Genomic DNA, 119,340 nt, shown 5'->3' with positions numbered 1-119,340 from the left:
GTGGATGGGGGGGAATCAGGAAGGAGAGGGGGTTAGATGGGACAGCAGGAGGCAGCCAGGGGTTCCAAGGGAAGTCGGGGACAGGGAGAAGAGGTGGTGATCAGGCCACGCCCCCCTCCCCTACTGGTCCTCCATACAATTTTCAAAACCCGATGCGGCCCTCAGGCCAAAAAGTTTGCCCGCCCCTGCTCTAATGCAAAGGAAAGAGTGCTGTCAAAGTGAAACTAATACTATATTTTAGTCATACGAGTATCATTCTTCCAGCTGAGCACATGGAGGATAGCATTTTCTGAAGCATATAGAGTAGCCACACAACTCCTTCTGGCTTTGCAAATGTATACCAGACAGGCTTAAAATGTAACCTTAGATGTTCATTTTGAAGACACATTCAAGCTTCACCAAAACCCCTGTGATTAACAATTCATGACTATGTTGCTTTGCCTTGTCATTCCCAGACTTCCATTTCATTAAAGAAAACTCTCAGCTAATAAATATATATTATATCCATTTGAGTCTGTAACTGTAGTGTAAACTAGGCTTTAAGATGTATATAATCTCTCCAATAATTTTAGATTGCTCTATCCTAGACACACTCAAAAGTGAATATCGTATTTCATTTTTAATTAAATATTTTTCACTGCAGACCAAGAGAAGGGAAAGCAACATAAAAGTAATCAAGACTTCACATTTCACATGTCAAATCAGGAAAGCTTTTTAAATTCACTCATGTGCCAAATAAGTATACATAACAAGATCTGGAAAAAGTTAGGTCTTCACAATAACTATACCACCAAAAAGCAAAGGATGAGCTAATTGGGCTTGGATAAAATAGGAACGAATTTATGCTGAAACTGAATCCCACTGTCAGAATGCTGTAATTCACAAAAGGACAGCCATACTTACTTTACAGGGCTTTACCTTACATAGGTTTCTCCATGCATTTCACAACATTAGACACATGAACACAACAGTTGTTTTTAACCTTGTTGTGACACTGTACACCATAGTCTTCAGTGATCTATTATGATGCATTTTGTACAAGGTAAGTCACGTGAGGGCTCATTGGAAAAGTTAGGATAATCATTCAGCAAATCATATTTGTATGCATGTATCATTTTTGTATCCAAAGTTATAAATACTAACTATGTATCTGTACTTCAATTGTAGCTACACCTGGGTAACCCCCACTCGACAAGATGCTTTCAGTCTAGAATCATAGTTAGTTGAATAGGCAGCCTTAGGAGATGCTTATCTTCCACCTGATGAGACTTCCTGAGAGCACTCCAGAGAGCCTGTAAAGTAATGGCGATGACTCTTAAGGACATGTGACCAGGCCACATGATTCTAAACTTCATCTTGGGAGGTCAGTATTTTTCCACAATCTGGTCTGGGAACCAAGTTTTGAAACAAAGGGTCTCCGCCGTATACTAATGCTATATAAGGCAGGGAGTGACATCGGTGGGTTTTCACTCCCCACACAAGGGGACTCCTGGAAACAACTGAGGAACAAAGACTGAACTGGGGAAAGTGCTGGACCCAGGCTAAAGGGATTTCTAGCATGTGTATGGAAGACCTGAGGATTCCAATCTGCAAAGCAAGTGTAGCTTGTACCTTAAAAATCTGCAGCCTGCTTGTACCATCTCTCAGGGTGATAAACGGCTAATTCATATGCAATCTAACTAGTACGTTAAGCTTAGTTTGCATTTTTGTTTATTTGCTAGGTAATTTGCTTCGATTGGTCTGTTATCACTTTAAAATATAAAATAAATGACTGAAAAAAGATAATCTAAACCCATGAGTTTGGAGTGAGGTGTGGGAAACTTAGTTCAGAGGGGCTGTTGCATATTCCTCTCCTCTTAGCTCAGAGGGGCATGAACTCTATGAGCTTGCGCTGTACAGTTCCCTGTGCAGCACAAGATGGTATAATTTTGGGTTTATGCTCCCGAGGAAATGCGTGCCTGGGGAGCTGAGAGTTACCTTGGCTTTAGCCTTCCTACTGTTGGTTCACATGCAGTGGCTAGTGAGAGCCTGCATGTAAACTGCAGCTGTGTGCGTCCCTACCTGTGTGTATGCTGGTGGAAGTGTAAGACTGGGAGCATGTCTGCAGCTTGTCACAGCAGCACAGTGAGTGTGTGTCCAGGCTGGTGGGTCAGAGCTCAGTGGTACCCCAGTTCCAGGTGGCACCCTGGGGGGAACCCATCACACTTGTATTCAGCAATTAATGCCCTAATACCTGGGGGTGGGATCAAGCCATACAAGTACGCTTCATTAGAGTTTAGCAAAGTATTTTGTCATAACCTTTCTGTGAACTGCCTATATTTCTAGTCTGTGTTTTCAGACAGAGAATGCGAGAATACCCTTCTTATGAAAAGGCATTGGAGGGACAAATCTGGAGACTGACTATAGGCCAGACTCAGCACAAAGGAGCCATTAACCATCTTAAATGTTACCAAGGGATTCCACCTGCATTTGCAGAATCTCTGCATGATGAAGAGCTAGCCTAAAGATTCCATGCCACCCCAGTCCTTGCCTCTGGTGTAGGGAGCATTCCTCAGAGGGAGGGACTTGAGCCAGAGTGCCTCTCCATTCCAGAAATCCTAAGATGGATGAGCCACTAATAGCCACGGAGAGATGGGCACAATACAGGAATGGCTTTGAGACTGTTCTCATTTGCACAGAGGGCAGACTCAACCATTGGCTAGGCCAGAATCAGGGAACACAATGGGTGTCAAAAAGCGACCTTTGCTGCCAACCTTCAGCCCATAGCTTGGCTGGAGGAGAGAATTGGGGCCTCAATACTTTCAGAACAGATACCACATTGGCAGATCCCATACTGCCTCACCAATAGAGGTCTTTTTTTTAAACTTACACTGCAAAGCGTGCTGTAATAGAAAGGTGCCTTCCTGTGCAGTAAAGCCTCCTCAACTCTAAGGTAATTCTTTGGTATATTGCTATGCCAACTTTGAAAACACCGCACCAAATGGTGCAGAAATAAATTATTAGCTGTATGAGATCTGGAAAAAACCTCAGAGCACTGTCTCGGAATATTGAATTTGCCCATTACAGCAGCTTAATGGAGCACTTTCAAGCCCAAACAATTCCATTCTGAAGGCTCTTAATGGCTTTCTGAAGATCAGAATACTAGCACGGACTCCCAGCACCACTGCATTTCTCCTCTGCTGGACTTTTTCAGTCAGTCCAGGGAGAAAAAGCTACAGAAAATAAAGTATGAGACGTGTAGGAAGCATAACTTAAACTCTTAACAGCTAAAACAGGTTTCAAAAGCTGAATATGTAGAAAAGGAGTGTTACTGTACTGTATCCAGTATATTAATAATTAAAAAGGCATCTACTTTCCTTATTGCTGTCACCTGTTGGTTTCAAACACAAGCATAAATCTGAAATACATGTTAAATCAGCCTGACTCAAAATTCCAATCTGATCATGCCTGGTTTGTGGGTATTTGGAATTCTAACTCAAAAAATGACTAAGACCCACACTTAATGTGCTCTGTCTCATAACTACAGAGAAGTTATGGTAAATACAAAACCAATGTGGCCTGACATTCTGGCAAGAGTTAGAAGACCAAGAGACATAAAATGCATGAGTTATTTTTGCATTAGGTACCAAACTGGGTTCCACTTTAACCACGTAATTACCTTCGGCTGACAGGAAAAAACATGGGTATGAAAATTAACATCTTCAATGTGGATATGGTCCTGAAGACATTGGTACACTGACTCATACATCAGTGCAAGTGGACTGGAAACAATCAAATAATTCTACCTTATGAGTGGATGCAAAAGGATTAGACTTTACCTGAGGATTTATTATGGAATGTAATGGTCATTACTTAGTATCATCTGCTTTTTTATACATACTATGGCATATCCATTTTCTTCTCTTTCATCCCTGTGTGTTTTATCTTTACATGAACAGAGAACAAAGGGGTTCACGGTTGGTGGAAACTTAAGCTAGTCCTCACCAGCCATATGCAAGTCTGCCAATCACAAACCAAACTCCTAAGAGTTCAGGTTTGACAGCCTTAACACCAAGGTGTGATAACATGTGTGGCCGGATATCATTACACTGCAATGACAGAGGGAAGGGTGGTCTTGTGTTTCAAGCAACAGACTGGGAATCAGCACAATCTGGGTTCCCTTCACAGCTCTGTCACAAGCTTTGAGGAAGCCACATCATCTTTCTGTGCCTCCATTCTCCATCTGTGCAACAAAGGACAGTTTTCTTCCTCTGACAAATGGATGCATATGGCTAGGACTTGACAGTCAACTTCCCTGTGGAAGGAAATCAGTAACACAGATGGCTATATCCTAAGTGTGACTTGTTTGATTATAATGTGCACACAAACACCCTGTGAAACAGAGGAAGTCAAACTGCACGCAGGCATTCCCTTCCTGTTGGGCACTCAGCCCAGCATCAATTCCTGGTTACCTAAGAACAAGAGGAGACTCCAACCAGATACCAATGCAGCTCTCCTGCTGCTCACACAACTCCACCAAAGCTTGGATAACAAAGCTAACAGCAGCCCACTTCAAGACTGAACACGTAAATATAAACATCCAGGAACAAAGGACATAGGCCATACTTACACAATGGGGACTCTATCCTGGGAAGCAGTGACTCTGGAAAAGATTTGGTGGATAATCAGCTGAACAGGAGCTCCCATTGCGACAGCATGGCCAAAAGAGCTAATACAATCCTTGGATGTATGAACAGGGGAATCTCAAGTAGGCTGAGAGAGGTTATTTTACCTCTCTCTCTGGCACTGGTGGAATGATGGGTTGAGTTCTGGTGGCTGTTAATAAACTGGAGTGGTTCAGAGAAGAACCATAAAAATGATTAAAGGATTAGAAAGCATGCCTTATAGTGAGACTCAAGGAGCTCAATCTATTTTAGCTTAACAAAGAAAAGGTTAAGCAGAGACTTAATTACAGTCTACAAGTACCTAATGGGAAACAAATATTTAAATGAGCTCTTCAGTCTTGCAGAGAAGAGTAGAGCATAATCCAATAGCTAGAAGTTGACACTAGACAAATTCAGATTGAAAACAAAGCATACATTTTTAACAGTGAGGGTGGTTAACCATTGTTAACAGTTTACAGGGGGCAGGGTGGATTCTCCACCCCTGACAATTTTTAGATTAACATTGGATTTTTTTCTAAAAGATAGTCTCCAAAATAATTTGGAGACTGTTTCTGTAGCCTGAGATATACAGGAGGTCAAACTAATCAGAGTGAACCCTTCTGGCCACGGAATTTATGAACATTTGCTCAAAAATTGAGAAAAAGAACTAGCAGATTTACATGCAACAGTGCTTACTGACACCTGCAATAACTACATGTTGATAGGATAAGTTAATTAGGAGTTGTGAATTTAGCTACCACTGAGATGGAGAGTTCTTAGTACATCAACAGATAGAGCCCTCCTTCAGAAAGTGAGAAGCATTGATCTACTATCAGCTTGTTGTGAAGACCCAGTGTACCCTACTCAGTTTAGAAGCATTTAGGCTTCATTCTGTCAGCCTCTGGACGCATTGACATATCAGAAGTCTCTATCAATATAAGTAACTGATTTAGCCACCAATTTGCACATATCTCAACAGCAGTTCCCCTGTGGTTTTCTATACATCTTCAGAATAATCTTTTAAGATATGCGAGCCGTGTAATCTTTTATGTTGCAAACAGACTGCAGAGTTTTAAGAATAGCAAGTATATGCTGTAATGGGTTGGACCCCACCCCAGGATGCCACCTGATATACTGGGGTCCCACTGAGCCCACCCATTCCACCAGCCTAGGTTTCCTCATCCTGTCCTTGCTGTGCCAGGCCCTCAAACCTTCTCTAGGACATACACCGGTAAGCCCACACAGCTGCAGACAGACTGAAATCAGCTCTGTGTGGGAGGATTCAGCTCAGGGATTTACCCAGCACTCACATGCACACCTCCTTGAGGGTGTAAACCCAAAATAATATTGTCTTGCGCTGTATAGAGAGATCTGTACAGTGCAAGCTCATAAAAAGTAGCCCCCTCCCTCAATGTGGAGGGAGATATGCACAGCTTTTTGCTTCCCCCACCCCCAAATATGAATTTTAGAAACAGGTTTATAGAAAACCAAGACAAGTTTATTAACTACAAAGGACAGATTTTAAGTGATAAGGGATAGCAAACAGATCAAAGCAGATTATGAGCAAATAAAACAAAACATGCAAACTAGCCTTAGTACATTAAAGAAATTGGCTACAAAAAGTAACTTCCAACTGTAAGTGTTGTTCTATTCAGGTGTCAGTTTCTTGACGATAAACTGCCCTGCTTATATCTTAAATCTCCAGATATACCCTTCACAGGCTGACCTCTCTCAGCCTGGATCCCAGTCCTTCTCCCCAGATCAGTCTTAGGTGTTTCCAGCAGTCATCCTGGGTGGGGATTCAGTGAAGAACTGGCGACTGATTAACTCACCTCTTCAGCTTTAAATAGAATTTACTTATGGCAGGAATCTTGTTTCCCAGTCTGACCCCCTGCCACCTCCTCTTAGTGGGAAAAAAAAAAACACAAACAAAAACCACACACTGAAAGCCCAAGATGGGGGTCTAGTACCAGGTGACATGATGACCTGACCCTGTAGTGTCAAAGCAACAACCCAGGAAGCTTCTCAGGAAGTGCGAGATTAGTATCTTCAAAGTCTTATTGTTCTTCCTAATGGCCCATTCAGGCTGAATGCCTACTGTCTGGTGGGCATTTCCCACAAGCAAACACTTTTACAACCGATATAGAGCTTGTATTCATAATTTCAGATACAGCAATGATACATGCATACAAAGAGGATAATCATATTTGGTAAATCATAACCTTTCCAAGGATCTCTCACAAGTACAACTTAGTTATACCATATTCATATATAAAGAATATGGGTGTGATGGGACATGGGAACTTTCATGGCCTAACTTTACTCAGTGTGGGGGAGGGGACAGTGCTTATGGTCACCAGGGAAGCACCTCAGCCAATATAAAGTGCTGCTGAACAACTAGCTGAAATGATGCCACGTCCAATAACTTGGATCCTACAGAGAAAAATCATGTGTAAATTCTTCCTTTCATCAGAGTTTTGCTTTCTACAACACCAACTCAATGCCAGCTCCTATTCTATAATTCATAAGAGTTAAACAGCAATCATGTGGACAAATGTCCTTACCTTAAACAACTTTTTCAACACAAGTAAATGCATGACCTTCCAACTAGCTACGCTGAGCAAATAAACTCCATAGTATGCTGGCATTTGAATACATTGGGTGGCCTTCAGTTTTAACCGAGTTAGTTCTCTGCTAAAAATAAGTCTACAATTTGAGGCCATGCCCAAAGAGAGAGAGTGTTATAGTCGCAACATTGAAGCCTAGTTTCAGAAACTCACCACCACAAGGGAATAAGTGGCCTCATTTAAATAGCATTGAGGAATAGAGAATTGGAAGTGGGAGGTTCAGTGTTTATGGTTTTTTTGTTTAAGATTTGTTTAATTTAACTCCTTGATTTAATTCAATTCAACTCATTACCTATACTTACATCTCCCTAGGCCCCAGTCCTGCAAGCAGCTCTATAGAGGTGGACCCCTGCACCCAAATGCAGCCGGTTGAAGTCCATGGGGTGCAGGCATCTGCAATTGAATTTTCATAGGTAGGACTGGGATCTTTATTTAATTTTAAAGTTCAGGTGTCACTGACTTAAGGTGACAGTGTGACAACTCATTGAATTTTATCTTAAGCATGTAGGATTATAGTGATTGCACAAACTTACCTTAATTTAAAAGTGAAACCGACTGGTAGGGAGAGAGTGTCAGGTGGAAACACCTTGTACAAGACAGAGAGACTAATTGTGCAGTGTTTTATTTCCCAAAATAAGAAAGGGTAGCAGAATCTGTGTCAGGTGTATCGTACACAAAAATTAACTTTACGTAAGCCTGCGTGTTAACTTTGCAGCTTCCACTTCCTGCAGATATTTTAGAACAGGTTTACAAGCTCTGCTCTGTAAGATTTAAAACCTTTCCCTGGTGGAGGGCATTCAGCAAGCAGAGACACATCAAGATGGAATTTTTTAGAAAGCTTTTGGATCAGGAGCAATGGAAATAAAGGCTTCTTTGTGAATCCTTTGGAACATTGCTCTTATTCATGAAATATAGGGAACAGTGGTTGAATCAAACTGCTCTCAGATTTTCAGACCAACACTCATTGGAAGTTTTCCTCTAGCTTTCATGGACTGACAGCTTCAAGTGAGCAAAGAGCTGCTTTTTCTATGTGACAAAATGCATTTAAATATAATGGAATTAGTTCCATTTAAATGGCTATTCAAAGATTGTAAGTCAATTTCTTCTCCCACCTGCTTGACAGATTTTTGAAAGAACAAAGAGAAAACATTTTACATACCTAGGGTGAGTCTTTCCCTCTGGTATTGCTAGGTCTGTATTTTGGGGGTTAAAAACCCACAAGGTTTCCTCTGCCAAATGAAGTCATTCAATGCAGCTTAGCTAAATAAATCTTCAAAGGAACAATGGGAAGGAAGTTAAAGGTATTCATGGTATGTGCAGTGCGGAGTGTTTCCTTGCTTTCAGCTTGTGCTGCACAGAAGCCCTTTTCATTCAACTCACAGGGATTGTTCCACTAAACTGCTTGTGCAGGAGTGTAGTGGTCCATGAACTTGGTGAGTCCGTGTGAGGTTTTTTTGAGGGGGAAGAGTTTGGGGGGGGAGGGGGAGGAGAGAAGAGAGCCCTAACCTCTCCTGTTCCAGACATGTTAGTTACTGAACTGCCTAATTCTTGTACACTGAATCCACTTCTGAAGCACAGCATGGTCTGAAAGCGTTAGAACTGGGATAGCTCAGTGGTTTGAGCATTGGCCTGCTAAATCCACGATTGTGAGTTCAATCCTTGAGGGGGCCATTTAGGGATCTGGGGCAAAAACTGGGGATTGGTCCTGCTTTGAGCAGGGGGTTGGACTAGATGACCTCCTGAGGTCCCTTCCAACCCTGATATTCTATGAACTGCCCAGTGCTTAATTTGTGCCAGGGCTGAGCCTTGGCACCTCTAGGCTTGGCAGTTCATAGCCCCAGCAAAAATAAATAAATAAAAATTGCTTAAGCCCCAGCACCTCTGTCATTACAAATTAAGCACTGGAGGAATGGCCATTGAAAATGCATCAGCTGCTTCACTGTAACATTACAAGCCCAAACAGCAACTTAAAAAAAAGATGTGAGTCACCCCATTGATGAAAAGAGGGGTTTCAGCACACTGATTAAAGGAAGAAAAGCAACAGGGACTGAAAGAGCATGCATCACAAAGAGCCATCTCCTCCTCCCTCCCAGGACAAGTCAGTGTGTGCTCAACACCACAATTTGCACTACACAAATCTAAAGACAGGCTGCAAAGCAGGATTTCCATCCCTGATGGTCAATAAAGGAGGCACAAATCTCGACCGTGGCACAGGAGCCTTGTGTGGTGTAACCCTTCTGCCAGGTGGAGCCGGCAGCAGCCAGGGCCAGGTTCAATATCTGGGGGTTCCTTTTCAACACAGAACCGGCTCTAGCACCCACCCAGTAACCTGGAAGAAGTACACCCCACCCCTGGGTGGCTGTGAGGGGCAATACTTTCCCACCTGCAAGCACAGAGTCCGAGTGTAGAAAATAAACTTTTAATGAAAGGAGAGGTCACACAACATTAAATTAGGGGAAATTCCACAAGCAGGATTCATAAAAAACAAAACTGAGCAGGACATGCACCCCAGAGGGCATCGGACAGAGTCTTCTGCCTCATGTTCGTGAGTTCTACAACCAATGGTTCCTTTTCTGTGCCCCTCATCATACCCCACTCACAGTGGTTGTCCTTGGTCAGTGAGGATCCAAGGTTCAGAGGTGCTTTGAGTGATTTCACCTCCCACCCAGTGAAGAAGGCACCTTGCTTCTTCTGCCATCTGGGCCCCTGCAGGCCGCACATTCCACTCCTGCCAGCTTGCCACTTTCGCCAGACACCCGTCAGTCAGTCACCTTCTGCTGCCACTTGTCTGAGCTCTGCAGATCAGTCGTAGTGATTTTTAGGTCACAGCAGGCTGGGCAGAAACACTACCCCACCACAAGTGTTTTAATCTCTTATTGAGTACTTCAAATAATAGACAGCTCCTAACGAAGCCTATTTAACTATCTTTGAACAGCATGGAGGAACAGGTTAAACCGGACCAGGGACCCATAGGGAGAGTCCACACCTCCTGGCTGGGACACCTGTCCCCACCCCTCTCTACTTTCACACAGGGTCTGGCATTTGAGTCCCTGGTTTAACGAGGTCCTTTTAGTGGAGGGCGATCTCATTTGGGTTAAGTTAGTTAACAGGTTAAGTACAGTTCTGCTGCCCTGCTTCCCTTTACTCAAACAAAGACAGCAACATTGATAACATTTCTCTACCCCTGCATTCAAAGTGATTCGTAACCCAACACCAGCCAAAGCTGATCACTTGGAGCTATACCGCTCCTGCCTGCTAGATACTTACGCAGAGTAGGTGTGTTCATGTAAATACTGTTGCTCCTGAAGTCTCTCCCCCTCCCCAACTAGCTGTCAGGGGAGAGTTCATTCAGACCCACTTACGCTTATAACATACAAAAGTCTTTGGGTTGGAACAGAAGAGACTCTTCTCTAAAAAAATACAAAAACAGCATGTTGAGCAAATTAAGCCTTAGAAATGTACATAAACGTTTCTTAAACCTTTACGGCACTGGAAGTAGCAGTTTGGAATTAATGGGTTAAGCATATCCTGGGGGTGAAAAAAGCTATACCGAGCTCCGATCTACCAAAACTTTGTGCCCCCTTTTAAAAAAAAAGTCTTTGGCCATCCTAAAGGGTACTCCTCACATGCTAGGTAAGTCACAGTCATCACTATTTGTACTACGGTAACACAGAGGCCCCAGTGGAGATCAGATCCCCATTGCATCATTAGGTGCTGTACAACGCACATGAGACAGTTGTTGCCTCAAACAACTTACACTCTAGATAGACAAAGCTGACAAGGGGCAGGAGTATGATCCCTATTGTTCAAATGGTGAAACCGAGGTGCATGGAGTCACATGATTCTCATCTGCTGCTTCCCCTCCTTTCATTTGGGTCACATGATATGGCCAGAGGAGTTGAGAGAAAACACATTTACAGAGAAAGTTTTTGAAGCCCGAGAGTATCCTTTGAGCCAACTTCTTTCCCAGCCTTTACTCCCCAATACTTTAACATTGGGAGGGGAGATGACAAAAAATTTAAAAAATACCAGAAACATGGGCTGGGTCCTTCACTGTGAAGGAAGTGCTTACATTGAACTGAGACTAACCTACCCCTAGTGCCATCTTAACCAGACCACTGCAGAGGAACAGCGATTCCCCAGTAGCATACAGCCAACGTAGGAGCTCTTACACTGCACTAACTCCCGGTTACCAGTATAAACAAAGAAAACATGGAGGCAAGACTGGAGGCAAAGAGAGTGGCCAGACACTCCTACACTATGCTAGTACTCTGATGTGGTTTTGGCTCCAAGGGGGCCATTCACAACCTGATATAAGTTGGAACAGCTGCAAACTGCTCCAACTCAATATGTGGGGACCAGGTCCAGACAGAGCAGCACTGGTGTTCAGGTAACATAAAATGAGCTTTCATCTACCATTACCTTTCCCAACCAGTGTTCTATACAATTTGGCCACAGTGGAGGATCTAGCCCTCGGCATCTTCAGCTTTAGGTGAATCTAGACCAGTGATTCTCAACTGGGCCCCCCGCAAGCAGGTTTGAGGGGGTCTGCCAAGCAGTGCCAGCATTTGATTTGCTGTGGCCCAGTGCAGGAAGCTGAAGCCCCACCATATGGGGCAGAAGCCTGGGGTTCCAAGCCCTGTCACCCAGGGCTGAAGCCAAAGACTGAGCAACTTAGCTTCACATGGCCACAGGCAATTGTCCTGCTTGCTACCCCCTAATGCTGGCCCTGACTTATATGCAGAAAAACAGTTATGGCACAGGTGGGCCATGGAGGTTTTATAGCATGTGGGGGGGGCTTGAAAGAGAAAGGTTGAGAACCCCGGGTCTAGATAACAGAAACCCATTCTCAAATGCCACCTTGCTTGTGGCCTGCTTAGTCTCCTCTCACCTGGAGAGCCCACAAACAAACAAATCTGGATATTCTGGATGCTATGCAGTGGGCCCGAGAGATTGTACAAAAGCCTGAGGTGAGGCAAGTCTGGTTAAAAGGCACCACAAACCCAGGATTACATCTCCTCCCTAGGACTTGCACTGCTCCCCATGTGGGAGCCTAGCTGCCTGCCACTCACAGGTTCGCTGCTGCTTTGTAGGTCGTTCCCCCCCCCCCCCGCAAAGCCATGAACCTCAGATCCTTAATCATCCTTGAGCACTGGCAGACTGGTCCAACTGTTGCTCCTTCCGTCCATCCCTCTGATTGTGCTTCACATGCTTCCTTTTCAACAAGAGCCCTACAGATCGCAACTGAATCTGAAGCTCAGTCTGGGACAGCAAATTTTCAGTGTGACCCATGTCTGAACCCCACTTCTGAGCCGAGCCAGTTAGAATTGAAGTGGGTTTGTGGGGGAAAGAGGGAGGAGAAAAAAAACTAACTAGGGATAGAGGAACAACTAAATGGTGTGTAAAAACTAAATCACTGCAGCAGAGCCTCAGTGCCCAGTCCAAGTCTGGGCATTATGAGCATTTACCACACAAGCCATTGACTCATAAGTGGTATGACAGTTAACTGCTTTCCTGACAATAATAAATCTATTCCACCACTGTTTTGTATTAATTAGGGGGAAAGGCTGCATTTGTAGCATGTCAAAATGGCTCATCTACCAGCTAATGTGAAATGTTTCATTCAGCTTGAAAAATTAAAAAATTTAAGTGTGTATCAAGGTCATAACACATGGGCAGTTTCACTATCCATTTAGGCATTTCATGTGTGGATGGACAAGTTGGGAGCTCATACACCATATCTTTAGCTCTTGCATGTGAATGAGAGAAGCAAATAAACTTTTGCTCCATAATGGAGGGGACACAGATGCTGTTCAACACCTCTCCACAGGCTGCTTCAACACGGTTCCCATTCCCATCACCCGAAGCGCCTCCAGCAGCAGCAAATGCTTTGCCAGCTCTCAAAGTCCCAGCTGCATGCAGCTGGCTGAGTGGTTTGCAGCTTTGCTGTATATCCCATACAGCAGATCTCTTTGCTTCCCCTTATCTAACCCCCTCCTCATTGCCTACAGCCCAAGAACGCTCATACCCTGGCTGTGTCACCCCCCGCCCCCCCGCCACATCCAATTACCGCCTCCACCCATCACCAAACATTCCCACCCCAAGCTCCAACTCCCCTGGCTCCTATCCCTGAATACAAACAGCACAGAATTCTAGAATACAGAAACCCTCATCCAGCCCTCCAATCAGGCAAGGCTCAAGGCCATCCTACTGCTAAATGTTTGTTCACTATTGCACCTCTACTACTGTTTTGTCCCGCCTTGATTGAATGAGTTCAGTATCTTCAAATTATGCCCTTAAAATAAACCTCACAATCAGCAATATACAAATTATAATTTCCTTCTCGCCATGCTGCCAACTATTATCTTAATCAAAGCAATCATGCAACTTCACATATTGCCCCTCATTATCCAATTTGTGCCCTGTGTATATTATATTTTCCTTATCTGATGGCACATTAAATGAGGAAACAGAGCCTCAAAACTTAATGGCAATTCTCCCAAAATGTTAAAGTGTCAGACAATTGTTTTTCCCTAAAAACATGCCAATTCTGTAGTATAGTCCGAGGCCTTTGAAATCTAGGGTGATATTACCCATCAGATTGTTTCTAAAATCAACAGTTGAAAATAGTAGCTGTAAAGGAAGCAGTCTTATTCAGAATACATGTATAGGAAACATGAAGTCAGAAGTCATTTGTTCATCTCCAGTTAGCACTGAGACCTGGAAAGAAGGAAAGCCACAGAAGGAGACAAGGTGGAAGCTCTGTATATGCAGTACTCCAGTTAAACTGCTCATCTTCAAACAGCAGCTCTCTCCAGGCCAAACTGTTTTCAAATCAGTGAAATGGGCAAATATGCCTTCTCTAATGTTTGGAAGGTTGCAGGAGGAGGATGATCACGTTCTTATTTGCAAGGTAGCAACATTTCAGGCTGTGTGTTCCTCCCCTCTTAACACCAGAGAGGTGTTGTGCTCATGATGAGGGCAACCACCTTGCTTATTTGCAAGTTGACTAATTAGATACAAATTCATAGTGGTCAATGTCCACAAGATGGAAAAGAAGCACTGCAGTTGAACACCAAGAACTGGACACTATTTTCAAAAGCAAGTAACTTGATTAAACTTACAAAGTTATTACAATCCCGAGATTTCTTCTTCTGGCTTCCAGGACTCATACACAGTTGCCTGTAATAGTTCTGCACATGGTGTCACTGAAAGAATATTTATAAAATGGAAAATTTCACATTTGTATGCTCTGAATCAACCCGCCTGCTCTCCCAGTATTCTGCCCCAATCTATGCATTATTAATAAGCAACATTAATTTCCAGTTTGCAGTTAGCTAATTTGTTCCTACAATCATGATTCCAAACAACTTACTGAATTATTCATGTGATATTTTAACTGTAGTTAGATAAGCCTGTTAGCCATCGTTCATTTAAATAAAATTATCTCTTGCTCACTTATAAAGGTGCAAAAGGAGAACACCTCAGCAGGTGAAATTACCCCTCTGCATTTTACATAGCAAATACAAGATCTTGTAACACAGCCACCTGGAATGCTGTTTCAAAAGGTAAGATACAGAAATCTTTGACTATGGCATGGTTAACGGGATGTGGAATTGGTCAGTTACTAGCTTTGATTGTGGTTTTAGAGAGTTAAATGGTGCACACGCCTTGTGCTGTCCAGCTGCACAGAGGTTAATTTCACCCTAAATGAAGGTGATCTGAAGTCTCAGCTTAATTTACTAACCCACCCACTAATTCTCTACCTGATGCCAAAATAATGGCCATGTTAGTTTCACTAAAAATCTGTTACAAGTTGATCCCTTTGCCAGGGGATGGATCACTTGATGATTACCTGTTTGGTTCATTCCCTCTGAAGCACCTGGCATTGGCCACTGTTGGAACACAGGATACTGGGCTAGATGGACCATTGGGCTGAGGCAGGTGGCCATTATGTTCTTACAACAGCAATATTAACTGCTACTGAAAGTTACTGTGTCCTGTCCATATCTCAACCTTCTAAACAGTGAGATTTTCCTGATGCGTGTATAATAGAGGAATGCTTAATTCTTTAGACATCTAGGAAGGAGGTCCAATTGTAAAATATCAGAAGGCACTAATTGTTACATTCTGTAGCATCTAGAGATCTGAAATAAAAATGGCCCCGTGGTGCTTGGCACTGTACAAGACAGTGAGACAGTCCCTGCTCCAAAAAGATGACATTCTAAATAGAAAATACAAAGATTGGGAAGGGAAACAAAGGCACAGAGGGAAAGTGTGATGCCCAAGGTCATTCCATGGCAGAACAGGGAATATACCCAGCTCTCCTGACTCCCACTCCACTCCCCCCTCCATTCACTTTGTCTATAAAAATGGGAGATTTTTCTCCAGTTCACGAAAGGATTCAGCTGAAGTGCTGATCATCAGTCATTTGAGCTAGAAGGGCCTTCTAGTCCACCCCCAAGTGACAAAGTACATTTGCCAAGAGGATTGAATCTGGATTAGGAGGACCAGAGATCCCGTTTTGGCCGGGGCAGTCCCTTTTTTTAAGCCCCATCCTGGCCATCCTGTTTGCTGGGTGTTTTTTTTTTTTTTTTGGCAAAACTGGGCATTTGTCCCCTTTGATCTTGCCAACTGATCAAGAGCAAAGGGGACAAATGCCCAGCTTTGCAAAAAAGTGGGATGCGACCCCTAGTGGGGCACAGAGGAACATGCAGGGGGAGAGGGCAAATGGAAACGCCAGCCCTGCACAGGAGGGAGGGCTTAGGAGAGTGGCTCGGGCTAGGCCAGCCCCCCATGGGCAGGTGGTCTTGTGCCAGCCCCGCATGCAGGTAGGACTACTTTAATATAAAAAGTCCCGGCTCCCACCCACATACTTGCTTGACTTCACCACCTTGGGCTGTTGCCCTGGATTTGAGGGGTATGTATACCTCAGAACGTGATCAAGCTTATTGCAACCATATTATGTGCATTCAGCCATTGTGAAGTAATGAAATGGAGACAGGCTTTCAGAAGCAAGGTCAAAAACTACCTACACACTTTGTCCCTTCCTCCCATTCTGATTACCAAACATTAAACAACCGAGACTGAAAACCTTGGATCTAGATGCTTCTAATATTAAAAAAGTTTATTGAAATTTAGAAAAAAGTGATGATCAAGTCAGGGTCATTAGGACTTGTTTTGTAGAAGTTAACTATGAAAGATTAGCTAGTAGTGTGCACTTTGGAGCAGTCCTCTGAAGACATCTTGAGAGACTTTTTCCTGACACCCTTTCACCCTGGTGGGTGAGCAACTGGCCACTGCAAACCTGCTGTTAATTACTCAATACCATTCCATGTGTTATGTAAATATCTGGGAGGTTCTAAACCTAATGCTTATGTTTGCATGTGTGGGGGTAAATCTAATAAACGGCAGTGTTAGACAAGAGCGTGCTGACTTGCATTCAATCCTTGATCAGATAAAACCACTGAGTTCCTGTTGATTTATTCCTTACACCGCCTGCAGTGAAATAGTTACGTTGCCCCTGGTGGAGGTTCTGAAGATCCTGAGGTAACAGGGCCACAATTCCTAGGCACCTTGCCTCTTGGATTACAACAATCTAACTTGGTGGTAAATTCCAAAAAGGTCCAAATTCTTCCCCCATGCACAGTGCGCCAGGCTTCCATGGACTGTCTAATGGCCCTTTGACTACTTAGAGGTGGTAGGACACATTTAAAAATGGAATACGTGAATCTGAACATTGTCACTTTACAAATCACTTATGGCTGGAGTTAAAATTTAAACTCACTTGACCTTTGCATTAGTGATGTGGCCTTGATAAGTTTTCCAGCCTTTAACGAGGTGGACTCAACTATAAATGATTTAGAGTAGTCTCAAAGAAGAGATAAAACTTTCAGGTGGCTGCTCTTGATCTGAATTTAGAAAGTTTCCTTCCAAGACTGAAGCTTTTTTTTAACCGCCTAAAGAATCTTAATACAGATCCTTGCATGAGAACTAGCCACACAATCCTGTTGCCAGAAGAATGCCACCCTGATGCATCCATAGCCTAACAATCAATGGAAAAAAACATCTGGTTTTCATCAATAATTGTAGATGCCTGCCTAGCTTTTTAGATCACTGCATATACAATCGTGCCCAGAGAAGTACACATTTTTATGCACACAATTACCATCACTACATTTCGATCTAATGGCCATTTGTACTTTTAGTTTAGTATGTTTTTTTTCAAAGTCTCATACATCCTATAAATTCTTGCCGATTTGCTGCTCTTAGGCCATTTCCTGTATAGAGAGTTATAGTATACTATATATTAAGCAGCAAAACATTATAAAATAAGTCCCTGTCCTGCCCTTGCTTTTGCATGCGGAACTCCCCACTCCCGATCTTGGTCAAAGTCACACACACACACACGCTACAGGGTCACGGGGTGCAGTTTTCATCTGTTTCAGTATCTGCGCTGTTGCACCTAGCAACGTGTGTCTCAGATACATGGAGGTTTCAGTTCACATTAATTATTCTCCTGGTAATATTGAAAATTTTGCTCTTAAATACTTTCACTGAAGTGTGAGGATATTTTCAAGTTATACACCTAGACAAGTCTGATGCTGCTTTTTTCCCCTTTCTGGGGTCTGCTTATTTGAAAGCGTTCATGTTAATCGATGACAAAGGTTCTCAAACACCCTCTTCAAGAAACATTCTATTCATCATATTTTTTGGGCTACAGAGTTGACCACACTGTTTCCTATACAAATAAGCGAAGGTCACTTAGATACTGGCATATTAAAACTTACTCCACTCCCAAATAGGATACACCAACATCTTAGCACGCTCCGGAAATAGCCACTTAAAGTACTTCCTAAGCTTAACCATGCATAATATGAGCAACTGGACATTTCTTCCTGTAATTAATGCTCTAAAATGTCTAGTGCTTATATTGTGCTTTTCATGCATAGATTTATTAAGTTTAATTCCATGTTAACCCTAACATTCATCCACCAATGACAAAGTGAGTCAGAGAGGGGTTTGTTTCTTTAAATGAAGACATTTTTGCAGCACTTTTGATTTGTATTGTACAGGAGCTGAGTTTGCAAGGCCAATTCCCATGGACATCAACAAGAGCTGACAGCACTAAGAACTTCAAGGTTTGGCCCCATTTCTGCCTTGAATAGTCTATTTTAGAAGGTATGTTCTTTGGGGCCAGGACTACATCTCTTTGCGGTGTACAGTGCCCAGCACACTGGTGGCTCTAAGTCAGTGTGGGACTTTGAAGAGCACTCCAGGGTGGAGTAACTGTTCCCATTGAAGTCAGTGGTAAAAACTCATTAACTTCAGAGGGAGTACAGTTAAGCCGATGCTCAGCTATTTTGAAAATCCTGCTATCAGTAAACAAAACAAATAACCACCAATATAGTATTATCACTGAAGGATATTTCCAGTAGCAAAGCAACAATCAGATGTGCTTGGATCTGGAGATCCTTTCATGTGAAGCTGTGCACACCCCTCCTACATAGTGCAGAGGGACACAGTCAGGCTGAAAAAGCTCTAAAATTAGCAAAATGGAGGAAAGCTGCACCTCTTCTGCATGTTTTGCCCCACTACTTGGTAGGGTTTGTTTGGCTTTGGTGGTTAGGTATTGGGAGTGGGAAAGGGAAGTGGTTGCTGGCTGCAAGATATTCCACTTAGGAGCAGAAATCCAGTCGGCCCAGCAGTCACTCTTCTCTGTTCCAGCCATCTTCTCAGAACGGGGTTAGGGCACAGGCATGGAGGGCATAGCCAATGGCAACATGGCTGCTGAGCTAGGAATGCATCAGAGAAGGTTCAGGCACCTTGAAAGGATGGGTGTAGTCCACAGGCTGCAAGGTCTGGCTTGGTTCTTCTCCCCCACCAACCCCCAACAGGTGACATTGGTTTTTATTGCCCACACACCTATTTCCTATGCAAAGGCCAAACTCCTCTCCCCTTCAAGCAACAATTTGCTAGTAACTCAGAATTTTATAGTCATGTATTTTACCCTCACACCAGTTTCCTGTGGCAGGGTAGGACATCTGGAATTTTGGATGTGTTTGGGTCTCTCCCTAGGCTTTTTGAAAGAGTAATGGAGGCATCCTTCTAGCATCACTAGGCTAGAAAAGGAAGGTTGCTGCCAGGGTGATCCTCTGTAACCATCACTATTGGCTTTGATCACTATGCTTTGTCTCTCGAGGACAGCCAAATTTTTCCATGGCTTTTCAAATCAGCTACACTGAAAATGAAGAGGTCTTACAAAGAGCAGTGTGCAGACAATTCCCCTGAACCAGTTATCTAGCACCGATGTTCATTTAAAATAAAAAACCCACCAAATTCAACAGTAAGTGACACATCTAAGATGCCTATCATTTCTACCTTTCAGCTCTCTGGAAGCTGTATAAGAGAACATCCTTACACTGACAACCAGATTCCTGCAAGGACATGTTATTCCAAACTGGCAACAGACTTCTGTGGCAGAAGCATGAGACTGTTGTGTTAGTCACAGCATGACAGTCAAACTGTAAATATATAGGAAGCCTAATTTTAGAAGGGGTGAAAAAAGTTATAAAATGCATCTTTGTTTATATCACTGGTGAAAATGGTTACTCAAGGATTGCAGTTAGGTGGAGACACTCAACTGAGCAACATTATTAAAAATATCCAGAGTTAGCATATTTAACAAAAGTTTTGGAAGGAATATCAGACTTTATGCTTAAACTGATGTATAACTATTAGAGATGAGGATGAGACCTGGTGCGAGAAGAGTAGGCAGCAGATTATCCCACATCTGTCTCCTGTGGGGTTTCAGATGTACATGTAAGAACATCTGCTACTAGTTGCTGTCAGAGACAGGATACTGGACTAGGTGAACCCTGGATGCGATCCAGCCTGGCAATTCCTATGTTGCCAATGTTTATGCCCATACACTTTACTCAGTCCATACACAGAACAATGGCAGTGGGAGGTTCTGTAATATTAACCTTAAGAAGCAGTTTTAAAAGAAAATGTTACATATTAACAGCACTTTCTGCATTTCCCACCAGAGAAAGAAAATGAAATTACTCAGGTGTTGTGTTTTTTGTTTTTAAAATATCTTGCTCAATGCATGAGAGAACAAGTATTTCAGTTTAGGTGTCTTATTTCAGATTATGGAAAGCACCAACAGAAACAGGCTCTCTTATGGAGACTCTAAGTAACGTTCTGCATCTGAATTGAACACAAAATGGCAGCTACTTCATTGCTGGGAGACTCAACTAGAAAAAAGTTACATTGCTACATACTGTACAGGTGCAAGCAAAGCTGACATGACATTGATAATGTCAATATTTTTCATTAGTAGACTGGAAAAAGCTAGAGAACAACTTCAGTGATATTGGAATCACTCACCTTAGAAAGGGACGTTTCTAATGGCTGAGTTTTGCCCTGACTCACTCCACACAATGAATAGAGGCAGAATTTCACATTTACTTGGCCCACCAACAACATTAGCTTGGAAGTGGGAGTGAGAACCAATACCAGAATAATCATAACCAATCTTTCCAGTTAGAAACTCTGAAGATGGGGAATAGAGGAGAGAAACTGACTCAGTTATAGTAAACTGCACTAACAGAATGCTTACATGTGGTCTAATCTTTCTTGGCAATCCATATTCCCACCTCATTATTTCCATATTTCCTTGCATGCCATTTCTTCTGGCCCTGTTTATGTAAAAGGGAGACAAGGCAAATAGGAGTGGAAGGTGAAAATAATCTGTCCTTCCTTGCATTCTGTTGCTTTTCTCTGCTTCCCTTTTTGGTCTTTAACTCTCCAGCTATTTCAGTTCCCTTCCTCCCACCCCCAGGAGAGGACCTCAGAATTGCAACATCATTTTTGACCTTGTCCTCTATTTCAACATATATCTTATCCACCCAGTGTTTTTAAACCTTCCCTTGTGCTTATTCATGAAAATGCATGACTTAGCCAACATGATGAGGACCTAAGACGAGTGAGCTATCTTAAATGTTCTCTTTACTCCAGCAAGGTAGAGGAACTGCACAGGAGCTACAGAGTGAGCTGGCAATGTTAAATCCCATGGTGCCCTAGGAATGGCCAAATAAAAGTATCAGGATGAAAGGACTAAGAACAGCAGTGTGCAAATGCCTAACAGCCAAGGGAGTGGCTAGTGCAAAGGGCTGAATTGGAGCCCAAAGGGCTGCATCAAAATTCATAAAATTGAGTCACTTGCAGTCACTCTCACCTTCTACCTAGAGATGTGGCTTGTGGGGTCCACTCATCCGTGCATGCAATTCTCCAAGCAGAAGTCTCTTCCAATCAAGATGGGACAACACATGCTGTCACCTCAAATCTCCCTAGCCCATATTCTCTACTGTGAGTAGGAAAGCCTCTGGCCACATTTTAAAATTCAGAGGGCCAGTGTCCTGCAAGCTACACTTTGTTCACCCCTACTAAGGGGCAAAACTGGTCCACCCTGGTGCTGAAATGCCTGCATAGGGGAGTGGCAGGAATGAGAAGGGCTAAACAGGGGCTCCACACTGCTCCACTGGGGCTCCTTGTACAGCCATGCACAGGGGGAGAGTTAGGAAGGCAGCAAAGATGGAGTACCTGCCATATTCAGATCCTCTAGTCTTCTCTGTGGATCATAGCCTAGGGCCATAGAGGTTGTTCTAGCCATTAAAGGATGAAATACACAGCAGCTTCACTTCCACTCTACAGTCTGGGGACAGATTCCACCTCCCCCCCTTCTTCCTGATGAAAATCCCCTCCTTAAAAGTGATTGCTGTTCTTCTTGCTTTACAAGTGCTTTCTAAACAATACTTCTAAAATTACCTTGCATTGATTAAAATATTGGTCGGATGCTAACAAGCACATTAAGGAAAATTACAGCCATTTTGTTTAGCTCAGCAGTGTGAAAGTTCACACAGTTGGAACTTGGGAATGTCACTGTGCACTGGTGAGAGACATGTACGTGAAATGAGCATTTTTAATTACAAATGGCATCTATTTTTCTTCTGAGCCTAATAGTGCTATTGCCATGGGGACTAATTTATTCAAAATGCAGTATCAAGATTGATACTGACAGCGTGCCGCTGCATCAGAGATCCAAAACCAGTTTCCAACCAGCTGCAATATTTCTTTAATGACCAGTAGACACACAAAAGCTAAATCCTGTAATCCTTGAGCAGCCAGACCCCCTGCTGACCCACACAGGAATCCTGGAGTGTGCAAAGAATGCAGGATCAAGGCCTTAAAGTTTAATATGTAAACCAAAGTCTTAATTACCAAACCAACATGGGTTGGGGTTTAATACAATTTGACACTGAGCTCTCATACAGGTAAAAATCATGAGACTTTTTTTAGCAAGATGGCTGCCACCAGCCGTAGGCCCCATTCCCAACAGGTCAAATTTAATTAGACACTATCATGTCAAAGACTGTCCACAGTTTATTCCTAATATGAAGTGATTCTTACCCCTTTGAACTCTCCGACTGCTGGTCTGAGCAAGACAGGCAGTTCTTACTTCTAAAGAGCATCAAAACAGAAGCGGCTGCATTTCAGCAAGGACTAGAGTGATCCTCAGGCAAAAATATCCCGTCATCTCAAATCCTCAGTTAGCTGATCAAGTTCAGCCTAAATGAGCTAGTTTCTGCTGTCCTAGAATGACCACCACTGGAGAAGTGTAGTTTTATTGTTCACCACTTGATGATAAAATTGAGCCTCAGATCTCCTTGAAGCTTGGCTCAGAGGAATAGATCCAGTCACTAGGGTCACTCCGGATCAAGAAGTTTGAAGCCAGTGGATCCTCAGACTCTTACACGAGGAAATAAAATTCAAAATATTTTGAGATTGTTCCAAACAATTTGCTTCTACACAGCTGCAAAGGGTCCTGACTCCCTGGCTGCAGAACCAGGGTGGTTTTACTGCATGAGAGCTGGGACAGCCAGCTGGTACACAGACCTCCTATGCAGCATTGAACCTTAGCACCATGGGCCCTATCAACTCAAACATGGGGCAAAGGATTCACTGCGTTGTGAATCCTTCTGCCTCACCTACCTGCTTCCTCCTTTCATTCAGCAAATTTTCAGGGCAGGGGGAGAAGAGATTGCACAGGACAGAAGCCAGTTTCATCTCTCAGACCTTGGTCACATGGTTAAGGTGATGGTGGCATTCCAAGGCCACATTCCGATGTTTCCCTGCTGCACATCATCATGCATCACTGAGCCCGGGTGGCTAGCCCAGAACAGGAAGTGTTTAGTAACACTGGACATCATACTTCACCCACAAAACAACACTGCATAGCAAATTCCATCCGGGGATATATTTGGATCCGCGTTACACAAAGCCCTTTTAGAGGTTAAGGAAGTCAGCCATCACAGAGGCTGGCTGTGTTGAAAATATTTTTGATGGTGCCCTCAGGTCTCATTTCACCATGCACTCCAGCTCGTACCTGGGATCTAGGGAGATTAATGCTGGACAGAGCTACAATATTTTAACAAATCTGAGGGCACCCAGGTCTTCTGAAGGACCATAATGTACAGCATAACATGGATGAACCTCACATCAGTCCACCCCAAGATCTCTGGTCCTGCTCACTTAAGCCGAAAAAATCTGTTTGATGTTAGTGGTATAGAACATGACAGTTGAGCTGCTCTACTTCCTTCTACAAAGAACTATTGACTTTCCTGGGCTAGATCCCCAGATGGTGTAAATAAGCTTTGCTCCCCTTAAAGGCAAGGAACTATGCCAATTTACACTGAGTATCTGACCTAAAAAAGACTTCACATGGACTTTATACACAAGGGTTGAATTTGGTCCTCTCTCATTTCCCAACTATCAGTGAAATACCTTTGCAGTGAGCAACCTACAAGAGACCCTTTGCTTCCATTTACCTCACCTACAAAACAGAAAGGCTGTGCAATGCATTTTCTTCCAACTACACACATCAGAGATGCAGTAAGCATCTTTGTTTCCTAATTGAAATCATGCCCCATTGCTTAAGTGATGCTACACCAACAGCAAAGTCTAGCCAAAATTCAAATATAGCTCCTCTCCTCCATCCTCATTCCCCACACCAGAGACCATGAGAGGCCAGATTCTTAGAGGGTGTAAATCAGACTTGTTCTCTTGAAGTCAGACGTATGGCAATTTACACCAACTGAGAATCTGACCCTTGGTTCCTATATAGGTCATTCTCATAAGAAATACAAAACAGGGCTGTGTGTTAGTTTTATGACAGCTGGGCAAGAGGCCAATGGGAACAGAGAAAGTAGCATGGGCTAAGCCATGTTATGTGTTATAGGCTGACTTCTCTGGGTCAAAACGACAACACTCCTCTTTCAGCAACTCTGGGACCAGAGCTCAGTTTGGTTTTGCCATCTGTGGGATTGGTGCCCCAAGGAAAGAGCCCTCTACATAGCTAATACATAGGGAGAAGAGCAGATGTCTACCTTTGTTCTGTCCCCTCCTTTCCCATGCACTCTGAACCAGTCTGCTAGATATATATATCTGCAGTACTCACACAAGCCCTCACCCTCAAGTTCAGGAGAGTTGCACTTGTGGCAGGATCAGAAGTTATGGAAAGAACAGGTGATGGTATACCATCTCTGGGCTCCCCCAAACCCTGTAGCTCCCAGAGAATGGTAGGGCCCATAGTATAAGCTAGAGCAGCCCAAGTATGCTCTCACATATACTTCTGTGTACAACATCCCTTGGAGGGACAACTGTGGCAGTGGGGATTTCTGGAAAGCAGCATGCTCCAGCCACAATTTCCTGCACACCCTGACACACACCCCTACCCCAGAGACTAGGCCATTTCTACATCACCCAGCTATTCCCTATGGCAGGGGAATCCCAACCTGGAAATTTAGACTATCTTTAAGACTGCTTTGACCTGCAGAAACAGCAAAGCCACCTTATCAGGGCCAACAATCTGGCCCACAATTATGAAGAGCAAGAACTGATTGCGTTTCACTGGAGACTAGAGATTTTAAATTGCTTATGGAGAAGATTTTTTATGGCAACCAGAGATTAGTTCTAGTTCCTCTTTTAAACATGCTTCTTTCTTACAGCTTCTTCCCGCCCCTTCCCCCCCCCCCCCACAGCTGCTGCTCTCAGTGACTTTTAACTGATTTTGAGCTCCCATTGACCACAACAGCACCACTGCTTGAAACGCAAGGAAAAGGCCACCTCCATCCTATGCAAGACTTTTCTGCTCATTCTCTCCCCCCCCCCATTAACTTAGCCCTTTCTACCCCAACAGATAAAGAACCACCAGTTTTTCTTTTCAGTCTCAAACTGGGTGTAAGGGGAGCTGAGCAAATATTTAAGCAGCAAATATAGTCTAAGAAGTTTGTTGTTCTCTTCACCTGTGATCTTATCTGGTCTGGATATCTGGGCTTGCAGTCATCTTAATTTAATCCATTATATTTGGTGAATTTCTGTGCCTGGGTTATTGCAGAAGTTTGTTTCATGTATCAGAGATGGGAAATTAGAAAACTGGTTTTTATTAGTTTTGACTGGAGAGAGATCTTACAGAAAGTTCCTCTTCCCTCATTTAGTGAGTATAGACTCAGTTGGAGGTTTCTCAGGCTTACAAATTCAAACTTTACCTTCCATAAAGACTCTGAAGGATCAGGATCTAAACAGGCTATTGCTCAAACAGACCTGCCCCCACATGGAACCCAACTAAAGTTAGCAAGTTCATTAGGTACCCCAAACCCACAAATGAAAAAAAAAAACACTTACTGCCACACCTGTATGGAGCCCCATCCACTTCAGTAGTGTTCCATGTGGCTGTAGGGGTCTGCTGACTGGAAAAACTTGCAGGATCATGGGTGAAATCCTGGTCTCAATTAGGTCAATGGGAGTTTTGTCATGGACTTCAATAGTGACAGGATTTTACCCCAGGACCTTAGATTGTAATCTCTTTTGGGAAAGGGACTTCATTTAATTTGTTAGACTATCCACAGAAAGTTAATCTGTTGAAGCAATTGAAAAAAAATTGAAAGGAAGTGTGACAGGTTGCCCCCCACTCTGGGGTGCCACCTGATGTATTGGAGTCTCTCAGCCTGCCTGTTCCATAAGCCTGGGCTCCCTCACCCTGTCCTGCTGTACCAGGCCCTCAAGCCTCCTCTAGTGCATGCACACACACACACGCCCAGCTGCAGAAAGACAGCCAGACACAGACACCAAGGTCAGCTCTGCATGGGAGTTGCCCAGTGCTCAAGTGCACACACCTCCTCTGGAGTGTAAACCCAAAATTGTATCATCTTGTACAGAAATCTGTATAGCATAAGCTCATGAAAATTGCCCCCCCTCCCTCAATGTGGAGGAAGATAAGCACAGCTTTTTGCCCCCCAGTTATGAATGCACAAACTGGCTTAAAGAAAAACAGAACAAGTTTATTAACTACAAAGGATAGATTTTTAAGTCATTATAAGGGTTAGCAAACCGATCAAAGCAGATTACTGAGCAAATAAACATTAAGATCAATACATTAAAGAAACTGGTTACAAGTAGTAATTTCTCACACTAAATGTTGTTTTAGGCATTTCTTTTACAGGCCAGACACCTTTTCTGGCCTGGGCTCAGCTCTTCTCTTCTCCCATACCCCACACTCAGTCTGTTTCGTTTCTTTGGACACATCTTCACTAGAAGTGCTTTAACGTGGCTTGTTTAGTTGCAGTACCATCACTGGGAGAGAGCTCTCCCAGCGCTCTTTAAAAAAAGCCACAACACACACACCACCTCCATGAGGGGGAATAGCTCCCAGCACTGATGAACTGCCTACACTGGCACTTTACAGCACTGAAACTTGCAGTGCTTGGGGGGGGGGGGTGTTCACACCCCTGAGTGAGAAAGTTGCAGCACTGTAAAGTGCCAGAGTAGACAAGCCATTAGATGTTCTCAGCAGTCATCCTGGGTGGGGATTCAGTGAAGAATGAGCCCCGATTAACGCACTTCCCTGCCTTAAATAGGATTTACATATGGCAGGAATCCTGTGTCTTTTCAGTGTGATCCCTCACCCCCCAGTGGAAAAATACTATTAGTCCAAGATGGAATCCAGTACCAGGTGATGACATCACATGACCGTGCAGTGTCAAAGCAGCCATGCATAAAAGGCCATTTGAAGCATCCCAGGAAGGTCAGCAATTAGCATCTTCAAAGTCCTATTGTTCTCCCTAATGGCCCAGCCAGGTTGATTGCCTACTGTCTTGCCCCAGGTGCAAACACTTTTGTAATAGATATAGTCAATATTCCTAACTTCAGATACAAAAATGATACATGCATAGATAGGATAATCATATTCAGTAAATAGCCTTTCCAAGGATACCTCACATGATCCATCCTGCATAAAAACCATCTTAGTTATGCCATCTTCATAGATATTGTTATGATATGAGTAATATGGGGCGTAGTGTCACAGGAAGATTCAAGTTTGTGACTTCACCCAGTATTAACTGGGATGCAATTAATTTGCCAGTTGGATCTCCTTTGGGAGGAGAGGCTCATCTCTCACTGCAATTCTACTATAATTCAATATTCAACAAGAAGTTATTTCTTCCCTCCACCACAAAAGACTGGGTGTTTTTCCCCTTGCTTTGATTTCCATTTCCCATTCAGCTTTTAGAAGAAACCCATTAATCAAAACTATGGCTTCTCCCTCTGAAAACCTTCAACATTTAAAAGCTTCTGACTGAAATATAACACATTAATAGGAACAATGATTGCACAGCCCTCTGATGACCTTCCATAGGCTGAAAATTGCTTATTTTGCTAAATTTATTTGCCTCCCATTTATCAGTCAAAATCTAAGGTGGTTTTAAAGGCCATAAACCAAACATTGAGTGGAATAGGATTAAAGAATATGGAAATAAATTACAAACTCAGTGTTATTCCTTCCTGTGACTTAGCAGCAGCAGCACAGATGAAGTACAGAAACTTCATTAACATCTTATGTTCTCCTACCTCCAGAGGGCATCTGAAGCCCTGTTTATTCACAGTGGGTGGCTTTGTGTGCACTTTAAAAAAAAAGTGAAGAAGATTATGCAAGGCAAACTCGGGGTCACAGTGAAACTAAACACAGGCTATACACTTCCCTTGAGGGGAAACTCTGCCCTTGATGACCAGCCTCTATTTATTAAAGGAAGTTTAGTTTAAAGCTGTGCCATAAAGTTACTTCCCATTCTATAAATGGCTTCTGTTTCAGAACACTGCAGTCCTAACGAGGCATAGTTCCCACACCACCTTGCACTGCAGGCCTCCAAAATAATTAACAGGGCACTAAGCTGCTATAAGGCTGCAGGCTTCACATTGAACCGGCTGAAGGTTACAAGAAAATTATGTGAGTCTAAATTTTCTATCTGGAAAAGCCAGGTAAAGGTGACTTCACTTACAGCTTCAGGGCATGTTGATGAAATTTGGTTAAGGCAAAATAATTGGGTTCAGATAAACCATTTATCATAACAATTCGATCACAAGCGCCAGTCAGCAGCAGTGTTACTTAATGTGCTGCGTAGCTTCAACCTACAGAGAAAGCGAAGAGATACCAATAGACTAGTAGCCACCTACAGTTGCCCAAATGCCACCAGCTATTTACAAACATAAGCCAGTAACAGCCACTATCACCACATTTTTAGTGGGCAGATTTAGGGATAGATTATGAACCCTTTACAGTAACTCACATCAGTAGCTCCACGGGGGCTATAAGCCATGTGGGGTTTTCCTTCACAAGCAACCCTCCCACAAGACAAAGGAGTCATACCATGGTAACAGATGACTGCTAGCATCAAAAGTGCCAAGTTGGGATTCAATCCTGCACACCAAAGAAGTAAAAGACTCAGGAACAGGCAAACAGTCAAAGCTACATCTGGGAGAACAAGGGCATGCCAGAACCTTGAGCTTGGAAAGGAATGTTCCAAACCTACCTGCTGTCCACTCCCCCTGTGAAGGCATTAAATACAAGGGGGAAAAGTGATGTTTCAAGTGACTTCATGACTGCTTCCTGCATGTTTTCTTTAATAACGAAGCAACCAACCCCTTTCATAAGTCGTCTTGCTTCTGTCTCAGTCACATTGCTGGTTTCAGAGCTAGAGACTCGAAAACAGAAAATGGTGTGAATGGGTGCAATTCCAATGAAGTCAAGGGAGTGCACCCATTTATACCAGCTCTGACTTCAGCCTCTCTCCTGGATACACACCAGTTATAATAAAATGACTTAGGAACTGGTCTCCCAAGGAAACAAACTTCTGATTTGTTCAGAGTGTTTCCCCTCTCACCGGTCACTAGACTGTAGAAGAGAAACTTGGTAGCTATGGGCTCATTTTGCTTTTGAGGCTCTGGTCCCTGTTCAGGATGGTGCTGCATGACCCCATCAGGAGATTTGGAAGGTAGGAAGATCCCAAATATTCCAGGGAAGCACAACCCTCCACCTGGCCTTTGTGCACAGGTACAAAGTGGAGAAAAGGCCGCAAAGTATTCTGTCACAATATGGTCCTGTTTGTGTACCTATTACCTGGGAGTTCTAGCAAGTAGGCCACAAGGGAAAGAAAACCATCCAGCCATGCATGGAAGATATACCTCCAAGGGTGGCACCTTGAACTTCAGACAGAGGGAGACCCTGTGGCTAGAAGGCACACTAAAAATAAATGGCATATGACGTTGACTATTTTTATTTTTAATAAAGTGACCTACTCAGAATTAGACATTAAGTCACCAATTTCATCCAAACAATTTTAGATGATCTGAAGCATCAACAAGAGGACAATAATCACTGGTGAATTTCCTCTACGTTGTTAGACTAATTGTTCTGCCCTCAAGCACGTGCACAGCCACACACTAACATATATACTCTCCTTCAGAGACAAGGCACAGGGCTAGAAGCACAGTGTGGTTTCAGCTTGATAATATCAATCTTGTTTCCCTGGGACGTTTCTCCACAATACAGAACTACCACACAAATTAGCAAAAACAACGGGGTCTACGCAAGAGCAGCTCAAGATTAGCCTAGCAGGGGCACTGCAGGTTAGCACGGATGTAGTGGCAGACTTGTTTGTGCGATTTTTGCAGTGCCCCCCTCCACTATGGCCAGCTGGAACTACTGCTGTGGGTCCCTCATTTTCACAAACGTTAAAATTAACCAACGAGAGAGACAGAATGAACACACACACACATATATTCATTACTGAGGTATAAAGTACCCTTCATAGATAACAGGGTGCTGTGTAAGCTTAACAAGCAAGGCAGCAAACCACAAAGACAAAAGTAACTAGGAAACATTTGTTAGACTGACCTTAATACTAACGGATTCACAGATATAGCTGAAGGGAAGAGCAATCCACAGCCAACAGAGCCCTAGATCACACACACAGGTATATAAATGGCAAAGTGCACATTCACAACACACCCATGTAAAACCCAGAAATATACCCATATACAGCACACCCACACTACTCCAGAAATACAGTGTGAGACTGACCTCATTTACACTGGTATAAACCTTAAGTAATGCTACTGACTTCAATGGAGTTAGTCTGGATTTATACCAGTGTCCATGGAATCAAAATATAATTCATTGGATTTCTTTTACACCCCATGGTTTTTGTTTTTTTTAAAATGGTAGCAGGATCTGAGATGGACTTTGAAATTCCAGTTCTAATCTCCTTTTTTCATTTATAAAAACACATTCCCACATGCTGCTATCCCACTGTTTTAAATTCAGAATGGTTTTTGAGACTGCGCTCTACAGATACCCACTGTTTAGAAAGACTTATGGGGGGGAGGAACAAAACAAAACACTTGTCAGCCCAGTGATTTCAATCCAGTTTCATAGGCATAAATCTAGATTAACTCACTAGAGAATCAGCACCATCACTTGTAAATTATTTCAGCAACTTTTCTAAGTCCAATTTGCCTCTGCTTCATAATGTGGGCTGAAAGCCTGAGGTTATGGAGCTTTTCCTTTTAAATTTATCCCGAGTTAGGGATTTTTTGGCAAAAGGTATTTTTAAATAATATTTTAAATAAGGTTCAAATGAAGGAATAGACAAACATTTGACTATTAGTAATAAAGAGCAATAAAAACCAAGTAAAATTGAAAGAAAATGTAGCCATTCTGTGTTCTGTGATGAAAAACTATTTCTTGATGACTCCTTTCCTTTAATGCTTATATTTGCCAGCAGTTATATTCTAGGAAAATATGCAAAAAGAAGAGGAGTACTTGTGGCACCTTAGAGACTAACCAATTTATTTGAGCATAAGCTTTCGTGAGCTACAGCTCACTTCATCGGATGCATAAAGCTTATGCTCAAATAAATTGGTTAGTCTCTAAGGTGCCACAAGTACTCCTTTTCTTTTTGCGAATACAGACTAATACGGCTGCTACTCTGAAACCTAGGAAAATATGATCTACCTTAAATTAAAGACAAATGCATCCAGCTTTCAAGTGATGAACTGCCTCTAATTTTAGTTTAGGGTGACCAATCACATATCCAGGCCAGCACCTATGGTGTTCATTCTAGTATCTCATTTCTTTCAAGAAATTATTTGCCTGAATTTGTTTCAGATGAGACTTTAGGGCCTGATCTTGTGACCTACAGAGTACCCTCCATCTCCCACCACTCTCAACACCTCCTAGGATTGAGCTATTGTCTCCCCAGGCTCTCTGACTAATAGAAAGTAGGCTCCCACCTCACCCCCCTGCACAGAGAAAAGTTACAAAAATAGGCAACCAATACAGTTAACTAAATACTGAACGCACACAAGAATAGCTTGTGCCCATTGAAGTCAATGGGGGAAGCTTCCTTGGATTTCAGTGGGAGAGGGAATATGTCAAAGGTAAGTAAATCTTTGATAAATTTCTGCATCTCCCATTCACAGAACCACATACACATGTGCACCTGAAGGCATATAGGTCCCCCTCAGAGCCTGGCTTATCCCCACATAACTGCTCTGTATCTGAGATTTAATCACTCACAGGTGTCAGGATCCTGTCTGACTTTTCTGAACCAAATGAGAACCTAGATCTTCAACCCTCCAACCTTGAACAAGAGGGACTCCTAATCAAATCAGATATATGGCTCCAACATCTCCCAACCAGCATCCTGTTAGAGCCACCTATGAAATCCTTCATCTTCAAACACGCACATTCGGATCTGACAGCAACAGGCTTCATTGTTTGAGCCGAAGCAGAATCTCAGTTAGGTTCCACTCACATGAGCGCTTAGAGCCAAATGCCTTCCTCAGTTACAGCACGGTGGTAGCAAATTGGCCCATATGCTCTTTGAAGGCTTTGAGCTCCTAGTGAGAGGGACTGTTCCACAAGGATCACAGCGGTGGTGCCATGATGCTCTGCACAACGTAATGCCAGCACCCTTAGACTTTAATCCCAACAAGCAGATCTCAGCAGACTGATCTTGAACTCATGTGAGCAGTTTGCTGAATCATGGCCCTTAAATTGCAGGCTGTCAGACAGTTTAATGAGGTCAGATTCCCAAATGGCAGTTTTCAGATAAAGAACCCCAATGAGTGTTCTGTCTGCTAGACTGTGTGAGCTCAGAACCACACGTGTGTTCCAGAAACAGGAATCCATTAGGCTGTTGAGAAAACATAACTAGTGTACTTGATCATTCTCCTGCTAAGAATTAAAATGACCAACTCAACTAAAAAAACTAAACTAGAACTAAATATATGAGCTTCCAGAGCAAGAGACCTTCTACACAGCAGCTGAGATTTTCAAGCCCCAATTTGCAGTAGAAATTAAGAAATCTGGTGAGATCAAGCATTTACAGCCAGGGTGTAGCATTCTAATAGCTCAGGTACTAAGAGAAAACCCTGAAAGGCCTTTAATACATCTGTACTAGTGAGCTCTGCACTGATCAAAGTGTTCTGTTAAAAAACGAACAAAATCCCTCTTCCTGGGAGGTTTGCAATCTGATCAAGAGGGAAGAATACAATAGAAATTTGGCAGTTTAAAGAGATTCTCTCCAAAGCTCATGACTGCAGTTTAATGACAGTAAGCTACTTGCAATGCATTTGGATCCCAATCGTATATATCCCAATTGTCTCATTAAAGATTTTGTACAAGTTTCGAGAATCAACTTTCATGCATGTTACAGCTAATTGCCTTACTCTTTTAATGTGCAACAGCCCTGACTGAAGTACAGCCTCCCACTAGTGCCAGGCCGGGATTCGCTAATTGGTAAGAAAAAAAAGATTTTCTTGAAAGAATATTACGTAGATAAATTAAAGGGAAAAATCTATGTCAAAGAGAAGAGCATGCTTTTCTTCCTAGCAAGGCTCCAGCTTTGTGCATTGGTTATTCCCAAGGTCAGACAGCCTCTTTTCTTGTTAGGCCTGACAAATTTTTAGAACTGGACACATCCAATTACATAATCAAGTATGGTTTATTCTGATTTTTAAGGTCCAAAGGAAAATTTGCTTGGTTACTTTTATCTGATACTGGAAGAGTAACCCAAGGACCATTGAATGGCTAAATACTGTCCATGATGAAAGAACCATACACCCATCATGGCTTTCTCTATCAATCTATGTACTATGATGTCATTTACCAGTTCCTTTTATTTTAACCAATAAGCTAGCAGTATGCAAAATCATTGTGATGTGAGCAGATGAAGGAGAGCACGCGAGGGGGATTTTATCTTGGATGTCCCAATGCCACTACTCAGCAATGAACTACCCATTGGGCATTAGCAGCAGAAGATGGGAAGAAAAGGTGGGAAAGAGGAGAGATGAAGGTGCAGCAGAGAGAAAACTGATCTCTGAAGTTAAAAGTTTGATCTGGTAAAATTGTCAGAGACATAAGACAGTCAGCTACAGTAAGTAATATTTCTACTGGCAGCTTGGCAGACTGAAGCTGTGAAGATGCCCATAAGGCATTGCTGTTACCAGTACAGCAGGGGCTTATACAGGCTCTCATTTCCAGGAAAATCTTCACTGGGACAGAGTTTGAGTCTGATGCATTATAGATGCAACGGCTATTACCTCTACCTGTAGCCTGAATACATTTTCTTTAAGTGTTTTCCTTAAAATCAATTGCATGATTATTCCCCCTAGTCAAAGACAGCTGAAATGATGAGTTTGAGTGGCAACAGCAAAAAGATGAGGTTGCTTATCAGGAAGATCTTTGTAGCTGACAGAAGGATTAAAGCAATGAAACAAGCTGCCAAGAGAGGTTATGGTGTGATGTTATCTGATTAAAATATAACCATATAGATCATTGTTGCAACCACTGTTATATGTTTGCAACAAATCTTGTACAAAGGTTGTCAAATAAGGTGTCTATGAAAAGGTTATGTTTATGCTATCTGTATGCATGTATCAATTTTGTATTTAAGTTACGAGTATTAGCTCTAAACCTATATTTAAAATGTTTGCTCCTGGGGTAACACCTACAAGGTATTTAGCCTGCACATTTTGAAGGGACTATTCAAATGAAGTGGCTCATCAAGAAACTTAACTGACAATGGACCATGGGAGATGCCCATCTACACTGAATGGAATGTCCTGCAAACGTTCCATCTGAACTATAGGAAATGGCTTCCTGCAATGACATGTGACTTGTCCACATTACTCCAACCACCATCTTGTTACAGTACTTTTCCACAGTCAGAACAATGGGTTTCCCTCCAGATGGCACAAGACATAAAAGGCTCTGGAAACTGCTCCATTTGGCCTCTTTCCTGCTCAAACCTCTGGAATATGGACTTATACTAATGGGAGCATTCTAACCAATGAACTGAGGACCTTCCAATGATTTGGAAGCAGCCAGAGACTTGACTTAAGACAGCAGTTTAATCCATCACTGCTACAAGCCTAAACCACAAACTTTGCAATTATTGTATTTGATTCCTTTAACCAATTTTAATGCTCACCTTTCTTTTTATGAATAAACCTTTAGATTTTAGATACCAAAGGATCATCATCAGTGTGATTTTTGGGTAAGTTATATATTGGCCTGGGTGTGTGGCTGGTCCTTTGGGATCAGAACCACCTTTTATTTGAAGAGACTGGTTTTAAAGAATCATTCATCTCTAAGTCTAGTGTTTTTGGTGGTAATACAAGGACTGGAATGCCTAAGGAAACTGCTCTTATGACTTCTTGTTAGCCAGTGTAGTGAAGCAGAAGTTTACTTTTGTTGCTAGTTTGATATATCCTATGGGGGATTTGTCACCAGTCTTGGTGTATCTGCCCTATTTCTCAGCAGTTTGTCCTAAATTTGGCACTCAGTTGCAGCCCAAGAAGCCACAGTGACAGTGGGATCTCCAGGGGTAGAAATAAGTATGGGCTAGACCGTCACCTGTTATAGATGAGCTAGGAACAAGTTCTCTGTTCCCCAGCTTACCCATTTTACAGAGGATTAGAATAATGCTGTGAGGCTGCATTAAATGTCTGCAAAAAAACCCCCACCACTTTAAAAATCAAGTGAAACACTCCCTCTGGGAGCAAACAGAATTAGTCACTGGTGGAAACCAGAAACATGCCCAGTTTGGCCAAAGGGTAGCACCCCTCTCAGTTGTCCCTCTTTGCCTTTAGAGTCCTATTTGCCCAGGTCTTAGATGGCATCCTGTTTTCATTACTATAAATTAACCCCAGGCATATTATTTATTGTCTGTAAGGTCAAGTTCAGAGTTACATGAAAGGAATTCCTCCTCCCTCCCCTGCATAATGTGGAAGCTTGCTATTAAAATTAGCCAGATTTAATTTTACGTCTGTTTCCCACAAGCATCCAGTTCAGAGGTCTAAACCCAAGAACTACTCTACCCAATACAAAGGGCAAGAAATGTTTTGCAAGGTGATGGTCGTTTATTTTCCCAGCATAGCAGCTATTCAGTATTAGCACTAATTCATTTTATACTGATTGAGTGATAGTCTGCAAGATCTCACAGGCTAGCATGTAAAAGCCATGGAATATGTTTGTACCTTCACAAACCCTTCTATTGACCCACATCCCTCACAAAGAGGCAAAGCCACAAAGGAACACATGGAAACAGAGCTCCAAATTTGTACCAAATGCAACTCTTTGAGTCAGAAAAAGTAATATCAAATGACAAACAGGTGGAAAAGACTATAAACACCAATCACAGCTCTGGCACTAAAACCTGCCGAGAGAACATGCAACAACAAAAATGCATAGTTTGATTGCATCAGAAGGAACCAAGATAGTGTCTAAGCACCAGACCTATCCCGTAACATTTGAAAGACTGACTATGCCCTTCAACTTCTACAACGGATGCAAAATTTGCCAGTGTCTCATTATGATCTTAGTAACTTTATGAGATCAGGGGATGTGTGTGGAAACAAACAGAATGGCGAAGGTGTTTTATTTCAGCTATGTGCCTGTAACAAATCAGCTCTATTATGTCCCAGGGCTTTCTCTTTGGCTTCCCTAATCTCAGTGCCATTGCATAACCTCAAACTGGCTCTAAATCCACCTGCCCAGTGCTGCTTTCCTATTTAAATCTCTGCATTTTATTGATTTCATTTTTTTAATGAGTTGAAGTTACATTAATTCCAATGGCTATAGTAAAATGGCTACATGAGTCACTCTCACCATCTCTCAATGACACTAGGAAATCCCCCTGACTTTTCTTCACATTCCCTGAGTTCAGGCAGATAATAAAAAGTCTCAGTCTAGGTATGTCACAGGTTTTGGAACTGGAGACTGTTCTGGTTTCACAGCCTGAACTGGTTCTGTCCAAGGCCAGGGAGAGTGGAGACAGAGGGTTCTCTTCTTCCATTACAAGTGCTGGCTTGATAGCAGCGAAGAGAATGCAGCATCAGCACACAGAGGGGACACCCAGAGACTGGCTCTGAAGTACAGCCTGGCTAAGTACATCTATTCTTCCAGCTTCACTCTGAGCTGCAGGCCCCCAGCAGTAAAAAGTTTGCTAGGAGCAGAGACACTCTTGCTCTAGCCACCTCCTGCCTGTCCTCTGTCAAAGTGGCCCAGGAGAGGGGCACAAAGCAGCCCAGAGTGGTGGGGCTGGCCAAGGCTGCATGGCTAACAGATGTGCTGCATCAGCTCCTGAGAAGCCCCAAATGGAAGCAGTTCCTATGCAATTTCCTTGGATTTTAAACTGTCAGAAGAACCCCAAGGAGAGGGTGGCAGCAGTACTGTAAGCTGCTCTTCCCTGATGTGACTCACTCTCCCTGCTAAGCCCTGGGGTGCAAGGATGAGTAATCTCAAACCCCTATATCCTCAGAGGTAAATCTGGCTCACTATCTGTCCTAGGGTTTTATATGGCCTCCCAGTCACTGTCGTATCTGAGCACCTTCCAGTAAAAATCAGTAGCAACAGCAAAGTCCTTAGTGGACTTCTTGGAATCTGGCACTTATTTTGGGGTGGGGGGGAGAGAAGGATTGAGGTGGGGGGTGATAAGGAAGGGGCGTCACTGTTACAAGTATCATTCTTACAGTGGAAAGGCTTTTTCAATGCTATAGGATGAGGTCTCCAGTGATCCCATCATTTAAAACAACTGGTGTCAAACAGTTCTCTCTGAAGAGGATGTGCTTACTATTTGCATCCATAAGGTAAGTCGAGTTCAACCCAGAGCTGCATTAGGATGGTACGGGAGATAATGACCCCTGTCCACTAGGAACTGGACTGATTTAAAAAGAGTCACTGCTGCCTTTAAGCTAGAAAATGGGAACTAGATCTACATGATTCTGTAACCAGATTTCCAAGCTGTTATAAGGGCAAGTGAGATGTTTAGGACTGGATTCATCATTGCCCTGCATCTTGCACAGATGTTCACACCGGTACAAAATGAATGAACTGTTCCCATTACAGTTTGGTAGTCACACACAGGGCAATGGTACATTCCACTGTTAAACATTTTAAAAGGCCCTTTTCTCCAGCTTCTTCCCAGACTAACTCTCGTTTGGAGCAAACACCTCCAAGGGTTTTCTCCCTGGAAATCCAGTTCCTACCTTTTTATCAAGGCTCATCACAGCAGCTCACTCTGCCCTGTGGCTTCTAAGTGTCCCTCCTGCCCTATGGTCAGCATTCCCCTCCCAAGAAAGGATCCTACACCCTTCCCCACCCCCCAAGTCTTTCCTTTATTTTAGCCACCCAGCTCCTCCACAACTGGGTCTCATCCTTAAATGAGCCAGACACATCCTGAAGTTGCCACCAGCTGACTTAATTAAGCTCCCCTTAACCCTTTCAGTGCCAGTGGGGGACAACATCATCATCATAAGTTATCAAAATCCATTTAAAATTACAGCTATTGCTTCTAAGCCAAATTCCATAACTCTTGCCATAAAAAAACAATACAAACTGCCATGTAAGTACAGAAAGCAGATGCAGTGACAGCATGATTTGCTACCATCTTTTCAATAACTAGATAGCAATTACAAATTAACACAACTTATCTCTTATGGAGCCCTTTTAGGGCTCCACTTCCAATTTTGGCCTTTGGGCAATACCATAATACAAATATTTACTACTAATAGTTGTGAAGAGAATGCATATTGCCACTGTGAAAACACAGATGTAATGTTTATTTTTCTATAGTTTGCCTAATGGTTAAAGCCCAGCAGAGGGGCTCAAGTGCTTGGCCCAGATCCTCAAAAGGTATTTTTATTTTGACAGAAGTTAGGAGCCTAAATACCTTTGAGGATCTGGGCCCTTATGACTGCTGCTTTCCATGGAAGAGCTGGTGTGCTACTAAGAGTGTAAGAAAACAGCCCATTGCCAGCAGAGCTGGTTTAAGATAACTCAATCAAATTGAGGGTCCCCTCCCCCGCCACAGTCTCTGGGACACATCCAGAGTTTTATTTCATGCATTTTTCACATGTCCCATTTAAGTCATTTCATTACCAATAATGACTGTGTTCGTGGGTGCTGGAATCTGCCACTTTACTTCTGGTTTAGAAATTGCTACAGCTAGAAAAGGCACCCAAAGTACACTGTGAAAAGTGTATCTAAAAGAACTGTCTTTTCCCTCCTTCAGTGTATGAAGTCAGTCAGGTGTGATGTACAATTTTACTGAAGTCATCTCATCTGTCCCTAGGGCTTCAAGATCAACTGTAACTCAGTACTCACAGAAAGTCATCAGAAATTTCTATAAACATTTTGTTGGGGAAAGAATGTCACTTTAAAGCAGGTCTGAGTTTAAAAAAAACAAACAGGTTTCATAAAAAAAAATGCAGCAGGTTATGTGAAAAAGTTATTAGTTTCTTGGAAAAGCTTATAAATATTTGCTAAAGTAAACACTTCCACTAGATAGTCAACCCTAGTAAAAATATTAGCCTTTCTGTGAAGCCACAAAGAGTTAGGAATTTTTAGTTACAGGATGCATATGGTAATTTTCTTCAGAAGAATACAGACCTATTGTAGATATTATGGGGCTTTACTGCTGAATTGTTGTACGGGAATCTAGGTTCACGTTGACTTGTAAAGATGCAGACAACAGATGACTAAGTCATCCAGTAGAGGCATGAGCATGTATTGCACTGCCAATTAATGGGTCCCGGGGCTCAAGCCTGAAAACCTGCACAAGTAGTTCTAGCAAAGTTTCTGATATTACCTGCACAAGGATGTGCCGAACAGGCCTGTATTACAATTGGCACAGAGACAACCACAGGAATTTCCACAGGTTGGTATCAGAGAAAATATGTTACTGTCATGTTGCAAGAGTCCCATTAAAACATTCACACAGCACAGGGAAAACTACTGCACAACTTACCCCCACAAGTACTTTCCTTTTCCAGGGCTTTAATAATTTCTCTTCTATTTATAAAATATGCTAATTATTTAAAAATGAAAAGACAGTGTCCATGTGTACGCCTTAAAATGCAGTAAAATAATTAAACCCATAAACAAATCAGGTTTAATTTATACACCTTTATCGTCTTTCAAATGCCACAGTTATTGAAGGTTGTTCTGGGGAAAAAAAAAGTTCAGTAATTATCAGCACCACCACTTTGCACTGACAGTGTCTTTCATCTGCAGCGCACTGTATAAACATAGAAAACCAGAACTTCCTTTGTGCCCAGAGCCACTTAGCAGTGCAGAGGGGAAAAGAGGGGGATAGCAGAACTGGGCATCTGTCACAGGGTGCTCCACTCACCATTTGGCTGGTGCCTCCCTCCTCCTGGCTGCTCTAGGGATTAGCTGATGAGGTAGATACTGTCACTCTGGTCTGCAGCCTCTGTCTCGCTCCAGGAACCCCCACAGCATCCTCTTCATGACTCAGCCCACCAGCCAGGTCACTTAGTGTTTCCCCCTCTTCCAGGATATAGTTCTTCAAAGTCTCTGTCACTCCCACAGGGACCCCAACAGTCTTCCAGTTCACCACCCTGCCTATGCCACTTCCCCAGTGGCAGGTAGGGAAACCTGGGCCCATCCTCTACTCTGGGTTCCAGCTCAAGGACCTTACAACATACAGCCAAGGAGCATTCCATTCCCAACCCTGCTGCTTACTCCCAGGGCTACTTCTTACCTCAGCCCACCCACCTTTCTAGGGTTTGCCAGTCTCTACTCCCTCCTTCAGGGAGCAACTATGGGCTACTTGTCTCTATAGCCACCAAACATGCCTCCTTTCTAATGGGAAACCATTACAGACTATCTCCCTACAACACACTTCCTGAGCTCAGCTTTATAGAAGCCCTGCCTGTTCCCACACAGGTGAGCTTCCCCTAATTAGGGCTGTCCTCTCAGCCTTCAGCCTAATAGGTTAATTGGCCCAGCTGGCCTCCATTAACCCCTTCAGGGCAAGCACAGGGTAGACACCCCATCACAGCATCAATTTGATTCCAAGGGCTAGTCTGCATGACCCCAGCACAAGTAAGATGTCGCCACCATGTGCTAGCTGAAAATCAGTGAGTACAGCTGTGCCCCTCCTCTACCCACCCCAAAACAGAACCTGCTCCGCACTCCAAGCCAGCAGCTTCATCCAGTGGAGCTAGCCCTCCCACCCCACCAAAGGGATTCTCAGCTGGCAAGCTATGGCCGATCTGTTCCTTTGTGTCTCCTCAGTAGGACAAAGGAGCCAGGCTGGGGTAAGGAATCTGGCCTTAAGTAGCTAGATTGTCCCGTTCTGGATTCAGGCTATTTTTTTTTTTGGAGCTATGGTCATATCAATTTTGAATAAAATAAACAATGAAAGTTATAGCGTTAACAGTGTTGAAACACTTCACACCATTTCTTCCAGCAGTGACACAGCTCAAGAAATCCTAACGCCAGTCTTTGGCCCACAGCATGGCAGTAATATCTCTTCGCTTGAGGCAGAAGAGGACAGGGCTTCCTCTTCCCCTACAAGGAGTAGCTGGGGCTGTGTCAGACCCACTCCCAGAAACCGCCCCCAGCTGCAGGAAGGTCTTCATCCTCCCCTGCTTCATGCCCCCATCACTCCTCAGCTATGTATGGGGAGCTGCTCCCCCATCCTCCCAATCCCCATGCATCCAGACCTTCCATACCCAGACGCCCAAAACCCCCCTAGCACTCCATACATGAAACCCCATCCCACTGAACCTCACCCCCTGCACCCAGCCCACACCCACTGAGCTCCCTGTACTCAACCCCCCACCCTGATGAGCCCCTCCACATCACCCTGAGCCCCCACATCCAGACACCCAGGCCACTGACCCCCAAATAGCTGCACCAAGACCCCCACCGCACCAAGCCCAACTCCCCCAGCACCCAGAGTCCCCACTGAGACCCCCACGCAGTATCTGAATCTGGTATGAAAGCATAAACACTTATACTTGCTGAAATCTCACTGATTGCATGTACTTCAATGGAGCTGAACAGGGGGATGAAGTGGGCTCCCAGTGTTTCAGATGGATACATTTATTGGGCAGAAAGTTATGAAGGGCCAGGCTGATTTTACCCTTACTTGAGCATCCAGCTCTCCCCTCTCCTCACTTGACACAAGCGACTGGGACTGTTTCCAGCAATAGCTACAGAGGGCTGCATTGAGAGTGGAGTCACAGGAGGAGGAAAATGTGCCTTCTCTGAAAGGATAAAAAAGGGTACAGAAAATTAGTGGCCAGGCCTGGCTGTTTGGTTCCTGCTGTGAATGCAGTATGAATGGCCTTTCTCTGTATTCTGCTTTGCAAGCTCGTGCACCGTCTCCCCCGCTGCTGTTTGTAGGTTTGCTAATGCCCTGCCTGTTGTGGAGAAGGGAAAACACGTGAGGGTCATGGGTGAGGAACTGTTTGTTATGAAAGGAGGAAAAAAAGCCACGTTTTCACTATCCGTTAATCCCGGCTCTTCAGGGAGCTTTCTGCAAAGCATATCTTTAAAATGACCAGCTGACTAAAGTTGTATACAGTGTTGTAGCCATGCTGGTCCCAGGATACTAGAGAGACAATGTGGGTGAAGAAATAGCTTTTATTGGAGCAACGTCTATTGGTGAGAGACAAGTTTTTGAGCTACTGTGAGACAGAAGTTGGTCCAACAAAAGGTATTTCCTCACCCACCTTGTCTCAGCTGGCTGAAGGACAAGGCTAGCTGTGCTTGGCTTGTAAATAGGGAACATTTCTTTGTGCAGTTAAAGCCATTAATATTCTAGGCAGGAGTTGATAGGTTAGCTCCTGCATACACAATGCACATGTGAAAGTTTGGGCTTGTGAGTATTTAGGCTTCACCAGGCAAGCTTTTCCAAATATCTTGAGAGTGTCTATGTAGGTTATGACCTGGATGATTTCAAAGCCAGAGTGAGCACTAACTTTGCAGCTTTTATGGATGAACTACAGCATTTTTAGTAGCTTCTCTGTGCTGAAGGATTATGGAAATGTTAGTTTTTCTTGTACGCAGTGTTGTTGTAGCCCTGTTGGTCTCAGGATGATAGAGAGACCAGGTGGATGAAGTAATCTTTTATTGGACCAACTTCTGCTGGTGGGAGTCACATGCTTCCAAGCTTACACAGAGCGTAAAACAGAAGTTGGTCCAATAAAAGATATCACCTCACCCACATTGTCTCTCCAGTTTTCCTTGTGTTGGAAATCATAGAATATCAGGGTTGGAAGGGACCTCAGGAGGTCATCTAGTCCAAACCCCTGCTCAAAGCAGGACCAATCCCCAGTTTTTACCCCAGGTCCCTAAATGGCCCCCTCAAGGATTGAACTCACAACCCTGGGTTTTACAGCATCTGAGCCATTTCCACTGGGGTTTGGAGTATTAGTTGGTATTTCAGATGCTGTTTATTGTGTACTGCTGTGGGGATGAACTGTGACTGGTTAAGGCCTTGATTCTTCAAGTCTCTGCATAGCTAAGAGCAGGATGCACAAGGTAGCTGGGTTCTTGTGCAGGTGTGAATAAAGGCGATGTGTAGGTACAAGTAAAATTAAGCACCAGACATTATTAGTATCAATCCCCTGCCCTCCTCTTCCCTTGCAATTTTGTCCTCGGGGAAAGGAGGAATGGGAGTGTTTTAGCTTCCAGTTACTTCTGATCAGTGACTGGGAAGAATAAATTCTGCAGGCCAGTAAATGAAAAAACCTCTACTCCTGAGAGAATTCTGCGCCAAAAAATTAAAAATTCTGTGTGCAATATTTTAAAATTCTGTGAATTTTATTTGTCAATAAATAAATGTGGAGGCTCCAGCATGGCAGTGGGGAGCACAGGCCACTGGCTGCACAAATGTGGGAGATCACCCTGCAGCCTCCCCATCCCCAGAACATGGACTTGGGTGAGGCTGCACCTGACCCTGCCCCACCACAAGGCCTGGGCCTGCCCCAGAAACATGCTGGGGCCCTGCCCCTCTGCGCCAGGTGCACCAGGTGTGGGGCAGGCAGGCTCAAGCAGGCAGGCTCAGTGTGGGGGAATCCTGGTGTGGGGTGAGAGGATTCTATGTGGAACAATCTGGGTGCACGCAGTTCAGTAGGGCTCTAGGTGTGGGGGATCTGGATGCACAGAGGCTTGTGGAGGGGGGTACTAGGTGCAGGAGCAATGTGACTCTGCAGGGGCTTCCAGGTGACGGTGGTTGGGGCTCAGTGGAGGGATCGGAGTGTGGGCAGTGATGAGCTGCCAAAATCTTAACAACCGGTTCCCTATAAAAAGTTCTGATTTAAGGGATGTGCCCCAGTATGTATATTTTGTACCAACAGGGTACCATACATCCGTATTTTCACGGGAGGAATTTTTAAATTTTAAATTTTTTAAATTTTAAAATTCCTCCCCGACGGTGAGTTAAGAACCAAAAAGCCTGACCTGTCCGGGAAAATACGGATGTATGTTAATCCTGACTAAAGTTCTTTTTTAAAAAGATGGGCCTGAACTAGAAATGAGCTCCGTTTCACGTGTGGGTCCCTACCAATCCCTGGGGGTCCCTACCAATCCCTGGGGGTGTGCTAGGGTGACCAGATGTCCCAATTTTGGGGTCTTTTTCTTATATAGACTCCTATTACCTCCCACCCCCTGTCCTGATTTTTCACACTTGCTGTCTGGTCACCCTAGGGTGTGGATCCCAGCTGCTCCCTGCCCCCCGCATTGAAGCAGGTGTGAAGGGTTACTGCCCTGGGAACTGCAGGGCACCAGTGGACATGGGGCCAGCTGCAGACAGGGGCGTGGGGCAGGGCTAGCTGGAGGCAGGGGGTGCAGGGCTGGCTGTGGGCAGGGCAGGGGGTGCAGAGCTGGCTGGAAACAGGAGGGTGCGGGGCTGGCTGGAGGCAAGGGAGTGTGGGGCTAGCTGGAGACAGGGGCTGGCTGCGGGCAGGGCAGGGGGTGCGGCAGTGGCTGGTGCGGGCAGGGCAGAGGTTGTGGGGGTGGCTGGAGACAGGGGCTGGCTTCGGGCAGGCCAGGTGGTGCGTGCGGCAGGGGTTGGCTGGATACAGGGCAGGGGGTGCGGCAGAGTCTGGCTGCAGGCAGGGGGTGCAGGGCTGGCTGGAGACAGGGCAGGGGGTGCGTGCGGCAGGGGCTGGCTGCGGGGCAGGGCAGGGGGTGCGCCGGGGCTGGCTGCAGGCAGGGTAGGGGTGCGGGGGTGGCTGGAGACAGGGGCTGGCTGCAGGCAGGGCAGGAGGTGCGGGGGTGGCTGGAGGCAGGGGCTGGCTGCAGGCAGGGCAGGGGGTGAGGGGGTGGCTGGAGGCCAGGGCTGGCTGCAGGCAGGGCAGGCGGTGCAGGGGTGGCTGGAGATGGGGGCTGGCTGCAGGCAGGGGCTGGCTGCAGGCAGGGGGTGCAGCAGGGGCTGGTGCGGGCAGGGCAGGGGGTGCGCCGGGGCTGGCTGCAGGCAGGGGGTGCGGCAGGGGCTGGCTGCAGGCAGGGCAGGAGGTGCGGGGGTGGCTGGAGGCAGGGGCTGGCTGCAGGCAGGGTAGGGGGTGCGGGGGTGGCTGGAGGCCAGGGCTGGCTGCAGGCAGGGGGTGCCTGGAGGCAGGGGCTGGCTGCAGGTAGGGCAGGAGGTGCGGGGGTGGCTGGAGGCAGGGGCTGGCTGCAGGCAGGGCAGGGGGTGAGGGGGTGGCTGGAGGCAGGGGCTGGCTGCAGGCAGGGCAGGCGGTGCAGGGGTGGCTGGAGATGGGGGCTGGCTGCAGGCAGGGGCTGGCTGCAGGCACGGGGTGCAGCAGGGGCTGGTGCGGGCAGGGCAGGGGGTGCGCCGGGGCTGGCTGCAGGCAGGGGGTGCGGCAGGGGCTGGCTGCAGGCAGGGCAGGAGGTGCGGGGGTGGCTGGAGGCAGGGGCTGGCTGCAGGCAGGGTAGGGGGTGCGGGGGTGGCTGGAGGCCAGGGCTGGCTGCAGGCAGGGGGTGCCTGGAGGCAGGGGCTGGCTGCAGGCAGGGCAGGGGGTGCGGGGGTGGCTGGAGGCAGGGGCTGGCTGCAGGCAGGGCAGGGGGTGAGGGGGTGGCTGGAGGCAGGGGCTGGCTGCAGGCAGGGCAGGGGGTGCGGGGGTGGCTGGAGGCCGGGGCTGGCTGCAGGCAGGGCAGGGGGTGCGGGGGTGGCTGGAGGCAGGGGCTGGCTGCAGGCAGGGTAGGGGGTGCGGGGGTGGCTGGAGGCCGGGGCTGGCTGCAGGCAGGGTAGGGGGTGGCTGGAGGCCAGGGCTGGCTGCAGGCAGGGGGTGCAGGGGTGGCTGGAGGCAGGGGCTGGCTGCAGGCAGGGCAGGGGGTGCGGGGGTGGCTGGAGGCCAGGGCTGGCTGCAGGCAGGGGGTGCGGGGGTGGCTGGAGGCAGGGGCTGGCTGCAGGCAGGGCAGGGGGTGCGGGGGTGGCTGGAGGCAGGGGCTGGCTGCGGGCAGGGGGTGCGGGGGTGGCTGGAGGCAGGGGCTGGCTGCAGGCAGGGGGTGCGGGGGTGGCTGGAGGCAGGGGCTGGCTGCGGGCAGGGCAGGGGTGTGGGGTGGCTGGAGGCAGGGGCTGGCTGCAGGCAGGGCAGGGGGTGCGGGGGTGGCTGGAGGCCAGGGCTGGCTGCAGGCAGGGGGTGCGGGTGGCTGGAGGCAGGGGCTGGCTGCAGGCAGGGCAGGGGGTGCGGGGGTGGCTGGAGGCAGGGGCTGGCTGCGGGCAGGGTAGGGGGTGCAGGGGTGGCTGGAGGCCAGGGCTGGCTGCAGGCAGGGGGTGCGGGGGTGGCTGGAGGCCAGGGCTGGCTGCAGGCAGGGGGTGCGGGGGTGGCTGGAGGCAGGGGCTGGCTGCAGGCAGGGCAGGGGGTGCGGGGGTGGCTGGAGGCAGGGGCTGGTGCGGGCAGGGCAGGGGGTGCGGGGGTGGCTGGAGGCAGGGGCTGGTGCGGGCAGGGCAGGGGGTGCGGGGGTGGCTGGAGGCAGGGGCTGGCTGCGGGCAGGGCAGGGGGTGCGGGGGTGGCTGGAGGCAGGGGCTGGCTGCAGGCAGGGTAGGGGTGCGGGGGTGGCTGGAGGCAGGGGCTGGCTGCGGGCAGGGTAGGGGGTGCGGGGGTGGCTGGAGGCAGGGGCTGGCTGCAGGCAGGGCAGGGGGTGCGGGGGTGGCTGGAGGCAGGGGCTGGCTGCGGGCAGGGGGTGCGGGGGTGGCTGGAGGCAGGGGCTGGCTGCGGGCAGGGCAGGGGGTGCGGGGGTGGCTGGAGGCAGGGGCTGGCTGCAGGCAGGGCAGGGGGTGCGGGGGTGGCTGGAGGCAGGGGCTGGCTGCGGGCAGGGGGTGCGGGGGTGGCTAGAGGCAGGGGCTGGCTGCGGGCAGGGGGTGCGGGGGTGGCTGGAGGCAGGGGCTGGCTGCGGGCAGGGCAGGGGGTGCGGGGGTGGCTGGAGGCAGGGGCTGGCTGCGGGCAGGGCAGGGGGTGCGGGGGTGGCTGGAGTCGGGGGCTGGCTGCGGGCAGGGTGGTGGGTACTCATGGAGAGAGCAGCAGGACGCAGCCCAGGCCCAGCAGAGGAGCCCAGGACCCACCAGGCAGCAGCGGGAGCCCCAGGGCCAGGGGTCGGGGGAGGAGCAGCAGCAACAGGGCTCTCTCAGTGCAGCGCCCCCGGTGGCTGGAGGAGGAATTACATCACTTCCCGGCAGGAGCCCATCAAAGCCTCAGCGCCCACTGCAGGGAAGCAGGTTAACAACCGGTTCTAAAACTGCTTCAAAATTTAACAACCCATTCATGTGAACCAGCTCCAGCTCACCACTGCAGATACACTTACCCATGTCCAATAGCACCTGAACTCCTCAGGCAGTCTTTTTGAGGTGAAGTAAGGTGCTACCCAACTTGAGTATAAGCAACTGCCCCATTGTCTTTGACCCCAGTCCTGCAAATGAACCTCCCACCAAACAAAGACCCATTAACCTCCATAGAAAGTTGTGGGATTTGTTGCAGAACAGGGGCCTTAGTGAAGGGAGTCTTATTATGGTTGCCAAGTGATATCTCATCTGTCTAGGTATTTGGTACTGAAGTATGTAGATTAAACTATAGTTTATCTCAAAGACACCTCAAAGACATCGGATGCATGCGATGAAGTGAGCTGTAGCTCATGAAAGCTTATGCTCAAATAAATCTGTTAGTCTCTAAGGTGCCACAAGTCCTCCTTTTCTTTTCCTGGAGATATCAAGTTCAGACTAGGTATACTCAAACTTAATACACACATTAGAGTCGTGATAAGTCACCATTCTAATGTCACTCCAAAGCGATCGACATGCTACCTATCCTTGCACATCGTGATGGCTCCAAATGATCTGGAAAACAAATGCATTTTTAATAAACAAAAATCAGCTCGCCTTGAATCTTCCCACTATTCTGCGTTCTACTCTGCATTGTCTGATAGGTGAGTGTAGAAGTGGGAAACCTGGAAGTCAAGCAGCAAGCATGGAGGGTTGGATAATGGGCATTTTCTTTTAATTCTTACAGTTTGATGAATGCAATTGATTTCCTAACAAAAGTTAATCTTTGGAAAGAAGCCGTGTTAGTGTTCTTGTCAATTTAGTGGGTGTTTTTAAAATTCTTTTGCATACAGCTTGAAAAATATTCAGAACTCTGACGTGCTTCAGAGAAATATATTAGACTGCTTTGAACTTTAACAAAGCTCCTCTTTGAAGACTTAGTGTTTGGAATTACAATTGATTTTAAAACAGAAAAAAAGTGGTACTGTAAACATGAAAAAAAGAATCTCCAATACAAGGTTTACTTTGGACATTCTGAGATTAAGGATCCATGCTTCTAAAAAACAGGATATGTAAAGAGACCCTTACAGCTCTCTTGTTTGTCATGAGCTGACTGTAACATCTGCACTGTGCCATAAAGCCCTTAGGAAAGTTCAGCTAGTCACACAGCATTAGAAAGAGAGAGAAAAATATATATACTTCAAATTTGTGACGGGAGCAAGTGGACCAAATTAACAGGTCCTAGGAGAGCTATGTTAAATGAGCATGTGTCCTCTATGACAGGTTGTGGTGTACGGCTCCTGTCGCTCAGAAAACATTGGCTTAGTCTCACACTACCCAACTTGCTTACCCGACAACACATTTTGAAATGTACATGCAAAAAAAATGTGTGCGGTTCACCAGGGAGGCAACTGGGGCTAAAGCTCTGCTCAACTGTATGTAACAGAACAGGGTTCTTCTGCTTATCTTCTCGGGGGGGCAAGTGTTGGAACCCTGCAATGAAAGCTGATGGGCTCCTAATGACTTGATGCAATGGGGTTCATTAGTCACACCCTGGATATAAATGCACATGAGAGCATCTGAGTAGAGAAGTTCTAAGCAGAACAGTCCAAAAGAAGGAACCATAAAAGTAGCGAAGCCTGGGGGAGGAGATTCTTGTTGTATTATAGTTAATTGTAAACAAAGTCAAACCTCAAGAAGGCTATTAGTTGTGTCCCTGTACAGCATAGTGGGCTGCATTTTGTAGTAAATTGGTACAATTGGTAACAAACCTGTTAGCAGCCATGGAATAGCAGGCATCGTACCTGTTTGTATTCACGGGGCTGACTTAGACCAGCATTCGTCATTCTGAATGTGAACTGAGAGGGGTTTGTTTTTAATTGTTGATCTTCACAGAAACAAATAGACACAGACCATGTCACAAACTAGGTCACAGTGTGGCAAAGAAGGGGGTAGAGGTTGAACAGGAGTGGAAGAAAAAGGTCGACAATCGTTAGTAAGTAGGTTACTCAGTAGGAGACATGGACGGACCTCTCTGGTGCTATCGAATTGCGGTTTTTCGTTCATTTTTTAAATTTGTAATTTCTCCAAAATGACGAGCCAGGGGTGAATGTGCAGGAAGCATTTGAATACGCTGTCAGATTTTGAGAGATAATGCTTATGGACAGTAATGAAGCTCCCAAAAGATGCACAGTGGCTCTTATCTGTGGTTATTACACGCTACAGCCATTTCAGTACTGTTACAACTGGGGAGGGGAGAGCGGAGAATGAAATTTGAGGTAGTGTTTGGTTAATTAATTTTCATGCCTCCAAGGTTTACCTCTCTGAACTTGAGGGAAAGGGGTGGCTCCTTCACAGCACTGGGACTGTCCTGCAACTTCAAAGTGCTCTACCCTGACACTACAACTCTTCAGCCCTTAGACACTTCCATGCAATTACTGCATTTCTGTGCTTAATTGAAAGGAAGTGGGGTTAGCCACGTCATTAGACGAGCAAACTGTATACAAATATAAAATAACCACTGTTCAGACACCCAGATCAATAAAGAAATGGGGGGGAGGGAGAAATTGATTAGATATTAGCAGAACAAATTAACTAGTCCACTAACCAGTAATTTTGATAGTCTTTCTAAATCTATATTTACTAGAATACCCAGCAATATCTCAAAAAGCTGTCAGGTAATAATAATCATATAACCCCATAATTAGCAACAGTTTCTCATTGCATTTATTGTTCTAGCAATAATGCAGTAATATTTAGAGAGCTCTGTAGCTTCATATTTCAATGTTTTCCTTGAACACACAGTAATAGAAATATACATTCTGCTGAGAAAGCAGGTTTGTTTTCCCAGGGGTAAGGCAGAATATATTCTGAAATCAGTAAGTTAATGTGCTCACTAATGGAACAGGAAAGCCTATTTTAGTTGTACAAACTTAAATATTAAGAATCCAAGATAGAATACTATGTTTTCCTTACATTACATAACTTTGCAGAATCATGGGCTCTAACCGGCAGGGCCTTGCACGGTGCACAGAAAGGTCATTGTGTTTGGGAGTAGGCTATGAATGGGCATAAGTTAGTTAACTGCAAGGCAGGGTCCTTTGCCCTAGGTAGTAGTGCAGGGCAGCTGTTGTGTAATGATGTGCTTACAGAGGTCAGATGGGCCACTTTCCATCTTGGAGCAGAGCTGTGGACTACAGAGGATGAGCTGCAGGCTCTGGGTTCTCTTGGGCTAGAGCAGAGGCGGCCAACCTGTGGCTCCGGAGCCACATGCGGCTCTTCAGAAGTTAACATGCGGCTCCTTATATAGGCACCAACTCCGGGGCTGGAGCTACAGGCGCCAACTTTCCAATGTGCCGGGGGGTGCTCGCTGCTCGACTCTGACTCTGCCACAGGCTCTGCCCCCCCTCCACCCTTCCCATCTCCTCTCCCAAGCCTGCCGTGCCATTGCTCCTCCCTCCCACCCAGAGCCTCCTGCACGCCACAAAACAGCGGATCGGGAGGGAGGGAGGAGGAAGTGTGATTGGTGGGGCTGCAGGTGGCTGGGAGGCGTTGGGAGTGGGAGCAGGGAAGCTGACGGGGGGCTACTGACATATTACTGACTCTTTGGCAATGTACATTGGTAAATTCTGGCTCCTTATCAGGCTCAGGTTGGCCACCCCTGGGCTAGAGTTATGTAATCCTTAAATATGAGCTTTTAACACGAAGAACAAAGTACTCTACCTTAACCTCTTTGCCCACCTCCCCTTACTTACAACTACACTGGATAAAACAGGGGGCAGAGTGTGGACAGAGAACAGAAATCAGGCTTTAAATGCTAATGAAACACTTTGCTTCACATTTCTTCCCTCTTTTTTCTCATTCTTTAGCCAGCATCTCCTGTACCGAACCAGGTTGAGGAGGAAGACTGAGGATCCCTGCCTGGCTTTTCTCCATAATCATTCCAAGCCATCTGATCTCTCAGCATCCATTAATCCAGGGAGAAATGCAGGCCAGAGCCATCTGCATGGAGGCCCTCTGCTTCTGCACCAGCTCTAAAGCCCCGCTCATATCTGTCCGTCTATCCCTTTACCCCCAGGCCCCAGAATTCAGGCTTAATATCAGGGACTTTCCCTAAAGGCAAATCTTCACCTCTTGGCTGGAGTTGGGAGTCCAGCATCATGCTAGAGCCTTACATTGGCAAAAATAATTCCTGATACACAACTAATACATCTCTGTAATGGGGTCAGCAACCCCCTCTCTCAGGCACCCCCTTTCTCTGGGGGATAGTGCCTGCAAACAATTCTTTTTCATGGGGCAGCACCCACCTCTCATGGATGGCCCCATTTGCTCATTTGGGTGAGCCTGCTTTTGCTTTTTTGTCATATATTGGGATGGCACTCACCTCTTGTGAGAGCCCCCCCTCAGCAGGTCTTCAGCAGCTCAGCCCTCCGACCAAGCCACCCACCCACCCACCCACAGTCCCCCCTTCTGGGGTACGCAGTCCAAGTTCTTATCTCGGCCTGGTATGGGGCCATAGATCTAACACTTCTCCCAGAGGCACTGCCTTCTTCAACCACCCAGCTGGGGCCCATCTCGGTACCTTCGCTGGCCTGGCCAGGTTCTATGCTTAGTACCCCTGGGCTTTAGCCTGCCCGCACTGACCTTCTGCTGCTCTTCCTGCCAGCCAGCCACCTGTTCTTCATTCCTCCAACCCCACACAGCAACTGAACTCCCTGCTCTGCTGCTTGTCTTATATAGGGCTTTTCTAGCCCCTGATTGGTCTCTCCAGCAGCATCTCTGATTTACTGTTCCTCTGCAGCTACTCTAGGCTGCCTAGAGACTTCTCGCCGCTCTTATTCTAGGGTGGGATAAGGCAAGGCTGCAAGGCCTCTGGACCTACTCCACCCTGCCACAATCTCCAAGAGGTATTATGTAGTGTCAACCCACATCAGGCACTTGAGCGTTATGGTGGATCTCCAAGAATCCTTCATCCACTTTAGAACAGCCAAATTTTTCACATATTTTAAAAGGTGACTTGTTAAAAAAAAGCACCAAGTATTCATAACCGCACTAATGGGGGGCCTGAACCAAAGCCTCCCACACTTGGAAGACTAAGATCTGAAGGGCAGGAACTGCTGTACTTCATATCCATTCAGCACAATTTGGATCCATCCTGTAGCCATTATTCTTCTAAAGTACAAATAATAAGGTCAAAGGTAGGGTCCAGATGGGGGTCCCAAAGGAATCATGGGAGTAGATGGGCCAGGCAGAATTCCAAGGCACCTCATGCAAATCTGACAGTGTCCACACCCGCCTCAGTGGAACAGCAGGCTAAAGTGATTGAACCTCAACTTCCTATTATCTGCACTGTAAGATCAATTAGCTGTTCCAGTTTGGGATCACCAGCCTATTGCACTAGATGTGGTGCACAAGCTGCACAAAAGAATAGTCTCCCACCCAAAGAGTTTGCAAGCTAAGTAACGGGGAATGCAAGGCAAAGCTCAGCACCTACAGGAAATGAAAAGGAACCTTCACAAGCTATCAAGCATTCTTACAACTCCAATACCCACCTGCAGAAGTGAAGAAACAGATTGATAGAGCCAGAAGAGTTCCCAGAAGTCACCTACTACAGGACAGGCCTAACAAAGAAAATAACAGAACGCCACTAGCCGTCACCTTCAGCCCCCAACTAAAACCCCTCCAACGCATTATCAAGGATCTACAACCTATCCTGAAGGATGACCCAACACTCTCACAAATCTTGGGAGAAAGGCCAGTCCTTGCCTAGAGACAGCCCCCCAACCTGAAGCAAATACTCACCAGCAACCACATACCACACAACAGAACCACTAACCCAGGAACCTATCCTTGCAACAAAGCCCGTTGCCAACTGTGCCCACATATCTATTCAGGAGACACCATCATAGGGCCTAATCACATCAGCCACACTATCAGAGGCTCGTTCACCTGCACATCTACCAATGTGATATATGCCATCATGTGCCAGCAATGCCCCTCTGCCATGTACATTGGTCAAACTGGACAGTCTCTACATAAAAGAATAAATGGACACAAATCAGATGTCAAGAATTATAACATTCATAAACCAGTCAGAGAACACTTCAATCTCTCTGGTCACGCGATTACAGACATGAAAGTTGCGATATTACAACAGAAAAACTTCAAATCCAGACTCCAGCGAGAGACTGCTGAATTGGAATTCATTTGCAAATTGGATACAATTAACTTAGGCTTGAATAGAGACTGGGAGTGGCTAAGTCATTATGCAAGGTAACCTATTTCCCCTTGTTTTTTCCTATTCCCCCCCCCCCCCCCCCCCCCCCCGATGTTCTTGTTAAACCCTGGATTTGTGCTGGAAATGGCCCACCTTGATTATCATACTCATTGTAAGGAGAGTGATCACTTTACATAAGCTATTACCAGCAGGAGAGTGGGGTGGGGGGAGAGAAAACCTTTTGTAGTGATAATCACCCATTTTTTCATGGTTTGTGTGCATAAAAACGTCTTCTGTACTTTCCACAGTATGCATCCGATGAAGTGAGCTGTAGCTCATGAAAGTTTATTTCAAATAAATTGGTTAGTCTCTAAGGTGCCACAAGTACTCCTTTTCTTTTTGCAAATACAGACTAACACGGCTGTTACTCTGAAAATTGTTACTCCTGTGCAGGAAAGAATGGGACACGGATCAGGAGTGCCCAGTAAGAATTACGGCCTTGTGTATCATTCACAGCAGTTCTATTCCAACTACTCAGAGCCCCACAGTTTGTTTGTGTGCGTGCTCAGCTGAATATTTGTATCTCAGTCAACACCTCAGTGCAAATTCCAGGCATTCAAGAGTGATCAAAGCTGATGAGACAAACTTTTTTTTATTATTATTATTTTTGGTAATTCAGTTAGCAATACTGCTCCTCATTTCCTAAGAAAACAATCCAGAACAAAGGCGTATGCTTTATGGTATCACACAATATGTCTTACAATGTCAACTTTTATTGAAGGGCTCCCAGTGAACAATTTAAAGTTACTTTGTTCTTTATTTTATCATCTCTGTTCAATGTGGTCAGATTGCCCCCTGCTGGATAGTCATAGGATTGGTGGAAGCAGTTATAGAAAGTGTGCTTTTAAAAGAGGATCTCTTTGTTTTTTTGTTTTTAAAAAGTAGACATTTTTCCTCCTAGCTATTACTCAAAATTTTTCTTCATGAATGGCAGTTTCACAGAAGCAGAAAGGTAGCTTCTCCACACTTACAAATGGCTGCTTGCGTTAAATCCAAACTCTTCCAGCCTCAGCTCCCTCCCTGGCACCTTCCCGAGGCAGCATGGCCGAGGTTGCATGTTCTGAGACAGAGCATTGCAGCACTGAGCAAAGTGCTTGGGGTGTGCTATAGACCACCGGGATCTAATTTGGATATGGATAGAGCCCTTTTTACTGTTTTTAATAAAGTAAATACTAATGGAAACTGTGTGATCATGGGAGACTTTAACTTCCCAGATATAGACTGGAGGACGAGTGCTAGTAATAATAATAGGGCTCAGATTTTCCTAGATGCAATAGCTGATAGATTCCTTCATGAAGTAGTTGCTGAACCGACTAGAGGGGATGCCATTTTACATTTGGTTTTGGTGAGTAGTGAGGACCTCATAGAAGAAATGGTTGTAGCGGATAGTCTTGGCTCAAGTGATCATGAGCTAATTCAGTTCAAACTGAACGGAAGGATTAACAAAAATAAATCTGCAACTAGGGTGTTTGATTTCAAAAAGGGCTGAATTCCAAAAATTAAGGAAATTAGTTAGGGAAGTGGATTGGACTGAAGAATTTATGGATCTAAAGGTAGAGGAGGCCTAGGATTATTTTAAATCAAAGCTGCAGAAGCTAGCGGAAGCCTACATCCCAAGAAAGGGGAAAAAATTCATAGGCAGGAGTTGTAGACCAAGCTGGATGAGCAAGCATCTCAGAGAGGTGATTAAGAAAAAGCAGAAAGCATACAGGGAGTGGAAGAAAGGAGGGATCAGCAAGGAAAGCTACCTTATTGAGGTCAGAACATGTAGGGATAAAGTGAGACAGGCTAAAAGTCAAGTAGAGACAGGCTAAAAGTCAAGTTGGACCTTGCAAAGGGAATTAAAACCAATAATAAAAGGTTCTATAGTCATATAAATAAGAAGAAAACAAAGAAAGAAGAAGTGGGACCGCTAAACACTGAGGATGGAGTGGAGGTCAAGGATAATGTAGGCATGGCCCAATATCTAATCAAATACTTTGCCTCAGTCTTTAATAAGACTAAAGAGGATCTTAGGGATAATGGTAGCATGACAACAGGAATGAGGATATGGAGGTAGATATTACCATATCTGAGGTAGAAGTGAAACTCGAACAGCTTAATGGGACTAAATCGGGGGGCCCAGATAATCTTCATCCAAGAATATTAAAGGAATTGGCACATGAAATTGCAAGCCCATTAGCAAGAATTTTTAATGAATCTGTAAACTCAGGGGTTGTACCGTATGATTGGAGAATTGCTAACATAGTTCCTATTTTTAAGAAAGGGAAAAAAAGTGATCCAGGTAATTATAGGCCTGTTAGTTTGACATCTGTAGTATGCAAGGTCTTGGAAAAAATTTTGAAGGAGAAGGTCGTTAAGGACATTGAAGTCAATGGTAAATGGGACAAAATACAACATGGTTTTACAAAAGGTAGATCGTGCCAAACCAACCTGATCTCCTTCTTTGAGAAAGTAACAGATTTTTTAGACAAAGGAAACGCAGTGGATCTAATTTACCTAGATTTCAGTAAGGCGTTTGATACCATGTCACATGGGGAATATTAGTTAAATTGGATAAGATGGGGATCAAAAGGAAAATTGAAAGGTGGATAAGGAATTGGTTAAAGGGGAGACTACAATGGGTCCTACTGAAAGGTGAACTGTCAGGCTGGAGGGAGGTTACCAGTGGAGTTCCTCAAGGATCAGTTTTGGGACCAACCTTATTTAATCTTTTTATTACTGACCTTGGCACAAAAAGTGGAAGTGTGCTAATAAAGTCTGCGGATGATACAAAGCTGGGAGGTATTGCCAATTTAGAGGAGGACAGGGATATCCTACAGGAGGATCTGGATGACCTTGTAAACTGGAGTAATAGTAATAGGATGAAATTTAATAGTGAGAAGTGTAAGGTCATGCATTTAGGGATTAATAACAAGAATTTTAGTTATAAGGTGGGGACGCATCAATTAGAAGTAACGGAGGAGGAGAAGGACCTTGGAGTATTGGTTGATCACAGGATGATTATGAGCCGCCAATGTGATATGGCCGTGAAAAAAGCTAATGCGGTCTTGGGATGCATCAGGAGAGGTATTTCCAGTAGGGTTAAGGACGTTTTAGTACCGTTATACAAGGCACTGGTGAGACCTCACCTGGAATACTGTGTGCAGTTCTGGTCTCCCATGTTTAAGAAGGATGAATTCAAACTGGAACAGGTACAGAGAAGGGCTACTAGGATGATCCGAGGAATGGAAAACTTGTCTTATGGAAGGAGACTCAAGGAGCTTGGCTTGTTTAGCCTAACTAAAAGAAGGTTGAGCGGAGATACAATTGCTCTCTATAAATATATCAAAGGGATAAATACCAGAGAGGGAGAGGAATTATTTAAGCTCAGTACCAATGTGGACACAAAAACAAATGGATATAAACTGGCCACCAGGAAGTTTAGACTTGAAGTTAGACGAAGGTTTCTAACCATCAGAGGAGTGAAGTTTTGGAATAGCCTTCCAAGGGAAGCAGTGGGGGCAAAAGATCTATCTGGCTTTAAGATTAAACTCGTAAGTTTATGGAGGAGATGGTATGATGGGATAACATGGTTTTGGTAGTTAAATATTAATGGTAAATAGGCCCAATGGCCTGTGATGGGATATTAGATGGGGTGGGATCTGAGTTACCCAGGAAAGAATTTTCTGTAGTATCTGGCTGGTGAATCTTGCCCATACGCTCAGGATTTAGCTGATCGCCATATTTGGGGTCGGGAAGGAATTTTCCTCCAGGGCGGATTGGAAGAGGCCCTGGAGGTTTTTCGCCTTCCTCTGTAGCATGGGGCACGGGTCACTTGCTGGAGGATTCTCTGCTCCTTGAAGTCTTTAAACCACAATTTGAGGACTTCAATAGCTCAGACATAGGTGAGAGGTTTTTCGCAGGAGTGGTGGGTGAGATTCTGTGGCCTGTATTGTGCAGGAGGTCAGACTGGATGATCATAATGGTCCCTTCTGACCTAAAATATCTATGAAACATCAACATCCCTTTGGGGCCAAAAGAGTGATGCTATAAGCTAGTGGTTAGGGCACTCAGCTAGGAGAGGGAAGATCCAGATTCCAGTCTCCCTGCTCAATGCATGCTTAATTATTTGTAGAAGAGTGAAAAAGCTTCAAGGGGAGAGACTGAGGAAGACATAACCCAGTAGTTAAACCACTATCATAGGAGGGGGAAGACCCAAGTTCAAATCTCTTCTCCAGAGAAGGAAAATGAACCTGACTCTCCCACATGCAACCTGATGTCACTACCACCACTGCTTCATCCATGTGGGTTTACATGTGCATCACGCACACCTACCAGCTCAGGCCCCACAGGCAAGAGAGGGGTGGGAGAATACTTAGTTGGAGGATCCTGCCAGGGCTTAGGTATGAGACAGGCATCTAGGTGCCTAGAGCGAGGCAGTTGTACACATGCTCACTGGCAGATTTTCAAGCGTTGACAGTGGTAGGCGGCAGCTCAACAGTGGTCTTAGGATCTCATTGGCACATACATGTTGAACTCAGGCATCTAAGTACTTTTGTGGATCAAGCCTTAGACACGTCTGAATTTTTACCCAGCACCACCATTTTATAAATGGGGAAACTAACGTACAAGGAGCTTAACTCATTTGTCCTGGGACATACAGCTGTTAAGTGGGAGAGGCAAAAATGGAGTCCAAAGAAGTCCTCACAATTCTCCTGCTCTAGGCCCTAGCCAACACTACTTCTCCATTTGAACCTGAGTTTAAAGCAGTGGTGGGCAACTTGTGGGCCGTCAGGGTAATCCTCTGGCAGACTGCCAGACAGTTTGTTTACGTTGACTGTTCACAGGCACGGCCACCCGCAGCTCCCAGTGGCCACGGTTCACCGTTCCCGGCCAATGGGAGCTGCGGGAAGCAGCACGGGCCGCAGGGACATGCTGGCCGCTGCTTCCCATAACTCCCATTGGCCAGGCATGGCAAACCACGGCCACTGGGAGCTGCAGATGGTCAATGTAAACAAACTGCCTCGCAGCCCGCCAGCGGATTACCCTGACGGGCCACAGGTTGCCCACCACTGGTTCAAAGGCTATTACTGTTAAAGAATATCCACAATACTTGTAATTCCATGCTCCGAGCAGAATTAGTTGACCAACCCAGGAAAGTATTAAAAAAAAATTCCCCTAGTTACTGTAACGTGAATTCAAAACAGCATCTTAACATCTTTAGTACACCTGTGCATCTGAATTGAAATCCTTGTCCTATCAATTTCCATAAATGACTAATAATGTGCATTTCAGCATTGTTTACAGAATTGTGATAAGTCTGCTGATTAGATCAGGTTTCGATTTAATCTATAATAAATTAAACCATGATTGCTCCCCCATCAGAACAACATGACCTTGGTATATTAATTTTAATAGAGATAAGAAATTGCCAAGGTAAGTAATTTTCAGTGTTAATAATTTAATAAGGCAATAGACCTTGTAATTAAAAATAAGTTTAAGGAGGCTGCTAAGTGATTTTGATAATGATTTAAGGACCAATTATAGAAAAGATCTCATTCTCACCATCCTAATTAAATATTGGGAACAGCGCAAAGCAGAAGATCTGAAATTAACCATTTTTATTATATTGAGGGCAATCACATACTATATTTATATCAGAAAAGTTTGACTGAAAAATGATATAATGGGATCGTTAAAGAATGCTCTGCTGCTTTGTAATAGCCCACTAGGAGAATTGCAGTGGCAGAGTTGCCAGAGTACACTCATCTTCCAGCTGCTCCCTCACATCTATCCCTCAGGGACTTATGTAAATCCAAACTACACCAGCATCACGAGTCAAGGATTTCACCCACAGTAGCAATACAAAAGAGTGACCTCAGCGCAGATCCGAATATGACACTTCAGCAGTAAGCAAAGCTTAATATTGAGATTGCTTTTGTATGATGGTTGTTAGTTTACTAGAGGCTACTAACTAAAAGAAATCTCTTTAAGATGAAGGGGGACTTGTGGGGAAAATAACTCATCCATACACCAGTACTTTTAAGAACGGAAGCTGACAAGCTGTAATTGGGGATTAAAACTGGTGTCCCTAAAGGGCAATAGGAGAGCTATAAAGCCTGGTCTAAAAGGCACCTGGAGAACCCAGGCTATGAAACCATGTAATTGTTGGTTTCAGAGTAGCAGCCGTGTTAGTCTGTATCCGCAAAAAGAAAAGGAGGACTTGTGGCACCTTGGAGTACTTATGGCACCTTGGAGACTAACCAATTTATTTGAGCATAAGCTTTTGTGAGCTACAGCTCACTTCATCGGATGCTGTAGCTCACAAAAGCTTATGCTCAAATAAATTGGTTAGTCTCTAAGGTGCCATAAGTACTCCTTTTCTTTTTGTGAATACAGACTAACATGGCTGCTACTCTGAAACTTGTCTAATGTCACTCAAGAAATCTACTGCACATCTGGAAATTGACCCCAGATCTCTAGGGCTACAAATTAATCTGCCTCCCTCTAACAATTTTTGTTACCCTTTCTTATTTGAAGCATTATTAATTCTCTTCTTTCACAACCCATCCAACTCAAATAAACCATTCTCTTTTCACTCTGCATGCAGCTGAGCAGGAGCCAAGGACGGATGACTTAGCTGAATAACATGCACTGGTACTAAATGAAAATTAAAAACTACAAATTTTTTAAATATCTGATTTCCTATAAATGAAATGTATTATTTGTTTAAACTCTCCTATTATTTCTTTCCTCATTTCATAAAATCGAATCACCCACAAAAACCTACATAAATAGAGCTTCAACTCTCATCCTGAGAAGTTTAATAAGAAAAAACTCTTCAGGAATTCTATTTCTTTTATCAGAATACCGATGGAAGTCATAATTCACATAAATAGAAGGAAGTTTCCTTTCTCCAGGGGAAGAATTCATCAAGACTTTTCCTGTAGGTAAGATTTGACACATTTGCTTGTTTCTTCCTCTACCATTTGATCTCAGTACTTTATGACTATTTGATTGTCTGTTACTAAATTTTCAACTGGCAAATTCAATTAAAAACAGAAAGCAACAGTTCCATCCTGCTTACCTGATCAACAAATGGTTTTGTTTATTACACAAAGGATGATACATGCCCCACTCTTGTGGTGGCGAATTGGATTATATGAAATATTTCTTCCTTTATTGGAGTTATAAGGCCATCAACTTAACAGGCCAACACCAGACAGGTGTGCCCTTATCCAATTAAAGTAACAGTCCAGGCAATATTGCAAGTGACAGAGAAAATTCCTTAATGTGCAGAGGGCTTCTGTCTACATTACAGATCTTTTTTCTCTACAAAGATGCATGTTTTGTCCTTTTACAGAATGAGGATAAGAAAAGCACTGCAACAAGTATTGCGGAAGGTACAGTCATTGTCTTGCTTTGAAGTTAATAGAAATGGTCATCCCAGTTTTTTTTTATTTCGTACCTCTGCCTTTATACACACTTACAATCCGATGGAACATTCCTGCTGTCTTGGATACTCAATAGAATTCTTTCTTGGAATTCACTCTTCCAAAGCCGGGTTTTGGGACACAGACTAACACAGTTGGTGCCACTTATTAACTGTCAGTTGGGAAGTGAAAGTGATGGCAATCCACTAATTGGCTTGTAATTTGTAGGATACCAGTGTTACCTGATCATAATTTGAATGAGTTTTTGTAACGCTTAACAGCCACACAAACAAGGGAGAGCTTTCTGTCAGACTTCAACAATTGTCTAATCTTATATTTTCAAACCTCTCTCTTGAGACAGCAGGCTAAAGCATTTGTCAATTATATGATTATTCAGCCCCAGTTGATAATGGATTAAAATTCTGAAAATGAATGTCTCCAGTGATTGCCCAATGTAAAACCCAACAGTGTATGTTATTTAAAGAACTTCAAGGATTTCACATCCATGTTAATTTCTTGTGAATTTAAAACATACAAATAAGTATCCCTTAAGTACCATTTGCAGGAGCCTTATTTAAAATTTGAATATTTGCATAAAACAGTTTAAACAAGATGAAAACTGTATATTACAGGCTAAATTGCATTAAAGGAAAGGAGCAGCACCTTTTGTCAATGCGTATTCCCATCTCTGCATTAGAAGAGCCAGCCTGGTTGCTCACAGCATGGTGGGGGTGGGTATGTGCACGCATGCATGTCAGTTTGGGTGTCAACCTTTGTCACAGATACTTTATAAGCCAATATACTCTCTCAATGGCATAGTGTTGGGATGGGGTTATTTTTGTGAATCCAGTTTAAGATTCAAAGTCAGCCAGCTCAAGACTTCACTCCTCCCTCATCTGATTTCAGAGGATCAATAAGTTCAAGATTATGCAGTTTCTAATTTCAGGCCTATACTTGCAAGAGAATTTTCAGAGAAGACTGCAGACTCTATGCCTTTTTAAAAGAGACAATTTATAAATATGAGCACTCCAGTCACAAGCTTAGGTTAAAAAAGGGACAGAATAGTAAGATTGAGGGACAAGTATGACGAAAGTTAAATATAAGACCAATAAAAAAATAAAGTGAATTCTATTAAATGAATTTTAAGAAATAAATTTAGTAATCCCAATGATGAGAAAGTGAGGGAACAGGACATGTTTTTTTCCATGAATCGTGGCAGTGCCTTTCCCATACATAATACAAACACTATGTGGGGTATGAACAAAGGTAGCAGATGTATCTAACCACAAAAGAAGGGGCGGGGGGGAGATATGGCATTCAACAGTACATACATTCTTCTCTTCCATCCAGGCGCACACATCCCTCACCACTGCAACACTCACCGTCAACACACAACTTCACTCTTTACCCTACAGGGATGCCAGCTTTCTGGGACCCCCCTTCCCCAAACTTGCAGCCACCATAAACAGATTCGGCTCCCCCACCTACTCTCCATTCAAGGGCAGGGGGGCAGAAAGCACACTGAAGGACTTGTGTAGTTTTTTTTAAAGTGCATATCACATATTCTGAGGGGCAGACCTGTTTGATCTCCACCAGGAGTTAAATCAAAGGAAACCGTTAAGGAAGAAACCAACAGGAAATGAAACAATGGCAAAGATAAGAGGCATCTTCAAAGGAGTGATAATGGCAGCCATAGATTAAGTAGCAGCTACCTAGCTGGCTCTGTTGAGGCTGCTCTTCCCAAGGCAAAGCCTAGAATCAAAGGGGTTCCGAAACCTTGAAAATGGGGGCCTCAGGAAGGAGGATGGGTGAGTTAGTTGTCAGCCAACAGCGGCTGATACCAAAACTGACAGAATATGGCCACAATACCAAGACTATACTGGTATAACTACAGTTCTGTAGCTACACTGGTATAAGTCCCATGCTATAGACGCAGTCTACACCTATAGAAGGGGTTGTTCTGTAGGAACACCTCCCTGAGCAACAGCAGCTAGGCTGACAAGCAGTCTCCCACAGACCTACTTGTGTCTACATTGGATTAGGCTTAGATAGGGAAATGGGAATAGGACTTGTATTAACCCATTTTCCTAAATGCCGGTTCCCTTTGGTAATAAAATACTACTTTGTTCTCTTTTTGAGGTAATACTACAAAGCTCTTTTTGAGTCACTTTAAACGTAGACCCCAAAAGTGAACGGGCTTACTGGTGCCAAATGGAGTTCAGCCTGTCCTGTTAATGTGGCTCGGAAAACAAGAGGGCTGCAGCCCAGAGAGCCAGTTTAACAATAGGTGGACTGCATAGTTTCTTGGAGAGTGAAGGAAGCCAGGCCTGTTGCATGAGGGGTGCACTCAGGAGGGACTGAAAAGGAGTCTCAGGTGCAGTTTACATTGGAACCATGACACAGATGCACACATATTTGAGCCTTCACACTTGAACCATCTTTGATCAATCAGTTAGCTCAAAGACATTGTAAATCTTGGTCTCCCAGCTAACCATAGTGCATAAAAATTCATTTAGGATGACCACCAACTTTTTTTTGTTTAATTAACAAACCACCCCAGAGAACCCACCTTATGTGCAAATTGTTGGCTTTCAAAGTGTAGTTCTTAAGCCAGAAGAACAATCATGAAGTTCAGAATGTTTTGGGGAGGGGGAAGGGGAAAAGCTACTTTGTAATTAATAGAACTTTGAAATTGGCCAAGTTTTCTTGAAAGTCATTAGAAGATTCAAGGTTTACTGAATTTGTGTGCACATAGAACAGACAGGACACTCTGTACTTTAAATGCAAAACCAAAAGACAATTTCAACTATCGCATCACAATGGCTGTCACAGAATGAGGAAGGCACATTTTTGGAAGAAAAAAAAGACAGCATTGTCAGAACTGTTACAGTTTTAATCATTTACATTTCAAGACACGATTCTTAGTCTCTTAAGGAAAAGGGATGGCTAGAGGGTTAGTTTGCCATCTCATTTTCTCCAGAAAGCATTTGCTACAATACAGGCAAAGAATGCATATCTTGTAATAGGATATTGTTTTTTCAGCCCTTCTGAGTGTGGAGTTATAGCAGGCCTAATTAAAGCTATGGTTTACCAGTAAAGCTGAGAACTATACTTCACAGAACTGAGGATGGCTCAAAAGGAAGGAGAAAGTAATGCATCCATAAACTCCACAAAGTTAAAAAAAGCTATTTTTGTTTTGTTTATAACTGTTTCAATACAAATTTATCATATCAGTGCTATGGCTTCAACACTTTCCTCTCCCTAACCCCCTTCCTTTCCCATATTCTGTAAACTACAGTTAAGGTGGTTTAAAATAACCTACCCAACAATTTTTCTAATTTGATATTCTTACACATTTCTACTGGAAAAAAAAACAGCGATACTGCACAAGATGACACTTATTGAAAACCTGACTCCTTCACGAGACTGGGTTGAGATGAATGGCAGCAGAGGCGCTGGAAAGTGCAAATGGTTTGTCACACATACCATGCCTATATAATCATATAAAGGATTCCATACATAGTGAATCCACACATAATGAATGGCAAAAACAGTTGTTTTGAGTGCCAAAGATAGTTTGCAATGCTCTGTTCAACCCTAAACAGAAGATAAATTATTCACTATCATTGGAATATGCTACATAACATGAACATGTTCAAACTGATCCAGATATTATAAAAACAAAAGCTTATATCTTCCCCATTTATTTTAAAAACATTATTCAAAATATTACGTGAAAGTCCAAATATGATAAAAATTACTGCAAGAACACAGTTTGGGCATATTGTTTATGCTTCACTTTCTTATGGTTATCAAAAGAAAACATGTAACTGTAGAGGTTTATTATTTATGAACTATTTCACCCATAACATATCATGCCATCACAATTCTTCTCATGCTAACATCTGTAAAGTTTTGACCTTTTTTCAAAACAGCACATTACCACTTGTATACCAAGTCATTAATTGTGGTTCTTATTCACCATTATTTACATATTTATCAGCTCTGAAAATTAAATCAAACAATGTACAAAAAGGAAAACTATGAAATTTTATATTTACATCTCATGGAAAAAACAAATAGCTGAACTACGTAGGACAAGGTAAAAAACCAAACATATCAATAACTTGCTGTACACCTAATTCACGTGTAAAATTAATTTTGACAAAATTAAATAAAGGTGCAGTGTTGTCCATAGATTGTGGCAACCCATACGCTTTTAATTTCTACCCCACCTGCCAATTACTTGGGTTTAGGATAATATCAAAATTAATCACACTAACATTCCCAGACTTAACATGTTTGTAGTATACAAGAAACCACATGATTGCATAGCATAACTGCCTTAAAATTCAGGGGAAATTTTTGTTGCACTTGCCTGCTAGGTATATTTTTATTTTATAAATTATACCATGAAGCTTATTTTCAGTTCAATAATCTTAAAACGACAGATGAAGTTTCCATAAGTAGAGTTACAGAGTAAATCTTGGGCAATCAAGAAACAGCAATACTTTCATACAAACCTGGGATATTCCAAAGAAATGTAAGGTATAACTTGAAATCAAGTCATGCTTGGTACATAATTATTTAAAACACTTTACTGCAGGAAGCATCTAGAGAAGAATATCAGCATAAAGTTTGTCACATTAGGTAGCCTAACATGAGAAGAGCCTGAGTTTGCCTAGTGCTGCAAAACTTTCATCTAGATATCTTTTGGCTATCTATACATGGAAAAACATTTAACTGTGTAAGATAGCTCATAAATCCAGCTATAGTAATGATTTGCAGAAAGAGACCATTAATTTAATTCAGTGATGGCAGACTCAATTTATCAGATCTAAAATGTTTTATGCCCACATTTTTATATTAGCCCTGTTGGCGCTGCTCTATACAGAAGGACAGGATGCACAAAAGAAAATGAAATAAAGGAAAAAAACAAGTGAAATAAATTGTTTAAATCTAGTTTCTGTACATGTGATTTGAAACTTGACTGTCGACAAAGAATTTAATGCTAATAATACATGCCCTGTGTCTTACATAGGCTTTAATCTCAAACCCGTCCAGGCAAGAGAGACATCTCATTTCAGTACAAACTTTTTATGGCTGACACTGCACAACATTATAGAAAAAGTCAGGCAAAGAAAATAATTCAGCAAATTGATGCTTTTAAAAAATGTAATCATTGGTTATCTTCAGCGAAGGCATTGCTTCATTAACATTTTGATCTAAACGATGATATTCCACTGTTCTAGAGCAAAGACCATCACGCCACCTTCGGCTCTGGACCAACAAGAAGATCTGGAAGAAATCACAACCAATTTTGATATGGATGAAATGATAATGTTGTGCAAATGTTTCACTTTTGTCAGCTAACATAACAGCTACATTTGTAATCACACTTCCCATCCAGAGCTACCAGCATGACTGGTGCTAGCACTGTAAATTTTAAGCAATTCCTCCCCACAACTAATCCACTCACTGTTAACTCACCTCTTGTCCACACCAAGACTTCTCCCACAATTTGGCTAGCACAGGTACAGCTCCATAATGGCAAAAGCATTAGTATTAACAGCATGCAAGTTTTCAGCACAGTCAGTGTTAGGTAACGTTGGTAAAAACCTTTGTCTGATACACCCTGCAACTTACACTGTTGTTACTGCCAGTCAGAGAATGCTGAAGAGATTCTGTAGTTTCAGCACTAGAGTATTTTCTGCTGCTACTCTCCAGCAACAAAGGAGCATGCAGTGTCAACCCAACCAAAGTCTGTGTACTCTCAGCATCAAGCTGTAGTTATGGGAGTTGTGAAGACAGAAATCTGTCTCTGTGCTGACACAAGAGACAACCAAGATAAAATTTTCAACAGCACCTAGCAATTTAGTCTTTGGTCCAAGTCCTATTTCCAAACATGTCATATGCACTTCTAAAAATTTTACCTATACTCAGCAATGCACTTGTTTTTGGCATAATATGGTGTTATAAGTTAGCCATGTTAGTTTCAGACCCAATAAAACATAAGACCAAATAAAGTTAGCTAAAGGGATAAAGAAAAAAAGAACAGGGAAAGAGAAACATATTTAAACTTCTTGGAGCATTAAATTAAGAAAATGCACACACGTTTGAAATAAACTGTGGGCTGTCACGTCATAGCTGTAGATTCTGAAATAAGATAACACTGATTAGACTGCAGAAAAATATTTCAATGATGATCTGATTTCATCATCAGACAGCTACAGTCAGAGATATTTGTTAGAACTGCGAACAAAAGTAACCCAACATGCTAATTATCAAGTTGTGATAGGGCAAGGGTTAAATCCTAGGCATACCTACAGTTCAAAAATGGTCTCAAATTGTAAGCATTATCACCATCTCAGGAACATTCTCACTTTACTGAAGATTAAATTTTCCTTAAATTGAGGTTTATAATCCTGTGCAGACCCAAAATTAGTTCATCAATCTCCTTGCCCTTGATCTTATTTCTAGAAACCATATATATCATCATAGCATATTACTGAACTGATTGATTCTCGATGTTATCATTTAATTGATTTTCCCAACCTAAAATGCTTCTAGTTCTAAATTAGCTTTCTTTTTTGTACAGATATTAATGATCTGCACATTAAGATCACAAAACAGAATACTGTTTGTAAGTGCACTTAGACCATTAGCACAACTAAGTTTTTATTTAAAACATTTTTCAAGGTTTCAAAGCAAAAATTACTTTGAAATATTAAAGTGGAATTTTTCATCTCGCTTTTATAGTATACCTACCTTTCTCTTATTATGATATGTGATATAAACAACAGCTACTAAGAAAGCAATAATAACCAGGTGGAAAAAGAAATGGGTGTCTTCTTCTTCCAATCCTGAGACGGAGTCCTTTATCTTGGCATCAAGAGATTTTGTGTGCTCATAACTTCCAAAGCCATCAGTCTCCTCATCTTCTGGCAAATCTAGAAGGTCTGTATTATATCTGGAATTGGACGTCATCTCATAATGGCCATAGTCATCATGCCCATCAGGCTCCATAGTTTCTTTTGCTGCTGGTGGTGAACTATTCAGTATGTCTTTGAAGTCTGTTAGGAGACCCTCTTCCTCAATTTTAGTATCTTCAGAAGCATCCACATCCATTTGTGAAATGGGGCTAACAGATGTGGCATGAGTTGCAACAGATGTGGCTGCGTCATCCTTCACGGTAGTTGGTCTAAGTGTTTTATCGACTTTTATATTATCGACTTTAAGAGTTGCTGGGGACATTTCTTTTTTTGCTATAGTTATCAAATTGTTCAGACTGGCTGTTGAACTCTGAGATGTACTGAACACTTCACTGTCATTTTTAAGAGCATCTGCAGTATCTGGGCGAAAGGACAAAAGACATTTATTCTATGTTTGTTTTTGTTCTCTAGATTTGTGTACAAACAACATACTCACTAAGTCTCTTGACTTATTTTACAAGGAAGTCATACCTCAATGAACTAGGCCCATTTTGGAGTGCAATGATTTTATGGATTTTAAAACCACAATATACAATTCTGCCAGTTCACAGAGAAAAATGGAACAGGGATCATAAAGTATGCTATACTAGTATGTTAAACTGTTTAGTGACTTGAAAATATAGGTTTTGGTTACTATTCAGTTTTACAACAGTAAAAGATCTCACTGTGGAGTTGACAAGTCTTGCAGTGTATAAACCCCAAGATTTAAACAGATATTACTCTAAAAACGTCAGACCCCTGTAAGTAAAGTTCATTCTATTTTCAAATACCATATTCACACCTTTTCTGAAGAACTTCTTCTAGTATATTTATACGTGGACGGAGTTGATTAGGGAAACAATACGACAGGCACATTAAATTTTCCCAATCTGCCATAGCACACACAACCATTAGCAAAGATGATGTAGATGCATTTACAAATTCACTCTGGACTGGTATTTAGAATAGAAGATCTCTATATGAAATTTTAAAAGTCTCAAATATTTACTTCCAAAGAACCAAAAAACAAGTCTATCAACCTCAGAAACCACTTTTCATCTCTAAGTGAAAAATGGATTTCGTTTCAATAACTCATTTTAAAAGACCCACATGAATCAAGAGAAACCAGGAACTTGAAAGCTTAGCCTGACACTTCACCTGCAGATCAAACTGTTCCCTTTCCACTTTGCCCACCCGTGAAAGTTACTCAACTATCAGCACTAAACTTTGATTGTCCTTATTTTCAGTCTGTGTCATGATATCGAAAGGTGATATGCAAAGCAATGAAGTGCGTTGTATTCTTATGGTGTCAATGTTGGGTTTAAAAAACAACCCTACACAAACAGAGTTTTTGAGACTTGCCCCACCTTCCTAGAAGATAGTAGTAATCTTTGGAGAACCTGGAATAGGACATCAAAGCTTGTGGATGAAACCTAAGGTGCACTTGGCATCCCATTCCCACTCACCTAGGGGCCAGGAAAGCTTCAACTCAGGTTTCAGCCTGCACCTGTAGTATTATTTTCCTGCTCCTCAAGATTGCGAAACTCCTCACTCCTCAGGGCATAGCTTCAAGAGATTCTTAGGAGGAGAGAATTTGCATTCCACTCACATCCAGGTACTTCCTAGGAAATCCACTTCATATGTATTGTTCCAAAAAGCCCTCTGAAATTCCTACTAACTTCCAGAGTAATCTTGTCTTCCTGCTATAGCGTTCCATACAATCTCACAGTAGAACAAAAATTTTAATTTTTAAATACAATTAACTCCAAAAGATATTAAACTAATTCAATAAGGTTTAATTTAATTCAGTAAAATTAATTCAGAATATTGCACAAAATGGTCAGTATGTCACACCACTGTCTTCCATCAGAAGTATATAACACTAACTTACATCATTTCTCTATGGAGTATCTGCTTAAACCCAGAACACTATCTGGAAGTTCAGCAAACAAATGATGAAAAAGACTACACTTACAGAAGAAAAGAATTAATCTATTGATAAATGTAATTTACAGCCAAGGAATCACAATTCACCTCAAATTATGGCTTTTATAGGGCCCCCCATTTCCCACTTCATCAATGTTTTCCACTGAAAAAGGAAAAATTTGTTTTCATCTGAGAATTTTCCTTTAATTCCTCATGTCGCATGATCACAAAAGTGGGTTTTTTCCACTCTCTTGTAAGTGATCGGGGGAAAACCGACCCCTTGTTCTGGCTAGGACATGTGACTGCATCTTCTGCACCTTTCCCAGAAGGATCTCAAGAAAGTGTGTAATTCCCTGAAGTGGTAGCAAAAAAATGCAGATACCTACAATGATACATGTGGATACGAATGTGGAGGTATACCTCTTTCAGTCCTTTTGATGAGGAAATCCCAACAGAATAAGGCAGGTATCAGAATCATGGAAGAGACCTCTTCCCCCCCCCCCCCCAAAAAAAAAGTAATTTGTTGTTGTTGTTCAGGGAACCAAAGTTCCATATGAAACTGGGTAAGGAAAAGTTACTACTTTAAGAATTAAAATACTGTCAAAGCTCCGTAACAAGTAGAGGTCCATAACCTACCATTTGCAACAGAGGCAGAGAAATCTGGGAAAGACTCAGAAGGGGCTGTCCTGTTCCCTGGGCAGGACAAAAAAGTCTGACCTGCCTCAATCATCCAAAAGAGAAGGGAAACCCACTATTAATTAAGACTGAGAAAGAAAGGGAGCAAGAAATTATTTTCACCACTTGCACGTAGATCTGAAGTTACGTATAAGCAGCACAAGCACTGAAGGACACTGTCAAACCTTACAAGGTCTAAAACGATCAAGAACCCAAATTGAAAAGATCCGAGCAATGATTTTTTTCCAGAGTCTGACCCATTTAACAAAATAATCAGCACTCCAATAATTATATAAATAAAGTCAGATAATATCCATATTCCAGCTAAACATTCTAAATGGGCACTGGGTTTGTGTGATGTGCACACTATGCCTTCACCCTGCAAACGTGCTCAACTGCCAAGACAATGAAATTAGTTTAGGGGAAAATGTTGCTTTGCCTGCTTTATGACTGGTGGTAAAAAGGGTCTCTTTACTCAAATTATGAATTCACTAACAATGTTACAGGGCAGAGGTCACATGACCATACATAAGCACACAGAAAACTAATAGAGAAGTTCTATTTTAAGAGGTGATTAAGACATTTTTCTTCATTTTCACTTCCAGCAGTTTTACTGTTCAATATTTTTGTGTGTTTGCAACTGAAGTGTTTAGCAGGTTTACAACACAGTACTAAAAACCACATACCAAGCTATTTAACAAAGTAGCAGATCTCACTGCATTTATTCGTAGTACATTTTTCTTCGTTAATGATTACGCTGTTCAAGGCATGGCACATGAAATAAGGTTGACTGACTTACTATTTACTTTTACTCCACATTAAAATGTCAAAGTGCCTTTCTTGAAAGCTGCAATATAAAACTGCTCTGAGTTTTAGGGAAAACTGAAAAATTCTGTCAAAAGACTTCCTTGGCACGTGACAATAACTTTCGGGAGCTACAGCAGAAAATTTAGCACAGATTTTTAGCGTGTCAGCAAAACTTCACTATACACTAGATTTTAAACCAAGTACAACTGATAAAATTTCTCTATGTATTTCACATCAAAACTAACCAGTCTGACAATATCAGCAGTAGACTTTACTTTTAAAAAGTTTTCATGTCTACTGCAGAAATCTTAAAATACTCCAATTCACCTGCATTAGCATAATCTTGCAGTATCATTATGTCCAGGATCACAATTTTGTAACAAGTGTATAGATTACATTTTAAAAAAAACTTAAAGTGGAACATAGGAACTGCAAGATTGAATCAGAGCCAAGACTGAGTCCAGTATTCTGTGTCATAGTAGTCAATACCAAAAGCTTCAGAGGAAGGCATAAGAACTCTGCAGATGCAGGTATCATATAAACCTGGCCCCCACATTTGGTCTCAAATTGATCTAATAGTTAGAGATTGTAAGCCTTTGTGTTTCAGGGCATAAGCCAAAGTCCTAAGAATATTTATATTACGGTTTGGAAGACTTATTGTTTAGCATAAACTAAGTTGGCAGAGTCACTACATTCTGTATGGGAAAAAAAAAAACTTAATACATTTCAAGCCAGAACCTTTAATTCAAAGTGATTTTGGGTGGGATTTTCACAGTAAAAAAAAATAGAGTGATCTAGAAGCACAAGTCTCAGTGAAAGTCAACGGAACTCATACTCCTGAGTGAATTTTTTTGGTGAATATTAAATTCACTGAAAAATGCATTTTTCAGAGCACTGAAACTATTTGTGATTTCAGGTAGAATTCAGCAGTTTCTGAAATGCAGAACCATTTCATTTTGACAATTTTAAAACAAAACATTTTGAAGTTTCATCCTGAAATGAAAAATGAAAAAAAAAAAAAAAAAAGAGGGAGGGTGAAACACCAAAAAAGTTTCAGGTTAACTAAACAGTTGCTTTGACTCTACACAAAACAGGGGAAGGGGGCAAGTTCAGATTTGGTTTGAAACGAACCAAAATTATGGAATTTTTCCATTGTCCCCCCCTCCGGGTGTAAATATGTCTACACTTGGGCTTTTGGTCAAATGGTTACATTGGTTAGGGGTGCAATTTTTTCTCACTCCTAACCGACATTGCTATGCCAGCAAACTTTCAAGAATAAACCAGCTTTAGGTATTTCTAAAAATCCCATACCACACAAGATGCGTTTTACCCAATGATTTTAAAAGTCAACATGAGCATTTGTTCATTCTTCTACCATATCACCATTCAACAATTTCCACATACCCCCGTAAGTTTAAATTATTCCGTTGCTGTTATCTTAGACTACTACAGTGGACTAACATAAATCCTATAATATTAGGATGTTATGTAATCATTATCCATGTTAGCTTGCATAAAACTAAATTTTTCAGAAGACTGCAATGCCATCAAGTTGTTCTTAAGAACCTAATTGGGACTCAAAACAATTTTAATACAAGTGTTTTACTCCAACTAGACAAAGGTGGAATTTTAGTGGCACAACTCACATTAAATACAACAACAAATAAATACTCCGCACCGTGCTTGAACATTCATTCCAGAGGAGAATTGGAAGTACAAAAAAAAAAAAAAAAAAAAAAAAGAGTGATATTGCAAAACAGTCCATCCATGAGAACAAAGCTAATGACACGATCTTTGCAGGATTGGGACAATTTTGCAAAGTGCTGCATAAAAGCAGGATAAATATGAAAACATGGAGTCCTGGATTGAGATGCATCTGGTTACAGAAAATCAGATTTCCCTCTGTAAGGAGGGAGAAAAAAAAAAAGCTCATAATGGCTAATAGGTCTAAGTGTGCAAAATAAGGAAAATTCTCAACACCTTGTAGGATCAGACCATAAAACTGCTCATTTTTATGGCACTTCACCTCAGTCACGAAACATTAGGAGACTGCTTAAAAAATAAAGTCACATTATGTACCGCAGTTTGAAAAAGCATTTGGCATGCCAAAAATACACAGGAATGTATGTTCTAAAACAGTGCCATTATTTACGGTTATTTAATAATATTAGTTTTGGCATATTCAAAAATTACGAACTTCAGCACCTAAAAAACTCTAGGAATGAATCATTCACAACCAGCCACTTTTTGTCAGATTACTTATCAATAAAATGTTATACAGACGCTAGAATGAATCAAGTTACTCACAGACCCATGTACATTTATAAAGGACTAAAGCTGAACAAGCTACTCTTTGTTTATAAGGCAAACTTTTCCAACATGAAATAGGCTTTAACCAATTGTAAAAACAAAAATCCCTCAGCTAACCCCAGTTGAGTTAGACATCACGGAGCCTTCTAGCTCCTAAAATAAAGGAGAGTCACAAATAATCTAGTCCTGACTAGAGGTACCATTTACCAAATATAAGGAAACTATTTCTTTAAACTACTACCTTTGCTACTAGTGATGGAATTTTACATAAATTTTAGAATTTTTTTTTAAGTTTTTACTAGCAGAAAAAATAAATACTTGATTGGTGATGCCAAGATGAGCATTCCCCAGATCTAAAGCTGCAGTTCTGCCAGGAAATTCATCAATGCCCTATTTCTGTTAGCTGGCACTGTAACTGATGGCATTAAACAGGAAAGACTTTCCGTATGGACAGTCACATCTTATGTGAATGCCTCCAAAAAAATCATTACACTTAAAGGCTTCAAAAGAGAGCCAATGGGCCACAAGGAAGAAGTCCATACAGAGAGCCAATAAACAATTTATCCCACATTACTCCATCAGAACAGATGATTCATTCAACCAAGACTTATACCATATGATAAGTTTACAATAAGATCAAATAGTGTATTATTGAGACATTCACAGAGGTCACACACTGTGACAAAGTCTGACAAGGAAATCAGTATAGCCACTGAAAATTCTTTACCTTTTTGTAAACAGACAGAACAATACTGGCAAGTGTCAAACATTTAACACATTATATGAAGAAAATGGAAAAGAGGAAATATGGCTTACTGTTCAAGTCACTTCCTTTTAGATTTGTTTGTATATCCTTGTAAAGGAGATATTTAAATAGATACCATCACTTGAAATCTAGTCAATAAAAACAAATAAAATAAAAATAAATTCCTCCTTCTCCTTATGACAGATATTGCAACCCCATGCAATATCTTTGGGAACCAGGTTTATTAAGTTTATGTATCACTACCTCCAGAAGAAGAGCATGGACAGCTCGACCAGAAACTAAAAACAGTGGGGGGTGTTTAAGGTGAATCACTTAAGACAGGTTATAAACACCTCCAGAGAGGTACCACCCCTTCAGAAGCCAACAGGAAAATCTTTTGATCTAAATGGCTGGATTTAAACAGACTCAGGACCTTCTATCCAATGGAGGCCCTGACCCTTGCAGAAGGGCTGGAAAGAGTTTGGCCTACCAGGGCCTCATATGACTGAGCAGTGACCTCTGGTAAGCTTTTAAAATGCATACAGGAACTTTTATTGGTTTTTATATTTGTTTTCTCTTTAATTCTTTTACCTTAAGAATAAAGATCTTTGCTTACAAAGAGCAAGGTACCTTGTAACTGCTAGCAATACCCTGTTCATAGCCCTCAGAGAGAAAACAAAGCATGAGTGTTGGCCTTTAGGCAGACTAGCTTGCTGGAGATATCGCTGTATAAGGCAAGGAGCTCCACAGCCTTAAATCCCCCATCAAGAGGGAGACAGCCACAGGTCTCCACCCAAGAGAGGTGATGGCTGGGAGCCAGAAACCTTAAGTGGGTATCCTTGAGGGACCACAGAGGGGGAACACGTGCAGTTACCCTGAAAGTGAGACACCCCTGAATCTCCCTGCTATTTTTGTGAGGCTCACAAAGACAGTTTCCTATTTTAAGAAGGTTCCTCTGTCCCTTGTTGTTTATCTTTCACACAAACAATGGGGGAAAACTGACTATACACAAATGTTGGACAAAGTAAAATGAAAAAGCGAAGCTCATTAATCACTTTCAATTGCAAGAATATTACATTACATGCAACAACAGTAGATAAAGTCAGAAAGGATTGTGATAGTTAAGTTGACAGTGTCCCTTTAAGTAAACTCTATGGCATACTGTACTAGGATCATATGAATGGCTTTTCTGGACATGCAGAGTATTATTGACTATTGGCTCTAAAGTGGTTAAGACATTTAAAATTCATAGCATAGTAGTTGAACTATAATCAACTTTTTGGTTTAGGAATGTAACCAGAGGTCTAATCCAACACAACAATCCTCAGCAGCCAATGATGCCATTGACAATTCATGCCATATCTTAAAACTTCTATTCACATGCATGGTGAAAGAAAATACATAGTTTATTTGCTGCCGCTACATGTGGAATGGTATTTAAAGTCAGACACATGAATCTACGGGTGCGGTGAGGTGCATACCATGAAGCACCGGCGTGCTTGCTGACACTTTGGGGAGCCCTATATGAAGAGGACCTTGCTGCAGCGACGGAAAGAGCCATCACTTGTGCACGGTTCTGGAAAAAACATCTAGTTCGTGACATGGGCACAAGAAACAAAGAAGGCAAATGTAAAAACTTTCAGGGCATGGGCCATATCTTCATCCGTTTGCACAACACCTAACATGATGAGGCCCTATATATAAACTGAAGTGTATCACTTTACATTTGAGACATTTGTTCATGCTGTAAGACAAATGTATTCAATTGTATTTTCACCTCAAACTATACCTTTTTAGCTCACTGCTTAAGAGAAGCTTATGAAAGTCTGCTCCTCAACTGAATTTATATGGGTGGACCCTGCACTGAAGTCAATAGGGCTGAACTGGCTTGGATGAAAAAATTAGGAAAGGGTTGGAAAAAAAATTAATTTTATCCAGTTTCATATTTGTAGTTACTGATCATGGGATATGCTGAGCAGCTAACTCTAGGAAGTGACCTCACCAGATAGTTGGATTTTGAAGGACCCTGAGGTAACTGCTAAAACTAATGAAATGCATATGTAGCAGAACTTAGCTTTCCCTTTGAACTATCAAGTTTTGTATATCCCTGACATTTTAATTCTCACAAAATGAGTGGTTTTGAAACAAACCTTCCTAAAGCCTCCACGTATGCAGAAGGAAGAAGTTCTTATTAACCAGCAATTATATTTATAGAAATGGACCTCCCTAAAACTATCAAGCAGTTACTACTGTGTATGGTATAAAGCATTTGACTTTTAAGAAACTCAAATCATACTATTTGTGGAGTGATTCAGAAAACAAAAGAGTTCTTTTCCCCCCCATAAGCTATTTTTACATCAATAAAACAGGTAATTAAGGAATAAAGTTTAAAATTCTTATTAAACATACATCATTCAATTGGCCATATATCTTTGAGCTGTGATCTCTGGGCTTGTCTGTACTTAGATTTTATAGCACTCTAACTTGCTGGCTCGGGGTGTGAAAAAATCACACACACCCCCCGAGCACAAGTCTGAGAGCTTTGAAGCACTAGCGTGGACAGGCTCCGAACGCTGGGAGCCGCGCTCAGGGGCCGAGCAGGATAGTCCCACGGGCCGGATGTGATCTGTAATTTGCCCATCTTGGAAATAAACAGTGTGTTCACATTTACCTTTTAACTTTTAAAAAAAATATTTTAAAGGTATACTTTATGCATAGGACAATGCTGTTAAATTAAGCAGTCTGTCAGCATTCCTTATTCACTGGAATGCACAACATTAAAAGCAACAAAGACAGGTTAAAACTAGATGTTGCTGAACAGAAACAAGGTGAGAAACATCTGGTGTATCAGCTGATGGGAGTGACCTATAAGTTTACCAAGGCCTGGGCTGGGGGGCAGGTTCTCCCCCTTGGAGCAGAGAAGGGCAACAAAAATTATTAAAGGTCTATAAAACATGACCTATGAGGGAAAATTGAAGAAATTTGGGTTTGTTTAGTCTGGAAAAGAGGACTGAGAGGGGACATAACAGTTTTCAAGTACATAAAAGGCTGTTACAAGGAGGAGGGAGAAGAACTGTTCTTCTTAACCTTGGAAGATAGGACAAAAAGCAATGGCCTTAAATTACAGCAAGGGCGGTTTAGGTTGGACATTAGGAAAAACTTCCTAACTGTCAGGCTGGTTAAGCACTGAATAAATTGCCTAGGGAAGTTGTGGAATCTCCAATCACTGGAGATTTTTAAGAGCAGGTTAGACAAACACCTGTCAGGGACAATCTAGATAATACTTAGTCCTGCCTCAGTGTAGGGGACTGGACTAGAAGACCTCTCAAGATCCCTTCCAGTCTTAGCATTCTATGATATCTAACACATCTGAATGATACCAATGTTTTAAAGGCACACTACCAATTAGTTTTGAAGACACTTCTCCCATAATTTCTACTTCACTTCGTCTTTAGACAGTATGTCAAACTAAAGCAATAGCTACATTATGAGGCTTTGAGCGATATGGCTGTGCCGCTATAGCCATGCCGCTAAAAGGCGCACAAAAACTTCCACCCCACACGAACAGCGGCGGCTTTGTCAGCAGGACAGCTGACAAAGTGCTGTTCACACCAGCGCTCTGTGTCAGTAAAACTTTTGTCATTGGGTTTTTTTAACACGCCCTGAATGACCAAAGTTTTGCCGATGAAGTGCCAGTGTAGACAATGCCATACTGTAGAAAATGTAACATCTGCCAGTAAAGTTAATTGTGTGAGATTCCTGTCATCAACACCTCTCTCCAGAGGTAAAATAGCAACAGGAATCCTCCTAATTTTATCGGGATAATATCATTAGGCAGTAGTTCACAAGACACAGCTTCCTGGGTTCTTTGCCATTCATGATGAGACTGGAAAAGAAAAGCACCTGCAGCAGATTTTCAAACTTCTGAACTCAAAAATGCTAAATTAAAGCCCTAAAAGGAAGGAAGGCAGGAAACGCAGAACTGGTTTAGCACAGGATGTGGGGGAAGAAACTACTCATGAAAACACACTTGAGTAAAATAAATGGAGTGTCTCCCCGATTTAAACATTTTCCCATTAACGGAATAGGGGTCCCCCCCACAACGCCGTCTCCTCCTCACCCTCCGACAGGTGCCCCCACTTCACCCCGAGCCCTTCTCTTACCTCTGGTGAAGTGGCTGCCCAAGGGCCTGGGTTCCCACCGCAGCCCTCCCAGGCGCCTTCTTCTGACCCTCCCTCCTCCGACCCCGGCGCCCCTCCCTGCGCGGGTTCCCCCCATTCCCCGAGCCCAGGCAGCGCCTCCCCGGTGCCCTCCGCGGCCGGTGCCAGCGCCCCCCGCACTCACCGTTGGGCAGCTGGCTGCAGGCCGGCACGGCCAGGCCAACAAGCAGCAGCAGGAGGAGGGAAAGGGCCCGGCCCGGCGGGGACGCCGCTCTCGCAGCTCCCCGCAGCCTCTCCCCGGCGGCGGCCATCTTTGCGGGCACAGTGGGGCGATGGGCTCGGAATCGGAACACGGACGTGGCTAGGTCCCGCCTATCGTTGCTAGGATGTGTGGTTCCGGGACGGTGACGCGCTCCCTCTCCACCACCAAGCGCTCTCAGAACCTCGCGCCCCTGCCCCGTGGCAGAGAAAAGGCAGGGACGGCGCATGCGCACCGTAAGGGGCTCGATTGCGCACGCGGCGTAGAAGGCTCCGCGTACGCTTGTTTGAAGGGGGCGGCAACTTCCAGGCAGACTCGGCGGCGGCTGCCAGAGAGCTGGAGTCCGAGTGCGCATGTGCCAAACGGGGCGGTTCGTGTGCGGCGCTGCCTGGACCGTTTATAGGGCCGCGGCCGGCGGCGCACCTGTGAGGAGGTTTGTTGCGGGGCTAAGCGCTCCTGCCGGGGGGCGGGGCCCTGGCAGTCCTGTGGGCGCCCCACTGAAAGCGCAGGTCCTCGGCTCCGCCTCAGGATCCTGGGCCTCCGCGCACCCTACCTAGTACCGCAGCGAGACAGGCGTGTCCACCGGCAGCGCCGCCCCCGGGGGCCCCGGGCTCTCGTGTCCGGCCTCCAGCGGGCCTGTGGGGCCGGGCGAGCTGCTCCCTGAGTAGGGTGACTATAAGAAAAGGAGGACTTGTGGCACCTGAGAGACTAACCAGCTGATTTGAGCATAAGCTTTCGTGAGCTACAGCTCACTTCACCCGATGCATCCAGTGGAAAATACAGTGGGGAGATTTATATACACAGAGAACATGAAACAATGGGTGTTACCATACACACTGTAACCAGAGTGATCACTTAAGATGAGCTAATACCAGCGGGGGGGTGGGGGAGAAAACCTTTTGTCATGATAATCAAGGTGGGCCGTTTCCAGCAGTTAACAGGAACGTCCGAGGAGCCGGGGGGGGGGGCAATAGTTTTACTTTGTGTAATGACCCATCCATTCCCAGTCTCTATTCAAGCCTACGTTAATTGTATCCAGTTTGCAAATTAATTCCAATTCAGCAGTCTCTTGTTGGAGTCTGTTTTTGAAGTCTTTTTGTTGTAATATTGCGACCTTTAGGTCTGAAATCGAGTGACCAGAGAGATTGAAGTGTTCTCTGACTGGTTGATGAATGTTATAATTCTTGACATCTGATTTGTGTCCATTTATTGTTTTACGTAGAGACTGTCCAGTTTGACCAATGTACATGGCAGAGGGGCATTGCTGGCACATGATGGAATATTTCAGAGTAGCAACCGTGTTAGTCTGTATTCGCAAAAAGAAAATATATCACATTGGTAGATGTGCAGGTGAACGAGCCTCTGATAGTGTGGCTGATGTGATTAGGTCCTATGATGGTGTCCCCTGAATAGATATGTGGGCACAGTTGGCAACGGGCTCTGTTGCAAGGATAGGTTCCTGGGTTAGTGGTTCTGGTGTGTGGTTGCTGGTGAGTATTTGCTTCAGGTTGGGGGGCTGTCTGTAAGCAAGGACTGGCCTACCTCCCAAGATCTGTGAGAGTGATGGGTCGTTCTTCAGGATAGGTTGTAGATCCTTGATGATGCATTGGAGAGGTTTTAGTTGGGGGCTGAAAGTGATGGCTAGTGGCGTTCTGTTATTATCTTTGTTAGGCCTGTCCTGTAGAAGGTGACACCGTGTGGGGCTAGTCTGAGCTCCACCCCCCCCCGCCCGCTGGCTGGCCCAAGTTGTTCTCCCGAACCCGTCCCCTGCATGGGGCTGGCCCGAGCCACTCGTGTGTCCCCCCCACATTCCTCCACACCCCACTCTTTTGACAAAAATGGGCATTTGTCGCGTTATCGGTTGGCAAAAGCAAGTGGGACAAATGCTCACCTTTGCCAAAAAAAAACTCAGGACAGCCGGGACAGAGCTCAAAAAGGGGGCTGTCTCGGTCAAAACTGGACATATGGTCATCCTAGGCCTCAAGCTCCATGACTCACGTGAAAATGTAAATGCCAGAACAAGGCACAGTTCCCACTTTCACGTGATGAGTAAGCACCCTGACTTTCACAATAAGTTAAAAATCAAGCTAATCTCATTTCAAAACAAGGTGAAAACAAATCAATCCCTAAGAACCCCAACACTACATGACTAGATCCCCCACCATGCAGGTGGGGACTGTGGTGGGCCGCTGTGCACCCCTGATCCTCCCCCTGCTTGCTGGCCGGAAGCTGATCAAAAAAAAAAGAAGCAATAAGCCAAAAATTAGCCATCAAGCAACTCACAAGCCAATTAAGCCAAAAACAAGCCCAATTTCTGCATTTTTTCCGTGGGTTTGGCATGTCTGGAATGAGGCAGTGTCCAGTACAGCATGGAGAAAGGGCACTGCCTCGCCCTTCTGCTGTCCACGAGGGCTGAGCTGCACAGAGGAGAGGCTGCCTGAGCAATAGAACTGCTCCGGAGTGAAAAGTTAAGCACCCAGCTAAATGACTGCAACATCGGCGTAATTTTGCATTGCAGGTTTCGCAACCTCCATCTGCACCCCTAGGTGATAGATTTGTAGAGTTAAAAAACAACAGCAGACATAGATGAGGCACTGCAGGCAAAGGACAAGACAGATGTTTTCATCTGAGATCTAAAACCTTGCCAAGAGGTGGAGGAAAGTTGTTGCAACTGACAAATGCAGCAGCTCTGAAGGTTCCTAAACACATTTTTGAGAGACTGTGTGGAGGGATAAACAGGAGACAGAGGAACCATGCAGAGAGTAATGAGAGACACAGGTTATGTTGAGATAAACAGGAGGAAACTTTATAGAACAGGAAATTACATATTGAGAGTCTAGAAGATAGATACACATTTTGAAAGTAAAATTGTTACCTTTCCCTTAAGATAAGCAAGTAACACTCTTGGCCTTTTAGTCTTCACTAACCAGTACATGTAAATAGCACTTCAGTCAGATTTACAGATGTAAATGAACAACAGCCCAGGATTCTACTTTAGCCAGTACAGCCTACTGGTACTTCTTCCGTACCTTATTTTATTTGAAAAAAAGTTTCTAGCTGTTATAGCTGCTGAGGTAGCCCTGACATTTTGAACCTGGTGTAACTGATTTAGTGATAACTGCTCACAGTTGCAGAATCTGAAACCATACTCAGGAACTGTTCCATTTGTATCAGTGGTCACTAACTGATGACATTGCTATCACTGGGCGATACATAAAGTACTATTTCACTGCTCATAAAAACATGTAAGAAAAGATATTAAGGTCATACAATCTACTGTGAATAATACAGGGGTGGGCAAACTACAGCCTGTGAGCTGTTTTAAGCCAGCCCACGAGCTCCCTCTGGGGAGCCAGGTCTGGTGCCGCACCACGTGGCTCAGCCCTGCTCCAGCTAGGGCACCGGGTCAGGGGCTGCACCACATGGCTCAGCCCCGCTCCAGCCGAGGTACCAGGTGGGGAGACACACCACGCAGTTCCCGGAAGCCATGGCATCACCCCACTCTGAGGGTCGCAGGCCGCTCCATGCCTAGGAGCAGAAGGGACATGCCACTACTTCCAGGAGCTGCTTGAGGTAGGCGCCACTCAGAGCCTGCACCCTTGAGCCTCTCCCCATGCCCCAGCTCTGATGCCCCGCCCACTCTCCAAACCCCTCAATTCCAGCACGGAGAACCCTCCTGCACCCCAAACCTCTCATCCCCAGCTGGAACCTGCACGCCTGACCCAGCCCTGATTCCCCTCCGAACCCCTCGGTCCCAGTCCAGAGCACTCTCCTACACCCCAAACTCTTCATCCCCAGCCCCACCCCAGAGCCCTCACCTGCTCCCACACCCCAACCCCAATTTTGTGAGCATCCATAGTTCGCCATACAATTTCTATTGCCCAATGCAGCCCTCAGTCAAAAAAATTTGCCCACCCCTGGAATCATACCTCCTTTAGGCACCATGAGAGTAGCAGACTTGGGAGAGCATGACCACTTTTCCCCAGCTCCTAATCAATGAGCTACCTAGTTCAAGGAACCGAGCATCTGCGGCCCATTTAGCAAAACTCAACCCCCAAGGGGAAGCCAAGCAGGAGACCAGCAGAACATATAGATACGTTTGAATCACATGAAGGCAGAGAAAGCCTAAGGACTCCAGAGAGCATCTGCAGAGTCTGTTGTGATCAATGTCCTATATGAGTAGAGCTTATTTTGTTGGCAGAACTTGAAAGAGTATCACCACCTTTTTTAATCCCTGCATCTGAGTAGTTGGTCAAGCAATATAAAATAACCTGCAGTAGCTTGTAACATGACCTGAATCTGGCAGAAGTGCTGTAGAGTTTTGAATCTGTCATTAAGACCCACTACTACCTTTTTGGTCCCTTGAGTCTGTTAAATTTATTTTGGAATTTTCCCTCCCAGTATGTTTTCAGACTGTCTCATGACCACATCCTCTTCTGTTCAATGATCTCATAACATTCTCTGTGGCAACTAAAGCATTTGTTTATAGGGGACTAGATTAGGGCTGTATTTCAGCATTATAAGTGTGTTAACTCTTTCCAAAAAAGGACAAGTCACACTGTTGGTTTTTGCTTTTCATTACATCTTCCACCCCCTTGTTTCTTTCAGATGGAAATGAGGAAGAGAGCTGGCTCCACACAGAGCCAGTTTTCTGTAAGTGAGCATCAAGTGCCCTAGTCCAGAGGTTCTCAACCTTTTTCTTGTTGAGGCCCCCCTCAACATGTTATAAAAACTTCAGGGCCTGGGGGAGACCCTTGGGCATAGGCATAGTTTTACTTCTATTTTTGCGGCTGGCAGGGCTCGAGCTAGCTCCATACATCAGGGTCCAGAGAGGGAGCACCACCTCCACCCCCTGACTCACTCAGGGGGCCACCCAGCCTGTCTGGGCGGTGAGGGGAATGCAACCAAAAAAATATAACTCCAACGGGGAACTCAGTTCAAAAAGTTTGAAAACCACTCAGGGTGCAGGGACAGATAGCTAGGGGCTGTGTGCAGGCAGGGGATAGCTAGGGGCTGTGTACGGGCAGGGGGGCTTCCAGTGCAGCTCCCAGCTTCAGCAGGGGGCGCTGGGACTGCCAGCTTCAGCCTCCCCGCCCCCCAAGTTTGCTAGCTTCAGCCCCATAACGCTCCCAGCTTCAGGGGGTTGGAGGGGTGTCAGTATAGTGGTACAAACTGCTTTGCTACACCAGCTTCAGCCCTGTGCTGCTCCTAGCTTGGTGAGGGGGGGAGCAGCTTCAGCCCCATGTCGTTCCCAGCTTCAGTACTGGGGCTCAGGGCACTGGGTTTCAGCCGTGGAGCCCTGTGGCCCCCCTGAAAGGGCTCATGGACCCCCAGGGACTGCAGACCTCCAGTTGAGAACCACTGTCTTAGACCACTGTTTGTCAGAGTTCCAGGAAGACTATCCTTAGCATCATATACAAAAGGAGTAAGAGTTTATTTGGTGGCAGCACAATTCCTTTAATTTTTCCTTTAAGAGTAAAGAGGTTCCAGTTGGTATTTGAAGATTGAGGAACTGATCATGACATTTTCAAAAGTATTGGAGAGTTTGATTATTGCATTTTCAATTACTGGGAAAAGCTGTATATTGATTTTTGAGTTTGTATCTGATCTTTGCTAGCTTTGTAAATGGAGAACCAGAAGAAATGTGCTGAATTCTTAAATATTTGCTGTCTTATGGAAAAGGTTGAATTACAATTCTTTTCTGAATGAGTTACTCTAAATTTTTAAGTCTCCCAAACAATTTATTCATCACGTACAAGGATACAAGTTAGAAAAAAACAACAGCAATAAAGTAAGATGATGCAGAACCGTTTTGTACAAACCAAGAGGAATTAATATAAAGACAAAGTAGAAGGTGAAGTTTCAATATTTTATTCAAGTTGGGTTTTTTGTTTATTTCATTTTAAGTAGTGTCAAGTACAGCATTTTGGGGGTCTAGTTCCACACAAATTGGAAGACTCTAAAAATGTACCCATTAAATTGCTAAAAAAAAAGTGGTAATAAAACAAAAGACCATTTTAAATTCAGAGTGATGTGAGGACAGTTACAAAGACTCTTCCCTGCTTATGGCTCTGTCTTACAAGCTTTTCCATACTTAGTGCAAGGGAAAGGAACCACAACACAAAACAAGTATCATTGACTGAGTCACATCAAACCTTCTCCATACCAAAATTATACAAGGTGAACAATCTAAAGCACTCTGAAGACAGCTGTAGATATCAGATAACTAAATAAGACAAACAGTTAATGAAACATCTGTCTAAAAATATCTTTTTTTCCTGACAGTTTTGCACACTCCATCATGGACTGAAACTCTGATAAATTAATATCCAAAAACTATGCTTCATGAATTAAGAGTTCACGATGGTGGATTGCAATTCTCAGTCACAGTTTCTATATCACTTTTCTGTCCTTATATAGCCACCACTCTGGAACAGGTAATCAGTACCATCATTGTATCCCTTGTAAAGTTGTAATTAGCAGCTGTGACGGGCAACAAGCCTAGAATTAGGATTTTGATTAATGTTTTCTTCTCAAAGAACAACACTTTAAAGCTTAGCTGTCTTTAACCAGGTTTAACATGACTGATACATAACAATACTTGCATCCCAGACATAAAACATTGAAAGGTTCACTAAATTCTGAAGGTAGCTATACTGTAAAGTATTTTCAGATTAGTGATTGTACAATCCCTTTTTATGCTTCAAATTCCAATCCTAGACCAAGTTTGTGTCCACCCGCATTGACATTCTTGCCATCCAACAAAGCTGACAATGTCAGTTTGATACCTGCGTAAGAGAACAAAGAGAGAGAGAAGGTAAATCCTGGAATAGAGGTACAGTGCCACGTAAGATATGGTGTGTGTATATTTTGCTTCTTTGAATTATTGGCTAGTTATGGTAATTTAATTTGGTTGTATGGGGGTGACTCTTCATGTAAGGATTTTTCTTTTAAAATAACTTGTAAAATGCCTAAAGCAGTGGATGCATTTCTATCAAAAGAAATAATAATGAACAACATAGGGCTAAATTCTGTTAGGTTTACTCATCTGGGTGGTACTTTACTCCAAGTCATTCTATTGATTTCAGTTGGACTAATGGCAGAGTAAGGTATTACTTAATGTGAGTGTGAATGACAGAATCAAGCCTGTTATGTCTACACAACTTCCTTAAGCACGTTTAGATCTATATATGAATAGTGCAAAATGCAAAAAAGAGTTATAAAAATCTGTATCAATCTGGTATTCTGACAGCAGCATCATTGTGCTTCAGTAATTCTGTGATCAGCAGCACTGAAGTTTTCCTCTCTGGGCCAGTGGAACTCAAGCGTGTCATGCTTTGAATCAGAAGAGAGGCTTACAATAGGAGAGCTTCCAGTGACTATGAATGCACTTGCTAAATCAGGTCTCTACATGTACAAAAGGCCTGTTTGTGTGTCTAACCGGTCATTTGAGGTGCTGCATGCCTCTGGCAAATCTGCTCCTCGTTGAACGTCAAGAACTTTTGAAAAAAATCCAGGCCTAAAAGGGTCAGTTCTTGAGTTGGCAAGTAGGACAACAATGTTATAAAACCAAATCACTTTTCTCCATGAAAATTCTCTGCTACTTAAAGACTAAAATGTATCTTTCTGAAATTCTGAATTCCTTCTGTCCACACTTACCTGGCTTCAAAGTCTGAGTGTATCCTAAACCAATCAGACTGGAGTTGTTCACTTTAGCCTGGGGGGAAAAAAAACTGTCATTTTAATAATCTGGTATATTTCTTCAAAGTCTTTGCTGTTTAAAAGGTAAGTAGCTTTTTTTTTTTTTTAAGCTTAAACTATTTCAGATTCCAAATCATGAACAGAATTTGGACCAAATTTTGCCACTACTTACATCTATGCAACTCCACTAAATACTTCCAATATACAAAGATGGTTTTGTTAACCAACTTAATAACTATTGTAATGAGTCATGAATACCAGAGAATACTCTTCCACTTCACTTACATCAATTCTTATATGCCAGTCTGCTGGTAAGACAGCACTTTGTGCTACTTTTCAGAAAGTACAGGTAATCATGATCTCAAAATGTCTGATTGATGGATAGCAGGCAAAATACAGAGAATGGGTCAAATTCATCCCATGGAATTACATCAAGGATGTATCTGACTCCAAATATTATGACATTTGGAGCTTTCTATCATTACAGACAGTGCATGTAGCAACACTTATAGTTGAGGTTACTCAATTTCCATTATAATAACCTGTTTTCCATTGCTTATAATGCCACATGTACAGTACTCACAGAGAAAGATGCATCGGGGTCAATCTGATATTTGGCTGCTATTCCAAAGCGAGTGTTGCTATTTCCAGCTGTCCAAGCGAGATTGACAGCAGTTTCCAATTTATCATTCACCTTCTGATAAATGGAGCCTCCAAATTCTGTGCCATCATTCCTGTAATGAGCAGATTAATTTTAAATTGCACAGGAAACTTTAGGTTCTTCATCAGGATCCAGGTAAGTACAAGCTTCATTAATAACTCATTTAAGAGCTGTGTAGCAACTATGTAGAGTGAAAACAATGGACCAGATTGATTTTGAGAAGTCATGCATTACTGTTTTGTTTTTTAAACGCTGAATTTCATGAATTGCTTATTATATTTCAATAAACCCATCCATTACCTAAAGAGAAGCCAGGAGAAAAACAGAAATGGGCTCATAACTGTGATGGTTTCCAGTTTCCCCTCCTCAGTGGTTGAAATCTTTGCAGCAAAGTGGGTCCATCAGGCTTGTTTTTATCTATACATCTAAGAAATCTGTTTCCCTAACACAAACACCTCTTTTAGTGCTCATGGAAGGGGCTACAATGACAGTCCTGCAGACTGAACCTCCTGTTTATCCACAGAACATGTGTAACACTGGCAGTGTAATTTCCTCCTGCTGCTTCATCAACACGTCTTTGCATAGACATGGAAGTACCATCTCTAAGGGTAAAATGACAGTTCAGTTTCCAGGTCCATGCAATCCTTGCCCTCCCTTCTGCGAATGCAAATTAGTGCCATTTGCAGTAATAGCAGTTTTATCCTGTAGACACTTTTGTATTAAAAACTTATTTCCATTTCGTTCACCTACCAGATGGTAAGAACTTTCAGTTAATACTAGCCTGGCTTAAACAGGCTACATGAGAGGTAAAAATGCTCCAAATTTCATTTAACAAATTTATGAACCCTCTTGGCAAGAGTGGGTTTTTTTAAAAGAGCAAACCATTTTTACTAACGCACAGCTCATGGTAAAACCTGTGTCTGGCTTTTGCATTTTCAGTATAGCTCATTCTGCTGAAAGAGGGTGCAAATATATTGCCCAGAACAGGTAGCACATAGGAGTTTATGAACTGATTAGAATTGGATCAACAAGCAGACTTTGTGCAAGCTTCCTACACAGCTCTGTCTGGACCTGTACTCACAAAAGCTAGGAAAGTTGTATTTAAGGTGGAAACTCTGTCTTGCCCTACCTAATAATTAGATACCATAATTAATATATATGTGTATGTTATTTTATATCACGATTTTGAAAATACTGAAATATCCACACAGAATATGGCATGCTAGGAATGGAGTTCTAGGTATAAATCAATTTCCTGGATGTTGTGGATTACACATCAGGCCCTTGGTTTTATTCGGACATGGATTTTTGTTTAAATTTCTTTAAAAATGCAATTTTAAAACCCCCTGCATAAAACAAAGTGCCATCAGCGTACCAGGGGGTCCAAGTCTTCTTCAGACCTGAAATCATGTCAAAGGACCTATTAACCCACTAGTACCAGGAGTTAACATTTTTGCCTTGTAAATATTACATTTAGTATTTTTTGTGTATTATAGATTAATACCACCAAATGCAAAAATAAATATCCTCTGGTGAATAATTGCTAACTAAGAAGTACATTTCCAGGGGGCTATGAAAGGGCAGTGGAGTCTGAGATGTTGTTTAGAAAGGTCTTCCAGCTGTTGCCTTCATTTAAAAAAAAAAAAAAAAAACAACTATTTTATAGTAATGGCCCCAAACACAATGTTTTGGACTACTACAGACTACTGTAGTTGAAAGCCATTTTAAGTGTTTGTTTGATGGGATAGCTCATAACTTCTGATAATCTGTAGGGACCAATGCATACACTTAGGATCCGAGTTCTCTGCTCATGCATTTGCGATTTGCCAGTCATTCCTTTCTGGACTATGTGGATTCAACTGTTCTTTAAGGCAATTTAAGCTTCCTGAATCATACTTTCAGAACCATGGGAAAACTGAACAGAAGCAGGGTTTGAAGAAGCAGCTCCTAGAAGGCAGAACAGTTGTTCAAGTTCCAAATGCAAATGGCTTGCAGTAGCCCTGCTACATATAAAATGACTTATCAGAAAAGGGTGAGGACAGAACTGAAGATTTTAATTAAATTTTGCACCCTTTTTTCCATTTGTGCAGAAATGACAAGTGCTTGTGTAGATGGATTATTAGGAATTCCAATTCTGAAACATCTCACAATTAAGGCTATATGAAGTTTGATTAAACGCCCTCGCTTTTGTGTTTCATTTCCTTCTGTTTCTGTTCTTGTACATTGTTTGTTTTCTCTCTCTTGGGCCAAGCCATTAGTCTCTATTACAATTTACCTTGCATAAATGGAGAAGTAGCTTTTTATTTTTTTGTGCATGAAGGAAGTATGTGTAATTGAATATGTTTGCTTCTTTTATTTTTCCAATAAAAATCTGTTACAAAAGTTATACAGTTGAATGCCAAGCCAATTAATTGCTCACAATCTGTTCTTATTCCCTCCAAAACTGAATGAGTGCTAAAGGTTCCCTCTGTCTCCCACGCCCTCACCCACATACAGCAAACAAAGGCCCAGTGCAAAACAGCATCTGAAGTCTTTAAGCAAATCTCTCTCCAATTTCTGGAGGCTCCTACGAAGCCTTCTCAGTAAGTGAAGAGTCCATGCCAACGCCATAATTCTCCCTCTTATTAATTTTGACAACCTCTCCCCTTCATTACTAAACCAGGGAGCAATATACATTAATGCTCATTTTCTGGTACTTACACATTAGTGTGAAGCTGGAATTCATCAGTCTTATAACCAACAGCGAAGTTGCTCTGGGTTACTCTGGATTTAGTCGTCTCAAAAGTCATTTGGTAACCTGCCAACCAACCCTCATAGCCGAACACAAAGGCTCCACGTATTGAAGGTCCAGCAATATCAAAATCCATGTCACAGCCAAGGTTGATGTGTTCCCGTTTATATCCTGTCTTAATTTTAGCATTTTTTTTCCTGAAGGAACGGGGGGAGAAAAAGGGTAGATATGGGGTGGCAACAGAGTTTTATGACAAAAATCATTCATACATAGTGATTTTATCAGTACATTAAAAGAAAAGGAGTACTTGTGGCACCCTAGAGACTAACAAATTTATTTGAGCATTAACTTTCGTGAGCTGTAGCTTATGCTCAAATAAATTTGTTAGTCTCTAGGGTGCCACAAGTACTCCTTTTCTTTTTGTGAATACAGACTAACACGGCTGCTACTCTGAAACCTATCAATCCATTGTTACTTTTAACAAAACAGAACGATGCCAGAAGACAAAGTACACATACCCAGAGATCTGTGCTTTAAAATTTGTTTCTCATTGTATACATAATTTATTTGCAGTTATGTGCACATGAAGCAATAAAATTGAAAAAAAAAGTTTGGAATACTGAGCCTTACATGCAGATCTTGAAACTAAATTACAGTATATGAAAGTTGCAATGCAAAAAGCATGAAACTCCCATTTACAAACCTAGTATGTACTGAATTTTTTTGCAATTAAAAACTGAGTTATCTAGAATCTACCTAATTGCTTTGTAAACTGGTGTAGGTGAGAGAGAAGACAACTTAGCAGTTTTTATTTAAATATAATTTTAAAAGCTTGTTTCACTGATAGCTCCTAAATGCCTTAAACTGGAAACTTCTGAGAAAACATGAAGCAGAGAGCTTGCTTAGTCAAGTTTCGTAAGCAGACTGCTGTAAATCAACAGAAGTCCTGTTCTGGGTTCTAAATAGGTGGGAACTGTGTCAAGAAAAATCCATTGTTAACCATATAATAACAGACAGCTCCACCATATCTTACTAACTACGCCCCCAATGCAGAAAGATAGCCTTCAACTGGACTACTCATGTGCTCAATGGTACACAGGTGCCTCAGTACCTTCCTGAATCAGGTCCTAAGGCAGAAAGTGTAACCTTTTCCCCATCTTTCTCTTCCCAAAAATATTATTCAACTCTATGGCATTAACAGCAGTTATAATCCCATTTAACAGTGTGTTCACCTTCCAAGATCAATTTCTACAGGATTACAGCTTGACTAAACTCTGCGTTTGGTGGTTCCCTTACAGTCATATTAGGATTTGATTATTAAATATCAAAAGATTTTCATCCCATGTTAATTCTTTGCAATTAAAGACTGATTTATATATGATCGTACCTAATTGGTTTGTAACTTGGTATAGATGAGGAAGAAGATTACTTTGCATTAGACAATTTTTATTTGAATATAATGTTAAAAAAATGTTTAATTGATATTGCCTGACTACCCAAGACTGGAAAACTTCTGAGAAAAACAACAGGAAGTAAAAAGTTTGTTAATCAAATGACATATGCAGACGGCTGGTTGCCTAACAAATTCATACAAACACTTTCATTCAGTATAATGGGTTTGCAACCCAAGGTGGAAGGTCTTCCTGTCACACATCTAGTCTTTCTGTATATAAGTATTAATTTAGGGCATTCATTCTCTTGAAATACTCTATACCTACTTAATTAAGCTCTTACCCATTAAAAATAAGCTAAATGCCCTACTTGCCATCCTGTTCAATTTCTATTAGCAACAATGAATTATCCACAATCCATATAACAGTAAGAGAAGAACACTTCTAATGACTAATGATCACTTGTGGCTAATGGCCTTGGCAGCTGCTACGTATCCCTCTGCCTTGATTATCAGATATTTACATCAATAGCATTTTAGTCTCCAAAAATAATGCAAGATATAAAGAATCACAAATTTTCAGAAGTTCAAGTAATCAAACTCCCTGCCCCCTCCCACCTCATAGCTATTCCCATTATTTTACAGCCACCCTGAGCTATTGCAAACATTTTTAATTTGAACATTTCCATTAAACATGAAAATTGGTGGGGGGGAGGGGGGAAGTGTAGCTGTTCCATTAGTAATCTCTCAGGAGAGGTCAGCAGAGCATTGCAATAAGGAGCTGCTGGCAACTGAAAAAGTATTTTCCAGTCTTGCCCCAACATTACTCACAGAAATATCTCCTTTTCCATAAACTAGGATAGTTCTGAGTAGTAGGAATTTTTGAGCCAGTCTATGGAAACAAATGCTCTACCATACCACCCTTCTCTCACAGTGACTATTAACCTTTCAGCTTACTGCTGCTTTGGGGGGCCTACACACCACAGAGGTCTTTACTCCACAGTGCCATCTGTGTAGCAAATAAGTCTAGTTTTTCAATGGATTAAATAAAACTCTGAAGACGTTGGAGGAATTTGGGTCTTGTGGCAGCTATGCATCAATCTATGCATTTCTAGTGCAGATGTGCTAAATGCATTAGGCACCAAATGCAAACTCAAGAATGCATAATCTTAAATCCACAAAGCCCCTCTTATCCGTCACTCTTAGCATTTCTTTCTTTGCATTTAAAAGAAATTATGCTGTGTCATGCTACCACACCCATTACTGAGGGAGGCTTGCGCAAACAGGGTGGGTCTTGCATCGTGATCTGAAAATAGGCTCAAGACCAACACTGCCCCTGGAAAGTTTCATCTTGTGCTCTCTTAACTCACTGAGTCACAGAGGGAGAGGCATTCTCTCAGACAGCTAGGTCTTAATCTGTTAAGGGTTTTAAAGACTAGTACCAGGACCTAGAACATTAGAATAGAAAGACAAAAGGAGCATGCTGAGCCCCCCTATACTGTCCTTGTATCTTTCAACATAGAGTTACACCTACAGACAGACCTGCTGCCTGGAGTCACTTGCTCCTTGCTACAGTCTTGTCCAATGCATATCTCTCTTACACCTCCTTGGGTTTGTTTACATTAAGGGAGCAGATTCTCATTATCTGGTGGACTCACACTCCAGAATTTTTGACTGTCATTTTTAAGATCGTTTCATTCCTTTGAACTTACAAAGTTCATTCCATCAACAAACTTAAATTTGGGGGAAATTGTATCAAAAAGTTTCTTCTGCCACTTTACTTGGTCACTTCCCAGAGTCATTCCAAACATATGGCTCAATCTAATTGAAATTTCAAAGTAATGTTCTACTTCAGCTGGGGAGAAAGAAAAAAAAGTCTTTCACTTTAATGGCTTCAAACTTGCCTGTATCACACTTTTATAGAGACTGCACCCTTCCTTCTACTCTCAGGACTTCTTAAACTTTGCAGTGCTCAGCTGATGTTCTCTTCTGAGGTCATCTCTTCTGCAGAAGTGTAGGAGGTGGAAGTCAAAGACTGTCAGCAGCACTCAGCATTGGCCTACCTCTGCTTCCACTGAACTCAGTAGTAAAACTCACGACTGCAATGGGAACAAAGACAGGCCAACACTGAGCGTGTCTGAAATTCCCATTCGTGGTTAATAGGTTCATCCAGGAAGGAAGGGAAAGTAAAAGATGTGTCAAACTCATGTCTTGTGTAATTCTACTGAATCAGTGGAGTCACACCTGATTCTGGCCCAGTTTATTCAGATAATTTTTAATGGCCCTCCACAGAGGAATCCCCATTTCAATTATAAGGCAGCTGGTATAATGTCTGGGGAACTGTTGTGAGATAACTGCTGAGCTACAATTTCCCATTCATACATGATTATTTTTAAAATCCGATGATGTAATAATTCATTTTCAACAAAACTTCAGGTTATTATTAGGGCTGTCAAGTGATTAAAAAAATTAATCGCAATGAATCGCACTGTTAAAGAATAACAGAATACCATTTATTTATATGTTTTTGGATGTTTTCTATATTTTCAAATATATGGATTTCAGAATACAAAGTGTACAGTGCTCATTTTATATTATTTTTATGACAAATATTTGCGCAGTAAAAAACAAAGGAAATAGTGTTTTTCAGTTCACCTAATACAAGTACTATACTGCAATCTTTTTAACATGAAAGTTGAACTTACAAATGTAGAATTATTACAAAAATATAACTGCACTCAAAAACAAAACAGTATAAAACTGTAGCGCCTACAAGTCCACTCAGTCCTAAGTCTTGTTCACATCACCTGAAAGTGACAACAGGTGTTCGCATGGCACTATCGTAGCCGGTGTCGCAAGATATTTATGTGCCAGATGTGCTAAAAATTCATATGTCCCTTCATGCTTCAGCCACCCTTCCAGAGGCCATGCGTCCATGCCGATGATGAGTTCTGCTTGATAGCAATCCAAAGCAGTGCGGACCGATGGATATTCATTTTCACCATCTGAATCAGATGCCACCAGCAGAAGGTTGATTTTCTTTTTTGGTGGTTCAGTTCTGTAGTTTCCACATCGGAGTGTTGCTCTTTTAAGACTTCTGAAAACATACTCCACCCCTCATACCTCTCAGATTTTGGAAGGCACTTCAGATTCTTAAACCTTGGGTTGAGTGCGGTCTATCTTTAGAAACCTCACATTGGTACCTTCTTTGAGTTTTGTTAAATCTGCAGTGAAAGTGTTCTTAAAATGAACAACATATGCTGGGTCATCATCCGAGATTGCTATAACATGAAATATATGGCAGAATATGGGTAAAACAGAGCAGGGGACATATAATTCTTCCACAAGGAGTTCAGTCACAAATTTAATTAATGCATTATTTTTCTAACAAGCGTCAGCAGCATAGAACTATGTCCCCTGGAATGGTGGCCGAAGCATGAAAGGACATACAAATGTTTAGCACATCAGGCACTTAAATACCTTGCAATGTCGGCTACAAAAGTGCCACGCGAACGGCTGTTCTCACTTTCCAGTGACATTGTAAATAAGAAGTGGGCAGCATTATGTCCCGTAAATGTACACAAACTTGTTTGTCTTAGCGATTGGCTGAACGAGAAGTAGGACTGAGTGGACTTGTAGGCTCTGAAGTTTTACACTGTACTTAAAAAAAAAACCCAAAAAACAGTTAGCTATGTAACAACAATCTACATTTGTAAGTTTCACTTTCATTATAAAGCGATTGTACTACCGTACTTGTATGAGGTGAATTGAAAAATACTATTTCTTTATCATTTTTACAGTGCAAATATTTGTAATAAAAATATAAAGTGAGCACTATACACTTTGTATTCTGTGTTGTAATTGAAATCTACATATTTGAAAATGTAGGAAAAAATCCAAAAAATACAATTTCAATTGGTATTCTATTAACAGTGCGATTAATTGCAAATCATTTTTTAATCACGATTAATTTTTTGAGTTAATCACATGAGTTAACTGCGATTAATCGACAGCCCTACTTATTATGCTATAAAACTAAAACTGAATATACTATCTGCACATGGGATAGCAAGCAATTTGAAAGGTAGAACATGAGGTCTGCAACTTGGGGTGAAATGCCTTGGTCGCTTGCAGTGCCGTGTACCACTTTCAGAGGCAAATCTGCATGATATTCTCAATCATCACAACATTTGTTTGTGTGAGGGAGGGAAATCAACCAACAGCTGCCTTATCCTCCTGGCCCATATAAAATGTCACTGTCCAATCACACCAACCAAAACATTCATCCAATCCCAAACCATGTTACAGCCTGCAAGAATTTAGGCTTTACATCCAGCTTGAAAGAAGAACCCAATTACTGAACTGAGTTATTGGAGCAGGCAGCCAAATGGCTTGCAGTGCTCATTAATCTGAGTACTTCAACTGATTTGTTTAGGGTTTTTCCTGTTCAGATGGTAGTCAAGTGTACATCTTATGATATGAACTGCATTAAGTCGCAATGACCAAAACAAAAAAGTGTTTCACCCGACACCAGTTTGGACTATAATCTTCAAATTATTGTACTTAATCCTTTGCTTCTTATAAATGTCAAAAAAAGAATTTTCAATTCCAAGATTTAGTAAGATGTGACGTGATTTGATTGTTCAGGGCATACCTGCTATCTGTTCTTATACTTCAGTTTGGAGGGAGTAAAAGAATAAGCCAATATTCAGGAAATAAAAACAAGCAAAATATCCCTTTTTGGTCACCCATGCAAACTTACTCACTTCTTACCCAGTGTTAGGAGAGAACGAGGAGTCAAAGGTCAGCTTCAGTCCATGTGCAAGCTGAACAGAAAAGAAATTCACCAGTTGCATTTATAATTAAAAAGGAGACTGTGATAAGTGAATTGGTAAACTGTGGCTTGTGAGCTAAGAGTTACCTGATCTTCAAGAGTAATCTCTGTGCCTAGTGTGTTGTCGGTGTTCCACTTCTCCGTGAACGTCAAGCCATATTCCCCCCATTTGTATTTTGTTTCCAAACTGCCAGTAACTTTGCTTGTCTCTGAGTTTGCTGACCCTGAGCTTGTAAATTCCTAAAGTAAAGCAAAATAAATAAATAAAAATGCAGAATGTACTGATTACAGTAATTTGGGGGAGTACTCAGCATCACAATGCTTTCCCAAATGCTTTTTCTATATTTGTTTCCTTGTCGTTAATATAAGCATACGCTTGCTCTGACAAAACTGCAAAATAAGAATGCTTCACATTTAAGGAATGCACTGGTGATGGGTGTGTGAATAATTTTCTCTGCTGACATATCACAAAATAAGACACTATTTCAAGTGTTACTATGCAAGATAAAGCCTGTGAAATAAAATAATCTCTCTCTCAAGTCTTCAACTATATCTTTCATCAGGTATTTCAATCAGCTCAAGTAAGCAATCAAATAACAATTAATGCTTATTTTGTAGCATAAGCTACAAAGAGAAAAATGCATTAATTCTTCAGACATTTTTGGGGGGGAAATCACATTTCAAAAGTTCTGACACAGTGAAGAAGAGATGTTGCAAGTCACAGCAGCAGCGAACTGCATGTACACTTTATTTTAAAACATGTGACGGACAATGCTGCCAAATGGTATTCAGACATAGGTTCCCAGAGAGCAGTGGCTCAATCCTGAACACTTTATTGAAAACCAACTCAAAGTCTGCGGGGGGGGGGGGGGGGGGAGGGGGGTGGAATCAGCAGCCTGTGCAAGCTGGAGTTCATGCAGTTTTCTATTCATCCTATTCAGCTGGGTAGAGAGGGAAAGACAATCCCCTCATCATCATCTGGGCAGGGGACTCGGCCTAAAAAAAGCACAGACAGTAGGAACACAGAGCACTCCTAGGGACCCTTAAGTAATAGGGAAAACTCTGCATTCTTTTAAGGAGAGACTGGGAAAAGGGGTACTCCCTGGGACATCCCTTAGCAGGGGTACTAGGAGGGATGGAGTTTGAGATGAAACTGGAGGGGTGGGAAGAGAACTACTCTAATCTTGGGGGCAGGGGGAATTCATGAACATTTTCACAAAATGTTATTCTTTAGCGGGGGGGGGGGGGGGGGGGGGGGGGGGAGGGGGGAGGGAGATGAAATGGCAAATCATCAGATTCATCAAAAAAGGCCATGGAAATTTCAACTAGTGCTGGGGACACGTAGGAGATCCTGGGGTGTGTGAGAAAGAAAGGTGAATAAAATTCCAGAGGGGTTTAGAAGGGACTATTACTCTGTCTTCTGGCTCCCGTTTTTATTGAAGTCCATCGGACACACTCATACTCTCTACAGATTACACATCGCAATACAGTTTACATAAGAACAGAAGAGCTGCCATGCTGGGTCAGACCATGGTCCAATCTTGCCCAGAATCCTGTCTGCAACAGTGGCCCACACCAGAACTTCAAAGGGAACACACACAGCAAGGCAATTATAGAGTGGTCCATCTGTCTTCCAGACCTAGCTTCTGGTAGCCAGAGGTTTAGAGTCACCCTGAGCATGGGGTTGCATCCCTGGCCATCTTGGCTAATAGCAGTGGATGACTCCATGAACTTACCCAGTTCTTTTATGAACCCAGTTATACTTTTGGACATCACAACATTCCATGGCAATGAATTCCACAGATTAGTTGTGCGCTGTCTAAAAAAGTACTCGCTCTTATTTGTATTAAACCTGCTGCTGATTAATTTAATCAGGCAACTCTTGGTTTTTGTATTGTGTGAAAAGGTAAACAACACTTTTCTGTTTACTTTCACCACACCATTCATGATTGTATAGACCTCTATCATGTCCCCCCCTTAGTTATCTCTTTTCTAAGCTGAACAGCCCTAATCGTTTCCTCACATGGAAGCCATTCTATACCCTCAATCATCTTTGTTGCCCTTTTCTGAACCTTTTCCAGCTTCACTATATCCTCTGTAAGATGGCGTGACCGGAACTGGACACAGTATTCAATGTGTGGGCATAAAATGGATTTACACAGTGGCATTATAGTATTTTCTGTCTTACTTTCCATCCCTTTCATAATAGTCCCCACCATACTGTTAGCCTTTTTGACCCTTGAAGCATATTGAGCTGAAGTTTTCAGAGAATATCCACAATGACTCCAAGATCTTTCTTGGGTGATAACAGCTAATTTAGAACCCATCATTGCATATGTACCACTGGAATTATTTTTTCCAATGTGCATTACAGTACACCCTTGACGTAACACCCTCCATAATAACAAACCTTAGGAATATGAAATCCCAGCTCATTAGGAGTTGTCAACTGCCCCCTTCCCCCTCCTGTGGGTGGCAGCCTGGTCGGTGGATGGAGCCCCCCCTTCAGGGACGCTAGTCCCCAGCTCTGCCCCTTCCTCCTGCCGTGCACACACCCCCACAGCCGTAGACCTGAGACCCCTCCATGTCCTGCTGCCCCCCACCTGGAGGAGCCCTGATCACCCCAGCCATGGGCTGGCCAGAGGCCCAAGTGTCCCCCCCACCTCAGCCAGAGCCCCAAACCCCCCCCTTGGCTGGAGCCCTGAAACCTTCCAGCCCAGAGGAGCCCTGGGCCAACTGAAGTCCCAAGCCCCCACGCCACCTGCCAGGAGGTAAACCTCCCCCCACACACACACCCCCCACCTGCTCAGAGGAGCCCTGGGGCCAGGCACAGCTGCACCTCTCCTCCCCAGACCCCAAGCCGCTGTGGGAAAAAGCTCTCACTCTCGCAAAGAAGCTTTTGATATGCCCCATGCAGGTTCCAGGGCAGCTGAGGAGGCGGTATTTGCTACTCAGCTTCCTGGGTGCCTCAGTAGTCTCTCTGGGGTCCGGGGAGATTACTGATAAACCCAGGAAGCTGAATAGCACATACCACTTCCTCAGCTTCCCCAGAACCTGCCTGGGGCATAATAAAGCAAAAACTTCCCCTGCCAAACCTGCAACTGGGGGTCCAGCGGCCGCGGCAGTGCCAGGGTAGGCAGAGCCTCCCCTGGCCTATTTTACTTGCTGCCCATGGGTGGCAGGACTCTTTCACTGTCTATAACGAATCTCTGGCTATAATGAACAAACGGTGTGGATCCTGACATGTTCATTACAGCGAGGATGTACTTTGTACTTTTCAACGCTGAATAGCATCTACCATTTTGTTGCCCAGTCACAGTTTTGTGAGAAATCCTATGTAACTCCGTGCATTCTGCTTTGAACTTAACTATCTTGAATAATTTTGTATCATCTGCAAACCTTACCATTCCCTCCTACCCCATGGCTACTTAGTTCCCTTAGGAGCCTTTGTTAAGGGACCTTGTCAAAGGCTTTCTGAAAATCCAAGACACTATTATCCACTGGATCACCCTTATCCATGTGCTTGCTGACTCCCTCAAAGAATTTTAATAGATTCGTGAGGCATGATTGCCCTTTACAAAAGCCATGCTGATTCTTCCCCAACAAATCATGTTTCTCTGTGGGTCTGAACAATTCTGTTCTTCTCTATAGTTTCTACCAATTTGCCTGGCATTGAAACGAGGTTCGCTGGCTTGTAATTGCCAAGATCTCCTCTGGAGCCCTTTCTCCAGAATTCTCTTACAGAAGGACGGTGCGTTGTATAGTACCATGTTCTCTAGCAAATATTATGCCATACTACAAGTCTATTCACCAAAATTGCACCTGCTAAAAGGGAGGAATTTTTTAAAATGGCAATCAGAGTGGAAATGATAACCTTGAAATTTTAGCAAGTAAGAAAAAAATTAAGTCGTTTTGTAATTTAACTGCTCTCATAAAATGCAAGGTATAACTAGTATTTTATACGAGTGATGCATAACTACTATGTCATACATACCTCATTACAGAAAGATAACTGCAAACCATAGTATAGTCACATTATAATATAATCCAGAGTGTAAAAGGTGTGAAATTCATATTTTTCCACTTTTAGAAATGGGGACATAATAAACATATAGTTGATAGATACTAATGTTCTCTGTTTCCAAACTCACCAGTCCATTTTCAGATTTTGTTTTCAAATCAAGTTTTATTAATCCAAATCCTAAAAGATGGCAAAAAAACAAGAATTTTACATATTAGCTTGAAACAGCAACATACAAAAACAGCATTTCTGTTTTATCTCTTACAGCTCCCAGCTACATCTCATTTGAACCATCTAAGAAAATTAGGATTTATATAAGAGTCGGCAGCTGCTCCTATTACTTGTTTGCCAGGACAGATTTTGCCATTTATATTCATATTAGGTAGCATCTTCCTAAACTAGTCCTAGTGATTTCAGTGGTGCTACTTACACAATGCTAGATTGGAATACCTCTACTACTACTGAGGAGTACCTTGCTCCACAAATAACCCTATTGACTTCAGTGACACCATGCATAGAGTAAGGTAATGTTCAACATGAGTAACAAGAAACTCCCTTATTGGTCTTTACCAGCCAGGACAGACATCACTCTTAATCTCAGCTTGTGGGATGCAGTTCCTCCAATACTCAAACTCAGCCAGAAAGCTCAGCCTGAACCCAAATATTATCTGCAAAATACTTTAAAATGTCTTCATCACAGAAGGCACTCAAATTAGCAGTCAAGCTGTCACCAACTCAAAACAAATCTGATTAAGACTGGGTGGAAATTTCAGATGAGATTTTTCAATTGGTTGCCACTGGTTTCAGCTAGTTATTAGGTTTTGCAACAGGTCTATTGGTTGACCAGTTCCTGGGATTACTGGTTCTTCATTAATAACCTACAGAGACCACAGTAGCAGAAACCAGGTAATGGGTTCTAATAGAATGTACTGAAATTTCTAGTAGGGAAGAGAGTAAAAATCTTAGGAAGACAGCTTCAGGAGTTGGTTATTCAGTGCTAAAAACTGTGTGTTCCTCCTGGTATTATTTACCATAGCCCTTGGTGAAAACATCTCTGGCAGACTTTCCTAGATCAGCGTAAGCAGGTGGAACAGCCATTTTCTGCAAAAACAACAACAGAGATTACAATATTTAGATTCTAGCAGATAATTTAAGCAAAACTCCTACAGTACAGCCACTCTCCTTTTTCCAACCATCAGCTCTCAATTAGCTATAGAGCTGGATAAAGTATCGGCAACGATATTGATATTTTCTTTATTGGCCAGTATTAGTCACTGAGGCATATATGCCATGTTGAATCAGAAACAGTCTGCAAAACAAATACAAAAAGGATAGTAAAATGTGAAGAAACCTTCTGTGCCTTTGAAGACAATTAAATGCTGTTGCTTTTACAAGAACTGCATGATCTACTTCCTGGTTTTTGTTCTCAGTAAAGTTTCTCTTTATGTTCGCTACTTGCCATTAATCAAGGTGAGTATCACAATCAATCGGGACTGTGAGCAACCCAGGTTTAATTCAGAACATTCCTAACGTGGGCTGACCTCTATAGTCAGTTGCACCAAAACCTCTCCAACTCAGAGGATCTGATTCCAAGCACAGAGTAAGGTAAGCTCCTCTGTTACATAGTCCAACAGGATACAATTTATGCCAGCAAAAAAAAAAAAAAAAAAAAAATCTATGAATGGCTATTCTTTACCCTAAACTTTCTTTTACTTGGTTATCACTCCTGCTCCTGGATCAGATTTTTAAACCTTCTTAGACATTGATCCCTCGTTTCCCTTCTGTTGCCCAGTGGGAAGAAAAACTGAATTAACTCTGCAAAACTGGAATTGAGGGGATTGCATAGGGAGTAGAGTGGCTACGTACAACACACCCAAACAGGCAGCCATTGGCTACCCCTCCATACCAACTAGATACAAAATCAGAGCACCACGCAAACTCTGAGGCCTTGCCAGGAGATGACGGAAAATGGAGCCTGGGAGAGGTGACTGTATGAGAAGCTTTGTTTGGCATGGATACCCTGAGAACCATAGGCTTTGGCCCAGATTTTCAAAATAGCTCTTCAGGTTGTATGCACTCAGCAGAACTTGCCCCTGCTGGTTTAATACTTACCAGCAAGAAGAAAGGATTAATCACATTTCCCCTCGCTCCCCACACCCACATAGGTTTGTAGGATATGCCATGCCGGGGGAAAGAAAACTGCCCCCCCCCTTTAAAAAAAAAACAAAAAAACACCAAGACATGAAGCTGTGAGCCTGACGTGCTTTGTTTCGTTTTTTTGAAGGGGACAGTCGAAGTCAGCAGACCTGAAGTTTTACAGACCTTCTTCCCTCATACAGAAGTTCACTATTCCCCACACATTACAATTTAAAAACCACAAAATTGATGGTTTCTCCCTGCCTATCAATACCAGACATTGCAGTAGGATTTCATATTCCTAAGATCCTTCTTGGTTTTGTGACATTAATGACATAATTCCAGTAAAGGAGAGTGCAAATGTGATAGAGGGAATTTTCTGCCAGGAATAACCAATCCTGACTCAAAACAATGCCTTAATATAAGACCTAAAGCCATAACGAAACAAAAAGACACCAATCCCACGCACACAAAAGGGTGCTGCTTTTACTTTTTTTTTTTTGCTTCAGACTTGGATGTAATTTGTTTCCACATGAGCTTTGCCACCCATTAATACCTGGCAGGCACTTTTAAACAGCCACTTAAACCCTCAAGCATTCACTTCAACAAGTTGTTGCCTGCCAAAATAGGATCCTGCTGTTACATAAGTGAAGAATCCCTATCCTAGCATGTACAAAAAGCCGGGGTAGTGAAATCAAATTGAACTGTCTTCTCAGAATGCACATAAAGTAGTATATAAGGGTGCATAACAGACATATTAAGATCCAGATTCAGTTACCCAGACTACATTGTATCTGGATCCATCAAAAGACCCTTAGAGACACAAAGTGGGTAAGGTAATAGCTTTTATTGGACCAACTTCTGTTGGTGAGAGAGACAAGCTTTCCACCTCTCTCACCAACAAAAGAACGGCCATACTGCGTCAGACCAAAGGTCCATCCAGCCCACTATCCTGTCTACCGACAGTGGCTAATGCCAGGTGCCCCAGAGGGAGTGAACCTAACAGGTAATGATCTAGTGATCTCCCCCCTGCCATCCAGCTCCACCCTCTGACAAACAGAGGCTAGGGACACCATTCCTTACCCATCCTGGCTAATAGCCATTAATGGACTTAACCTCCATGAATTTATCCAGTTCTCTTTTAAACCCTGTTTAACAGAAGTTGGTCCAATCAAAGATATTACCTCACCCACCATATCTCTTTAATATCCTGGGACCAACACAGCTACAATAACACACATCAGAAAACCCTTTATTAGTCGGGTGCATCACAAAGTATCTGAGATATGATAGGCTGACATCAAGCAGCTAAAAGGTTAATAAAAAGTTCAGGCCATATTCCAAAAGATTTGAAGCTGCTTACAACATTAGGGCTGAATTTTGCGCTTTTTTTTTCCCCAGCATGAAAGCCGGGATTTAATTCCACTCCCAACAGTGAAAACCATTTTTAAAAGTTGATCAGATGTGATTCTGCAAAAAAATAAAAATAAACAAACAGCCTACAAATCTGTTGATGCTTCTACTTTAAAAAAATTCCTCTGCTCCGCAGACTGCAACATGTCATCAAATTTAAAAACATAGCACAACTATGGCCCTCAGTGCACAGCTCACTTCACAGAAAATAGAGTCAAGGTAGGCCCAGCAACTCCGGAATCCTGGACAAATTGAGATGATTCAGAATCAGGACCACTTACAGTTTAGACAATGCCACTTTCCAGTAATAGCAGCCAAATCTCACTAGAATCCAAAAAACCTAGCAGCAGCAAATCACAGTATTAAAAATCCCCACATTTGAAAAGCAGGTAAGGATTGCTGTGAAGGGCAACTCATCTGCTGTCATTGGACAGAAGCCCTAATTGCTCTCAGTACAAGGAGCATTTTAGTATCCATACGCATTTCCAATACTCACTTATGAGCACATTGGTTCAGTTGGTTTTCTTAAAATCAAAATGTTACATTAACTTGTTTTCACCAAGACTGTGTGTTAATATTATTGTTTGAGTTACATATTTGTAATAATTCTCCTGTATAAAACTCCAGAGTGCCAAATTCTGCTCTCACTTACACTTGTGCAACTCCACTAACGGCAATGCAGTTACTCTTACACAAATGTATCAGAATGGAGGCAGGCCCCAGGATTCAGTTCTAAGATATTATCCCCAAGAAGCTATCAGCAGGGAGAGTCAGTCATGCTTGTCTGATGAATCAGCTGTGACATGCTGCTCCAATGCAGCAGTTGTCTGTGGTTCTAGGGCAGTGACAGATGCCTAGTCTCCTCTTATGTAATCACTATAATTAAGAAATAATATCGTAATGCTAAATCCATGTCCACTGTAAATCTATTTGTAAGGCAAATCATTTAAATAACACAGAAAGAGGTGTCTAAAATTGGTGAAAAAACATTCTGTGTATAAGGTGGTAGTTAACCTTATTGTTGTCAGTGACAAAGAAAAGATAATTATTTCTGTTCAGATTACCTTGTCATCAGAGGCCTACTGTATTACAGGAGAAAAACAAATCCATCGCATCATATAAGACTGCAGCATGCTTAACCGGAATAAAGGGCCAGGGATGAAGGGCATACCAAACGCATGCCCTCGTCTTTCACCTCTGGAATACCAGGAGGTGAACTCAGACTACGTCACAAGTGAAACTGAATGTGCTCATCTTATCCCCATCCTGCTGTGTGTATAGATCATAAAACTACTAAGTGACTCAATCCCTGCTCATAGGAGGCCAAGACTTAAACGGTAGGAAATACTGGGAGGCACTGACAGCTACGTGGGGAAACTCTGAACAGACTGCCTGGCTCACAGTAGAGCTAGTAACCTGAGCACTGAATTCAGAATTGTCAAAAGAGAAAAAAATGGGAGCTTCCTTTCAAGCAGTGGGGGACAACCTGTGGCCCATCAGGGTAACCCGCTGGCAGGCCACCAGACCACGTGTTTACATTTGCATGGCCAGCCGCAGCTCCCAGTGGCCGCGGGTTTGCCATTCCTGGCCAATGGGAGCTGTGGGAAGCGGCAGCCAGCACGTTCCCGCAGCTCCCATTGGCCGGTAACGGCGAACCACAGCCACTGGGAGCTGCGGGCGGTCATGCAAATGTAAACAAACTGTCTGGCGGCCTGCCAGCGGGTTACCCTGATGGGCCACATGTGGCCCACGGGCTGCAGGTTGCCCACCACTGCTTTAGAGTGTGCAGCAGCTTCTACTTATTTTAGACAACAGGGGCCAAATTCAACCCTAGTTAAGAAAATTCCACTGAAGTCAAAGTTCCACCTGGGCTAAATCTAGCTCTAAATGTTTCCAAATATTGTGAGGTTGGCAAGTTTTCATTGTATAGCACAATTTTGGGGTCCTGTGTCAGCAGTTACCCAACTACATGCAAACAACCATTTATTTACCTGAGTGTCATACAAAGTGGGGTTTTTTTTACCCAGTAATTTTAAATATGTGTTTGCTAGCAGCCTCCCTTCCCACAGTGAGGCTGAAACGATATAATTAATAATGAGGATACTACCTAGCTATTACATTGAGATCTACTGATGTGGAAACTGAGGCACAGAGGCAAAGTGATTTACCAAAGAACACCCAGCAGGCCAGTGGCAGTGCTGGGAACAGAACCCAGATCTCCTGATCCCAGTCCAGCACTCTAGCCACCAGCCAACATGCCTCTGCTATGATACTGGAACTTTCCCTGCATAGACTACTGGCTTTTCCTTCAGTTTTACTAATATTTCTATGGTGGAAAATATACCACAAATTTAAAAATAAGAAGGAAAAAAAACCCATGCAGGACCAAAATTAGTGGAAGTCTATGAGTAAGGATGTCTTGATTTAGACCTCAGTTCAGGCTAATTTTCACTTATAAATTTGAACATATGCAACAGTTCTTGGAAATTGTGATCCCTATTGAATTTCAAAGGATTTCCGATTACCATTTCCACATTTTTACAGCATCTTAAAGGCAGACTTTGTGCCATGATATAAGCCAATGATAGATTTCACTGAACTATCTGTACAAACCACAGTGACATACTATCACAAATTATGAGACAAATGACAATCTCTCTGCATAAGAAGGAAAGCAAATCAAGGACCTCGTCCCTTACAGTCCACAAACCTAAGAAATTTGATTCATTTTCAAAATAGTTGCTAGAAAGTTACAACTTGAAACAATGTTCTGGATTCTTTGGCCATGAGATAATTTACAAATTACTAATAATTTTCAAAAAGCATGAGGGATGGTGGGTTTGTCTTACAGAATTACAAAAACAAACCAGACTTCAGGGTCTCAAAAAACTACTCGCAGTTGAAAAAAATAACTAAGCCTGCCCAGGCCGTGTTTTAAAAGAAATTTAAGAGCCTAATACAAAGCCCATTCAAGTCACAATTGCAATCAGCTTTGGATCAGGGCAAAGATTTATGCACATGCTTAACTTTAAACACAAGTCATCCTACTGAAGTCAAATGTGAAACACATGTTAGCCTTTGCAGGACCTGGGCCTAAATGCACATATTTATGAATACTCTGAATTATGGATCAATGGGAAACCAAAGTCCAAATTTTGCCCCAACTTGTAATTTCACTGAAATCAATATACCATAATGACTCAAATATAAGTCCAAAGCCTGCAAGCTGTTCCACACAGGAGGACCACTAAGCCCTTGCAGAGTCAAACTAGCTAAGGTACTTATATGGCACCCATTTCCGTAGTATCTGAGCAATATCCCTGCAATACTCTTGTGAGGTAGGGAGATACATTTAACAGATAGGGAACAGAGGCACAGAGTTTAGGTGACTTGCCCAAGATCACACAGGACGTTTCTGACAGAGCAGGGACTTGAACCTTAGTCCCACATTGAATTCATGGAACTGTGTGCAGCATAAGGGCCCTATTCTTAGTTTATTGAGCAAATATTATGCATTTTAAACCCTCTCAAACTAGTTACATTATCATCCAAATAAGTAATCTATTTAGTTCTTAAATACTGATGTATTTAACATACTCTAGCATTTCCTTTGATTAATCAAGCAATAAGCATTTTAAAAAAACCTTTAGCACATATTTACAAGAACAGTTCAATGATGTTTGTGTTTAGGGAATTAAAGAAAGAGGTGATTCTGATCTGAGTTACATGGGTGTAAATACAATTTCAATTAAGACAGTTTTTATTATTATTTATAAAGTTTAAGATACTAATTAAATAAAAAACAGAGGATACAATTCTGCTCTCCCCTCTGTGGCAAATAAAGTTAAAAAAGCTGTGAAAGCCGAACAAGTCCCAGGGATCCTATTCTTTACAAATAAAATCCCACACATTAGCAACTGTTCATGCAAGTACATGTTTAGGAAGCAGTGAGCAGTAATGTGATCACTGGCAGCACAAGGATGGGAACAGAATTAGGACAGTTAATTAGCTGAGTCTGAGTTACCACAACTATATCACCAATGCAGTGCAAACTAAGCAGGTACAGAGGGCACAGTAGGCATGGGCAAAGCACTGAAGAAGGGACAGAGCACTCCCTAAACATTCTGGGTCTTCTTATATCCTCTATTACATCCATGCTGCCTCAAATCAATGGGCCTGACTAGTTAAAATTGAGGGTAATATCTGATCCTTCAGGGTATTTTTGTTTGCTCGTTCCTTTCACACTGTAGAAAAGCATTTACTTAATTTAATCTCCTTTATGTTTTTCATCTGCCATGTTCTCAAAATGTGTATGTTTGGGCTTTGCAATCTCGCTGCTTAGATTCAGCCGACACCATCCTGCAGGGAAGTCACAATACTGACTTGGGGACATCACTCATATTGTCATACCCAATTCAGACTCAACTGTTCAATCAGAAAAAAGTTGAGGCTGGATGGAAGAAAAAGGAGTACAGAAAATGATGGACCAAATAAATGACTTTTTGTGTAAGTTGGAGCAGGTGTTGTATTTTAAAAAGAGTTTTCAAAGAGATTCTGACACAATTCATACCGGGGAATAACAGAATTTTCATTTCTGATCCTCACAAGGCAATCTGGAATGCAACACAGAATCAGAACAGTTTTTGTTGGTATCACTATCACTGCTCTTTAGAAATAGCCTGACTAACTCAACAGCATGGATCAGTTCTACTCCAATTTTATTTTAACTAATGGCCAAAAACAGAAAGTACATGGAGACAGAGCTACTTCACGCCACCAGAAATAGTTCCTCCAGGTCACAGCTGTGACAGGACAGGGTGGGGAAACTCATGGCTGCTGCACAAGGCTGAGCCTTTTCTGAGGATAAAGAAATTCAGTCCCTAGCATTCTCAAACTAGCCCACTGCCCCAGTATTAAAATACAGTTAAAATATAAATAAGTTTTTTTTAAATTACAAGTATTTTGGGGGTTGGAGTTTTTGTGTGTTCTTTTAAATATCTCATGCTGAATTTTCCTAACTTCTGGAACTCCACTAAGCCCCATCATTTATTCACACTTTCCACAAGAATAAGGAAGATAATGAGCTGGTTAAAATAAGGCAAATTACTGGCCATCAAAGACTCTGTGCTGAGTCATGCTATCATACAAGACAGCCATATAGGTGGAGACATAGCCAGTGGCCTTTGCTTTATCTGGAAAAGGAAGCACACACCTCAGGAAGCGAGGCCATTCAGAAACATGAACACCCTTCAAGGGCTGAAGGACAATTACCTTCAAGACAACTCTCAGATTGATTAGCACGTAGTAACTTACAACTCAATCTAAATCAATGGGATTGCACAGAGCGTTAATGACAGAATTTTGTCCACTGCATGGAAGTATCCTAGTATAACCAACACTCTGTCACGTTATTGCTCACATTTATATTAACCATATTGCAAGTCATGGTTTAAAGGATCAAAAGCCATCTGATATCAAAGGTTATCATCTAGACATTGGTTTCAGAAAAAGTTTATATATAGTTGTATATTTAAACTGTTAGAAAAAATATTCTTATTTTGCCTCCACATACATTTTAAAACATGCAAATCTTAGCTGCTATGGAATTTCCTCATATCATTCCTGAGACCAATTGAAGCAGTTCACATTTCAGGATCCTGCAGTTTTAACAGCCTGATGGATAAACAGCAAGCGTTATTTTTTATCACCGTCAAGCCTCAAAAAATAGGCACGAAAAGGGCATTAAGGTCATTCAGAGTGCATGGAAAGGGGGGGAGGGGAGAAGAGGAAAATACTGGACGTTTTAGAGCCCAAAATCCAATCAAGAACAGTTATAAACGCAGTATAGATAATGAACAATAAAATCTCGCTAATGGAGAAGTTAGGATTTGTAGGCACTATGTTTACAGCCCTATCATCCTGGCTGTGAAAACAATGTATATATTGCATCAGCTAGCACAGCCCTGCATTGAGATGTAACCAGCTCAAGCCTAGTTATTCCCCAGGAAGCCGACTTACATTTTCTTGTTGGGGCCTGGCACAATGATAATGCATCAAGGTAAACCACAGTGCTGAGCCAGAGAGAAGGTCACCTCCTGCCGGGGGTTACGGGGTGGGGAAGGAAGCTGCCGACACCCTCCTGCAAACCCCTCCCTCTCCGCCTCTGAGCCGGCGGGCAGGCTCCCGGCTGGCAAACCGAGGGCGCTGCCTAAAATCGGTGCCAGCTCCCCAGGCTGAGTGCCGCGTGACTGCACCAGCCCCGACGGTGACGGGGGGCGACCGGCTGAGTCCTTGGGGATCCAGGCAGCTGGTGCACGGGCCCAGGCTCCCCTCCAGGGAGCCCCTCCCCACCTCCTCCCAGGCAAGGGCCTGGCTTTCCGCTGCCGACTGCGCGACCGATGGCACCGCGCACCAGGCTTTCGCACGCCACCACCCGGCCCTGCCCCGTCCACCCTGCCTGCCCCTGCGGGCGGCAAAGGCGGCGGCCGCCTCGCCCGCCCGCCTCCGCCCGGTTACCTCTGCAGCCCCGCCGCGGGACGGGAGGCGGCTGCGGAGCGGCTCCGCCGCCGGCCCACGCGCTTACCTTGCTCGCCGGGCTCTGCGGCGGCGGCGGCGGGGCTGAGTGACAGCTGGCGGGAAGGGGGTGGGAGCGGGGCGGCCCTTGCCTGGCAGGAGCCCGCGAGAGCCGCTCAGGCGCGCCCTGGCGGCCGGCAGACGTGACTGCGCGCTGGGCTGGGCGGGCTCGCCCCGGAGCTGGGTGCGGAGCCCTGACAGGGCTTGACAAGCGCCGGGAGGCTCGTCAGCTCCCCGTGTTTCAAGAGCCGGTGCTGGGCAGAGTCCGAGGGCGGGCAGTGGGTGGGCAGGATTGTTCCCAGAAGGCTCCTCCACCTCCAGCTTCTGGGCGTCCTCGAGGGCATGCTAGCCCTTGTCCACAGGTGCTGGAAGTGGGGGTGCTGCCTCACCCCCTGCCTTGAAGCGGGTTTCCATCCTATACAGGGTTCTGCAGTTTGGTTCAATGGCTCTCAGGGCCCCACACACACACACACATACACATATTATTCAAATTGTTCCAGCGCCCCCTGCTCTTGTCACGTTAAAGGGGAAAAATTAAGGTCAACCGTGGACCTAATAAAACCCGGGTGATGGTGTCCTTTGTAGGTCTAGTGGCAACAGGGTGCGTGTTTGTTTTGGCTTCTGTTTTTTACTGAAGACACAGCCGCTTGCCCTGTCTGCTACCTAGCCGTGGTATCCTGGTGCTGGGGGTAGAACCAGAAAGGGAAACACATTCACTTATTGAATACAGCATCGTACCCAATATAGAGGAAAATATGCTCCCTGCCCCAAGGACTTTACAATCTAAGGCCCCGATCCAGCAAACACAGACATATGTAACTTCACTCCAATCAGTAGTCCCTGAAGTCGGAGGGGTTACTCATGGAAATAAAGCTTTTCACATGCTTAAGTGTACGCAGCGTGGTAGTCAGCACTACACTTGACAGAAAGGTTGTGCTGGATCAGACGTGGAAGATAAAGTTAGAAGCTGAGTTTTGTATGGACTCAGGCAATGTGTGTGTAGGGAGACCCACTATGCTGAAGCTGCAACAATCAAGTCAGGAGACAACAGGGCCTGAAAAAGAGGAGAAAGCTATCTAAACAGAAAATAAAAAAAATCAGATCTTAAAAATATTGTGGAGGAAGAAGTGGAAGGATTTGGACAGTGGCTGAATTTGGAAAGGGAGGGAACAGAGAAGAGTTAACAATGACCCCTGATGAGGCAGGTGATGGTGTCAACAGTGACAGAGACGGTTTCAGAGGAATAAGAAGTTCATTATTGGCCACGTCAAATGAAAGATGATAGCCATCCATCCATGAGGAGCTGTCAGACAGGCTGAAATGCAGGACTGCACGGAGGGAGACAAGCAATGTGCCAGTCAACCACTGGGGTGTGGGGCGGGGGGAGCACAGCCCAAAGTCATACAGATAAAATCACTGAGATTTACATTGTTAACCATTTCCAGCAAACTCATGAATGAGAACCAGTGGTGATTAACAGGAATATTAGGACTGATTGAGCCCTGGGTGAAATTCCCATGGCTGAGGAAACGCATCCTTTTCAAAAGGCCCTCAGCTGAGGAACTCCCTGCTATCAGAGACCAGCATCACCCAAGTCTTGCTTCCTTCAGGGCAAGACATAGATGCTGGAACTAGGGGTGCTGTGGATGCTGCTGCATCCCCTGGCTTGAAGTAGTTTCCATTAAATACAGGGTTTACAGTTGGTTCAATGGCTCTCAGCATCCCCACTATAAAAATTGTTCCAGCACCCCTGGAAGTAGAGATACTGGGGGGTGCTCAATGGCTCTTGGAACCCCCACTATAAAAATTGTTCCAGCACCCCATGGGCAAGATGTACTGGCTGTCAATACCAGTCACTGCAGGATAGCCTACCAGCATTACCCCTTCAAGTATAAACAATGATAACCCCACCTAAGAAAAGGGTGTTGGTTTTGGTACTGTTACTATTTCTGGCCGAGCCATTTGCCAATATTTGGGACCTTGCATTAAGAGGAGAAATTCATGATACAGTCAGGTTATTTCTTTGATGCAGTCTTGTTTATTTACAAAGAATGTACACAAAGTCCCATTTCCCTGAACACAATAGGTGCAAACAACAGGAGCCAGTTTCCTTGTTCACAATCCCAAACCTCCCTTTGCAGCCAGCACTCTGCCGAAAACACTCTCTCTTGGCTTTCTCTCAGGGCCACACTACAAGTGCTTCTCTTGCTGTCTCCTGGTTTTCTGCTGCTCTTTGCCTGCTTCATAGCCGCTTCTCATTGAAATTCACAGCACTGTACTGGAACTCCTGGAGCTCACTTTCACCCCTTTCTCCCTTGCATTTACTAGATCCACTGGTTCTTGTTTTTCCACTGTAGTTCCCTTTTCTAATACTTGCTGTTTATCAGAAACGTTTAGTAAATGAATAGGAATCCATTCCCACTTCCCACCCCCAAGAACCTTAGCAACTAAAATTCCTCTGAGAACCTGGGTTTTAAAGCGGGCTTCAGCCACTCTCCATCTTCCTTTTGCTTGAAAGCTACGCCCAGCATGCTGCTGGAGGTAAGACAACTTGCTCAGTGCAAACGAGATGCCTAAAACCATTTGTCTTATTTGTGCCACATCTTTAAAGGGAATTTCCACAGAATGAATTCACAGGACACCTTTCCTGGTATTTATTAGCAATTATTAGTCATAATGAAATCCAGACTAATTATTACCTCATCCACTGTCTCGCTATCCAGAATTCTTGCTAAAATTACAGAAGTCCAAGTTTCAAACACAATTGCCCCCATTTTTGGATGGGTGGAAATTCCCCAGTCACTGTCTCCTTTGGAGACCAAATAGGTGGTTTAGTTTTAGATCCCCTCTTACCTAGAATTTTGCTAGAAGAGATTTAAGGAGCTAAAAAATCACCTTGAGAAAGAAATCAAAGGGTCACAGACCACAGTGGAAGAAGTCAGTCACTTGGATGAGGAATTGGGCCAGCCAGAAACAGGACATTTACATCAGTTTTCTACCCCATTCTCAGCCTGCGTATTATACCTAGATGATATTCTGGTGCGTGCTAAACCCTCTGAACAGGAACTGATATAAATGGTTTGTGATTGAGGCTGCCAATCTGAAATCGAACCCAAGGAACTGTGAGGTGTTCCAAAAAGAGGCAATCTACCTTGGGCTGGCTGGAAAGGCAGGCTTGGAAGTGTGAGCAATGAAATTGCCTCCTGTCATTTGATCCTACTGTGTTCAGTGAAACAGGACTTTGTGCACATTCTTTGTAAATAAATAGGATTGTGTCTAAGAAATACCTGACTCTATCACCAATTTCTCCTCCTACTGGAAACAATCTGCAAGACGCCAAATATTGGCAAAGTGCTCAGGTCAAAAGGAGTAATTTCTTATGGACATCATGGCCCTCTCAAATAGAAAAGTGCTATTCTCATTCACCATTGTGGGTCGTGCCTAGATATTAGTATGATTGGTGCATTATAAAGATTAGGTTAGATTAGATTAGATTAGATTAGATTAGAGGAGGTGAATTTACTTAAAATGTGGCACACCAAAGAATTCTCAGACCTTGCCAAACTGCTTGACATACAAACCAAAAATGTTGGCTGACTAACAGAGCACGAAACCAGCTGAAACTAGTTTTGGATTTCATTACAAAAACTTCGGGCATGTCTAAAAAGAACCTTAGGAAAGGGGGAGAGTAAAAGAGAGACTGTGGATAAAATATTGCTGTTAGGACTAGCCTCCTTCCATTCTCCCATCGATGAGTGCAGGATTCAAAGTAAAATTTTGTTTTTTTAAATGCCTGTGGATGGGAGATAAGCGACAGCCACTGCTTTTACTGATCACAGCTACTGTTGCCACAGTACTAGGTTTGCTTACTGCCAGGAGCAACTCAGTTTGGAAGCTGTGCACAATACGAAATACCAAATTAAAGCCTCAGCCCTGTAAACTGCTTTGCATGGATGGACCTTAGTGTCCATGCACAGCGATGGGGCCAGTTGTTCTTAAAACAGAGCCTTTGTATTAATGTTCCAAGGTGGCAGTTACTTAGGGACTTGGGCCTGTTAAGGAGACCCCATCCTAATAGCACCCACTATCATCAGATAAAGAAACAGCTCTTAAGATGGTTAAAGAAAACTTAGTTTGATAGCATTCTGTCTGCCAAGAAACCACTTATCAATAATTGTGGCTGTGAAATCCTCATTTCTTTATTATTTTGTCATTATGGTCCCCACTTCCCTATTGTTTCTCTGTATGATCTCTGTCTGGTTCTTTGATTGTTTCTGTCTGTTACATAATTAATTTTGACAGGTGTAAATTAATTAAAGTGGTGGGGTATGATTAATTGGAGAACTTTGTTACAATATGTTAGGATTGGTTAGCAAAATTTTAGTAAAATCATTGGTTAAGGCATAGCAAAGCAGGACTCGAGTTTCACTATATAAACTGGGGTCCAAGAAGGAGACCAGGAGAAGGAACAGAAGAATAAGAAAAAGGAAAGACCTGAAAGAAGAAGAACTCACCTCCAAGACAGAGCCTAAGATCAGAGCTGTTAAGAATCCTCTGCACGACCGTGACGTGCAGCAACCAGAATCCAGACAACACTGACCTTGTCTGGCCAACAGGGAAAGTTCGCCTGCCTGATCAGGATTGGTGAGCATAGCATTGTATGCTTAGCATGCGAATTCTGCTTGGTAATTTTCAATAAATAGAGGATAAGGATATTACTGTGTAAGGCTCTGTGAAGGAGCAGAGAGACAGCTGCCAGGCACAGCAGGGGTTAAAGAAAACCTGTGGGTTCAGCTAGCCCCACCCCATTATACCTGCAGCCAATGAGAAGCCTGGAAGGGGAGAAAAGAAGGGAGCCTGGCTCAGTCAGGGGCTGACTGGCAAAGAGGCAGGAGCTCTGTGTGTGTCTGCCTGAAGACACAAACACAACCTGCCTGCCAACGCAGCCACTGGAAGCAAGTAAGTCCTCCCCTGTGAAGGGGAATCTACCGCCAAGTCCCATCTGTGAGGAAACTGGACTACCAGGGCCACACCCCAAACTAAAGGACTTACATAAGGAGCAGCTCAGACAACAGGTACTGAGCACCCCCCCCTCCCTGATGCCTGGGGGCTAGATCCATCTCCCCTGTCTAGGGTGTGAGTGGCCCAGGACTCTGAGACAAGACCTGAAGGAAAGGAGGGCAGGTTCCCCACTCCAGCCCCTAATTAATGATCTAGCTGCTAGGCTGCCTGGCCAGTGAAGGCCCTATCACAAATGGTGGAGAATGCGGGCATTGACCCCACTCTCTGCTGAAGGGAGTTAAAACAAACAAACAAACAAAAAAACAAAAAACAAAAAAAAGGAGAGGGAGATAAAGGGAGAAGAAGCCCCGGGCCAACCCCTTGAATGGAGATGGAACAGCTACTTAAATGGATGGCCAAGCAAAACACATACCAACAACAGCAACTCCTGCAACAGATGGCCAAGCAGCAGCAGCAGCTGATTTGTGAATTGGCACCCCAGCAGCAGCAACAGGAGCTGGTCCAACAGGTGGCCTCCATTTTGCAACCCGCTGCCCCAGCAGAGCTGCCTAACCCTGCCCCTATCCGGCTTGCAAAATGGGGCCTGACAATGATCCTGAGACTTTCTTAGAGACTCTTGAGCATGTGGCCATGGTATCCCGGTGTCCCTGAGACCAATGGGCTGCAGTGCTGGCCCCGTACTTAACTGGAGTAGCACAGACCGCATAGCGAGCTTTAGACCCCACCACTGCCCAGGACTATGCCCAGGTCAAGGCAGTGATCCTCGACGCCCTAGATATCTCGGAGGAAACATTCCGGCAATGCTTCCAGGGGGAGCAGTACCCGCCGGGGGCCTGACCCAACTTGGTCGCCCAGAAGCTGTGTGGCAACCCCGGGGGATTTTAGACCTTATTCGAGAAATGTGGGAGGAGCAACCATCCTGAGCCAACAATATGGTACAGAATGTGCTAAACCTGTGGGAGAAACTTGAGGCCCTAGGTTCCTTTGCCAAGGAGAACCTCCTACATGCCCAGGATACCCAAGAAGCGGCTAAATAAACGGGCACGCCTCCGGGAGTTTCAGCCCAGTGACCAGGTGCTGTTATTGTTGCCCAGTTCGGAGTCAAAGTTTCTGGCCTGCTAGCAAGGACCATACAAGGTGATCCAGCATGTGGAGCAGGTGAACTCTGAAATCAAGCAACTGGACAAACGTAAGATACAACAGATCTACCACGTGAACCTGTTAAAACTGTGGAAAGCTCAGGAAGGCTTACTAATAGCACCCTACCCATCAGAGCCCAAACTAGGTCTGCCGGCCTCAAATCCCGGGATAGTCAAGATTGAGGACAATCTTAACCCTGAGCAGAGAGGCCAGGCACAAGAATTGATCACCGCCTTTTCTTCCCTTTTCTCAACCCAACCAGGGCAGAGTCACCTGATAACTCATCATATTCAGATGGAGTTGGGCGTTAAGGTCGGAGAAAACCCCAAGCCCCTTCCCCAAAAGCTTAGAGAGACCATGAAAGAGGAACTCCACTCGATGCTTGCATTAGGGGTGATTGAGGAGTCATTCAGCAACTGGAAAAGTCCCATGGTACTGGTCCCTAAGCTCGATGGAAGCACCCACTTTTGCATAGACTTTCGCAAGGTCAATGCAGTATCGAAGTTTGATGCCTACCTGAGGCCTCAGGTTGATGAACTGCTCAACTGGCTGGGAAAGGCAGAATACATCACCACTTTAGACTTAACGAAGGGCTATTGGCAGATTCCGCTCGCACCCGAGTCCAGGGAAAAAAACACTTTCTCCACCCCCTTCGGGCTTTTCCAGTTCCGGACCATGCCCTTCGGCTTGCATGGGGCCCCGACCACATTTCAGTGGCTAATGGACTGAATTCTCCGCCCCCATAATGAATATGCAGCCGCATACTTAGATGACGTGGTAATCTATAGTCGCAACTGGCAGCACCATTTGAAACATGTGACCACGGTCCTACAGTCCCTCAAGGAGGCCGGCCTGACAGTGAACCCCACCTTGAGAAGCATGAGACCATGTACCGTAGGTACACACTGGGAAAAGGTATAATCCAAGGGTAGCAAAGTCCGGGCCCTCCAGTTTTGCCCCACGCCGTCCTCAAAGAAGCTGGGGCTAGCCGGATATTACTGCCACTTTATCCCAGAATTCTTCTCTATTGCAGCCCCCCTTTCTGATCCCCTCAAGAACGAGAGTCGTAAAAGGATCCAGTGGACCACAGCCTGTGAGAAGGCGTTTCAAACTCTGCAGACCCGGCTCTCTCAGGAACCTGTCTCGTACAGCCCTGACTTCACCAGGGAGTTTTTGTTGCAAACGGATGCCTCAGACATAGGCCTAAGAGCGGTTCTATGGCAGGTAGGAGGGGGTGACGAACACCCCATCCTGTATATTAGCAAGAAACTGTTCTTGCGAGAGAAGGCCTATTCTGTAATCGAGAAAGAAGCCCTGGCAGAAAAATGGGCCATGGACTCACTCCATTATCTTTTGGGCACACACTTCACCTTAGTTACCGATCATGCCCCCCTCCGCTGGCTCCATGCCATGAAGGACACAAACGCCCGAATCATGAGATGGGACCTCTCCCTCTCCAGCCTTTCTCCTTCCGTATCCAGCACTGGGCCGGGAGAGCCCATTTGAATGTGGACTTCTTTTCATGAGATGGTGGACGACAGTTGGAGGGAGGGGCAGACCCCAAATGGGATCATGAGGGGGGGATGTGTGAAACAGCAAAGAGATGGCTGCTAAGCACAGCAGGGGTTAAAGAAAACCTGTGGATTCAGCTAGCCCTGCCCCCTTATACCTGCAGCCACTGCCAGGCCTGGAAGGGGGAGAAAAGAAGGGGAGCCTGGCTCAGTCAGGGGCTGACTGGCAAAGAGACAGGAGCTCTGTGTGTCTGCCTGAAGGCACAGATGCAACCTGCCTGCCAATGCAGCTACTGGAAGCAAATAAGTCTTCCCCTGTGAAGGGGAATATACTGCCAAGCCCCAACTGTGGGGAAACTGGACTACCAGGGCCACACCCCAAACTAAAGGACTTACATAGGGAGCAGCTCAGACAACAGGTCCTGAGCACGCACACCCCCCACCCCCACACAACTGGAAGCAAGATCCATCTCCCCTGTCTAGGGGTGTGAGTGGCCCAGGACTCTGAGACAGGACCTGAGGGAAATGAGAGCAGGTCCCCTCCTCCAGCCCCTAACCAACAATCTAGCCGCTAGGCTGCCCCACCACTGAAGGCCCTATCACAGGCTCTTTCACTGGTAAAAGGCCCTGCAAACCTGCAGAAAATTACACCCTGAGCCCTAGGAATTGGGTAAGGGTGAGTGACTAAATTGACAGGGTTACACCTGAGCCCTAGGAACAGGATAAAGGTGGGTGCCCCTAGAGTGTATGAGTTTCAGAGAATTTTGTGCAGATAAGTCCAGGGCAGCAAACCAGTTGCTGTGATTCAAGATGGAGAGGATAGTTGCTAGGGTGACTACATGGAATCTAATGTATGTGATATATTTGTTGAGATCGCGGAGTTCTCATCCCTCCCTTGGGCTTGGGGAGCAGAA

The 119,340-nt window shown here is 43.4% G+C and overlaps 2 protein-coding genes across 5 annotated transcripts; both read right to left on the bottom strand.

The window, feature by feature from the left end:
* Positions 1-64,312: 64,312 nt before the first annotated feature.
* C8H5orf15 (chromosome 8 C5orf15 homolog) lies at positions 64,313-80,060 on the bottom strand. The gene is made up of 3 exons (XM_037906778.2): positions 79,219-80,060; positions 68,209-68,792; positions 64,313-66,738 (listed from the first exon to the last, which is right to left on the bottom strand). The coding sequence occupies exons 1-3, from the start codon at positions 79,646-79,648 to the stop codon at positions 66,607-66,609; spliced, it is 1,146 nt and encodes a 381-aa protein (XP_037762706.1). The 5' UTR covers positions 79,649-80,060; the 3' UTR covers positions 64,313-66,606.
* Positions 80,061-85,148: 5,088 nt separating this feature from the next.
* Positions 85,149-110,963, bottom strand: VDAC1 (voltage dependent anion channel 1). 4 transcript variants are annotated; one of them, XM_037908006.2, is made up of 10 exons: positions 110,764-110,784; positions 109,753-109,853; positions 101,663-101,732; positions 100,762-100,811; positions 96,698-96,850; positions 96,550-96,602; positions 90,356-90,583; positions 87,578-87,728; positions 86,953-87,010; positions 85,149-86,081 (listed from the first exon to the last, which is right to left on the bottom strand). In XM_037908006.2, the coding sequence occupies exons 3-10, from the start codon at positions 101,727-101,729 to the stop codon at positions 85,990-85,992; spliced, it is 852 nt and encodes a 283-aa protein (XP_037763934.1). In that variant the 5' UTR covers positions 101,730-101,732; positions 109,753-109,853; positions 110,764-110,784; the 3' UTR covers positions 85,149-85,989. The 4 variants fall into 4 exon arrangements, with proteins under 4 accessions (XP_037763934.1, XP_037763935.1, XP_037763936.1 ...); XM_037908007.2 differs by lacking the exon at positions 109,753-109,853 and having other exon boundaries at positions 110,764-110,963; XM_037908008.2 differs by lacking the exons at positions 109,753-109,853; positions 110,764-110,784 and adding an exon at positions 110,697-110,759.
* Between the last annotated feature and the right edge of the window lie 8,377 nt (positions 110,964-119,340).

The sequence above is a fragment of the Chelonia mydas genome, chromosome 8, assembly GCF_015237465.2.
Source record: "Chelonia mydas isolate rCheMyd1 chromosome 8, rCheMyd1.pri.v2, whole genome shotgun sequence".
Classification (NCBI taxonomy): Eukaryota; Metazoa; Chordata; order Testudines; family Cheloniidae; genus Chelonia; species Chelonia mydas.
Note: the sequence above shows the minus strand (reverse complement) of the source record. Positions and strands in the feature narration are given on the sequence as shown.

Bases quoted from the DNA above. Each gene is read 5' to 3' on its own strand.
- VDAC1 (XM_007053564.4), bottom strand. From the start codon at position 110,234: ATGCATTATCATTGTGCCAGGCCCCAACAAGAAAAT. The intron at 100,812-101,662 runs GTAAATAATACC...GCCATCTTTTAG, and splicing joins TGTTTTCACCAAGGGCTATG to GATTTGGATTAATAAAACTT. The intron at 96,851-100,761 runs GTGAGTTTGGAA...GCTTTACTTTAG, and splicing joins CAAAATCTGAAAATGGACTG to GAATTTACAAGCTCAGGGTC.
- C8H5orf15 (XM_037906778.2), bottom strand. From the start codon at position 79,648: ATGCGCACTCGGACTCCAGCTCTCTGGCAGCCGCCGCCGAGTCTGCCT. The intron at 68,793-79,218 runs GTGAGTGCGGGG...CCTTTCGCCCAG, and splicing joins CTGCAGCCAGCTGCCCAACG to ATACTGCAGATGCTCTTAAA. The intron at 66,739-68,208 runs GTAGGTATACTA...GATTTCTTCCAG, and splicing joins CATATCATAATAAGAGAAAG to ATCTTCTTGTTGGTCCAGAG.